Source organism: Plutella xylostella, chromosome 23 (genome assembly GCF_932276165.1).
Source record: "Plutella xylostella chromosome 23, ilPluXylo3.1, whole genome shotgun sequence".
Taxonomy (NCBI): domain Eukaryota; kingdom Metazoa; phylum Arthropoda; class Insecta; order Lepidoptera; family Plutellidae; genus Plutella; species Plutella xylostella.
The window spans coordinates 10891025-11033451 of record NC_064003.1 but is presented as its reverse complement, the minus strand read 5'-3'; the positions used below and the strand labels follow the sequence as shown (position 1 = coordinate 11033451).

At 38.5% G+C, this 142427-nt stretch overlaps 15 protein-coding genes and 1 long non-coding RNA gene across 19 annotated transcripts; 8 read left to right on the top strand and 8 right to left on the bottom strand.

Annotated features, from left to right (window-relative positions):
- The first annotated feature begins 20514 nt into the window (after nucleotides 1-20514).
- LOC105385146 lies at nucleotides 20515-23749 on the top strand. The gene is made up of 4 exons (XM_011555474.3): nucleotides 20515-20667; nucleotides 22038-22183; nucleotides 22508-22636; nucleotides 23142-23749. The coding sequence occupies exons 1-4, from the start codon at nucleotides 20665-20667 to the stop codon at nucleotides 23329-23331; spliced, it is 468 nt and encodes a 155-aa protein (XP_011553776.3). The 5' UTR covers nucleotides 20515-20664; the 3' UTR covers nucleotides 23332-23749.
- Nucleotides 23750-24083: 334 nt separating this feature from the next.
- LOC119692607 lies at nucleotides 24084-26573 on the bottom strand. Its single transcript, XM_038113721.2, has 2 exons — nucleotides 26470-26573; nucleotides 24084-25061 (listed from the first exon to the last, which is right to left on the bottom strand). Exons 1-2 carry the CDS (start codon nucleotides 26555-26557, stop codon nucleotides 24172-24174), a joined length of 978 nt encoding a protein of 325 aa, XP_037969649.2. The 5' UTR covers nucleotides 26558-26573; the 3' UTR covers nucleotides 24084-24171.
- A 6031-nt stretch (nucleotides 26574-32604) lies between these two features.
- Nucleotides 32605-33992, bottom strand: LOC105385147. The gene is made up of 3 exons (XM_011555475.3): nucleotides 33834-33992; nucleotides 33699-33755; nucleotides 32605-33622 (listed from the first exon to the last, which is right to left on the bottom strand). Exons 1-3 carry the CDS (start codon nucleotides 33876-33878, stop codon nucleotides 32987-32989), a joined length of 738 nt encoding a protein of 245 aa, XP_011553777.3. The 5' UTR covers nucleotides 33879-33992; the 3' UTR covers nucleotides 32605-32986.
- Nucleotides 33993-37230: 3238 nt separating this feature from the next.
- LOC105385148 (superoxide dismutase [Cu-Zn]) lies at nucleotides 37231-40341 on the top strand. The gene is made up of 4 exons (XM_011555476.3): nucleotides 37231-37414; nucleotides 37998-38048; nucleotides 39168-39332; nucleotides 39712-40341. Exons 1-4 carry the CDS (start codon nucleotides 37352-37354, stop codon nucleotides 39886-39888), a joined length of 456 nt encoding a protein of 151 aa, XP_011553778.3. The 5' UTR covers nucleotides 37231-37351; the 3' UTR covers nucleotides 39889-40341.
- A 180-nt stretch (nucleotides 40342-40521) lies between these two features.
- On the bottom strand, nucleotides 40522-41557 carry LOC119692545. The gene has a single exon (XM_038113479.2). It carries the CDS (start codon nucleotides 41550-41552, stop codon nucleotides 40533-40535), a length of 1020 nt encoding a protein of 339 aa, XP_037969407.2. The 5' UTR covers nucleotides 41553-41557; the 3' UTR covers nucleotides 40522-40532.
- A 423-nt stretch (nucleotides 41558-41980) lies between these two features.
- LOC105385174 (circadian clock-controlled protein daywake) lies at nucleotides 41981-50732 on the bottom strand. Its single transcript, XM_038113480.2, has 5 exons — nucleotides 50574-50732; nucleotides 50193-50412; nucleotides 44033-44163; nucleotides 42537-42692; nucleotides 41981-42186 (listed from the first exon to the last, which is right to left on the bottom strand). Exons 1-5 carry the CDS (start codon nucleotides 50626-50628, stop codon nucleotides 42035-42037), a joined length of 714 nt encoding a protein of 237 aa, XP_037969408.1. The 5' UTR covers nucleotides 50629-50732; the 3' UTR covers nucleotides 41981-42034.
- Nucleotides 50733-55223: 4491 nt separating this feature from the next.
- On the bottom strand, nucleotides 55224-62276 carry LOC105389566 (circadian clock-controlled protein daywake). The gene is made up of 5 exons (XM_038113786.2): nucleotides 62123-62276; nucleotides 57729-57948; nucleotides 56997-57121; nucleotides 56672-56824; nucleotides 55224-56111 (listed from the first exon to the last, which is right to left on the bottom strand). The coding sequence occupies exons 1-5, from the start codon at nucleotides 62178-62180 to the stop codon at nucleotides 55960-55962; spliced, it is 708 nt and encodes a 235-aa protein (XP_037969714.2). The 5' UTR covers nucleotides 62181-62276; the 3' UTR covers nucleotides 55224-55959.
- A 9649-nt stretch (nucleotides 62277-71925) lies between these two features.
- Nucleotides 71926-78496, top strand: LOC105385150 (circadian clock-controlled protein daywake-like). 2 transcript variants are annotated; one of them, XM_011555478.3, is made up of 6 exons: nucleotides 71926-72075; nucleotides 73924-74152; nucleotides 75926-76056; nucleotides 76477-76614; nucleotides 76857-77011; nucleotides 77857-77994. In XM_011555478.3, the coding sequence occupies exons 1-5, from the start codon at nucleotides 72009-72011 to the stop codon at nucleotides 77006-77008; spliced, it is 717 nt and encodes a 238-aa protein (XP_011553780.3). In that variant the 5' UTR covers nucleotides 71926-72008; the 3' UTR covers nucleotides 77009-77011; nucleotides 77857-77994. The 2 variants fall into 2 exon arrangements, with proteins under 2 accessions (XP_011553780.3, XP_048485310.1); XM_048629353.1 differs by lacking the exon at nucleotides 76857-77011 and having other exon boundaries at nucleotides 77857-78496.
- Nucleotides 78497-79095: 599 nt separating this feature from the next.
- LOC105389564 (3-oxoacyl-[acyl-carrier-protein] reductase FabG) lies at nucleotides 79096-80184 on the bottom strand. Its single transcript, XM_011560696.3, has one exon. It carries the CDS (start codon nucleotides 80015-80017, stop codon nucleotides 79253-79255), a length of 765 nt encoding a protein of 254 aa, XP_011558998.3. The 5' UTR covers nucleotides 80018-80184; the 3' UTR covers nucleotides 79096-79252.
- A 483-nt stretch (nucleotides 80185-80667) lies between these two features.
- LOC125490360 (tubulin alpha-1C chain-like) lies at nucleotides 80668-82813 on the top strand. Its single transcript, XM_048629351.1, has 5 exons — nucleotides 80668-80793; nucleotides 81223-81433; nucleotides 81514-81986; nucleotides 82084-82440; nucleotides 82538-82813. Exons 1-5 carry the CDS (start codon nucleotides 80785-80787, stop codon nucleotides 82793-82795), a joined length of 1308 nt encoding a protein of 435 aa, XP_048485308.1. The 5' UTR covers nucleotides 80668-80784; the 3' UTR covers nucleotides 82796-82813.
- Nucleotides 82814-83095: 282 nt separating this feature from the next.
- LOC105385153 (cytochrome c oxidase assembly protein COX15 homolog) lies at nucleotides 83096-89820 on the top strand. The gene is made up of 8 exons (XM_048629352.1): nucleotides 83096-83266; nucleotides 83470-83627; nucleotides 84877-85018; nucleotides 85847-85979; nucleotides 86711-86897; nucleotides 87726-87987; nucleotides 88238-88506; nucleotides 89156-89820. Exons 2-8 carry the CDS (start codon nucleotides 83472-83474, stop codon nucleotides 89294-89296), a joined length of 1290 nt encoding a protein of 429 aa, XP_048485309.1. The 5' UTR covers nucleotides 83096-83266; nucleotides 83470-83471; the 3' UTR covers nucleotides 89297-89820.
- Nucleotides 89821-94710: 4890 nt separating this feature from the next.
- On the bottom strand, nucleotides 94711-100309 carry LOC105389561 (ubiquitin domain-containing protein 1). The gene is made up of 4 exons (XM_038113311.2): nucleotides 100115-100309; nucleotides 99758-100038; nucleotides 97905-98102; nucleotides 94711-96152 (listed from the first exon to the last, which is right to left on the bottom strand). The coding sequence occupies exons 1-4, from the start codon at nucleotides 100194-100196 to the stop codon at nucleotides 96006-96008; spliced, it is 708 nt and encodes a 235-aa protein (XP_037969239.1). The 5' UTR covers nucleotides 100197-100309; the 3' UTR covers nucleotides 94711-96005.
- A 335-nt stretch (nucleotides 100310-100644) lies between these two features.
- On the top strand, nucleotides 100645-101579 carry LOC105389560 (alpha-ketoglutarate-dependent dioxygenase alkB homolog 6). Its single transcript, XM_011560692.3, has 2 exons — nucleotides 100645-100780; nucleotides 100928-101579. The coding sequence occupies exons 1-2, from the start codon at nucleotides 100736-100738 to the stop codon at nucleotides 101570-101572; spliced, it is 690 nt and encodes a 229-aa protein (XP_011558994.3). The 5' UTR covers nucleotides 100645-100735; the 3' UTR covers nucleotides 101573-101579.
- Nucleotides 101580-101696: 117 nt separating this feature from the next.
- LOC105389585 (cytosol aminopeptidase) lies at nucleotides 101697-121706 on the top strand. The gene is made up of 13 exons (XM_048629556.1): nucleotides 101697-101964; nucleotides 105223-105332; nucleotides 105710-105845; nucleotides 106401-106528; nucleotides 107115-107286; nucleotides 107742-107832; nucleotides 108530-108635; nucleotides 109137-109242; nucleotides 110838-110945; nucleotides 117531-117636; nucleotides 118313-118462; nucleotides 118793-118866; nucleotides 119874-121706. Exons 1-13 carry the CDS (start codon nucleotides 101818-101820, stop codon nucleotides 120066-120068), a joined length of 1629 nt encoding a protein of 542 aa, XP_048485513.1. The 5' UTR covers nucleotides 101697-101817; the 3' UTR covers nucleotides 120069-121706.
- On the top strand, nucleotides 111721-112937 carry LOC125490408. Its single transcript, XR_007267669.1, has 2 exons — nucleotides 111721-112332; nucleotides 112582-112937. It is a non-coding gene; the product is annotated as an uncharacterized LOC125490408 (long non-coding RNA).
- On the bottom strand, nucleotides 120873-139786 carry LOC105389559 (calmodulin). Of its 3 annotated transcripts, none has more exons than XM_038113313.2 (4): nucleotides 139494-139786; nucleotides 137577-137751; nucleotides 125361-125603; nucleotides 120873-121792 (listed from the first exon to the last, which is right to left on the bottom strand). In XM_038113313.2, the coding sequence occupies exons 1-4, from the start codon at nucleotides 139494-139496 to the stop codon at nucleotides 121764-121766; spliced, it is 450 nt and encodes a 149-aa protein (XP_037969241.1). In that variant the 5' UTR covers nucleotides 139497-139786; the 3' UTR covers nucleotides 120873-121763. The 3 variants fall into 3 exon arrangements, with proteins under 3 accessions (XP_037969241.1, XP_037969242.1, XP_011558992.1); XM_038113314.2 differs by lacking the exon at nucleotides 139494-139786 and adding an exon at nucleotides 138909-139032; XM_011560690.3 differs by lacking the exon at nucleotides 139494-139786 and adding an exon at nucleotides 137909-138068.
- Between the last annotated feature and the right edge of the window lie 2641 nt (nucleotides 139787-142427).

Sequence of the window (142427 nt, the reverse complement as noted above, 5' to 3'; positions counted from 1 at the left end):
ATCGATCGCGTCGCTCCCAGAACCCAAAGGAACTGCCGGATTCTGTACCACGTTTATTCCACCCCTGCTCCCTCAACCTCTCTGTAAAAGGGCCTTCAGCCGCAAGCATAATTGTCATATCCAAAAGCATTTAAAAGCATAAAGAGTCGCATCAGAATTGTCAATAAAACTAGATTATCGGTTCTTGGTCGTATTCATAGTCTGGGCCGTATGTTGTAATTATATCGTGTTGTTGGTTAAGCATTATATATAAATAAAAGTCAAAGATTTTATCCTCGTTGTATTCGTAAAACCAAATCAGTTGTTTCAATTCAAACTCCACTCAGATACGTAACCCAAATGATCAGTCATTAGGTTAATTTATGTTAGCGTAGCACCCCCTGAGCTAGCCGACCCTAAGGCGCTACGTTACAGTATAATTTATCTAGATAACTTAACGTAATTATCTACAGATATGGATCCGCAGATCACACCCACAGGGCCAGCACATCGAAGACTATCCTACCATCTATCCCAGAGGATATATTATCACAGACCATTGCAATGTAAGATAAAGTGAAGATAAACATCTCAGTTGACACCCGATGTGCGATCTCATGGGCTCGCGAAGGCTAGTGTGTAGTTTGATTCACTCTGCGATAAAGCATAAAGGTGTCAATTGGCTGCAGGCGACATGAGGTGGTAGGAGGCGACACTTCGCAACGTCACTTCCGGTTTCTATGTGATTCAATTGATATGACGCTCAATAACATGTCCATAGAAGTTGCGACATGTCTTTTGCTGGAAGCTCATGTCGACGGCGCCAGTTGTCCCCTTAAAGTGGTTCAAACATCTGTCGCCTTCACACCATAGGTGCGAGATATAAGGGCACCGGGCACTCAAGCTCTCTGTAAATTAGACCATTATAAGTTGTGCAATATTTATTTTTCAGCTCACCCTGAAGGTTGTACCTACAGTCGTGTTATTTACGGTGTTGGTTAATGATGCATATGAACATTCTATCTATAAGAACGGCGTGAAAAAAATAGTTGAGTAAACACTATGTTTTATGTATTTTTACATCTCCTTACGAATCCTCTTGTTGCCTTACTAGTACCTCTATCACATTTCACAGATCTGTTCATTACAAATTAGGAGCCTGCTTATAAAATTAGCATGTAACATAGTGAACAATATACCCATATCAGTGTAGAGTTGATTACGCCAGCGCGCGCCGTGCGAACAAGAAGAGACAATGAGTAATAAAGCGGCTAAAAGTGGCAATAAATGACCACATACATAATATTGGGTCTAGAGTACAGTCCGAACAAAGAGCAGTAGCAATCTGAATACATTTATGAAAATAAAGATACCCTCTTGACTGTGGCAGTAAAAATATAGAAGTTTAAAAAAATATGGAGGTCCCAACAATGCTACTCGTGTGACAGCTGAGTAGGTGACCAAAGGGCGGGCGGACATAACCTCTCCTAGAACCTACTACCTATAAATTAAATAAGATGCATTCGAACATGTGTCCCACTGTGCTTTAGTAAGACGTAAATTGTTTAATTGTTATTATTCTGAGGGTTTCATGATCCTTGTCTCGGGTTTTTTGAAGCTTCACGCTGCGACGGATGCGGTGAGACAAGCAGTGGCAAGCTGGGGTCACGAACTGGCTGGGTCGCCACCTTGGGTGACCTTGGATAGAGACTAAATCGAGGTAAGTATTGTAAAAAGCCGGATACTATCATATATAATATGTACCTATATGTAGTACAAACAGTCATGAAATTGTCGTTATTTCAATAATAGATGACATTGTTGTGGATGGAATTGATACAGAAACCGCACTGCCATCAGGTGTTGTCGTTTTACTCGCTTAGGACGTCCGTAACGGGGTCTCTATGTTGCATACCTTGCTCACCTTTAAGGCTGAACTGCCATAATTATGCAATTTTTTTGTAGAAGTACATATAGTTTAATAAATTTGGACAACGGGTATGCTATGCCAATTTCACACGAATATTAGTTCGTTGAAGTTACAGAAGTACCTTCCATTATAACATTTATAACTCTTTTCAATTCGACCTCACTGATATCCTGGACATTGATTAGCAACCCGTGAAACAATAGCTGAAGCTGAATAAGACGTTGGCATTTTTCACCTCAATCAGAGGTCACCAGATTAATGAAACAATTAAACAGTTGTGCAATACATCCGCTGCTGGACCTACCTAGGTACCTAGATTGTACAGTACAGACTGGCCACACAATGTCAGAAAGTATAATTTTAATTATTTTTGTAGTTTTATCAGAGTAGTAAAATTGCTTTATTTGTAAAAGCGAGTATCTGATCTGCTCTTAGCTACTTATCTTACCTTCCTACCTGTTTCCTGTACCTCCTGTAGGCTGGTAGAAATTGGTTTTAGCATTAAGTCCACCTTTAGTACACTTATACGTATGTTGTGCAATAAAGTATTAAATAAATAATTAATACATATGTTATTGTTCACAGACCACAAAGCGCTTTTCAGTATGCCGTAGGTACCCGTGGTCATACTCAGGTCACTAAGTCAGGACCATGACTCAATGTGAGCTTAGCCAAATACTACCTTTGGGCTTACCTTCTAGCCTTAACTACACAATGGGTGTATTGACTGTGGATTGACGAGGGAAGCCTTCAAGTTAACATCTAAATAAATTGCATATTTGCTGTACACAATAACTTATTGCTTCTTTATTGAGCTCGGGGGTGATCGATTTGAAAATGCTAAATATAATTTACATTCAAGGTGTTTTGAAATTTATTGGACTTTATATTTATTTTGACAAATAGCCTGAATGATATACTATACAATACATACACTATATGATTGTAAATACGGCCTTAACGTAACATTAGTAGAATGGTTGCTTCTTAAGAGGAAACAGCAGAAGTAAATATTAGCCAGCCACATCAATATGGGAAACCCGGAGATAATAGCAATTGATAAATTGCTGTAAAAACTTAGGTGTTGATAACCCATAATTATAGGTAAGTACAGGCGGTTTCTTTATAGTAAAGGAGACATAAAAGGGAAGCTATTTTCTTATATTCATTTAAATGTCAATACAATATCCTTCTTTTTCTGTAGGTGGATAAGTACGCATGGATAAGGGTCTATAAAAGTATAACACTAATATTTTTTTATCATTCGAAGTTAACGTTTTAAATATCATAAGTAAGAATTCTAATTACAATTACCACAATTACCCATCGTGACCCGTAATAAATCATAATTTTGGGTGATGGATGACTTTGATGGATGCGTGCACTCTAAAATTCATTGTGTGAGTAAATAAGGAATTGTTAAATCGTTCAATTTGGTTAAAAATTACTAAAATATTTTAAAAAGATGTAGATATTATAACATACATATAGAAATAATATGTATAGATAAAGAAACATTCTGTTATACTTATGGGTGACACAATAACGTGTAGATTTAAATACAATGCCTACACAATACAGGTGTTACTGTTATACATACATAACACATATATGAATGAGCATTACTTAAAAACTCGTTTTCAAATCAATAAACCATGTTCATGCGCTTATCTCCTCACTAAAGCAGCCACTTAACGAATATTAAGACGCTAGTATAGTCACGAAACGCAAGTTAATCCCAAGTTAGGGTGAACTACAATGCATGTTTGTGTTTATGACTCCCTAAACGATAGATTAACGATAGTGCGGTGTAAGCCGTCTCACAAGGCATCCATACTTGAAAATAAAATATTCACTCTTAAGATACATGAAAGGATCGTGTGTAAACACCAAATACCAAGTTTACATGCATGTACTATTATTTAAATTTAATCAAGATTTATTTATAAGTAATTGACTTTAATCACTATGAAATAGCCGAATAAAATAAAAAATTTCCATTGTGACAATGTCATGCACATTTGCATAAACTGCAAAAGAAATGACAATGACCTCTACCAATATCTACCTCTATTGCGTATCGGAAGCGTATCGAATTGTGTTTACTTAACAAACGCACTTAACCATGAATTAAAAGTAAATATTTCTAACATAGGTCGATTTGATAGTTACAATTCAGGTAAGTACGTGCAACAAATTGTTTTTACTTTGTGTGTTTGCATAAACTGGAGTGAGTTTCTTATTTCACATTCACTCTGTCATTTTTACAGATGATACGTCGTGCTACCTTAAATAGTATTAACTATTTCAAGTATCCCTCTTTTTTTATATTTAAGGCCAATTGTTTTAAGAAGAACCACATAAAAAAAACATTTCTATTTAAGTAAGTATTTTATTTTACCATGATGTAACACACTTTAATAGTACACAATACACCATATGTATGAGAATGTAAGTCACATAAGTCATGATAGAGGCCACTTAGACGCATTGCTTTATAGATCATCGGATATAATCGTTTCTGGCTATCTGCACATCTTTCCAAGTGGACTGTCCGATATGATCTCAGTTAAGAGGCTTTTATGCTGAAAGCCATGTTTAAAATGTACTTTATGTTAGTTCGTTATGGTACCAAATTATGAGCTATTGTTATAACTCTACTTTTTTAGTATGTAAATGTAAAGATCTTTTTATTGGTGCTCCAAATAAGGGTAAAAAATATCAGTTATTTTTCACTTGCAAAAAAACTAGGCAATATAAATCGCTATCTAGGTAAGTAGTCAAAGAAATTGGAAGCAATTTTGCCACTGAGACCTATAGGACACTCTTTAATTAATTAAATCAAACTCGAGCCAAAAATCTCTTGTAAACCTGAAAATATGCTTTTGGTGGGGGTGGCAAAATATCTGCGTGTATCAGTGATACACCAAGACGCCATGAGACACGAGATATATTTGCAACTAAATGTGTTAAATATCCAAATACATTATTCCATCGAATATCTTTTCGAAGGTAAACAGTGATTGATAGCTATCACGAAAACGAATATGTACACACATAGTGTACATTATATTGGTAGGTAAGTAATTAAAACACTCATTTGTGAGAGGTGGCAGTAAGATGGATGACCCGCCATTGTGGATTTAATTGCACTTTTTAGGGTTCTTTTGTCAATCAAACAATATCTTCGGCAGGTGTAAAAAATAGCTATTGTGAGTCTTCAAGATGTGATGTATTCTTACGATTGTTTATTGATACTGATAGTAATAGTATTTTGAATTGATATAAGTAATTACTTTAACATTAATTTAATTGCAGAAACAAACTAGAAATTTAAATTGTACCTAATTATCGTGTAACGAATTATCCAATACTTGTAAAAAACAAACCTAAGTGCAAAATTCATATTTTTATACATTGCAAATAAATTATTCAATTACAGAGTAGGTACTTAAATAATTAATACAGAGTACTACAAATGAATTTGAAGGCTGTTATATAATTTTATCTTATAGGTATTTCAGTTCATCATCAGCCAATAATCATCCACTGCTGGACATAGGCCTCTCCCAAGGAGCGCCACAACACTCAGTCCTCGGCCTTCCTCATCCAACCACTACCCGCCTCCCGCCTAAGGTCATCAGTCCAGCGGGCAGGAGGGCGTATTTCAGTTGTAATAATTTTATTTACTTTAAGTTAAAGTTTTTATTATAAATTAAACAACCAATGACTGTGAATGAAGTGAACGTTTATTCAATGATTGAAGTAATCATAAAAGGAACTATTTAATTTTGTTACAGGCAAAGGAAGCACTAATCTTATTCTAAAATCCAACACTCCCACTTAACAAAATAAACCATACATGTATCACCAATAAACTTAAATTTTAAACAATACATCTGCTCTACTTATTTAATCCTAACATGTCTAAAAATTTATAATGCTTTACTGCATTTAGCCCTTTGGTAAATAGGTCAGCGGGCATTTCTGAGGTAGAGGTATGTAATCTAATCTAATTACATTATTTATTAAATGTTCTCTAAAGAAGTGGAATCGAATATCGATATGCTTCGACCTCTTATGCAGACAGTTATTATTTGCCAACTTCTGTGCAGACTGGTTGTCATTAAAAATAGTTATACAATACAACTCAGAAGTTATCTCATATTGCAGGTTTCTTAAATATATAGCTTCTTTACAACATTCGGATATCCCCATATACTCCGCTTCTGTGCTGGACAGTGCGACTGTTACTTGTTTTCTGGTTTCCCAAGAAACGCAACCTCCAGATAGAGTGAAGAAAAACCCCGTATAGGATCGCCTGTCTAGTATATTACTGGCCCAGTCAGCATCAACATAAGCCTCTAATTTATTATTACCACTGGCAGTATATGTCAAACAGAAATGTTTTGTTGTTTTCAGATATTTTAAGATCCTTTTAGCATAAGCCCAGTGCTCATCACTGTAACAATTGTTGAACTGGCTTAAATAATTCACTGCAAATACAATGTCAGGCCTAGTGAGTACAGCTAAATACATCATAGATCCAATCAACTCCTGGTATGGTAATTGAGTATTACAGTGTTCACTTTTATTTAAATTCAACTTTGGTTCAATTGGTGTATATGCAGCTTTACAGTTCTGAACATTGAATTTTTTACATAACTTTTCAATATATTGTTCCTGATCTAAAGTTACAATACCTTTTTGTTTGTCTACTTGAACTCTCATTCCTAAGCATTGAGTGACACTACCCAAATCTTTAATTTTAAATTCTGATGACAATTCTCTCTTAATTTTATCAGTCTCAATCACATTGTTTGAAAAAACAAAGAAATCATCTACATACAGTGCGATATAAATCTTATCAGAACCATTTATTTTACTATACAAACATGGTTCAACCTGTGACCTTTTGAAACCCATTTTCTCTAAGTAACTATCAACTCTTTGGTTCCATGCTCTAGAAGACTGCTTTAAACCATAGATGGCTTTCTTAAGTTTAAGTACTTACCTTGTTATCACATTGAAATCCTACTGGCATTTTCATGTATACAGTTTCCTTCAATAAGCCATTTAAGAAGGCAGTTTTTACATCTAGATGCGTTACATCAAGCTTCATTTGAGCTGCCAAAGCAAACAATAACCTTAGTGATGAGTGCCTCAACACAGGAGAAAAGGTCTCATCAAAGTCTACACCTGGTTTTTGCACATAACCTTTTGCTACTAACCTAGCTCTGTAAGTTATGTTATTGTCAATGTCCATCTTCCGTTTGAAAACCCACTTGCATGGCACAACCGTACTGTTCACAGGTAAGTCTACAACTTCCCAGGCTTCATTGTCTTCAAAAGATTTAAGTTCATCATTCATGGCCTGTGTCCACTGAGCACTTTCTGGTCCATTCAGAGCGTCCTGAAGTGTTATGTCACTACTAAAGTCCACTTCTATACCCGCACTAACACTGTCGACTTGACGGCCCGCACTAACACTGTCGACTTCATTTCCTGCACTCACACTAACCCAACCATAACGATCTGGTTGTTTACGCACACGCTTTTCTCGTTGGTCTAGAACCTCTGGTTTCTCTGGAACCTGCTGTCGCTCTGGAACCTCCTGCTTCTCTGGAACCTCCTGACTTTCTGGAACCTCTGGTAGCTCTGGAACCTGCTGTCGCTCTGGAACCTCCTGTCGTTCTAGATCTTCTGGTACACCGTCTGGTGTTTCTGTCTTTATAAGACACTCTAGTGTAGAGTCGGCTATATCCACAGGAGCCTCAGACGTACAAGTCCCCTCCTCAATCACAACTACATCTCTAGTAGTCGTAATGGTGTGATTGTCTAGATTGTACACCCTATAACCCTTTACATTATCAGGATAGCCGACTAGGATGCATTTGGTCGCCTTCTTGTCCCACTTCAGACGTTTTTCTTTAGGTATGTGAACCATAACCTTACTCCCAAATATTCTTACATGGCTGACATCCGGCTTCTCCCCAGTCCAAACTTCATATGGTGTTTGGTTGTTTAATCCCGATGCAACTGATCTGTTTCTCAGATATACTGCAGTGTTTACTGCTTCTGCCCAATATCGTTTGGTTAGACCTGCATCAAACAACAGACACTTGGCTTTTTCTACCACTGTACGGTTAAGCCGTTCACACATACCATTCTGCTGTGGGGTGTATGGGTTTGTTTTCTGGTGCAATATTCCTTCTTCTTCTAAATATTTGCTAAATTTCTTATTGCAGAACTCCAACCCATTGTCAGTTCTGAGAATCTTTATTTGTTTTCCTGTCTGCTTCTCTGACATGTTCTTGAATGCCATGAACTTGTCTAAAGCTTGATCCTTTGTTTTTAGAAAGTAAACAAAGACCATTCTGCTTTTGTCATCCACAAACAACAAAAAGTATCTTGATCCTCCGATAGAATTGGTTTCCATGGGACCACAAATATCTGCATGCACTGTCTGAAGCAGTTCTTCACTTCTGTTACCAATGTGAGAGAATGGTAACCGTGATTGCTTACCTTCGCAGCACACAACACAGTTGGTTTGGTTTACTTGGGATTTATCTGTGTATGACATGCCAGTAACTGCACCATCTCTCATTTTGTCAAGATCTGTGCTATTCAAGTGGGCAAATCTACGATGCCACACACGCCCCGACACTGGTGTAAACAAACAGTCAAGTTGTTTCACATTTAACTTGTACACACCATCCACACAATCTGCTGTTGCGATGAGTTCATTTCTTTGGTTGATAATCATACAGCGCTTATTATTAAAGCTAACCTTATTTCCCTTCTTAATAAGTTGGCTTACTGACAGTAACCCCCTTATTTATAGAAAAGTTACAAGACGTTTTAACTAATAAACTGTTTGGTCCCTTTCTGTCAAAGAACAAATTGTTCCCTGTCGGAGAGGGACAAAACAGTTTATTAGTTAAAACGTTTTGTAACTTTTCTATGAATAAGGGGGTAAGTTTGTAGCAAGGTTGGGCACATACAATACTTCTGATACTGGTATGTCATGTTCTTCACTGTTGACTATTGTTGTAATCTGCGTTTCGCCACAACAATCCACAGGAATGACCGATTTATCAGCAATAACTATCTCATTAACAACCGATTGATTTTTCAAATTTTTCAACCAATCCTTTCTGGTTGTCATGTGCATGCTGGCTCCTGAATCTATGTACCAATCTGTATCATTGAATTTTCTGCTGAGAAACACAGCACTAAATGCATTCGACAACATTTTATTGCACTGGTTCTTGTAGTGTCCCATCTTTTTGCACTTGTAACATTTTACGTTTTGTTTTGATTTTGAATTTGACGTTTCTGGCGAACTGACGTTGGCTGCATTCCGATTAGTTGAATGGTTCGATTTCGTTCGGTCATTTTGGGGTTGCCAGTTTCTGCTCACAAATGCACTTTGGCTGCTAACTTCACTTGAGTCTTCCATGTCTATGAGCTTCGATTTAATGGCGTCGGTCGTTATTTCCAAGCCCGAATGCTCAATCGCCATGATCATAGGAGAGAACTTCTCAGGCAATCCAGCCAAAAACAGCGATCCAACCCACTCTTCACTAATCTTGAAACCTGTATTATTCAACCTCTGGCTTGTTTCAACTATTGCAGTCACATAATGTGCCATGGACTCGCAATTTTCACGACGGATTGATATTAGATTTCTTAACAATCCAATTCTTCGTGTAAAGCCGGTGTCATCGAACATTTTCTGCAGCTTCGTCCAAAGGCTTAAAGCGCTAGATTCATTCTTGATGTGCACAAATAATCCTGGTTCTATTGTTAGAATAATTTTGGCCCGCGCCTTCGCATCCATAGCCTCGCCATCTTGTTTGATGCACTTCTCCATGCCCTCTAATATGAGGTAATTTTCTACCGCAAACGCCCATTCTTCATAATTTTCTCTGCCTTTCAATTTATTTATGCTAGTAATTACGTTTCCTGCCATTTTAAACTTTTAACACTGTTTAAAATAATTATTATCTGGGACCATAACCTATTATAAATTAAACAACCAATGACTGTGAATGAAGTGAACGTTTATTCAATGATTGAAGTAATCATAAAAGGAATTATTTAATTTTGTTACAGGCAAAGGAAGCACTAATCTTATTCTAAAATCCAACAGTTTTTTTTAATTTTCATATTCGTCATCATTACTACCCATCACGCCCCCACTGCTGGAGCACGGGTCTCTTTCCATTGAATTAAGGGTTTAGGCCTAGTCCACCACGCTGGCCTAGTGCGGGTTGGTGGACCTCAACACAGCAAGCTTGTGCTGAGAGAGTTGTAGGGTACCTAAGTGCGCGACCCGACTGTCAGATGTTTTCATGCTGACCGAAGGCCTCTTACTAGGCTTAACGACTACTGCCGAAGCAGCAAGCGGGATCCACGGCATAACGTGCCGTCCGAAGCACGGAAGCGTCCAGAAAAGAACCACTTGAAATCGGTCAACCATCCACTAACTGCCAGTTTCTATAACTCTATCTATCTATAACTGGTAGTTACTTTCATACAATTTTGACAGATTGTTACTTTTGATTATGTCAAAATCAAAAGATAGATAGAGATATAGAAACTGGCAGTAACTGACCGTGCCAGCTGTTGCTGAACGTCAGTGATCAGTTAAGATCCGACTACGGACGCTTCATTTCATTTTATTTTCTTTATACTTATAAGAATTAAATTTATATAATAGTAGAATCATGAATTACCCAAGCTTTAGTTCTAGTCTAGGATACTGAGAATGAAAATATACCTAATGTATTAGGTGAGGGTTTGTTGCTTCTCAGTCTGATTCCTGGGAAAGTAAGAAAGCACTGGCCTAAGTATGTTCATAGTATTTTTTTTACTACAGTTTTTATAATAATATACATCACTTGTATAATTAACTTTGACCTTGTGTTTACATAAGCAACACGTAAACACATGCAATTGTAAATTGTAAACATTTTCATATGAAATATGGTATCATCCGTCCATTTGTAATTATCGTCTAGAACGCGGATGCGATTATCTACAAATTAGCATAAATAACTTAAAATGCTCATCTAAACGGATCAAATACTTTGATAAACGTATGTGTTTGCGCATGAACTTACGTAGGGCGATGCAGATGTGATGGTTTTTGCCAGATTTATACTAAATATCACACAATAAAAGAGAAACATGATAATATAACATTAAAAATACACCCCTCTTTTACGCACGGATTTTTTAAAATCAAATCATATCGTTAAACTATTACCTAACTACGCGTAGTTTTATCCTGATTCAACAAACAACAAACTCAATCGATAACGAATTGTATGTAGCTTAATATTTATGACTTCATTATGTTATGTAATACTCCTACAAAGGGAACACTCTGTATAAGCTCTAGATAAGAGCTAAACGTCTTCCAAGAACAACTTCGCATATTGCATTCACACAAACCTACAATATAATAGCTACAGCTCATAAATTTTAACTCTTATTTTTTTCTTTAAATAATAATATACCTAGGTGCGATTTTTATTATTATAAAAAACCGTCAGTCAAAATTTAACCGTTATATAGATTGATCATAAAAGCGCCATACAAAAGAGTTCAACGGCCTCACTATTGTAAGTTCTGTTAGATACCTACTAATATATCTCTTATGGCACCTAGCTGCTAATGGCTTTATGAGGACGACTGAGGACAAACGTGTAATTTTTTTAAGTGCAGTAAGCAAAAGAGATATTATGTACACCCCCCAGCGCAGAAACACTTCAGTTTTAAGCTGATGATAGATGGCCAATGAAATCATTTTTAATATAGTTGTGTATGTATCGATCGATACCATGTAATTTGATTCAATATAGAGTATTGTATTGTATTGTATTGTATTGTATTGTATTGTATTGTATTGATTCACAGAAGTACACAAATATTTTCCACCTATGAGTCTCAGAATGTATAACAGTTTGCACTGGGTGAATATTTTATTTACCTGGATATCTGTATCATAGTGTTTTCATGACCATTTAGAATCACTTACTAAAATTACAATTACTTAAAGAAAGAGAGAAATGAGAAATTCATAAAATATATAAAAAAGTACCTACTGTAAGTATGTACATTCAAATGACATGTGAACTGTACGACTGTAACTACGTGTCATGATGAGAATTATGTTTTTTACTAATCTAACGAACTCCTCCATTATTCTGAATTATCTAATAAATGAACCTTGAGTATACTTAAACCTGTGTCTTCCTAATTATGTTAACCACATTGACATTAATTACATTTTAATAGTTGTCTTGACTTTGTCCATTTTTAGGGTTCCGTAGCCAAAATGGCAAAAACGGAACCCTTATAGTTTCGTCATGTCCGTCTGTCCGTCTGTCCGTCTGTCCGTCTGTCACAGCCGATTTACTCGGAAACTATAAGTACTACAGTGATGAAATTTGATGGGAATATGTGTTGTATGAACCGCTACAAAAATATGACACTAAATAGTAAAAAAAAGAATTGGGGGTGGGGCCCCCCATACATGTAACTGAGGGATGAAATTTTTTTTTTCGATGTACATACCCGTGTGGGGTATCAATGGAAAGGTCTTTTAAAATGATATAAAGTTTTCTAAAAAACATTTTTCTTAAAGTGAACGGTTTTTGAGATATCAGCTCTCAAAGTCGTAAAAAGTATGTCCCCCCCCCTCTATTTTTATAACTACGGGGTATAAAATTCTAAAAAAAATAGAGGTGATGCATGCTAATTAACTCTTTCAACGATTTTTGGTTTGATCAAAGTATCTCTTATAGTTTTTGAGATAGGTTGATTTAACTGTAATTTTGGTTAAGTTATTGTGCTTACTACGGAACCCTTTGTGCGCGAGCCCGACTCGCACTTGGCCGGTTTTGTTAAACTTTTTGTGGTGTCTTTAAAGGTTTAAGGTTTAGGTTACGAATATTGTCACTAGCTTCCCGCGAGCTTCACTTAGCATTTAAGTGTTGCATCAAGGGTTAATGTGCAACATGTAATAGTTAAGTAGTTACCCTGGCGCTGTCCATATTATACCCCAGTAAATATTTTTCTTATAGAAATGTATATTTTTATATGGGTATCTCATGATGATATATTTTACCAAAAATCATTCATAAAATTATGTTTTCATACTTATTAGACATTATGATGAACCAACAAATAAAGGAGATTTAAGATTATGTCTCTTCTGCTTATTGATATATTGACATTGGGTAAACATACAATGTAAGTAATTATTTATTAGTTCTTGACTTGTGCCCTAAACGCTATTAGTCATCCTATAATTAATTGAATAACGTAGGCCTTATTGAAGATAGATATATTAATTTATATTCAGTTTTTGTTAAGTTCAACAATCAAGACCAATCTGAATCATAAATCTATACTTGTTTACTATGCTAGCATAATTATCCCTTCCTAACTATTTTTAGACCACACTATTTGAAACAAATAGTCCTGCGAGTGTATGTACACACTCGCGAGCAATGACAAAGATCCATTTATATAAAATGCTACGCTAACAATGTATTGTGATCAACATTTAACAAAAAAATGAACACAATTTTTTCGTATTTGGTTGGTGTTATTCTGATATCTTAAACGTTATAACGTATTCTGATATTTTCAATATAGCAAATAAATGGGGTGATTTTCTTACTGAAACTTTTTTATTGCTCGTGAGTGCAGTATACTTCAATGCGAAAGTTTTTAAGTTTGTTTGTTAATCTTTCCCAGGAAAACGGCAGGTTACAATCTAAGAAAATAAGGATTGTACCTGTTCAATCTTGAGCAACTGACGGTCCGAAGATTCACAAAGCAGTTTCCCAAGCGTGGTCCAATTATCGGACATAATGAGGGTTCTCAAAATGCCCCGTGGTCAAGGGCGTGGCTGGTGAACGAACGTTTGATCGCCATCTTGGACGTTGCTTCAGCCAAAATACCATCCTTCCGGCTGTATCAACGGCCGGAGCTTTAGTGGGTAGACTCCACATATATCCTGATCACTTTGGATTGATTGATTCAACTGAATAATTTGGGATAAGCAATAAATTAGTCAGCTGTTTGAAAAATAATAACGTAATATTTCTTTAAAATGGATACAACAAAACTCACATCGGCTTTCTTAATGAGTTGACTTCATGTATTTCATGAAAGGTAAGTAGGTATATTTATATCATACCGGCTTCTCCTACAAAAAATTAATCCTTTGTCAATGAACGTTACTATGGTACCGATAATAATTATTATTCTTCTTTCTTTCTCCTGCTCTCTTCCCAGTTCAGCTGGGTTCGGGCCTCCTCGTACTTCGGCGCCTGGATATTCTATCCCGGGTATTATTATTTAAATAAATAAACTAATGTACTGTGTTATAAATTATTACATCCACAGTATAACTATTAAAAATAGTATAACTATAAAAAATTAACAACTATTATTAACTTTATTAAATAGTTAAGTCTCTAAATTAGATCATTACAATATTATTTTTAATAGTAACGATGCCCTGAGGTGCGTGTTGCTGCAACTAGTTTGACACAAATTGCCCACATTATTATTAAGTACTCTAAAGTTATTGTAATGAGAAATAATAATGAATAGTATTTTAGATGAACTGTGCGCCTCGTCAATTGGTTGAGATTACGGCCTTAGGTACATTTTCTTATAAAGTCCTTGGCAACGATTTTGATAACTCTTTATGTTTTTCGTAAAAATCTAATAGCTTCTTAACTAAGTACCAATCAATAAACCATTAGATGGCCACCAGACCACCCCAATGACTCTAAACATCAAACTAATTCAACTGTTCTGATATATGAGCGAAAATTACTATACAAAAAAAACTGAGTGAAAGAAAAACTACATATCAATTTCGTAAATCAGCTCACCTATGTTCCACCTGGAACTTGTTAGGATCAGGTAGTAAGGCACCTGTTTGCTAAGTCTTCGTATACCTAAAGCCAGGTAAAATTGCAGCTGTCGACTTCTTACTATTATACTATACATAGGTACCCTCAAATATGTTTAACTGTAGCTACATCAGTGATCGAAGTCGTGTCTCGTGACATCCTTAACATTAACATTCAGCAATATTCGGTAGTAACAAGTTCCAAAACCATTTAATATTTTATCAATCAGTAGCACGATATAGCGGCCCTACCACGACTAGCTTTAGCGATTTTATTCCATTTATATAAAATTTAGTATGTTTCTTTGGAATTTTAGTAGGTATTGTATCTTCCATATTATATAAAACATCCCATATAACCTAATTAAATAAATAACAACTAATAGAACAAACTTAAGTTACAGTTAAAATAGACGGCAATCTCAACCTTATTTTTTATATCATAATGCAGAGTTAAAAGACAGTTAAAAACTTTTTATGAACGTTTTGAATTTGGTATGAATTTGACACTATTTTTTCCTAAATATTTCCATATTTTAGCTGTGTTACTGGCAGGCTTCTAGCCTATTCTTTATAAGATATAGCAAGAGTCCTCTGACGTTCGATTGACAGATGCCTATGCCTGGAGAAAAAAGTTCATTTTCACTTGAAAACAAACAAAAGACTGATACAATTTTATACATTTGACAGCAGTCAAAGGGCTCTTACTTTATTTTACAAAGTACCCAGCTATTAACTGTCGAGGGTAGAGTCTATATTGTAACTTGTACCTGCAAATCCTACAAACCGTTTGCTAAAATATGAAATACCTACCCATTTTTTTTTAAGACATTTATTTATAATACTTAGGCTAATACAATTTTTTTCTGTAAAAACTGCGTAACAGCTACTAAGTACTGACACTTATATTAAATTTCATCTATAAATAATTAAACTAATGGTACTGTTGATATATTAAATAAATTAATTTTATGGTATAATTTAGAAATACCTACCTATTATTATTTAGATAGCCAACCAATAAACCTAGGTATTAACTGTCGAGGGTAGAGCCTCACTGAAGTCTCGAGTCGTCCCGCCGCTGGTCGTGAGGCGGCGCACATTCCGCGGAGGAAATGTCAAATTGGATTCAATACTCGGATTGCGTACAACACTGTTTCATCCACGCGCTATTCAATGTCAGTTATTGTTGAAAACTTTACTTTGCTATACATATACACTGCTTTTAAGTCAAAATGTTTCTATCAATTTACATAGTTAGTTACAGCAAAGTAAATAAAAGGTACCTAAGGTACGTAACGTACGTTACGTTAAAATATCTAGTATATTTCCACCTACGCCATCAATTTTCTTACAATAGGACACTTCAATTAGTAACCATTCCTGTTGTTGTTATGGTAATTTAATGATGTATTGTGTATTCGTAACTCTAGGCTAGATCTTTAAAATCTATGTTGTAACTTGAACCTGCAAATCCTACAACCCGTTTGCTAAAATATGAAATACCCATGAAATACCTACCTATTATTATTAAGATAGCCAACCTATAAAGAAATAAAGCGCCTGGCATGATATAAATAGCGTATTTTACACGACGGTGGCTTTGAGTGATAGAAACGCGCAGGAGTGTAGAGTTAAACAACAACTTACTTACCAAAACAGAGAAGGTCTATCTACGAAGGTGTGTGTCTAAGGTCTACTAAGTGATTCTGTAAGAAATACATCGTCAGGTAAGCTAAATCTCATCAATGTAAATGACAAAATGATTTGGAAAATTGTATTGTCACTAAGAAAGGGGTAAGGTTTCTTTTCTTCAGAGTATACACCTCGGTTTTGTCTGAATTCAGTCTAGGATTTCAACTCACTTCACATACCTAAAATGTTTTTGCAATGTGGTGTAATTAAAGTACTTATATTTATAAAAAATACACTCGCGAGCAACCAAATCGACTCAAGCCTTGACGGCGCAAACATACATTAATACAAGTAAAATTATGAATAGAAATAATAAAAATGATATGTCATTTAAAAGCTTAAGATGTCAGCTTTAATTTGATATCATTATTATTGAAATCCATTCATCATTTTTGAAATAAATGATGTCTGAACGCAATTGTAGGAAAAACGGGAATTTAGGAAAAAAGGGTATGGGTATCGTATTATACAAATTAAACAAAAAATGTTAAGATAAAAATTTATTTATTTAAATCAATACTTTGTATTGCCCCCTCTTGCCCTAATTACAGCCTGCAGCCTGTTTCTCATAGACCTTATCAACTTTTTGACAGTTTCCTGAGGAATGCCGTCCCACTCCTCTAATAAAGCTGTCTTCAGCTCGTCCACGCTTGCAGGGACTGGATTCCTGGCCCGAACTCTTCTTTTGAGCTCGTCCCATAAGTGTTCGATGGGATTCAGGTCAGGACTGAGCGCAGGCCAGTCCATCGTGCGCAATTCCTTCTCTCTCAGAAACTGCCGACTGACTCGTGCCGTGTGGCAGCGGGCATTGTCGTGCATTAGCACGAAGTCTTCACCGACAAATTCTGCATAGGGCACAACATGACCGAGTAGAATGTCGGTGATGTACCGATCAGCTGTTAACCCGCCTCCTCGGCCGCCTCCAGGCACGAAAACAAGTGCGGTTTTTCCCTCTAGAGAAATACCAGCCCACATCATGCAGGAACCGCCGCCATATGCTACTGTTTCAGCGAAACAACATTGGGCAAATCGTTCCCCCGGACGCCGGTAGACCCGGCCTCTCCTGTCACTGCCATGCAGACACACTCTGCACTCATCAGTAAACAGGACCGACCGCCATTGCGCAATGCTCCAATCGAGATGCTCTCGAGCAAACTGAAGACGCGCTTGTCGGTGGCCTGCAGTCAATTTGGGGCCTGATGCAGGTCTTTTTGGTGTCAAGTTGGCTTCCTTCAAGCGTCTTCTCACTGTCCACTCGCTGACAGCCACTTGTCGTACACGTCTCAGTTCTTGCTGCACATCAACGCCCGTAAGGTGTCGATTGCGCAGCGAGGTTGAGACAATGAAGCGGTCGTCTCTCTCTGAAGTGCAGCGGTGGCGGCCCGTTCTTGGTCTTCGATTGAAGGCACCAGTCTCTTGGAACCGTCTGTATACTCGGGATACAGCAGACTGGCTCAAGTGGAGCTGGGCAGCGACTGCTCGCTGACTTAACCCTTGTTGCAGCAAGGCAACAACTTGAGCAGCTTCTTCTGGTGTGGTATCCATGGGTTTGCGAAAACAAGGAATACAATGCAACGAGATGTGTACCGGTCAACTTGCAACAAGCGACTGATAAGGTACACCGGATGTGGAAAGGTTTTATAGCGGGATCAGGTAGCGCAAGGCGTGGATTCCTAATGAGTTAATTAACACTGACGGGCAATTAAAATGCGTCATTAAATCTGCGCTTAGTTTTTTTTTATGGTATTGATCTTAATTGAAAGCCTAATTCTTCAGCTTTCGAATGACATATCACTTTTATATTTACCATTTATCGTTTTAGGAAAATCAATGTATATGTGCGCCGTGAAGGCTTGAGTCGATTTGGTTGCTCGCGAGTGTATGATAGGTATACTTATTATAACAATGTAGGTAGAGTATGACACTAATTAGCCTGAGGGTGACATTGCAAGCTGGACTAAAAGCTCACGTCTCTGCCACAAACCCACTCAAAAGTCATAATCAAAGCGCAAATCAACGACAGCGCTGCCAAATTAAGACATTTACACTCCAACGACGTATGACGGTTACCTCTGACCCTTTGACCCAGCAGGGTTACCATAAGGCGTAGTCACGAGTTCACGCCAATTCTGGACCTTGAGGTGACAAGCAGAACAAAGGCAGTTGAATATGGAATCAGGTCGCCATTGGCACTTCGAGATCGTTACTGTCGGATTACTTTTCGCGCGTGAGAGGGCATTTTCTGCGAAATGGCAATCATGTTCATATTTTTTTTTGTTAATTATATTTTAAGCGAATAAATGAAGTTTCTCTGCCTTACGTATGTATATCTTAGCTTCAGATCCAACCCTGATAACCAAGCCATTTCTAAGATTAATATTATGATTCCCATTTGCAATTTATTTATTTTTGTACCCTCCGGATTTCTGTATAAATATATAATGTGCTGTTGACTGAACCCTGAACTGCAGGCAGCTTCAGTAGCAGCCGGCTGTGACCCGCAGTGGAAGCTGCTCGTAAAGTAAACAATCGGAGCTTCGTGAATCATAGTAGGGACCCGTGATCCAGCCTTGTCATTGTTCCGAGCATCCGAACTGGCAGTGGCTGGCATGTCAAGGCGCTCTGCTTCGTGGCTATCCGATAGGCTTTGTGGCTGACAGTGTTGTGAAGATGCAGTCAGTCAGGGAAACTTAGCGGATTTGCTAGAGGTAGCAAAAATCGGCAGATGGATTTTACAAAAATGCAATAATTAAGGGTTACCTCTAGCCTAAGCTTAGTATATTTAGTGATATTATAAGGATTGCTTTTTTTTGTTTGACTTTCCAAAGATTTGGGGAAAACTATACGTGCAAAGATTCCATACCTCCTGATGAAGTCACAAGACGTATTTTCAGTAAATAGGTAATTTTATTAAATACTCTTATCTCAGAATCTGAAGGAATCTTCTCATATGAGAATTGAGAAACATCATTAAATAATAGCCTAAATAAAATACCCCGCCATGATCATCAGGCCTTACCTACATTGAAAAAAAACGGAGGATTATAACCTAATCACTGTAATGACCCATAGTTTCAATGATGTAGTGCCAAAAAATACAATCAGTGTTATTACAATAAATTACTTTAGAAGCCTCAATTACCAAAACAAACAATCACGTTTATCAATTACGCATCTACTCGCAACTATGAGTATAATAGCAAATATATTATAATAATACCTGATGATCTACTATTCGCTGGAGATACCCTTGCATTCCAACTCACACATTAGCAGTTCATAGGTGAAGGATTGTGGAGTTGAGATAATAATACGGTTAAGTGCGATGTCAATCAGAAATAGATATCTAAATCTAATGGCCGATTGTGAAGCAACATCATACATTTAACCGCCCATTTGATTAATATTGTTTGTGATTTTCGGGTGTAAATAGTAAATATTTCCTGTTTAGATTTTTTTAAAGAAAAAAAAATATTTATTTCAAACACACACCAAAACTACTCAAACATAAGTACAATAGGGTCACTTTTACCCAACGCTAAACGTATTTAAAATCGTATTTGAATCAAATTTTAAATACATTTTGTACTAACTGACAGACGTTTGACAGGCTACTCAATACGTTTAGCGTTTGGTGAAATTTCACCAAAGTACGAGTAGATTTGCTTCCCCTTGCTAAAATGGTTCTAGCTCAGCTTGATGCTATGTTAGGCCATAGTGTTGGTTTTCAGCTAGTACTTACCATGAGTGAAGTTTAACAAGTTTTTGCGGAAAATCTCTACCTATGAATTTATTTTAATGAATATCAATTGATTGCATTCAATTTGTTTTAATCCCCTCCGTATCATCAATATCATCACACGACAAACAACATTGCGTCTATAATCCTTTCATACATTCTACGACCAACCAATTTCATTTTACCTCTGCAATTTGAATTACGCGTTGTATTACCTGTGACATAAGGGCCAATGACACATTTAGACGGATCTTGCTAGAGTGGTTGATAGATAAGTGTTATCATGGTCTTATCTGATAGAGATAAGGAGAGCCAGTTCTCCTCCCGACATCGTTGGACTCATACGATCATAATGGCGCCGATTAAAACGTAAATATGGTGAGTCTTTTCTGTTATTCATTCGTAGGGAGGTAAATAAACTTAGCATAGGGAATTAAAGACACTTGGTAAATGATATAAAAGAGAAGTGATATAACGTACCTACCTATATCCCTACTGGTGTCTGATATAGAAACTAGTAGTAATAGTAACTTTAAAGAAGCTTGAATGTGGAAGCTATAAGTATGACTCAAAACGTTGATAACCAATTACAATCAGCCATCTAGAGAAAGACAAAAGCGGATGGAACGATACTATCCAATACATTGGTAAAACAAATCTTTATAAAAAAACATGGTTCCAAATTATAACACTATAGATTTCGTAGATATTTTGAAAGAATTCTAAAGATAACTTTAGAGATAGGATACCTTCTCTTAGATATAGAGATACGAATTTGCAGTGTGTATTTTTTTATCTCCGCTTGTCCGATATGTTTAGGTTTGACATAGCACCGCACCACAAATTATTTTTCATTATTTTTGTATGTATGTTTGTCATTTTATAAATTTGGATTACACATTAATTTAGTACGAATATTTTACGTCATTGATTAATAATTAATTCATTATGAATCAGGTATTTTAAATCATTAATGGGACCGGATTCCGAAACAAATGAACTTAGTTAAATGTATCTATGATACCTTGCTTGGTGTGTGTGGTTGGGGCTGATGCAGGCTGATGGCATGGTTAGTAGTCTGTTCCATACATTATTAACCCCCCAATCATAAATTATGGTTTATATGGAGCATGTTTAAGTTTTTCGTATGCTTAAGTACCTATCTACTAATTTTTGTGTTTCTATTTGTGTTGTGATGATTTTGATGAGCCTCCGCTTTTCTTTAAAGCGTATTTAAGTGGGAATTCTGGGATAAAAAGTAGCCTACGTGGTAAACCAGGGTGTCAGGTATCTGCATATGAAAATTCTTACAGCGCCTCAAGATCTCTCCCACACTTCTTCCTACACCGAATCACCAGCATCTTCCACCTGCAGGACATCCTGACCTAGCTCTACAACTCCGTGGGCATCCTATCCGGCGCTATGAAAATCCATTTTTGTACTTTTTACGTGAAGAGTAATAAACATCGTTTATAAACAAATATTTATGTAGGGACTTATATAATAACTAAATCATTATTTTAATTTTTCCTTTATTATTCTTTAGTACACTTGACCCCTCTTTAATCAAAATATCCTTCCACCCTAAGGTTGTCTTGTAAAAATCGCTTTAAGCGATAAGACCGTCATTTTTGTACATAGTTTATAGTATTTAAGTTATGTAAGTTTCTATCTATCTATACATAGTATTCTTAGCCCGCCCCAACGGCTTTCTCACACCAATAACCCATCTTCCTCCTTCGTTCCAGGACCTCCAGACCCAGCTCTACGTGACCGCGGGCGTGCTGTCCGGCGCGTGTCTGCTGCTCCTGGTGGCCGTGGCGGCGCTGGCCCTGCAGGTGAGCCGCCTGCGCCGCGGGCTGGCTGAGCTGCAGGGAACGAGGGTTCGGGTGCAGTGAGTAATATCTAGCTTTTTAATAGCATTAGACCAAGATAGACATGCAGGAATCAAATTAAATGAATTAACCAATCAACTCGCCACCAACTGGTCAGAGAACAGTTACTTGGAGAGGCTCATTTCGTGCACCTGACTAGTACCTAAGTAATCTTTACACCATGTATTGTATACTAACCGTAGTCCTGCTCTAAACGCAGAATATATTCCAAGAAGAAGACATAGTATAAGTTCCTATTACTGCTTTTGATTTGATGGCACCACTTAAAAGTGGCAACTTCTCACGACTACCTAAGCTACTAATTACTCACCCTTCTTCCACAGGAGGCTAAAGCTAGCTGAAGACCAGAAGCACGCGTTCACCAACCCAACTCTCTCTCCTGATGAAGAGTTGTCTCGCCGCGGCTACACGATGTACCAGGCGAGCAGCGACGTGGAGAGCGGCAGAGACCGGTGCGTACCGAGTGTACCGACCACCTGCGTGTGAGGTCTGGTGTCCTGGTTGCGTGGGCTGTCTTTGTGAGTGTTTGTGTGCTTGTAAAATAAATGTTTGTCTCTGATTTTGTTGTGTTTACGTAACTTCCTGATTGTCTCTGTGTTATTTGCAAAAAATAAGGCCGAATGTACCCTAAATTATAATCTTTACGTGGTTTTATGTTGGGTTTCCAAGTTCAGTCAGGTTATAGGAGGCGAATATTGACGGGAAAAATTGGTCGTGTGACTCCTGTGCCACTCTCCGTTATCCATCCTATCGGAGTGTAAGAGTTTGCTCTTGTGTTGTGTACCTACATACCCCTTTACTGCTAAAAGTTACAAAAGACGAGCACATTTACCCTTCATTTATGGAATACCCTAAAAAATGCATTGCTAGTGCATAAATATGTACCTATGTAAGTATACCATATTCCTAAATCTGCACATCCACCCCTCCTCGTGAATAACCCCCCTCTTCCCTCAGGCAGACGGGCGGGCAGTTCCTAGAGGAGCTGTCCAAGGAGATCGACCTGCGCCAGCATCGTGACTCCAGCGCGCCGCGGTTCCTGCTGCAGGCCATCGAGGACAACAAGCGGAAGAGCCGAGAGGCCGCGACCAACGGCGGCGGCCATTTTGGAAGAGCTAGCGATACGAACCCTAACTTTATTTATTAGAGAATTTTATTTATTTACTCAGGAGTCTATTGGAGTATGTTAGAGGACATTCGTCAGTGGATATTTCCGCTGGGTATTTGAAATTGTGCCTAGATTTTTGTCCTAAGATCCCTTGCTATGCTCGTCAAAAAAGTCAAAATGGTTAGCAAAAGTGTATAATGAAGCGGCATAAAAGATAGGTGTCTTGAAAAAACAAAGTCGAAAGCATAAAACATATTTATAAATGGAAAATTGGCATCTAATTAATAGCATCGAGGACGCAATATGATGCTATTATTTTTTCGCCAATTTCATTAACTATGAGTGAAAATGTAAAATAAAATTGTAAGCAATATTTTTACTAATTTTCGAATAGAAAATTAAGTTAAAATATTATGTTATTGTATTTTATAATAAACTGTAAGTTTGGTTAACTATGTGACCGTTATTTTATTAGTTTGTAGCCATTGTTCAAAGGTTTTAAAATTTCCGTAAATTAATTTCCGTTAGTAGGTACTACTACCTACCTACTTACCTATTCAAATAAGACAATACCTTTTAAAAACAACAACAATTTAATTATTACATATTACAACATTAACTTAACATAGCTTTATGAGAATGCTTAACAATCTTGCTATTTATGACAAAGCAATGAGTATGATTTTTTATTTAAATACTTATAATAAGTTAGGTAATCAGTGTTTTGTACTGCGAAAAACATTGATAAATAAATAGACTTACAGTCTATTTTCTTAATTAGATAGGTGTACTTATACATACTTACTACTACTAATGATATAAAAATAACAATGGGAAAAAAATATTGCACAAAATTATAAAGCTTTTTCCCGTCAACCCTCAATCATCATCATTCACGATGGTGTGCTTGATCTTCCTGATCACCTGTCTCGTTCTGACTCGCGGGGGCGACGACACCGCTCTCTTTCTACACCTGGGGCTGGTGCTACCACTTGCACATCGATACGACTTCGATATGTCATTACCCTGAACTAGTCGTACTGGCTTCTTGCTCCTAGCGCTTCCATATGTGATGTACTTCACGTCATCGCCTGGACCGTATTTCGGCCGAGTCTTGGACTTCTTGGCCTCATGAGCGTTTAAAATATCCTGGATGCTTTTATACGCATCAGTGTTTTCCGGATTCGTAGCGTGGAGTATATTCTGGTGACCTGAGAGTCCTGTGACTGGCACTCCGATGCTTTGAGGGTTGAGCGAGTAGGTGACCGCTGGTTTGAATCCTCTGACACTCTCTTGCGGGAACCCAATAGCTTCCTGCTTCTGCAGGGCTTCCAGATGCTTCAAGTACTGATAGGTGTCGGGGTCATTGGCCTGGCTGATGGGCTTGAAGTCTCCGTAGCCCAGGAACTTAAAGGAAGGCTTCGTCGGCTTCACCGCCTCTTTCTCCAAGCTTTTCAGGTACTGCTGCTTAGCCACGACAGCGGCATAGTTGTCGTGGTATCCGTAGCTTGGTTTCTCTGGCTCTCTTTGCTCATATCCCGTGTCGTAATTAGCTTTGTACCCTGGTTCCACATGCGAGCCTTGAGCCGTGGTGTCTTCTTCATCGTCATAAGTGAGTTCCTTTTTGTCGGTGGCTATCTTGAACCTGGTGGGATCGACGCCGTACGCCAGGGTCGGCGGGACGGTGGCTCCGAATAATTCCCGGTCGGAGGTCCGGCCGTAGATGTGCTCGAACACCTTGTAGTCGTCCGTCCAGAACTGGGCGATGCCTGTGAAGAGAATATTTATAAACGGTTGAAACAGTAGTTAGGTGCAATTTAATCGCCAAAAACGATTTATCCCAAAACAGCTTTTAAGAAAAAATCCTTTCAGATAATAATATTATTTGTGTTGTAGTAGCGACGGATGTAATAGCGACGTACAGATTCGGTCTAACTGTGCGCCAAAGATGTCAAGAAAACCTATAAAACCTTAGTTTCTACTCATTTAAAGCCCTCGGGCTTTTCTAGTTCTAACTAGAAACAAGCTTAACGCAAGAAAACATTGAACCTAAGAATCAAATAAACATTAAAACTGCATTTCTAGATTACTAGATACAAGATATCTAAGACTTATTACTCTCTATAAAAGTGAAGTAGATTTATATCAATAGCGGATGCAGTCACATCACTAAGAAATGCAACTTTTTGCACTGAATGGCAACATTATAGGGATCGTGTGAATACCCGTAGTATTTCCCACTTTCATTTTCATTTCCGAGTAGTTCCAGGTATCTACTATCTATAGACCAGGTAATATAATATGTGCAGCAATGTAGAAAATATAGATTTATCTCGTAAGTTCTCGGTAATAGATAACGTGCCTAATTGCGAAATTATTGAGTCATTGGTTTAACTTTCTCTACTCAAGTTACCCGAGTGCAGGTAATGTTTGATAAGTGTAAATTATACCGCTAAGGAGTATTTATTATACCTAGGCACACAGTTACGGTAATTAAGTAAATACGTACATAAGTATGGTATGTTTATAGCTTGCATTAAGATGGACATTCACATTAAATAAAGTAGGTAGGTGGATATAGTTAGATGTAACTGGAAATAAGCTGTCAAAGCTTTTGAATCTTTTGAACCTGAATGTTAATGATGGTAACGGGGTTGAAGTACAGGCAAGTTCTAAAAATTAGTTTGAAACAGTAGGTAACTGATAAAGTTTGCAGTTTGAATTATGGAGAAAACCCACCAAATAAAATATCTTGGCCGGCCAATTACTGGAAAGAAGTTGATGAGGTAGAGCACTCCTGCTTTCTACATCAATGATATAAGTTTATATGTTTCATGTCAAGCATTGGACGATTACGGACTGATGATGATGATTATGTATTTGCTTATTAAGTATGGTTCAGTAAGCAGAAAGCCGGTAGTTAAATCTGGCTGGGGAGAAAGCACTGTAAAGCTCATTGGGGAAGGCCTAGAGTACGCCAGTGGACGATCATTTGCTTATGACATCTCTTAAGAGTATCGCTTATGATCAGGGCTAGTAGCACGGGGCGAATTTAAGACGTGACATAAGTTTTGCATCGCGCTCACTCATATTGCGCAGCCTCAAGAGCGAGCGGGACGGAGAACTTTTGTGATGTCTTAAATGCGCCCCGTGCTACCTATTCAGCTGAAGACTCACCCGGTTGTTTAGTAACTCCACCGCCACCGCTGACCGCCACACAACACAACACACACGCCACGAACCAACGCATCTGAAAAAACAACATCTAGTATGAAGGTAAAGGTAAGGTAGATACGTACGGACGGAAGATGGAAGTTTATTTATTCAAGTTTTTTTAAATTGGTGTTTTTTTTGGGGATGTTGAATACTGTTGAATAGTTGATTTACTTAGGTGGATTTGTTATTTTTATGTTTTGATAGACCACCATTTTAAATTAGAAAAAAGGGAGGTATGTTGTGGACCAAACTCCTGGGCTTTTAGAGCTTTAACAGCTATTTAACAGTTACCTACCATCAGATAAACTGTCCCACAACCTATATTTCATTATATTACATTACAATTAACACTTATGCTAATTAATTAATTAAGTACCTAATTAATCAACCTAATCTCTTTGCCTACTGCACATACCTTGTCTGCAGCTGCTCACTTCATGAGTGCACTGTCTAGTCTACGGCTGACGCAAGGAGAGTGTCGCCGGCGGAGAAATGACGAGTCCTATATAATCTCGTCGATACAGGGGAGGCTCGATTACTAGCGTGCCGGCTTGCTGCGACGAATACCTCTTAAGCCTAAACAAGGCATGGCGGCATGGCAATGATTTTTTTTATTGGTGCTCGCCTGTAACTCAAAATACTAGAGTTCAAAATAAAGTGAGAAATATTTTCCCTTTGCCTTATTAAGAATTAAAAACTATGAATGTCTTAAAGCTTAAAAAGCTTTTATGTAACTTAAAGCTGTGCTATTCGAAGTAGGTATACTTATAACATCTGATATAAAAATGTGAGTTGGTGTGTAGGTATCAAAATGTGATCGATATGGGGAAGCTCGAAGATTTCACAAATAGCCACCGCCTGCCTGACTAAGGTCGTTTCCCCTGTCGTTCAGCTTTAGCTGCTGTTCACAACCATATTTGTACCCTTACCAAAATGTTTACACCTACATAAGTAACATGCTCTTTCTATCAACATAATCACGTTTAGTTATTGATTGCTCAGCACTAGCAGTAGGATGCAATCGTCTCAGCGCGGCGGCGCCCGGCGTCGCGTGGCGTCCGATGTCCAGCGCTTGGGAGAAAGTCAAGTTCAACCTCCGAGGAGCGACCGAGCGGACTGCAGCCTCCTGCCTGCACTCACTAAGTACTAAAGCTGCGTCTCCAACGGGCAAACAGTTTTCTGCCAACCACATTTAGGTAGGTAGAAGGTAGGTAGAGCAAACTGTGAACACTCTATCTATTGAATACTTAGGGCGTCTTGCACAACAAAGTTAAATAAAATTAAATAGTTTGTCTCTTGCTCTGACAGTATAATGTCAGAGCAAGAGGTCATAGATTTAATTTTATTTAACTTTGTTATGCAAGACGCCCTTAAGGGCCCGTACAGGGTGACGTGCCGCGCCAATTTTGGGTTTTCAATGCTCTTCACACAGCACACGCAGTGACACGCACACATGTAAGTTTGCACAGTGGGTCGATAAACTTTTACTCGCCAACTTTATTGACAATTATGTTCAAGTACATTTTGGGTGATTTTAAGGTAAGTAAGTATAATTCTTACTTACACTGGTAGGCACCAGGAAAGAGTAGAAATTAATAGGGGTGCCACTTTACTCTATACTCGGAACCCGATTAGCTTTCTCAAACAAATGTGGTATTTACTACAAGTAGAGTAGTAGAAAGGTAACTAAAAGTATTAAAGTGTAGATAATAAGTTTCGGGCATCCTCCAGCCAACTGAACCCCGACGACAAAGCAAAGTAAATACATAGTGTCGCAAAAGGGCTATACTAAGCCAAAAGGGGATGACTCAAGGGGTCATTCTGAACAACTTTTGTTCTACGAGATTTGCAAATTCGCGAAAAAAAATATTCGTTTTCCATGGTAAAAAGTCACATGTCCAACAAAGTTTCTATGAAAAAGGTTTTTTTTTGTTAATTTCCAAAACTCGTAGAGCAAAAGTTCAGAATGACCCCCTGTCTTACTCCTTTTTACCCGACTGCCGAAGGAGGAGGGTAATGTTTTTTGATTGTATGTATGTATATATGTATGTTTGTCTGTTTCTTTGTTGGTGGTGGCTTGATAGATTTTGATGTATGAGGTATTGTTAGAAGCGTATTGATGGCGCGATGGCTATAGGCTATGTGACGTTCCATTAAAATGTACATAGCGCCCTCTTGAGGACATAACGTGATGATCGAAAAAATTATAATTCAACTTTGCCGTGTAAGGTATCAAATGAAAGGACTTGATTGAAGGTATTTAAATAACAACACCAAAATTATTGAAATAAAAAATGATCATGAACTACCTACCGACGTAAAATTTCATAAAATAAAAACAACTAAAAAGTTACAAATAAAAAAATACAATTATAAAAAACTAAAAACCTGACTGTACGCTAAAAACATGAAAACGAGTCCCAATGTTAATGGAAAGTATCGCAGGCGGGGACCAACTTGACCGCCACTCAAGGCCGTTTTCTAAGTAACATTCAGCTAAATGGTGAACCCTCTGCTGGTATAATTTGTTTATATACCGCTTTTTCAATACCTGTAAGTACATTTTTTGGCAGCATAATATTTTTACTTAATTTTAGGGTTTCGAACGTCAAATGAAAAAAAGCAACCGTTATAGGATCTCTTTGTTGTCCGTCTGTCTGACTGACTGTCTGTCACCGCCCTTTTTCTCAGAAACGGGTAAATATATCAAGCTTATATTTCGCATAGATGGGGAGTACCCCCAAAAAAATATTATGGTACTCCCTGTCCCACACAAGTAAATTGGGGCTTATATTTTTTCCAGTTATTTTGATGTGTATCCTTTTTTTTTCTTTGTTGTTTTGTATAAGTATGTGTTTCTTTTCTTTAAATCTGTATTTTTTTTGTTGTTGCTGTCTATATGTGTCGAAAAAATGTATCTTTATCTTCAAATCACGCTTCTAATCAATCTATCGTTTGTTTTATTTGTGGCTACTGTCTATAGAAGAAATTCCGTCATTGACAATTTTACGTTACGAATTTATTTTTATTTATTTTATTTTTATTTTTACATTTTCGTGGAGAATCAACAGCATTTTGTTAATAAATAATTATTACTTATGAACACATAACAACTTGATGCCATTAACAGAATGAACTTAGTAAACCCAGTAAACCTAACACATCCAGAGGAAAAACAAAATCTATTTCTCTCTCTCTGAAAAACATACTTAATAGCCCAAACTCGATGCTTTTAGCTATTAACATCTTTGAAATAAAATTGAGCCACCACCGTGTTACTGCCCTCATCAGATCCTCACGAGACCATACCTCAACCAGCACCAAGAGACTGTATTTTTGATCCCTAACCTAATGTTCGTGCGTATTGTCATCACTTAGATCCATTCGCTATATTCCTGCTCCTCATCAGACCTTTACGAGACTGTAATATCACGAGAATATTGCACACTATCTAATTTAATTTAATGTATTGAATATACTGGAAGAATTATGCTTCCTCAATTTCAAATCAAATTATGTTGGTGTCATAAAAGTTGAAAAAGTGCAATGACAACCAATGTGCAGTGATTTTGTATCTGTACACGATAAGATCGCGAGCTGTCAGTGCTGCCTAAACCGACGTGACCCTTCTTTGGAGGCCAGCGGCCAACTGAGTCAAACGTCACTTGTGTTTATGATTTTATAACACAGAAAGCCGCCATAGATATTTGTATGAAGATTTGAGGGAAAAAAATTGCTCAAGTTTGGGATTAATTTACACAAAATAAGTGTGTGTTTATTAAAAAACAAGGTATTTAGCGCCTAGTCCAAGCCTTTAACTTTATAATATGATAAAAATCATATGAAAATTCTTAATAATTACGACACAGTTGTTACAATACGGGAGTGTGATTGACTGGTTTTTCTTGATATTCTGAAATTAATTTACAGTTATCCATAATCATTTACTTAAATTCGAATGATTCAGCACCTAGCTAGACTCTTCAACTACCTGTGTGATTTTTTTCAAGGCTGTAGAGCATCATTTACTACATAATTCTATGACAATGCCAACCCTCGATTCCCTATTGCAGACCCTTAATAATGAAACATGTAAGTACTTACACTATAGCTGATACGGCGTTCGTATTATTTCCTGAAGTCGTATAACTAGAGGTAACAAAAGTTGTTATGAAAGCTTAGGTAGCATTATCAGTTTATAATAGGTAAGAGGTAAGTACGTACAATACAATACGTACAATAGGTGGTTACCAGATTTGGTTTTACCACCGAAGTTACAAGCATTCAAGCCTATGAGGAGGTGCATATACTTTTCGAACAATATTGAAGTTATCGAACCTGTCCGGCAGTTGAAAAATAATAAACATCGTCTGTGGAGGAACATTAGTAATTTCGTTGCTGAAAATCCGTTCCTTACGTACCTACTTATTATACTAAGTGCCAATTTCTCCATTGTCGGTTATCTAACCGACCACTCATCAATTATACATCATCTCCATATAAAATTCATGACAGATATTGTGTCAAAAGTCAACCACTAATACCTACCTGGTTATGCTCTAACCGACAATGGAGAAACTGGCACTAACCATAATACCCTGACTACTTTCATTATTCTTTACCTACTCTGTTTTGATGTTAATTTTGTGATCTCGATAACTAGTGTAGATTCTGTATTTATCAGCAATGTCAGTAAAGAAAGTAAGTACTTACTTACCTAATTATTTAACTAATTTACTAGAATAAAATACCTAACTAGATAAATTGCATAGCAGCTCTGCTGCATAGTTAATCAGCCAAGTTATTAAACAGATCAATTCGTCATTTACTTATTCAACAAATATGACGGTTTGACAGCGTCAAAGACCGATTACCCGCAAATCGTCGCCACGTGGGAATTCACATTCAAGAATATCGGCAAAAACTACACCGACACCATGCGACAATACACCAATTAATTAATAGATACCTAAGCGGTAAGTATTTAGATTAGAAAAGAAATGAGGAACAACGGGTGGATTTTAATGGTAGCGGTAGCCGCATGATATGTACCTAGGTATCTGAATTCCAAATGAAGTGGGTACCTATGTACCGTGTCAGTAATAATAACTCTTTTCAACGTCGATATGGTTGCTACGAGACAGTCAACATTCCTTAACTATCTATAAGCTTTAACTATCCATATAAACATATTTATTAGTTTAAAATAATGTTGTTATTTTTGTGATTGTTTATACATAACTAAATTTATTACTGTACATTTTAAGAGCTTACATTATATACAACCGATAACCACCTATCAAAGGTTGGCTGGTAGAAATTGCTTTTTAGCAATAAGTCCGCCTTTGTGCGCAAATTATTAAAGCTATGTTTTTAAAATGCATCTGTGTATAAATAGTTTTTTGTGTGCAATAAAGTGTATATATATAAATAAATAAAAGATAAGGCTAGGCGGGAAGGTATTGTAATATTAGCACTAGATTCATAGACAGACTAGCAAAAAGTGAAGCCTAACTTTTCCAAGGTAATCTAATATGGACACGGAGGCAATATCGCATGTCTGTGGGACTCGTTCGATGGAGGTTGACGACTGATCGGATCCGGAAGTGGAGCCGTTTCACTCTCCGCGGCAAATCGCTCACATCCGTATCCGGTACAGTTGAAGCGGGAAAAGTGATTAGAATTATTGTGTTTAGCGTGGAAACTCACTGTCAATGTTCGTTTGCATAAATTGCGTAACGCGTAGGTAAATTACGAGTTTATGTCTTAACTATTACCTACACTTACCTCACTTCTTAGTGTGTCGGTGTAAAACACTATAGTTGGACTATAGCGTTTACGATCGCGATTGTGAAAGGATTTCTCCTGTGAGATTAGTTGTTAGTCGCCGACTATCCAGGGTGCGCCTAACTAACATGTTATACGTTCCTATATGCTTTTATTTAGATAAATCGTACGGATCATAGCTTTTTCTACATAACCTACTTATAGCCCGCTGAGTGGCCAGTATAGCTACCGCCAGTGTCCATGTTTCCGCATGGTACATGTCATCCAATCATTTTTCATATCTGGATAGGTTCAAATAAAAACACAATGGACATTATTTACATCTCTTTAATAACCTTATTTAGGTATCAATTTACCTACAATATGTAAAAAAAACTTATAATGTATGTAGCCACTAAGCACACACAATATTGCTACATAGCTCACACAATAAGATGGTTTTGCAAACAATTTACAAATCATAATTTTGTAATTTACATAAAAAATACAATTAATATGAATACATGTACCACCCTAATACACAACCAACTTTTAGCAACTTTACTTCAATAATCTGATAGCTCTTTAGTATTGTGGAATCTCTTATACAAATAAGTACATCCCTGTTTATTAGTGTCCAGCACTAAACAGTAAATTCATTCAAAATCTGAATTTAAGATTAAATTCTCAACCAATTGCATTTATATGCCTTTTAAACTGGATCTGGTTTGTTAGTTCCTGCTAAATCTACCTTTATAACTGGCATGCTACCCTCAGCTGTAGTTATTTGGAACTCAACTTTGGGATCAGCTTCATTTGGTGCTTTTATGAATAATCCAGCTTCTTCAGGCTTCAGAAGAGTTCTTTCACCCTTCAAGTTAATGATTTCTTTCACAAAATTCTTGTTGGTGATTCTACGGCGCTGGTTGCGTGGCCTCATTTTTAAATTCAGCTCTTTAAGTTTCTCCAAGTTTTTCTTGAGGTCCATTTTCTTTTTGTCTTGTTTTGGTTCTACATTGATTTGGAGAGATGCAATAAACTCTGTTGGGTCGAGTGCCTTTTGTTCAAAGGGTTGACTGTCTTCTGAGTCATATGCTCGGTTGATTCTCTCTATCTCAGACCATGCCGAGTGTGATACAACTGAGCAGGATGGTGTTTGAGTCCGACTGTGGCTGATGATGCTGGCATTATCAAAGTCATTGTGTGTGAGAGCGCCGCCATCCTCCTTCACGAACTGCAGGTCCTCGTAACCGAACGGGAAATCACACTCTGTGTTCTCACACATCAGCATCTTGTAGTTGAAGTTGATAAAGAATAACCTCACTTCAGACTGGCACAGAGGACAGATCTGTAAAAACAATTTGAAGGTTACTTTAATTTAATTTAAATTACTAAATATATAATCTTTAAATAAGGATGCTTACTCTAGACATAGCATCTTCTAAGCTCCGTGGACTATCTTCTAATACTGAAGGTATCATCTGCAATTCAAAAATACACACAATGATGAATGCGACTCGGAAAATTTATGTTGCTGATGGTTAATAAAATTTACTTACATTTGTGACCGATGGGATCTGGACAATAGATTCCAATTTATCCATTTTGCAGCTCTAGCGTGCTTTGATTTTAATGAAATTGAAATGATTTTTTAGGTTACAAAACAAATCAAAAACAAAATAAACCAAATGATTTCAATGACAGCCGTGCGTGACAGATGCTCAATGAAATGCGATTTGACATTAGTCACAGAATAGCAACTATACTATAGACGGAAAAGCATGGTATAGTGCCACAAACTTATCTGTTCCGGTGAGAGCGAACTAAATTGGTCCATACCTCATTACTTACTAATGAATTTCATATTGACATGACATAGATTATATGGACCAATTTAGTTCGCTCTCACCGGAACAGATAAGTTTGTGGCACTATATTTAGTATTTTTCGTGTGACAACACTTTTAAAAATCGAAACTTCCGGCCGGCCGGCTGTCAGTGTAATAGTGACATTTTGTCAATGTCAAAAAGATCAAGGTCGATCTGTCGCAGGCAACTGGTTTAATCTCCTGTTTGATTGAACCACTAGCCCGTTCATTGGATGGCGCTGTTCAGTTGTATGACTAAAGGACAACTCGTCAAGTCGTTGATTGTAACGTTCGACGTCTTGACTGAACGTCATTCAGCGAGGTCGTTGAATGGGATATAGTATAGCAACTTTGTAATGTCTGGTTAGGGTGAACATCACCAGACAAGAGTCAACAAAAATACTATGTTACAAAGCTCTTATCTCACAAATTAACTAAACAATAACAATAAACGTACCTTCATATTGTTTGTTGCGAAACAGTTTTCCGAGGTTTGTCCATAGATTTTGATAATATTCTTTTTACAATTTTTGAAGTTTATTAAACAATTTGTTGACCCTAACGACGGATTTTCATTTAGGTATAAAATAATTAAGAAATTAAGGAATCTACAGTTATTAGGGCTAATAAGTACCACGCAAGTTGTTTTCTCAACATTTGGCGACCGTGCTATGGAGCGGGCACTGCTGGAGAGAAAAACCGCGCGCCGCCTCTTCACTGTGGCGTGCGATAAGTTCGACCAATCTCTCAGCGAAGACCCAGGAAATAAGAAGGTAGTAAAGGCCTATTACGAAAGTCTAACCGTAAAGCATAAGAAGCTACTAGAAGTTAACAATGCAGTACTACAATTGCTGTTAGACACACAGGGTGCTGCTGACTACGATGCAGAGGTGGACGCGGCGGAGACATATGAAGACAGATGGTTTCTGTCCGAACAGTCATTTTTAGAATGGTCAACCTCAGAGGCCAACCAAAATTTTAAAGGCGAGGAGTATAAATCTGTTTCTGGAAACACGGAAAATAAAAAAAGATTCAGACTGCCCCGATTAGAGCTACCTAAATTTGACGGGCAGATTAAGTCATGGCTTACGTTTTGGGGACAGTTTATAAAAATTCACGATGACGAAGATATAGATGATGGAGATAAGTTTCAATACCTACTACAATGTATGGAGCATGGGTCCAGCGCTCGAGACCTGGTGGAAAGCTTCCCTCTGACGGCTGCCAACTATAACAAAGCGCTTGAACAACTGAAGCAGAGATTCGCCAGGGATGAGCTGTTGGTAGAGCACTACGTACGAGAACTCCTACAGCTTATCAAATGGGTACAACCTAACGTAAGCACTCGGGTTTTATATGACAAGCTAATGACACAAATCCTAGCTTTGGAGTCCCTGGGTGTGACACAAGACAAGTATGCGGCCTTTCTTTACCCGATGGTTGAGTCCACATTGCCTGAAGAGATGCTAAGAGCTTGGTGTCGATCGGAGAGGCGCAGCAATGATGAAAATAGCCCTCTAACAGACCTGCTGAGCTTCATTAAGAAAGAAGTCGAGTCAGAGGAAAGAATTAAGATAGCGAGGGCAGGTTTGGGAAAGGCGCAGACCAGCAACACTCCTACTGTATCGTGCTTCACTGGTTTCACAGCTGTATACATGAAAAATACTTCTACTCCTTCCCCTTCAAAGCCAGAGAAGAGTTGCATTTGGTGCGGAAAAACTTCTCATATAAGCTCGGAGTGTAACACAGCGCTGACAATGACAATAGAAGAGCGAAATGAATTTGTTAAGAAGAAGGGAGGATGCTTTGCGTGTTTGAACATCGGTCACAGAGCTATGGTCTGCAAGAAGAGAAACAGATGTGTCGCTTGTGGTAGACGTCACTTTCCTATTATGTGTCCAGCCATAGCAAAAGCATTTCCAGTTACAGAAGAAAAACGTAAGGAAAAGATACAGAATAAGTCCACCAGTCTTCTACAAATAGTTAAGAAGGGTATTATTATGAAGACCGATGCAAGGAGGCAGAGTAAGTCAAGCAAGATAAGTAATGAAGGAAGGCCTAAGCTAAAGTTAAGTTGGAAGGACCTAAGAGAAAATGGTCCAACTACTCACGAAAATACAGAAGAAGTTAAGATTAAGATTAAGAAAAAGAAGAGGAAAGGAAAAATAAAGACGGCTTTCGGTAATAATGGAACTAATTTAAAGGAAGATTTAATGGGAAAGTTAAGAATGTCCAGACAAGAAGAAGTAAGTAAGAGATTTGGATGGCGCTGTATGCCGCCTCACGCGCCATGGTGGGGTGGGTTCCGGGACGAATCAGAAAACAGGAGCTCGTCCCAGTGAATCACCGACTACACCTACGGGATACCACAACGTATTTGTTAGTTAGCACATTTTAGTTAATATTGCATAGGTACGTATAAGGTGTGTTATTTTTGTGGTTTCGTTTCTTTTGGGTAGGTGTAGATATAAGTTTAGTTAAAAATCTAGGATAAGTAAGTTTTTTAGAATTGTTTTGCAATGGTAATTGCAAGGCGCGGAGTATGTTGCGAAACAGTTTTCCGAGGTTTGTCCATAGATTTTGATAATATTCTTTTTACAATTTTTGAAGTTTATTAAACAATTTGTTGACCCTAACGACGGATTTTCATTTAGGTATAAAATAATTAAGAAATTAAGGAATCTACAGTTATTAGGGCTAATAAGTACCACGCAAGTTGTTTTCTCAACATTGTTGTTCATAATTATCCAGTTTCGCCACTTTTTTTGTTTGAAACTATCCGCCCGCGGCGTAATAATAGGTAAATCCATGTTGTCACACTATTTTAACACAAATAACACACTTTAAAGCTAATTTATTTGCAAAAAAACTAACAATATAGGTGCTTTTTGTGTCAGCTGTTAGCTGTTAGACGCCATATTTGTTTTATTCACCACCTGACTGATTTTAAGTCAGCTAACTAGTTGGACGTTTTGTGACGCTTGTACAATCAACGTTCGGCCTAGTCATACAACTGAACAGCGCCATCCAATGAACGGGCTAGTGGTTCAATCAAACAGGAGATTAAACCAGTTGCCTGCGACAGATCGTATCGTCGTCCGCAATTAACAAGTTAAAGATTTTGTAATAATCATCATTTCATTGATTGTATTTGTGCGCCGCACGTACGTGAATTGATTCCGACTCAAATATTCCATAAAACATATCATAATGGCTAAAGCTGTCTGTGTTCTTAAGGGTGATGTCAGCGGCAGCATTTTCTTCGAGCAAAGTGTAAGCAAATATTTTATAATCTTTCATCCTTACTATTTTACGAACCTTTGGACTATAGATGGATGATTTTCCGTAACTAGCGTTGTACTATGTACAATATAGCTAGGGTCAGTTTCTTAGTACACAGTCAGGTACTTCAACATAATTGTTTTTCCGACTAGAATGTTCCAACCTACCTACCTCTATATTAACATAATTATTATCTTGCGGAGAATGCAGGTACAGGTTTTATCATTCTGTACAACTTCAACCGGCCGAATTAGGGTTGTTTCCATGTTCTACCAGCTCATTGGTAATAAATAAAATGAAACTCACTTCACATTCACAGGTTTTAGGTATGCTTCTTATGCATAACATGATAGCTGTTAGAATAGATCTAGGTAACATCCTGCATGGATTGTTGTATCATATGCTGCATGTTGTGGCATAGCTGAAATAAGATAGAGTAGTAAGACTAAAGTGTCTCCACCAACCACCAACTTATCTATCTGGGGCAAGATCATAGAAACAACAACATTCACTCTCTTCCCTTAACATCTATCTCTAACACTCTGTAATTGACATGCTACATTTTTTATTCCAGAATGCGACTGCCCCCGTGACTGTGTCCGGAGAGATCACCGGACTCTCCAAGGTGAGATATGCTTTGTTTGTCGTCTTGTGATAGAAGTTAGGAAGAAGCAGTTAAGTAGCATGATTCCATTTAGATTTCATGCATTTGAATCATCAGTGGATTTATTAATGGTTTGGTTAAGCTAGTTATAGGTAGGTACATTCTATGTAAGCTTTAAGACCTATCTCAATGTTTTCACCAAACAAGATCAATTAAATAACCTGTAATGAAAAAAAACAAGTCTATAAAACTACTACAATTATTCACCTAGTGATATATTTATCTTGACCTTGTATGGTCCTCATGATAACACTGTTTAATTGCGTCAGTTATACATACATTATGTATGTATTCAATACTTATACATATACATGTCACCTACTTATTGTATTGTGCTGTGTCACCACTTCAAAAATCAATGAAGGAATAGATAAATAATACAATAATTGAAACAGTTAATTTAATATTGTTTCTGACTAGAAATGTATTCTTTATTTTCTGGCTTTGATGTTTTTTTTTGTGTTTTTGAATTTGAATGAGTACCACTGCATAACATGACTGATCTAAATCCAAGAAATCACTTGTTGCAGCTGTAAGTAGTAGGTACTTAGATTAAAAATACACAGTTCCACACTTTAATTATGTGCATAATAACTTGAGAGTTCACTTGAACAAACACCAGGTTACTTCCGACAAAATATAAATTTTCCATTATCACTTGAATCTATGGATCTCCATAATGTGGACATAATGTACCACTATGCACTGTATACTTAGTTATTTCGCATTTTTGTTAGGGCATCCACTGTGTTTAAATTTCAAGCTCTAGCATGCATCTCAAGTACCTTACCTACATAATATGTAACATAATATTATAGCAAAAACCTCTTTCTTCCACTCATAGATGTTCCATAGGAGATGCGACCTTATGGGCCCTAATACCCAGGATGCATAATAGATTTTAAGCTGGCATAGAGCTAGCAATGACTTAGGGACAATCTCTAAAGTGCTGACACATCAGCAGCCTATCACCGTTGTCAAGCCAGTGTCCTACTCCATTATGGTGAATTCCAATTTACCAGTGAAAACCACCTTAACTCATACACACTTAACTAAAAAACACCATCATTACCCTTCCAGGGCAAGCACGGCTTCCACATCCACGAGTTCGGGGACAACACCAACGGCTGCACCTCCGCCGGCGCGCACTTCAACCCGCTGCAGCAGACACACGGCGCGCCCAGCGACGCCGTCCGCCATGTCGGAGACTTGGGCAATGTGGAGAGCGATGGAGGCGTGACTAAGGTAAAGTTTAAAGAAGTTGTCAAGGATGTTGTCAGAATCAGGCTATGGTCCACTGCTGAATATTATGTAGACCTTTCAAGGTCAGCCTCAGCCGGTCTGTGTTGATAATATGCCATAACAATGTTCTGCACCGCAAAGGAGTGCACAAAAGGAGCATTCTTGAGTGACCTAATCCATTCACTGTGGTACAGTAACAAACCCTAGACAACTCTACTGTTTGCCTCCAACACAAATAATAAAATGACTGTGCCTCAGTCTTTATTTCCAATACACTGAAGTTAGACTGTGCTCATCACATCTGACTTGGCCAAAATTAAGTTTATGAATAAACTCTAATCACATTAGGTACCTATTAACAGTATCCCCCATTTCTCCCCAGGTGTGCATCCAAGACAAGCAGATCTCCCTCACAGGAGCGCACAGCATCGTGGGCCGCACGCTGGTGGTGCACGCGGACCCCGACGACCTCGGCGCGGGAGGCCACGAGCTCAGCAAGACCACGGGCAACGCGGGCGCGCGCATCGCCTGCGGGGTCATTGGACTGGCTAAGGCTTAGGTGTTAGCGGGTTAGGGGGCAAACATTGGAAACGAGCAATAATTTGGCTAAAATCGGCATAAATGTTATTAAGGTGCTGTTATAAAGAAGCAGTCTAATTAAATAATAACTCTGGGAGGTACTGATTGGTACAGCATAAAAGCTAACTATTCAGATTTGTTTCATTGTAAAAGTTCCCTAAGAAATAAGTGCCAGTGATAGTAGATGTTTGTCTCATACTCGTAGTTATGTGTGAGGTGTTTTAAGTGATCGATTTGTGGATGTGATGGATATCAAAAAGCGTAATATGTAGTTCTACCTAGTGAAAAAATATCTCAGTGCTAATAATAAGGTAAAATAAAGCACTTATAATCAGGCGTGTATAAAATTATATTTATAGTAACTGCTTGGTGTAGGGCCAACCCTTGTATTTTCTTGTTTTGTCATAAAAGCATAATAAACTGTGACAAATCTTTTTATTTTGTCTTATTTATCTATAGTTAAGGGTAACATCACATATGTATAACCATCAGTTAAATTAAACAGTGGAAGCTACTACTAACTTTGCTATGTGTTGTCGTGAACCATCAAACTGCAGGCAGGCAACCATATTTTAATATTGATTTAGGAAGTGAGTAAAGAATCAACATCAAAGACAGTTTTAGTTATGAAATCTTTATTTGCCCTATAGAGTACACAGTATTTCCTTCTTTACTAAAGAATATACTAGTAGAGGAATCATGAGATTGAAATACGCTTTTACTGCTGTAGTTCCATCTCCAGGGACAATCCGTAAAGCTCTGAACACTCAGTGAGGCCCAGAAGTTGTCTAGTTCTCGACTATTTGCATATTCCGACATCTGGCTGCTGAGCTTCTGGATTAATGAAGGTGTGAAAAAACCATTGGCAATTAAAAGTGATATCCTAGTTGAAGGCATTGGATTTTCACTCTTCGGCTGGCTGTATGTGCTCACATAGTCATAGGTTGGAGTGAGGTTCCCTCCGCAAGCTAGCATTCCAAGCCATTCTGATAACTCTTCAGGGTCTGCGCCTTTCAGTGAGGGAATTTCAGTTATAGATGGTGAGACTCTTTTCAGTTGAGCTGATTCAGCAGTAATGATGTGGTTTTTGTCAAAAAAGTATTTGGCAATGGATGACGGACAAACATCTTCACTATGAGGCTCCCAGGTTATGATGAAATCAAATGTCTTGAGTTTACTTAGTGCCAGTTTCGCCTTATTTAGGATTTTGCTGTTGGTCAGGTCAATTTTTACTTCATAAAAATCATGTGCTTGTTTTGTCCCTTCTAAGCCTAAAGTTTGGAAAACATTGTATATCACATGAAGCTTTAATAACCCGCCTGTGATAGCGACACAGTTCTGTGACAAACAGTCTCGGTTGACCGACAAACAGTATAGTTTTCCGTTCTTTACGAAGTTTTCTACGAAAGTGATATCAAGGAAGGCGGTCACAGGACAATCACTTAACCTGTAATAAACACAGTCGTCAGTGATGAGTTCTTCAAGTAAGCTCGGTGTGTGGAGCTCGTCGGGGCAGGTGATCACCAAACTCTCGTAGAAATCGTTCATGTTTACAGTTTTCATCGCAGTGTCCAAGTCGACATTTTGGTCTAGATGTGTCACTGTTTTCGGCGGCGGAAGGTTCCAAACTTCAGGGCAGAGCATTTTATAAATATGATATTGTTTACTGGAGGTTTTTCTTATAAATACAGATATGAAATATTAACTATGAAAGTTACATTCAAAGTGATTCAAAACAATTTTATAACCTCAAAACAAAACACTTCAACTTGACAGTTGACATCATGTGTCAACTGTCAAGTTGAAGTGTTTTGACAGCTGACATTTACGTTTCGTTATAGCTGTATGCGTATTGCACTCTATGCGATGAAGCAACAACAACAAACAACAACAGTTTAAAAAGTAAATTAATAATAAAACAGTTTTTAAACTGTTGTTGTGTGATTGCAGCTTCTAGGATGATTCATTAGTATTTTATAGAAAGACAGGTACAATTTATGTATAACGGAACGTGGTCCTACTGACTGAAGCTAGGAATAAGGACTCAACACCTTAAAACAAAACAATCTTAAAATTTTCAACGTTTTTATTAGCAAAAATGATCCTAACACTGGTTCGAGGTCGTATCAAGCTAGAGCGAGTTCGTCGGCCGGCACCGCCTTGAACAGCGCCTCCACGGAGTCCACGGTGCGGGAGACGATGGCGTGCACCACGGGCGGCCCCAGCTCCTGCATCACGGAGCGCCAGTTGGAGTTCGCGAACTGAGCTACTGGCTCCGCTGGAAAAAAAGAATGACATGATGAATGATAGTTAGGTTAACAAATTCTCAAGCTCTATCTGGGTAATATTAGGTAGGTACTTATTACTTAATACGAAGGGTGCCTTTCCTGGGGGGGTGCACCATAGCTAGTGACTGACGGTACTCCGGTTGTCCATTTACTACGGTGACAAATGGATGATGGAGAAGGCTGAGCTATGCGTCCAACAACTGGTATACGGACTTCTAATTTACTGTTTCTGTTTCTCTACCCAACTTTCACCGGTTTATCCTTCTAGCATCCTGCACTCAAGAACTCAACCCTCCCAGTAATAACATTATAACCATAACTCCTTAGTCTCCATCCTTACCAAGCAGTTTGTTTCCATTGAAGAGGTTCTCAAACTTGAAGTGCGTGTTGGTCTTAACGGTGAAGGTGTGGTGCCAGTCGGTGATGTGCCAGTGCGGCTTGCCGTCAGCCCCGGGTGCCGTCACGAAGTCAGCGTACGCCTTGATGATGATGTCTCCTGGAATGAGGAAGAGATGGGGTTAGAATGGAGATGAGTAATGGGTGGGATTGTTAGGTTAAGTCCCTGCACTGAAGCGGTTGGGAAGGTGTAGTTCAGATTGCTACGTTTTAAGTAGGTATGAAGGTATGTAAGTAACCACGTGAAGCTCATTTGTACATAGGTAAGGAAGTAATTATATTTATCAGAATATTTGCGTACTTACTAACGATTTAATAATACACAAAGTCACAAAGGGTAAGCTAGAAATTGTAAAAATGATTACGAGGGCATGTCCTTATAGCTAGTTGCACGCAATTTACTAGAATCGTCGCCGGCACCTACACAATATGAGTTTACTTTACTTAGGTAGTGAATTACCTTGTAGCAGAGCAAGTAAAACAAGTTTTGTTGATAAATATAGGTAGCTATGTCCTTAAACTGTAGGTATAATAATAATCTACGTCCTTAGGACCTACCCTTCTAAGTAATAAATACTTAAAAGAAACTCGCAGATGTAAGTTGCCATAATAAAAATGCACAATTTAAGGAGTAGGTAAAGTTTCCCACTACCTCATAGCTACAGGTAAACTTGGAGTTTTCGAGCAACTGGTATTCTAATAGCCATCGGTACAAAAACATAACTAACCTCGACCGTGAGGATTAAATAATTTCGACACGGCATGCAGGTTGCATCAGAGGTCACAGTCACGGATCTCGTCTAAAGGTTCTACTGTTTTTTGTTCATAGCACCTATGGTCAAATGGTCACGTAGACTCGTCTCCTTCTATAATTAATTACTTATTTAAACTGCCTCCGTAATCTACAGATTTTAAAGATTCGTGTTACCATCCAACAGAGTTCCGGGTTTGGATGGATTGGAAGATCATTTCTTGGCGCAGTGATTCTGCTCTCCACTAGTTTCCACTATTTCAGGATAAGAGTAAGACCGGGAGTAATTATTTGGATGCATTTTTTTGTACGTGTAACGAGTTCGGACATCGACAGGCAATAAGGGAACTAGGATAATGCTCTATTTATTTGCATACGAGTTGAACCTACTCTTATCATTAAAACGCCAAGCTGGGTCGATGCTAGAAAAAATAGGTGCGCTACACGTTGCTACCCATTGGACCTGCGAACATTTCTATATTAAGGAGCTAGCTAGGAGCTCACATTTCAAAACACAGCATGCGGGATCACTTAAGGAGTCTCCTTGAGTGACGTATATCAACTTTATAGACGCACCCTGAGTAGTCAGCGGCTGACGCCAATCTGACTGGCCATGGCTAAGCTATGGGCAAACCTGACGCTCTTGCGTATGTCACCGACACTCTAAGAACAGAACAAAATCCACTCACGTATCTTGATGACGTGCTTGCCCTCTCCCGATATCGGCAGCACCAGCATGCGGCCCGACATCTTGTAGTCGCCGCGCAGCACCACGCTGCAGCGGATGGTGGCCGCCAGCTTGCCCTTCTTCACGTCGTGTCTGGAATGAGGAAGAGGAAAGGGTTGAATGATGATTGCAGTGAAGAGAGTCTTGGGGGCGGGGAGGGGGAGGGTGATGATTGAAATAAGTGTTGGACTGTTGGGGGCTTTGGGTTAGTTTACTCGTCGGAACGGGGAAGGGGAGGGGTTGAGTCAATGATTGAATAGGGGAATATTTTTTACTTAATCTCATGTGCAGTTTGAGACAAGAATCGAATCCTTGGTATGAAGTAGAGTAGAGACCGCGCCTAATTATTTGACATTGTAATCGATAACTGTTTGTAAATACGTATTCCTATTGCTAGCCAGTACCAATAGCTACGATAGTTTGTTCGCATTTTTCAAAAAATAAATAAAATGTATAGGTATATTTTGATACTGATTAGTAAAGATATCCACATAATACCTAACTACTAACTAGTAGCAAGTTGTCGATAAAGTTCCGGACTACAGCTTTATATTTACAGCCTCCAGAAGGGCTAGTACGGGGCGCATTTAAGACGTGACAAAAGTTTTGCATCGCCCTCACTCGCATCGCGCAGCCTCAAGAGTGAGCGCGACGGAGGACTTTTGTCACGTCTTATTAGCGCCCTGTGCTACTGGGCCAGATAAACTTAACTAGTAAAAAAGTCAATCTGAGGTAGGTAACTTGCTTATGACATAATAACTTCATACCTAATGCTGAAGCACCTAATTACATAACACAGCACACTGATTCGCTACAATCAATGTCACGTGAACGCGATACTGACACTAGAATAATAGCGAAATAAAAAACATGGAGATTTCTAAGCTTTTCAACTCTAATTATGTGCAATCAACTCACTATTATTAGATCTTGAATAGACTGTATTACAGTAAAAAACCTGGCTGAAACTGAGAAAAAAGTGTAATTCTATGTCACAGAGGATTCACGCTAATAATTTAAATGCTATTAGTAGAATTAAGTAGACAAATTCGCTATGCCTTGACTTTGACCGCAGTTCAAGGTAACCTATTCTTTGTATAGTACCTTTAGTAAATAATATAATTAAGGTACGTTATAGTTATTCCATAGTCTACATTACACTGATTACAGTAATTATCGTCATCCGTTCACGGCATTTAACACGACAACATTGACATCCGTAAAAATACAAAATGAGTCACTGTGCAGCAAAAATCGACTGAAAATAATGAAGTTTTAAAAAGCTCAAGACGGTTCAATCTAGATTAAGAAAAATAAAGTTTTGACACTATCTCGTTCCTAATATTCAGATCAGACTGATACTATACGTTACAAAGGTGGAAAAAATATATCTTATTAGTTATGTATGTAAACTCGTAGTGTCTTGAGGGGTGAATTTAAATTGACATAGCCCTACTAGTAACTTACTTACTGACCACTCTGACCAGCCGACGAAGTGACTGACATTTTCAGTAGGTCACTAGTAGGTAGACCAAAGCAACCCAATAGTGCGTTATGTGAGGTATCACTCACTTCCATCCAAAGGTTTTCTGGTAGAGATTGCTATAATTATTATTAAACATTTATTTTCAGATATAACATCCATAGTGAAAAATATAAGCAATAAGGCCGCCTCTTTGTACAGTTTTATTTTTAAGTTTTGTTTTTTTTTGTAATTTTTGTTCTTGGTGCAAATAAAGTGTATTGTATTGTATATTTTTCGAGACCTTCAGTTATGCGAAATACTGAAATGCCGGTATAAAGGCCTTATAAACTCCTGAAAACTACAGAAATTTTCTTGATAACTTTGGAACCGGTCGAGCCGATTTCATCTAAAGAAGATCAATTTTAATCGCATACTAATAATGTATGTATACCTATTTCCTATAATTACCATGGCACGGGTATTAATAATTAACATAGATATAGAATTTGCCAACAAGAAACATCAATTACCATTCTAAATAATTCATGTCTCGATGGGATTAAAAGTGTTGATTGAACTCATTATCTGTCTATAGTTAATGAATTCTTCTTATTACCTATACACGTGCTATCAATGCTATTGAGAAGGAAAAGAGAACGATCAAATCACTTTTATTACATACACAGACCTGGGAAAAGATACTAGATCATAATAACTTAAATTCAGTTAAAATTTGGAGTCTTTTTATTTAAGATCACTTTTGATTTCGTCAAAGAAAACAAAGAGAAAAATATGAAAATCGGTTTAGTTTCCTGGCTCTTGAGAGCCTCGATGCTCAACACAGGCAACATTTTTTATATAGTTAGGATGGATTTTTATCAGTGACTCCCCGTTGACAGAATCAGATTTTCAGCATTTACTGTGCCTTTAATGCAAATCCTAAGACTTACCAAGTGAATGGTGGTAAAAGTGCGAATCGCGAAATCGTTCGGGCTTTCACCATTATGAGTCGGTAAATCTTAGGGTTTACCACTACATCTTAGGATTTACCGTAATTCGGGCATTTGCAATTGCGTCTAGTCGATCTCTTCAAAACTGCGATAGAACAGAACACTCTTATTTATTAAAGATACAATAAAATTTAAATAAGGCGCTAACAAGCTTATCCACCACTCCCTTCAACGATAGTTAACTATAACACTATAACGATTGTTTAATAGAGAGTAATTACTAGTTATACATTCATTATGTATTCCATGGATATTAGTCTAGGCTCCATGGTATCCTTGCGGAAGTTCAACTAATCGTTTATGGTGTGAGCCGTCTGATCGCAAATTAAATACTTGTACCTTAGATTAACAATATTATGAAAAAGATGGTGTGTCACATAAAACACTCTCCGCATTTTGTTTAGTATCAAGCCGTTTTAAGTTCAACCTAATGGCAACCATTCTTCCAATGAATAAAGTCACAAATCTTCTAACCGAACTAATTCAAAATAAGAGCTTAGGTAGTGGTAGAAATACTTAGGGTTTCTTTTGCACTAACACTTCATCTTGTTCGTATATTATAAATCTAAGCTTGTACCTACACTTATGTACTTGGTAAATGGTGTTTACTCTCGGCGGTATAATTTGTGGTCATAAACCACACACGATTAGATCACCTTTGCGACTTTGTAGTTTTCAACCTGCGAGATACCTAGAAGTTTTTGTGTTGACTCGCCAAGTGTGATAATTATAATTACCTACCTGCCTGTATGTTACTGAGTCTATAATTAAGTTTAGTCAATAAAAACACTAATCCTATTACTTGGTTTTGCATATTTTTTGTAGTATCATCCGTATTAATTCATATTTTTACATATTACCTGCACCGCTATTAATTGCAATTTTGTTTTTTCTTGATTGTCTGTAAGATATCTTTTTTAGTACCTAGGTATGTCCACTATTCATTATGTCCGTTACTTAGGTATGTACAATATTTGTGTGATGTTAAGCTATAATAAACAGAATACCAATATGTTAGGTAAGTAGCATATGCTCGTAAAATTTCGACAATCCACGAGTATGAAGACAGGGTGCATGAAAGACACTAGGGGAGGCTCCGTAATAGGTATTTCAAACAGTCTACTTTTGATAGGGTTAATATTACCTTAGCCAAGCACAAGCTCTCTTGTGTTAGATTCCACTACCCGCACTGAGCGGCAGGGTGGACTAGACCTAATCCCTTATTTTATTGGAAGGAGACCCGTGTCCTAGCAGTGGGGACGAGATGGGTTGTGATGATGGGGTGCGTATTGCGACGTATAAAAACGAAATGTATAATTTCACATTAATAACGTTCACAACATATAATGAACGTTACGTATAACAACAAAATCTATATTTTCATAAGGTATAAGATTCAATTGGTATAACGTACATTTTATATAAAATCAAAATATATAATACTTACGAGGACTAATATCAATTCGTATAACATACATTTCGTATATCGATTAAAATATATACTATCATTTAGTATAAAGTTCATAATCTGTGTTTAATTACCCAACACCGACAAATCCCCTAGCACCAAAACCTAAAGATAGGTGCGACGACGAGCAAAGCGAGGAGGAGCGTGTTAGGTGCACATGTTCGTCGAAACCAAAGCGGAGCGCAGCGAAGCGGAGCGGAGCGTCTCCCCACATAGCGCCAATAATAATAATAATATCAATACCCCTAGTACCAAAACCTAAAGATAGGTGCGACGACGAGCAAAGCGAGGAGGAGCGTGTTAGGTGCACATGTTCGGCGAAACTAAAGCGGAGCGCAGCGAAGCGGAGCGGAGCGTTCCCCACACATAACGTCAATAATAATGAAAATACGATACGACAATCTTGTATACTTTTTGTGCATTATACATTATGATAATTATATCCGTTGTAGAATATATGTTATAAACGTTATGCATTTTAATCGTTATATCAATTGAAATTATACTTTTTGAACGTTATTCTTAACGAAATTATGTATTTAGTAATTATGCCTTTCATTTGTTATGCACAGTGATCGTTATACTTAATAAATTTATATCATATGGGCGTATACCTTGTGAATGTTATACCATTCGTTTTTATACCTCGTATTACTTACCCGTGATGATGATGTGATGAATATCACCTTTAGCCTCTTTCTTACATTGAATAATACATTTAAATCATCAGATCTTTAATTTAGTATTTATATTAATCTCGTTTAGTCTGTCTGATTGTTATCGATGCTGTAATTAGACCGGTGTGCGGTAAAATTCATAATTTTTAGTCGTCCTATGGAATCTCCTTAGGTAGTTATAACTTTTTCTTATTTTTATATTTATCTATAGGTCTTATATTGTAAGTGCTGAGATGATTTTACATTTTACAATGCATTAGTTATGGATAACGTCTGGTTACTTCTCAGTATAGCAGTAAGGAATTTGCGGTTTGTTTGAATTATACTGGCAGTCAGAACGATTACTAGGTATACATCCATATAATCAAATAATGCTCGCTTAAATTTATTATTTATAGGTACCTATGTAGGTACTTATAAACTTTTATTTCGGTATACATGTGTATTGTGTAGGCATGGCATAATCTACTTGTCGACAGCAGCCTTGGACACCGTGACACGTAATCAAGTTATGAAGATAGAATCTCCACGATGTTAGTTTTGTTTAAGTCTTTCCTCTTATTTCTACCTTGTTTGCTCCTCGTGTGCAAACTAGTAGGTACTTGGCCCTAGTACGTGTTCAATTGTCCATTCAAGTCACTGTACTCAGCTGTTTACGAGCAAGCTTTTGCGGGTCAAAATTTGGGGAATTGCCTAGACAACATTTTTTTTAACTGATTGCCAAGAACTTGTAACGTGTTTTGGCTCGTTGTATGGTGAAACATAAAATATGTCATTTGTTTTGGAACGACTTTGTTACGTATGTTTTTTTTTAACGAAAGAAAGTAAGATATTGAATCTCTTAATTCTTCCTGGGTTTATATTTTGTAAGTAATGGTTAGATGAACCAGTGATAGACCACCCCCTAGGGATACAACAATCATCCTGAACTTAAATTAAATCATTATTACCTACAAGCTGTTCCCGCGCGCTTCGCTTCCTACCTTAAAAAGTTTTCCATTTGAATTCCGGGATAAAAAGGAGCCTAGACCGTATGTACACCAAATTTAATCCAAATCCTATCAGTAGTTTTGGCGTGAAAGAGTAACAGACAGACAGACAGACAGACACAGTTACTTTCGCATTTTTAATATTAATATATAAGTTAGGATAATTTTATTTGCAAAGCGCCTAAGAACAAGCCTTCATTAGAAATGGCGGTTGCGGAAATGTGGGCACAGGCTTAGCTTAGTGTGGCCTAGCTCTTATAACACCACCTTTACTTTTGTATATTTTGTTAAAATATAAATATATTTTTGAACATTACTGTAAGTATATAAATAAGTGTTTATTATACTTACAATATATATTTTTTTCAACTAAATATTTTAATTGTTTCAAAAGTACCTACATATTTAGTGAGGATAGAAGCTCATCAGAAAATTGATGACGTTATGCAGTTATGCATTATAGCTTTTCTGCGGTGCATTGCTTATCATGTGAAAGTGACAGAAACTACTCACTTGATAGCGTCCACCGCGCACCCCTTCATGCCGGTCACCGTGGTGTCCTTGAACGTGAGCTTGAGTCCGTTCTGGTCTCCCTCCACCAGCGGCAGCAGTAGCGGGTCCAGAGAACCGATCTGCAGCTCCGGGATACCAGGGGCGATGAACGGCACAGCAGCATTCGCCGAGGCGAGCAAGCAGGCGTTGTCGTCCGTCTTGCACTGCTGGATGAACGGGGCTGCGGGAGAGGGGTAAACTTTAGTTTCTGAAGCTCTTCGGGAGTTATAAGCTCCTGGTAGCTGATTTTATTTGTTTGCAGTTTATCTAGAATTATTGGATAGGTAAACACTTGTAGGTATTCAATTTTATTTTTGTAAAGAAGTTAAATAAATTACTAACCGGAAGCAGACTTCGCGCCCAAAACTGCCGCCAAAAAGCAAAGATAACGCAACATATTTTTTCTAATTGTTTTTTTTTGTTTACACACTTCCCAGACCTCACTGCTTCCGTCGATTCACTGTCTGTGCGCTCCGAGAGTCTGTGTCAAGCTTATATGTCGATGTTGGCGATCAGAGTCGGCGTGACGTCACGCAGGGGTCGTTGTTTAACCGCAATAGTTAAAACACAGGTATAACACTTTGGGAGTACGTACAGAGGATCTGACCTTCACCTTCATCGCTTATGGAAACTTCACCGCGAAGCGTCGTCGTGTTTTGGGCAATGGGTTCTGTTGTCTATGCGTCGTGCGGTGAGGAGTACCTACTCAAGTAATCGCCAATGCGACATTGTGAGTCGCATCTTTGTCTAAAGCAAGGTAAGGCCGCCTAGGTTTTCTTTCATTAAGCATTTATGGTCGTGGACGTAATCCCATAATCCTATGGCTGGCATAATTTAAACTTGTAAATGAATAATAAATGTACCAGTACTTAACTAACAACTGTTCTAAAATATAAGCCGACCAAAGAGGTGATAGATTGGCCGGTACATTGGAGGTACGTTGACCTTCTATCATTGAACTTAATCATGAATCTTTCTTAGTGACATAATACTTTGCTATCGACCCTAGAAGCACGTACGCCACTGCCATAATAGGTTTTACCTATATGTTACCATGTGTAGATTTATTTAGAGAAGGAATTTTACAGCTATCCTCATCTAATCATCACTTTGGTGAACATACGTTGTTTTCAGCTTTCGATTCCTACGAATTGCCGATTCGACTCGATGGAGAGTAGAGAGACTTAAGTACCTGGCTAAAATAAAAACCATACTTACATACAAGATACAAACGCTCTGTATCCTAGAAGCTGACTGAACATTATAAGGTCCTTCTTACGGGACTGTGTACCATAAAACCAAGTAATTACCTATGTTAATCCAAGCAGGTGCAAGTTAGTTCGTAGAGCGCCAGCAAACCTCCATGTCATTTCAATGTCGCGTATAATTGCATCTTCTGGAAATGAAATTAAATAAAATAGCTCTAATCACAATACTATTATGGAGGTATGTTGCTGGACACGTGCCTACTCCACTAAACATGAACATCATCTAGTTTTAACATGAGAAAAGATTTTTTTCTCATTATTAACTTTATTACCTAGTTACGTATTATGTCATTTAATTTTATTACCTGGCGATGTTTCATGTTGTAATTTAAAAAGCTAATTGCTATTTTTATCACGAGTTAACTGAACATCTGGAGGTTTAAACTGTAGATCTGATGAAGAGGTATTTCCTTGCCCGCAAGATGCCTGAGTTCATCCTAGCTCATTTTCAGAGCAGCCAAAAGTGATATTATGAATTACCGTGAATTTAATCATTTGTTTTTGATAAAATTAACTTTTATGGAATCATTTCGTTGGTTATAGAATTTCGTTGGCACAAGAAAATATGTAATACCTAGTTATACCTACTAATATATTATAATTATTCGTATCGTAGTATGTTTATTATGTAGGTATAGTTACCTATAGGAGTGTAACTTTAGTTGCATATATTTTTATTGGTCGGGTGTTAAAGTTGATACGCCTACTCGAATTGACCTTATAAATAAAAACGGGGTTAAATAAACTACTTTTGCCAATTTAAACGATTCGACTTGCAAAAAAAACATTTTAATGGACAAAAAATATTATAATCAGTAAAGAGAATTTGAATATTCCGCATTGTTTTGCAGGAAGAAAGAGCTTTCAGCGTTAACTCCACCTGATTGTGAGTGTAGTAGGTACATACAAAAGTCACGTTACTAATCAAGATGATCTTCTAAACATAGATAATTAGCTAGGTATAATAAAGCATACCATATCCTGAGTTGACATATTTACGTCGCTACATATTGCCAATTGCAGTTATCAGGATATCCTAGTTTTTCCTAATAGGAGCTAGGTACATCGTCCTTCGCCCTACCATTATGGAAGCTTCATAATATTTAACCAATGTACTCACTTATACTTCTATTATTTATTCTTCGTATTACTTAAACAAATATTTCTTAGCTGAATATCGTGTTATTGGTTTTGATAAAGCGAATAGATTCAGGAAAATGAAGCACACAGGAAGATTCAATGCATTCGCAATTTTGTAGGGAAAATCATTAAAACTCGATTAATCCTTGTCAATCGGTTGTGGCACGCTCACTACTTAATTAGGTAAATCTTTATATTCTGTACCTGTTAATTAGCCTACGAAGTTAAAAAAAAGGACACACTTAAGTATAGAACATATTATCAATACCTATTTTATGAAAAACTATGGTAAATCAAATGCTATAAAACTATGTTGTAATTTTATTTGTAATGGTATGCACGCACCAAATACTGATGTAATAATATTTGTACGCCCCCATGCAAAGGGCAGGATATAGCTGTACTTATAATTTTGTAATAACTTGCCATTTACCTACATTCATGCAAATAAATATATTATTTTCTATTCTATTCTATGGTAACTGTTGTTGATAGAATAGCTGCAGACTTAGCTACTAATTTTCACCGAGGAAATTTCGACTAACAAAAACTTTTAGGAGCATCACCTAGAACAAAAGAAAAGCTGTAAGTACCTGTGTTTCTTACTTGTAATTACTAGAAGATTCTCCAGGAAAATAGAGACATTACGAAACAATTACCAATTAATTATGTAACAGGACATGATCATTGTCATTTCTTAGTTGTAGGTGCCAATAGCACGAGATAAGAATCGCGACGGAAAAACAAAAGCTGAAGAAAACCTCTTGGTATGACTAATGGTAGGTAGCTGGTCATTCTATGACCGTTCTTCTCCTAAGACAGAAATAGCCCCCCTTATCCGAACGGAGAGTAGTTTGTTAAAATTAAAGTTCATCATAAAATTTGATATTTTTACGATGAATAAAAACATAATTTACTTTGACTTTGGTCGTTTGTTATGACTCTCACGGGATCTCTGAAATGTAGCACTAAGTGCAAACATAACCTGTGACCTTTTTACCGCAAACTGCATTGCTCACTCACGTGCGCCTACCTCCACCACCACTAGAATAGCTTCGGGGATTCCCATCGGAGGGTTGTCGACTTGTCGACTCCTATTGTTTAAATTCTACATTAAAAATCACGCATATTTGTGACGCATTGAAAGTAACTGTTGTTACGTTGTTTGGGTGAATAATTGATTTTAAGTAACAAACAGTGTTTGGTAGAGGATTCTAAATATAATATAGGAAATGGTACTTACTGTGGCAGGTACAACATGAAAAATATTTGCTTTTCAAATTATTATTAGGTATTCATCACCTCTTCGTCATACTTACGACGTAAGTAAACGGTCAGCAGTTCTCTCGGTAAATTTAGGCACTTTAACTGCTCTCATTTACTTACTTTAAAGATTGAATATCCACCTATGTGTGCTATGTATATAAATCATAAATGATACTGTATACATATCTAACTAACTATAAGTATTTACTAATGTATTTTATGTGTTAAACTTGTACCTACGAGAAGATCAGAAGGTAGACATGAGTCACTCTTCAACGCTGCTTGTCAGTCGTCACTCGCAAACCTACACCACCTAGACACCAATTATGTAGTGTACATAATTATAATAAGTCTAATACATACACACTAATTACAGGTCACAAAGTAGGTACTTAAGTAACATAAAAAATCCAGCTATTATCAGGCATTTATCTACGTGAGGAGATGATAATAATTAGTGAGTCATTTCTTCGCCCGAAGAGAGTAAATTTGGACGTTAGTGGTGGTGCTGGATGAAGAAGGCCGAGGACTCCTGGAAATATGTTTTAATATTGGAGCTGCGATGGCCACTCTCTAAATCAACGAACGAACGAACAAAATTACAGGGAGTCCGAAGATTCGGAAAAACAAATCTTAAGCGCTAACGCATGAAAATTCGCGTCCGATTTAGAGAGAGACCCTCCCGTCTGCACCTAGCTCTCGTGAATGGAACCTTTGGAGCATATCCCCAAGGTCTAAACCTCTTTCCTAAGCTTGGGCAATGTTTCCACCACGGTTTTCTATTGCGAGTTGATAAAAAGAGCGATGGTAACTAGTTATACGTTGCACTTCCCATGTCAGAGATGGGTTTTTGAACCCGCATACTGTCCTGAAAAGATGAAGTATTTTCATAATCATTATGCTAATGATTAAGTGTCATTTGAGGAAGTACGGGCTCTGAGATTCCACTAAATATGAATAATATAATCAAAGTCACACGCTATTGTGATTTTAACTAGCTTTTTGTAAATTTCTAACGTAGTTGTGAATTAAAACGTAAACAAATTATAAGTAGGTAAGTACTTAGTACTTCATTAGCTACGTACATTCTATTGTAAATAAACGTATTGATATTTTTTTATGCCAACACAAACACATACGTATTCACGGATATTTACTTCCTTTTATACTTATTGAGACATTTAGAATGAGGAATTGTGATTCCTTCGTCCCAAAATGTCTTCAAGCTCCAAAAACCCCATGTAGTTACCTAGGTAAAAAAATAATACTTACGACATTCATAAAAATTAATGGCACTGTAATTACAAACTTTTATTTAACAATCAATTATCAGCTATGTTATACTAAATACTCGTACCTATGTACAGCATTTCAACCAGTCCGATGATAATTTCCAGTCTTATTAAGTAGTCTCATACAAAAAATCTATCTTGTTTTTCAGTCGGTGCCTGAAATATTGACCTAGGCATCCAGATAAATTTATATACTTATATAAATATCATCAAAAATTAATTGGAGATCGTACACTCTTGTCTGTATTCCATGCCCTAGATTAACATTTTAAACATTATACCTAGTACTTAAAATCGTACTGCTTGTACAATATCATAACAGTCTAGAAATGAAGGTTCGTCATCAATTCTGGGTAAACTCTATCTTATAACATACCTTAAGCTTATACCAACTACGTTCCGATATTCCTTAAAGTGCTTAATTCTTACCGGGAGCATTCGCGTGTTATGTAACGTTACATATTTGAGCATTACAACATTGAAGGAGGAGAACAGAGCATTACAATGCGGACCTGTAATGATAATGATACAATAATGTAATACCTTGATACAACTCGTCATCAATGCGCTTCACTTCCCCTATCCCAATAAGTCAATATTGCATTACACGCAAACACTCTTCAGGGTGCTCAAACTATAATGGTACAGTACACGTGAATGCTCCCGGTGAGGGACAATAAGGCCCCATTGTTGCGTTGTGACTCTGCGACGACGGCGACGCAACGCACTAATGGGTATCCTCGCCCTTATTCGCTTTAACCCCTAGTCTAAAGCGAGCTGGTTGGCCGGCACAGCCATGAAGAACTTCTGCGTATCATCCACGATGCGGGTCACGATGGCCTTCACGATGGGGGGCGCCACCTCGTGCGTGATGTCCTTCCAGTTGCCGTTGGCGAACTGGTGGATGCTGTCCGCTGAAAGGGGAAAGGGGGTTAGGTAAAAATACAACATGTACGCGTCATGAACATAAAGCAGGGTTTACAGTCACGCTCATAGCTTTGAATCGTCAGCTCTGTGACGATTCGTACTATTATTTTTCTCAAGGATGACACTTTCTAAAACGTAGCCTACGTTTTACTACGTTATGTAAAATTATACCAAAATTTCTTCAATCGACCACAGCCTAAACCCTCCCTTCATGGGCAGTAGACCCGTACCCTAGCAGTGGGGACGTAATGAGTCGTGATATGATGTCTGATGACGATATCAAATGATAGATTTAGATACTGCACTACTACCATTTTAAACTAAATGCTTGATTCTATAATATTACTAAAAGTTAGGTACTTATTTTGTTTCATTAGTGCACACCCTGGGTCACGCTTTACTAAATTTTTGACCAATTTCCATTGTAAACTTAAAGCTCCGCTCTGCCTAGAAATTTCCCACAGGGCGCTGAAACATGGCGTCCAAAAGCATCGAGCGTTGAATGTAGCAGCGGGTACCAGGCGCGCAGAGATCTAAAGACACTCACACAACTGTTTGTTCCCGTTGAACAAGTTCTGGAACTGGAACTCGGCTCCAGTCTTCACGTCGGATGAGTGTTTCCAATCCGTGATCTTCCAGTGCTTCGCGCCACGGGAGTCCACGGTGTCCATGTTTAATAGTATCTTCACTACGATGTCACCTGGAATTTAAATAATTTCGAGGTTTAATTTTATTCGGCGTGTACAATGTATATTTTGAAGTCAGTGCTGGCATCTGTTAGATGTTTAGTGAAACACTTGCGATGGTATCAAGGCTACTTTCATCTACAAATGGAATGAATAGATGTGATAATGATAATAATGAATACTTACGGATTCTTATTTTGTATTTTCCTTCACCTTCTATCGGCAAAATAAGAAGTTTTCCAGCCAATTTGTAGTCTCCATTCAAAGTCACGGAGCACTTGATCTCAAGGTTCAACTTGTGTGTCTGCCGCCTGGAAACATTTAATAAAAGTTCAACATAGAAATAATAGATGGAGTTAACATAGCAATTCTTTGGTATGGAATTTACTCATAGCTCTTTGTGCGTGCTGCTGCCCTAGTACTCTCAGTGTTTGGAGAATCCTGCCTTGCTCTTGAGATTCAGAATGTTCCGTATGTTTTAAGCATTCGCTAAGAGATGGCACCAGTTAGAGAATAACATTGTTCGGAATGACGAGTTTTGTCACTGTATTTCGGATGTGTCTGTGTTTAACTTAGGACAACCCTGTAATATTTAGTTGTAGTGTACCTTCTTGTCAACTATGGTATGAGACATCTTGCTTTCTTAAGTCTTGCACAAAGCTTACACGATTCTTCTCATCTTAATTATTACTTATAAATCACCACAGAAAACACAACTGTTATATATCTATCTCATACTATGGGGTTGTCTACAACTCTAACCAACACAAGCACTTGTCTATTTATATTCGCAAAAACTTCCATTGGCAATAAGTTTGGCAAATACACTAAACACAATGGCAGCTTTGGCAAAGACACAAATGCGGATAGTAAATAAGTGGGGTAACAGCATAAGCTGTAACAAACACAAGCACCCACCTCGCATGTTCCACCGCGCAGTTCCTTAACCCCTTGACCGTCGTGTTCCTGAAGTCCATAATTAACCCGGCCTGGCTGGCCTTCACCCGCTCCACCAGCATGGGGTCGAGGGGGGGCAGCCCGAGCGCGGGGACACCCCCCGCTAGCACCGGCACCGCCTTCTGGGTCGAAGACTTCAGGCACTCACTGTCGGCTTGACGGCATGGGGTGATGAAAGGGGCTGGAAGAAGATGAAATATTGATTTTTTATGTAACTATTCAATGGTTTACAAACCCGCACTGGGTCGAGTGGATTAGACCTAAAACACTTTCTTCATTGGAAGGTGACCCGTGCCGCAGCAGTGGGAACGTGATGGGTTGTGATAATGATGCAAGTATTTATTGAAAGCTAATATTGCTGAAACGGGGAGGTTTATTCTGTAAAGTTATCTGTAAGGTTTCCTTTTCTCATTTTATTACCTACCTCGGTACCTGTAATAGGTATTATTGAGAAATGAAATAACGGTTTTTTTTAATGATCCTCATGTTCTATGTAAAAAAACGTTTTCCATTTATTTGTTTCATTCATACATGCATCGTGAGGTAACACGTCATAATATAGCAAGTACCTTTAGTTGAAAAATTGTTCATATACTTAATTATAATTAGTGCCATTACATATTCTATCGTGTATCGCTAAATGCAGGAAAATGTCAAGAAAATCTTTTTCTTGGACACCACATTGTTATCCTTGCCTTGTGATTATTTAGTTATGTAGTACGTACTTATAGATGCTTTGAGTAAGTATTACTCTTGTATTACCTATATTTAGTATCACCAGAAGATGATTCTAAATTAATATAAACCAGATAACATCCTGTAGCGTCTTTAGTACATTTCCAGTGAGTCCAAACCTTGAACCTACCGAGGTGGTCACAGGTTCGGATCCTTACTATCCATATTAGGACCCAGAGTTCACTACCGCCTGCCTGGTGGACTAGGGCTAAAAACCCTTCCTTCATTGGAGGGAGACCCGTGCCGCAGCAGTGGGGACGTTATGGATTTTGATGGCACAACAAACGAAAAACAAATCAAATATCTATAGTATGAAATGTTTAAAATAATGTAAAACATAAAAACGATTGATATATTATTTGCATTGGTATTGTAATTAGACTTGTAAGTCTTGTATCTTGTAATAATAAACCGTGACGGCATTAGTCAATTAATTAAACCTGACCTACGCAAGTGCCTCCTTTCTTTAACATCAACCGGTTGCTGATGTTGATCAATGTTTTGTTTAAGCATTTAATAATTAATGGTTTTTTTAATGCATATAATTATTGTTTATTTTTTAGTTTACGAATAAAGAAGATTCGGTTTTCTAACTACGACTCGAAGCGTCCGTAACTGAGCGACAACTGGATTTCAAGTGGTTCTTTTCTTGACGCATCCGTGCTTCGGACGGCACGTTAAGCCGTTGGTCCGGTTGCTGCTTCGGCAGCAGTCGCTAAGCCTAGTCAGAGGCCTTCGGGCGACTTGAGAAGATCTGACGGTCAGGTTGCACACTTACCCGACAACTCTCTCAGCACAAGCTTGCTTGTGTTGGGGTCCACCAACCCGCACTAGGCTAGCGTGGTGGACTATGCCTAAACCCTTCCTTCATTGGAAGGAGACCCGTGCCCCAGCAGTGGGACCGTGATGGGTCGTGATGAACTACGACTCTATCTAGTTGGTAGTATTAATTAAAGATGATGAAAGATCAATACTGATTTCTCAAAAAAGCGTAGGTAACTATGTATAGTTCTTCAGTTGAAAGGTGCTACGTTGCTAAACAAATTTTAAAGCGTCCTTCTGGCTCTCTAAAACAGATCAATAGGTATCTACAATACTTATTTATTACAAAACCTAGTAACGTATTCTGTTTGCCATACATTTCTCATACTGTTATTGGCTGCCTACCTTTTTGCTAAAACTACGGAACAATACCGATTCCGCAACACACCCATTATAATACGATAATAATAGACAACTTAATTCCCAGGATCAATTTATACCGAGGCGAGGTAATGATTGATCAATGATCGTGATAATCGATGTAATAAATGTAGTTAAATGTAATGTAGCCCTTGTTAACATTTATCTTAAAGCTGAACGGCGCATCATCCGAGAAAATTATATCTAGGTAAGTTCCTAGACTACCTAGGTACCTGCTCATTATATGAAAATCTGTCTAGCTTCATCAAGCATCCACCACAAGGTATATAGGACCTAAATGATAATTTCATTCAAAGTGTAATAAAGTATTTAATAATTAGTCATAAAAGTTTGAAGAGAAAGGTCTTCAACCAGTGCGTATATTCAAATACGCGGTCACTGCGGATTTGAACTCGGAATTCTCAAAAGGATCGCAGCAGAAATAACACAATTCATATACGTCCAGTATAAAACACTACACTAAAATGAAACCTGTACACAATATTTACATACAGTGTATCTGGTCAGTCATATAAAGAGGGTCATACAGCGAGGGTCAGGGCTCAGGACCACCGCCATATTGCCAAGGGCTTCCACACTAGAAGCCGGTCAGTAGTAGGACACACATTAGTCATCTATGTTTATTACTATCTAGGTTGCATATCTAGATAAGCACCGAATATGAAATAAGCTGCATAAGTGCGAGAGACTGACGCACGATTGGTTCAGGGGACATTAGAAGATGGGACCATTAATCTACAAACTTCCCTTTTATAAAACACCTTAGGAAGCTACTTTTTTTAAAGGCATGGTATGGTTGAGGCGTGGTGAAAACAATCATTCCTACATTTTATTTCCAGAGGTAGTTTACAAATAAATAAATAAAATAAATAAATTCATTCCTATCAAAATAATTTGTCTGCGTGACCGAAAATTATAACCGAGTATGTAAGTAATAGGTAATTAGTAGAGGAATAGTTCTGCTGATTTTTTATCCTAAAGTTACTAGGCAATTAATGTATCGTTAACTTCAATTCTATATTTAACGCCTTTTCATTTGAACTGACTGTTTTAATGACATTGTGTTCGATTTTTGATTGTGGAAACCACTTCTAACAATTTTAAACACTGCAATTTATACTGAGAAACAATCTTCCTTTCCCCATCCTCAATCAATCCCCTCGATTAGTAATAATTATGAACGAGGCAATTTTCCTATTCCGAATCCCGCGAAAACTTTTACAATAAACCTACGGTTACCGTATTATATTATAACGAACACACACACACAGGGTGGATTTTTATAGCAGTGATATTCCCGTTTTTCAGGTAACAGGCCGTATTCTCAAAAAATGAGATGAAAAGCCGCCCCTTCGAGTGACGTTTTAACTGTCTTGCTAAGAAACATGCGTCGTATTTATAAATGGCACTTTATAATATACGGTTCGCCCAGCAGTCTGGCAGCTTGATTGCTGAAGTACAACGTGTCGAAGACCGAAATGCTGGTGTTCAGAGCGGGGAGGAGTCCGGAGAGGGTGCCCGAAGTCGTTCTGGATGGGGCACCGGTTCGGGTTGTGCAGCAGTTCAGATATCTCGGCCATATACTGACGAGTGACCTCAGGGATGACACTGACATAGAGCGTGAAAGACGGGCACTCTCGATCAGATGTAACATGCTTGCCCGAAGATTCCACAGATGCAGTGAGCAAGTTAAAATAACTTTATTTAGGGCATACTGCCAGAACATCTACACTGGGCATCTGTGGATCAACTACACCCGGAAGGCGATGAGCACCATGAGGGTGCAGTATAATGACGCATACCGCACCCTCATGAGGCGGCCGCGGTACTGTAGCGCGTCGGGCATGTTCTCTGAGGCGGGAGTGCCTGACTTCTTCGCAGTCCTGAGGTCACGTATAGCGACATTCTGGTCGGGGCTGCGCAGCACTGGGAATGCAATACTGAAAGTGGTAAGTGAGGATTTTAGAAATCCATTCTACAGACACTGGCTCTCTGTTCATCAAGACGCAAATCGAAAATAAAAATGACCTTACCTATTTAATAGGTATATGTGTGTTTAAACTGACAATAATTGTAATACTACAATTTAATTTATTTGTGTAAGTACGTTTGTGTTTATATAATGTGTAATATGGGTGTCTAGCCTGAAATAAATGACAATTTATTTTATTTTATTTTTATTTAACCCTTCAGGCTTAGAAGAAACGTCTCCAAAGAAACGATCCTGTGACTTTTCAGTGTAAGTACCCAGGTTTTTTTTTTTCTCGGAATTCCAAAATAGTTAGTCTAGAAGTTTTTCAGAATGAGCCTATCCTGTATTATGTATGTAAACTTCAGACCCCCTAATTCATGACCTATGAAACAGAAGTTAAGGACAAGTTAGAAATAATTTCATTATTATTGTAATCCAGACTCACCCAGTCCACCCTCAGCACTCACGACCAGCGCGGCACAGGCGAGCCACACTCTCAGCATCTTCACGACACTGCAGATACAACCTACAACCTAGTAGTTATTCAACCTACGACCTATCTCACCACCACACGACAAATGGCACGGCCCGACGACCGCCCTACATTTTATACCACTAGTTAGAAGACAATTTTTACCCATTATTAATCGATATTGATCGTTAATGACGCGATGTGATTGGTTATTGTTGCGCTTGATTGGTTGAAGAAGTTAGGATTAGAGTGATTTATCCGACGTATGGTTTTCTTCCAATAAAAAACTCAATTAATTCTCAAAGATCATGAAAAAAACCTAGCTTTCCCGGAAATCATTTCCGATTCGGATTGATATCAAAATTTTAAAGTAACAAAGACTAATTCCCTAAATTCATACAGTTTTTTGACACTTTACATTAGGTTTAAAATTTACATAGTGATACATGAATTTCATCTTTTTGTCTGATGTAAAGATTCGAAAATCGTGTGTTTCAATGTCAATTTTAACCTTGGTTGTAAATTTAAAATACTATCTATGAATTTGAGGGTAGGTACTGCTACAAAAAAATATATTTATAACGTAAGTATAGTACCTACCTAATTTCTTTTTAGTAATTTATCAAATTGGAAACTGAAGAAGGCTCTATCAAAGCGAGGCCATCATGGTCATTCATCGTCACGTTTCTTTCAGGTGGCTTGGAATGACCCAATGGAAACAAGACTCCCCGGATAGGTACCTCCATATTTTAGCGATTTTGTTTTCATAGGGATTGTAGTTTGAGGAGGTGGTTTTTATACATATGCTATCAATTTAATCGGGACGGCAGCGGTGGAGTTGTTAGCAACAGTGAAACTCATGCTGAAGAGTCTAGGTTCGATTCTAGACTGGGAAAGATCACGAGAATTGGATGTAAGTATTAGAGACATTATGGCAATATGCTCGGCTTCTATAATGTAATGTAATACATATACAGTAACGTAACAGAAAAGAGGGTGCAGTTATGGTCTTCTGCTTAACCCACAGTAGGGGTGTACGTACTACGTACATCAAATATGACGTTTTAATTTTAAAAAATATTGATATCATTTCAAATATCAATCGATAACAATAACTCACGCCCTTGCATTGTGTCCATGTAGCAAACACCGCGAGATCGCTGAATCGTCTAAAATAAAAACGTGTTTTTGCACGTAAACAGCGCGAGCCATTACATCTGCTACACACCGCATTAGTAACTAACAAGTATTGTGACACGTGACCAATAATGTACGTTTACTAGGTATCTATAATATGACGTTAGTTATGCACCCTTCCTCTTACATTGTCGGTGAAAAGCATTGAAGCTGGACTAGAATGGTCACGTAAGTTGGGTTTTCAACTGAATTTCATCTAAGAGCTCATATATGAGTAGGTATATAGAAAGGTATACTCAGTATAGAAAAACATCTCAAATCCGCGTTATTCTAAGATATCCGTTGCTCAGCAATAAAAACAAAAAAACAAAAGCACTAGACATTTGGGAGCCTACATTATATAGGTATTAGTATTTTTCAGTAATAAAAACAAAAGCACTAGATATTTGGGAGCCTACATTATATATTAGTATTTTTCAGTTAAATCATTAATGCGACGATTGAAAATGTATTTCACGTACAATAGGTAGATAGAGTTACATTTACAGCCGATATTTTGTTAACCGACGACGCCCGCCGACGCTCCAAACTTTAAAGGGTCGTTGTAAACATGAAATACTAACACCAACCGACCTCAACTCGCCAAGGCTCCTTAGACAAGAAAAACGAGAAGAACTATGTACAGTATAAAGCCAGATTCTGTTCAGACGCAAGTTACATGTATACATTATGTTTACAATAATCTACATAAAATCCTAACTAATATTATAAATGAGAAAGTAACTGTGTCTGTCTGTCTGTCTGTCTGTTACTCTTTCACGCCAAAACTACTGAACGAATTTGAATGAAATTTGGTATACATATGGGCTAGACCCTGGGAAAGAACATAGGCTACTTTTTATCCTGGAATTCCCACGGGAAAACTTTTGAAGGCGAAGCGAAGCGCGCGGGAACAGCTAGTAAAGAATAAGCTGTAAAGGATTAAATAAAAAAATATACATGGGATGCTCCAATTTAAGTGCGGTTTATGCATTCCGTTCTCAATATACAAATATACCTGCCGACTGAGTTAGTGTCATGTCAGTTTAGTAGGTATTCTGAATAAAATGTTGTCCCTTACAATCAAACAATGAAACGTTGAACAAAGAGTGGGTGTGAAAAACGCTTAGCCTGTCTATTACTATTAAGTATTATCTATTCCATGCTATTACAAAATGAAGTAAGTATAATATTAATTACTATTAGTATTGGGACGGGAACATAAGCAAACAATATGCATTGTTTTTGTGTAATTGTGATATTGTTAGTATATATTATAATTATACAATTATATTATTCCTACACATACACGCAATAAATCCGGATCCAAACAGAGGTTGAACTTACCGCCCGCCCAACTCTAAAAGGATATACTTAGGCCGATATGTAATCTACTATTGCGTGGTAGCGTTCTTGAATTTTTTACGCTAGTTACATACATAAATTTACAATATCTACACAAAATAAAGAATAAAGAATAAGCTATAAAGGATTAAATAAATAAATATACAGGGTGTTGCAAAAATGGTATACAAAGCCCAAAAGGGGGTGACTCAGGGGGCTATTCTGAACAACTTTTGTTCTACGAGATTTGGAAATTCGCAAAAAAATAATTCTAAACAAAGTTTTTCAGAATGACTACCTGAGTCACTCCCTTTCGGCTTAGTATACCCTTTTTGCAACATTCTGTATATGGGAAGGTCCAATTTAAATGCAGTGTATGTGTCGCAGGCATCTGGTTTAATCTCCTGTTTGATTGAACCGCTAGCCCGTTCATTGGATGACGCTGCTTAGTTGTATGACTAGGCCGAACGTTGATTGCACAAGCGTCACAAAACGTCCAACTAGTTAGCTGACTTAAAATCAGTCAGGTGGTGAACAAAACAAATATGGCGTCTAACAGCTAACAGCTGACACAAAATGCACCTATATTGTTAGTTTTTTGCAAATAAATTAGCTTTAAAGTGCGTTATTTGTGTTAAAATAGTGTGACAACATGAATTTACCTATTATTACGCAGCGGGCGGATAGTTTCAAAGAAAAAATTGTGGCGTAACTGGATAATTATAAACAACAATATGAAGGTACGTTTATTGTTATTGTTTAGTTAATTTGTGAGATAAGAGCTTTGTAACATAGTCTTTTTGTTGACTCTTGTCTGGTCATGTTCACCCTAACCAGACATTACAAAGTTGCTATACTATATCCCATTCAACGACTCCGCTGAATGACGTTCAGTCAAGACGTCGAACGTTACAATCAACGACTTGACGAGTTGTCCTTTAGTCATACAACTGAATAGCACCATCCAATGAACGGGCTAGTGATTCAATCAAACAGGAGATTAAACCAGATGCCTGCGACATATGCATTACGAAGATATGATCTTATAGACCAGCGATGCACAGACCGCGGCCCGCGGGCCGCATGCGGCCCGCCGCCGGTCGGATACTGGTGGCCCGCCGACAGCAAAAATAATACTCTTGTACATTCGAAAAATATTTAATTCAAAAAAATCTTCGGTCATAAAAAAATATGTTTGAAAAGTACTCAATCACAGGCAATTCAAACAATTCCTTGATGACTTCGAAAGTGAATATAGGGATTTATTATTTACTGATTACCTGTACAGAAATAAGGTGGCTAAAGTCGTGGATTGACACTTGAACGATTTCTTAATTTCGAAATTCAAAACGACCGAATGGCGTATTGTTTAGTGACCCTGACTACTGAGCCGAAGGTCCCGGGTTCGATTTCCGGCTGGGGCAGATATTTGTTTAAACACAGATATTTGTTCTCGGGTCTAGGATGTGCCAGTAAAATGGCAATAGGCCCGCCCCTATTACATTGGGACTAACATAACACTGGCGAAAAGTGGGTGCAGCAATGCAACTCTGCCTACCCCGCAAGGGAGTACATTAGTACAAGGTGTGAGTGTTTGTTTTGTTGTTTTGTTTGTTGACATTTAAAACGACCAATATTTATGCAACTAATTCAACAAAAGAAAATTGCTGAACTTTTACCGCTGCATTGGTAAAAATACGTAAAAAGAGTTGCGTTTAAACTCTGCTCTGATGAAAATGTGCCAGCTTATTTGGTTATACATATGTGTGAAAAAACCTTTTCAGTGCTATATCGACAAAAAACAACATAAGTACATACAGACGAATTGAGAACCTCCTCCTTTTGTTGAAGTCGGTTAAAAAAATCGAAACCGCAAACGAATGTTACTATATAAAAAAATAATAAGAAAAAAAAGAAAGAAATAAGCGAAATAAATAAAAAAAGATTGTATTTAAGCACTAGGTATACAGTGCCACGCTTAAAAATAAAGAAATTCTTTTCCTTACATTATTATCGATTCCTTATTGCCTTTAATTACCTATACCTACTTCTGGCGGCCCGCCATCAGTTCATAATTTGTTCGAGTGGCCCCTAGTCTTGATAAGTCTGTGCATCCCTGTTATAGAAAAAAGATGAACGGAAAAGTTTGGGTGCGATGCATAAATAAGTAAAATGTCAGCCAGAACATAACTCCAACATAACTTGATCAATATTTGAAAGAAAGAATGATAAAGATTGCTTACACTCAACTTCTTTAAAATCAATTCAGTAATAACTGGCACGCCATCTAACTGCTTTGCCGTTAAACTCAATCATATATATAGGAGTGCCGACCGCCATAAACTACACAACAGTAGAAATGTGAGTTCATATGTGTATCGATAGATGGCAGTAGATAAAATCAATAGTGTGTCTTTATTTAGAAATTTTATAAAAATATCATTATTTAAAACAAACAGAAACCATTCATCAGGTGATCTAATAAGTGAATCGGATAAATCCCCTATGAATTAGCTTCAATAATTACTTACTTATATAGACTTTATTGCATCCTTTCTAGCCTAGGTAGTAATTGAAAGATACATTATTGTCAAAAATAGACTGTGTGGCTTACAGACAGTCCTGCCAGCTAGCAGTCTAGTGGATACTTGAACCCACATACTAGCAGTCTATGTAGCAGTGAACACTCGAATGGGTGATAACCAGGATGATTCCTGGTGCGTCACTAAAATAACAAGATACACATAAACAATCGACCCACTACCAACACGCGATTGCCCAATCTCAGTCATTAGCTCAACGCATTAAACTATAAGATCAATTATAGTATTAATTCACAATGATATTAGTTGACAGAGGGCTACGTGATACAACACATGGCACTGGTATTGAACTTGAGTGAATCCGGAATCATACCGGAGTGAATCGACCGATAATAAACCAAGCTTAGAAACGCGACTCATCCGATTTATAATATAATCGATTGAATAATCATACTAACCTCAATTAATCGTAGGAAATTGAGTCATGACTGTGCATGGAGGGAAAAACTAATGGCTGGACAAAACTGATCCACATAGGTATAACAAGGTATGATGGAACTTCAGTTTAATGCAATTGGGTAAGTTCGTTTGGTCATTAATAAGCTAAGCTCTACTAAGCATTTTATTTACTTTACTTTAAGGTTTAATGACGTTTTAAAAACTTTTCCAACTGGGTGTTGAAGCGGCAATACCAAATTTGCAATAGTAAACAAAAAACTTTGCATCTAGTAACAACAAAATAAAATTTAAACTCTCGTCTAACTTTGACTTTGACCTAGCAAGTCGGTCAATGTACCTCGCAATACATAAATCACTGTATTTATTTACACGGCCTAGATTGTAGAAACCTGTTTAGTCTCAAACATCATTGGAGGTGTACTTATTATTATTATTATTTATGATGAGTCACTACAATTAAATAACTAGTTTTAATCATATTAGTTTAATAAAATGGCCTAGCGGTTTAGAACATAAATAGAAACAGATAACATTATCACCGAAAATAGGTGAATCTTGATGTATGTTGTACATACATCTACTTAATAGCGTAATGTTGAATTATAGTCGTTACTGTCGTTAGAGGCCGATGTGTCGATAAAGGCTAAAATTCTCGTGGTGCTACATACACTATTGAGTCTGACAACGTTAACTTTACAACAAAAATCAAGTGCCAACTTTCCAACAAAAACAAGTGCCAACTCTAAAATTAGTTTATTAGGGTACAATAATTATTCGTTGTAATTAATAACAAAAACGTCGTATTTTGGCCGTTGTAAAGTTATACTCTTAAGGGTGAATTCGTCCAAACATCACGTTACACGAGAATAACTATACCGGAATTAAAATTATACGCGAGTAAATATCTAGGATAAGTACATTTGCATTCTACCAAGTTATACCATGATTAAATTGAATGAACGAGGAACGAAACTGTAATGCAACTAAAATAAAAATAGTTGCGTTTCAAAGCATGCAATAGAAATGACATGCCAACTTAGTTTGAATGGATTATAAAAGTATGAAATTGTTTATGTTTTAATATTTTATTCGCTGTTGTTATTCTGAGACTTTGCCTTTTAACGTACTTTTGTTTATGTTTTGACAGATGTGTTTATATGTCATTATGACGGTTTTCTAATCAGCTGATGTGCTGCCGCCATTACAAAATTACTCTCGGATAAGCTCGTTACACGGTCAATTTTGGCGGTATAACATTTTATTCTTGGGATAAGCTAGTTATCTTGGTTTCAGGTTTGGTAGAATGCAAAATCTGCTTACTCGCGAGTAACTGGTACTTTACTCGTGAGTAAAAAGTTACTCGACGTTGGTCGAATCCGCCCTAAGTAATATTCAATCTATTAATTTTACTTGCACATTCACCTTAAAAAAAGTCTTATGTTATACCCATTCGTTCATCTATATTTATTAAATTTCTCTAAAAGTTATCTAACTCTACTTAAGGAAAGGCTCTCTTATTATTATGGCTAAGTATCTTGACACATAATTGCCTACACACTTAAAACAGTGATACCAGAAAACCCACCACACCACATTAATGATATGCTATCTCCGTCGGAAAGCCTGACTTTCTGGAATAGCTACGTGCCCCGAGTCAGGTGCGCTAGTAGAGCCTCCGCGTGACGTCACAGGAAGTGCGTCAGAGACACACTTTGAGTGGATTCCTTTGACGTCATGTGAAGAGAGGTAGTTGGATAGAATTCATAGAATATTGTTGTAAAGTGGAAGTTTAGATGTTAATATTATAAGTTCTTAGTTCTTTTAATGTATTTTTTGAGTATTTTTGGTGTGTGGTGCTGAAAAACGTAATAAATAATTTCTAACCTTTTTAAAATATTTTGTTTAGTAGGTACAGTTTGTTCAGTCGATGAAAATAAGGGATAAGTACCTAACTATAAAACTTTATAATAATATACATCCTCGATGCAAACATACACTATTTATACAAATACAGATACTTTCTATAAATTTACAGCACTGTTATAACTGAGTGTTTTGCGATGTCTATGATTTGTCAATAATTTTTATTTGAAAAGTCGTAAATGCCTACGGGGACCAGACAAAAGTAAAAATACATTTGCATGAATTATACACAAATGTGACGTATAACATGACGACACAAGATCATTACTCAGTAATAACGAGTCGAGTCACAAAGCGGCTTTATATTAGCAGAATTAACATTCCTCATTTGTAGCCAATAGTGAGATGTGATCGTCAAAGAAATTACTTATTGAATAGTAATTCAAGTGTATTTTATAGGTAGAGACTGATTTATGCTTGTTCTATGTACTTCCATTATGTGCTACTTACCTAATAGTAAACTAAACTAACTACAAAAACGAATACATTATAAAAATATCCTCGTGTAGGTTGATTGGGATAAAATGCTTTTAGCATGAAGTCCACCTGATCGTACCCAAAGTATTCCTCCTTTTTTAAGTTATTTAGTTAAAATATGTATAAATAACAAATCCTTACTAATATTATAAATGCGAAAGTAACTGTGTCTGTCTGTCTGTCTGTTACTCTTTCACGCCAAAACTACTGAACGGATTTCAATGAAATTTGGTATATATACGGTCTAGACCCTGGGAAAGAACATAGGCTACTGTTTATCCCGGAATTCCCACGGGAAAACTTTTTAAGGCGAAGCGAAGCGCGCGGGAACAGCTATGTTATATAAATTACACAACTCCAATTCATCGTATTTAATACTTCTGACAATGTGATAAATAGATTTATAGAAAGTTTTTATGATGTATGGAAATTAATGTATTAAACAAAATCTATAATGATACATCAGGCACTATAATGTACTTACATAAAAAAACTATCTAGACACTCATATTAAATGAGAAAAGCCAGTAAAATTAATAAGAAGACAACAATTTTAGTAATTTGCTTTCAAAAATGCTAAAGGACTCTACTTCACCCTGTCAAACAGAACTTGGGAACAAAAGAATTCAACGTGGGGCGAAAGCGCTGCTCCAATAATAAAGATCTTTGATTCTTCACATTGTAATGTCATTGAATTATATACTAAAGTTAGGAGCGATGCGTTATGCATTATTGATTGGGTTTTCAAAATTTATACTCGTAGGGTTTTAAATGTGTTTTTTGCGAGATTTTGGTAAAATATTCTTTAATCAATACACATACTACTTAGGAGCTTATAGTGCCAGCTTTTATATAATATTATGCTTTTCTAGGTATGCTACCTATGCTTTTAGGAATAGTAATTAAGAAAAGTAGATCCATGCTGTTAAATTACAACGTTTACTACGTTGGAAGTTACTTGCATGTCTAGCTATATCGCGTATCTAACACACACGCACTCACGCCTTGTACTAATATACTCCCTTACGGGGTAGGCAGAGGTGCATTGCTGCAAATCGCGTATCTACTACTGTTATTTGTAAAAAAATAAATACAAAACATAATTTCTAATAAATGTAATGGAGCTGGCAGATGTTTGAACTTGTAACTGCCGAATTAAAGTTGTTGTTTACACGTGTCACGGAAACTTTTACTGGATTACGGTATCACAAGTAGCTAGTCCACTTTCTATACATATATCATTCAAAAGTAGAATATATTAAGGTGATGGTAGGATAAATATAAATATCCTATAACAATATAATTTTGTACACTTGTTTTATAAATAGTTTGTTTGTATGCACGCATTTGTAGAGTAGGTAATAGTAGTTATATAATAATGATAGTTATAAAATATATTTAATTAAAGATCGAGTACATATTTAATTTACGGTGCAAATATGAAGTCTCTTTTTGTTTGTGAAGATCCTGATTACACATGACTATTGATTTTCTATAAGTTCAACTAATGGTCATCTCATCCGTTCACCAGTATCACACCCCCTATCATCCACCGGCAATAGCTATTACATGTTGTTTGATCATGGTTTATTTACAAACATACAAATTAGCAATTCATTTTGTACCATAATTAGTACTTACAACTATTTGTAGTACAAATTGTAAACAAAAATACTTCGGTAAGGGCGGTCCTACACGCAAACTAACAACCAGTCTATCTTGACCTGCACCCAGCTCAAATATACTAATAATTAGGAACAAAATGTGTGTTGAAAGTTTTCATAGAGCTCATGTAACACTGGCGGGTATCCGAGCTAGGAGGTTGCGTAAGGTATAAATGCGAGTGGCACGGTGATCCAGGATCAGTCCTATTCGAACCTCCTTTGGAGTGCCGGGAACATTTAGTTCTTATTTATTTAATATTAATTTTAAGCAAAATGCGTGTGCAGTTGTGTGTGTTGGCGGTCATGTGCGGCGTTGCCGGCATTTCAGCTTCAGCTATGCGTGAGTTCTATTAATTGATAATTTTGGAATCGTTTTATATTTTGTCCCTTAGTAGCAATTAATTTGCTAACTTTGCTAAAAATCAAAAGCGCAAAACATTAAAAGCATGTGTCAAATGTTACAAATCCTCTAGGATAAATGACCACAACATCCGCTCTTATAACTATGTATACTTACAATAAGTAGTACCTAGACTCTAATGATCGTCACGTCGTAAAGAAATTCAACTACTTAGAGGATAAAAATAGCATTATGTAACGGTAGTAAATAAGGTAAAAGTTATGTCAATAAGCATTGTCAGATTGAATGGGTGAAGTACGAACCGACTTGGTCTTCCTGCATCGTAGTTCAAGGTTCAAATACATAATTAACAAATCGATTTCCGTTCTATACTATGTTCAAAGGAAGATTCTAGTAAATGCAATTTACCAACCGGAAAAGTTTAATGATTTCTAGAGGAAATTGCAATGGATAGGTAACAATTGGTTAAGGTTAAACTACTGATTATAAGGTTATGAACTTACCCACACTGGAGTTATTATGTAATATATGAAAGCATTTCATTTCTGATTTAGGTGCCTACATAGGTAGGTAAAATCAATATGGGAATTAATGGGCTTTTAGTAACGGCAATATTTTTTAAGTGTGTGGTTTTTTGCCTGCATTTGTGAAATGGTGGTAGAGTAAAATTATGTCTATCGACTATTTAATCGAACATCAAATTTATGAAATCTCTCAACTTTCGGGTCAATTATCGTCCTTAATAACGATTAGGTACTAAGTTACTTATAAAATATAAGTAGGTATATTTAAGTTTGGGGCAAAGTTAGCTACTAGTGGGGGGTGGGCGACACACTGTGGCCGGGGCTGACCCGCGCGGCTCTGTGCAACGAATTTTCGGTTTTCCGTCCTTGGAGACCGCGTCGTTCATTGCTGGGTGATACCCCATAACTCAGTAAATAATTTATTTTAATTAAAATCGGTATATCTATTTAAATAACTCAAAAAAAAAGTTGCGAAATTTTGACATGTTACTGATTTGAATTGGCCCGATTGAAATATACCACTGTCGCCCAGAAGTGACCGACATGGCGTGGAACGTGTTAAAATTCAGAAATGAGAGCATTTTTTTTCTGGGTAGACTCGTCATTTTTGGTTATACCTATCTTTAGGTATTTCGACACTTTAGTTTACATTGAAGGTACAACTAAATGCTATATGTTGCCAGAAGTGTGTGATCAAAAACTGACAATACTCATTGTGTCGTATGCTCCACGAATATTTTAGTACTTACATATATATGTGAACCGTATTCGATTTCTTTGTCGTTATTCCATTGTCTTGCAAAGTGGAGCTCTGTATGAGCCAATGAACACTTGAGCTACACCCAAATGTGAAATATGACTTGGGTAATTCATGTCTTACAAGTACCAGTCTATCTCATAGTCGTATCAGTGTCTATGTCACTTGACTACAATGCCCTATGCGAGATATTCTATCCGGAATCAGATTATCTATCATGGTGGTAACAAAAGTATAGAACCACTTTGTTTATTGCTCCACTCTTCTAGCCATTATAATTGATAAATTTACTAGAAGAGCACCACATCACAAATAGTCCAACCTGGTATTTTTTTAATGACAGTACAGTCCCCGCAGCACGGATCCGTTATCTACGTAAATAAACACTGTGTGATTGGTGGAATGCACATTAATGAGTTTACCGACGACGATAACCGACCCGTGCCGCATGCCCAGAATAAGATGTAGTTTGTAAGGATACTTACCTCCACGTATAGACGTATGCATAGGCATAGAACGTGCTCAATCCCAACCTCCACCCCACAGCGCCATTCTTCACGGCCTGCTCCGCGTCAGACCCCGGCCTAGACTCGTGCATCGAGGGCGTGATCCGGGCGGGCGGGCGGCGCTTCACCCAGGGCATCCCGGAGCTGGGCATCGCCACGCTAGACCCGGTCCACCTCGGCACCGTGCATGTGGACAACCCGGCGCTGAAGTTGACCTTCTATGATACCGTGGTGACCGGGCTTGGAGGGTTCAGGATTAATGCTTTTAGGTGAGTTTATTTTTATTAGGTATAACTATGTTTTCTTACGTTTTGTTACTTTCCCTTCCCTATGCACGCGCGACAAAGATACCTTTTTATATATATGTCGCAGGCATCTGGTTTAATCTCCTGTTTGATTGAACCGCTAGCCCGTTCATTGGATGACGCTACTCAGTTGAATGACTAAAGAACAACTCGTCAAGTGGTTGACTGTAACGTCCAACGTCTTGACTGAACGTTATTCAGCGAAGTCGTTAAATGGGATATAGTATAGCAACTTTCTAATGTCTGGTTAGGATGAACATGACCAGACAAGAGTCAACAAAAAGACTATGTTACAAAGCTCTCATCTCACAAATTAACTAAACAATAATAATAAACGTACCTTGATATTGTTGTTCATAATTATCCAGTTTCAGCACATTTTTTCTTTGAAACTATCCGCCGGCGGTGTAATAATAGGTAAATCCATGTTGTCACACTATTTTAACATAAATAACGCACTTTAAAGCTAATTTATTTCCAAAAATAACAATACAAGTGCTTTTTGTGTCAGCTGTTCGCTGTTAGACGCCATATTTGTTTTATTCACCACCTGACTGATTTTAAGTCCGCTAACTAGTTGGACGTTTTGTGACGGGTTCCGCTCATCTCGCATAATCTTTATTGACCAAAACTCATTTCGCATAACTCGTATGGTCTAAACCTTTTTGGCCGAACCATCACCTTGCCAAGACTTATGTGGCATAAGGCTCGTTTCGTCTAAAACTCTTTAGGCACAATCTTTAAACACCTAAGTTTCGTTTGCTCAAATTTATGTTCGTCTATACCTATGTATAATCTTGTTTCTCCTAATGTTATCTTAATAAATAATATATTAAGTATGTAGTAAATGTACAAATTGAGGTATTTTTCTCCTACATCCCGAAAATCACGATATTGTATGATCAAAAAATCGAAAGTTAACGACCAATATAATTATTACAAACCCCATGAGATCGAAACCTAAAAATAGGTGCGACGGCGAGCAAAGCGAGGAGGAGCGTGTTAGGTGCACATGTTCATCAAAACCAAAGCGGAGCGCAGCGAAGCGGAGCGAAGCGGAGCGGAGCGTTTTCCAAACAGCGGAAACAATACAAGGTACCAGTTTGCGCTATGTAGGGAGACGCTCCGTCAAAGTTAAAGCCAAACGAATATTATTACTTTGTATAAACCTATGCCATAGCATTATTAGGCTATTCAAGATTTGGCCATACCATTATTAGGCTAAACAATGTTATGCGAAATAACTTTTTACTAAACGAGATTTATGCCATACGATTTTCGGCGTAACGAGACTTTGACCAAACGTTACTATGCAATACGAGATTAGGCAAATAAATCTTATGCCAAAAAAGGTAGAACCTTTTGTGACGCTTGTACAATCAACGTTCGGCCTAGTCATACAACTGAATAGCGTCATCCAATGAACGGGCTAGCGGTTCAATCAAACAGGAGATTAAACCAGATGCCTGCGACATATAGATAACTAGGTATGTAATGTTAAACGTAGCTGTTGGCTATAAGGACCACATATTTACTGACTAGGTATAACGGACGTTATACCTAGTCAGTAACTATGACTACCGCTGGGACATTGCATCTCTACGGTATTTTGAAGCAAATATGTAAATTATTTCTTCCTAGCTCCTTGAAAAAACTCACATTATTTTATTTACGTTGCTCCATCATCAACTATAACCACCTACCAACCATATAACACCGACCCCTCTCTCCCCCCAGGATGTACAACTCGGAGGGCCGCGCGACGCTGGACTTCACGTCCAACGTGACGCTGAAGGCGGACTACGACATGGAGGGGCAGCTGCTGATCCTGCCCATCCGCGGCAAGGGACAGGCCAAGATCAAGATCAGTTAGTATACTTACTTATATTTAAGTAGGTATGTATGGAGAAGAATTGGAGGATAGGAGGATAGTGGCCAGTGTCTCTACTACCTTAGTTACTATCATAAGATTTTGACAGAAATAGTATGAAAGTAACTACCAGTCATTGGCCAACTCTCACTCTCCAGGTCAAGATATTTTATAAACCTTACTATCTTACCGGGAAGGAGAAATCAGCCAACATCTATAGGAGATAATTTTGTAGTTACCAAAGATTCTACTTCTCTTATGAAGTATCTGTATGTTTGTGTGTAGGTGCTCCTAAATGAGATCTAATGCGTAACTTTTTGTGCGAATGGCGCTGACTCTCTAATCCCCTAACATCTCGGTCCCTCTCGTCTAGTCTCGAATCCCTTGGAATAATAACGTCCTTTCTCTCTCCCCACAGCGAACCTGAACATCATAGTGAAGTACCAGTACTCGACGCACGACGGGCACTGGCGCGTGGACAGCTACCGGGACAGCTACAAGATGGACCGAGCTCAGTTCAAGTTCACCAACCTGTTTAATGGCAACAAACAGCTCTGTGAGTTTCTTATTAGAGTTCTTTTTAGGTTTATATATTTTAGAGTAGGGTGCAGGACAAAAATCACATATAGATACTTTCAACCATTTTATTCCTCACATAGTTACCCACGTATGCTTTCATCAATAAATACAAATTACCTAGCGTACTAGTTACGTAACACACCTACAGATTGTATTACTCTCACAAATCATAAACAAAACAAGTGACAATCAGCACTAACTATACAACATTACTTTCAGCGGACTTAACAAGTAGGTTTGTGAACGAGAACTGGCGGGTGATAATGTCCGAAGTGGCCCCCCCGGCCATCAACGAGATCACCAGGCGATGCGTCAAGGAGGTCGAGAAACTCTTCACGGCCGTGCCTTCTTCTGAGCTCCTGAGGCCCTGAATGGTTGGAGAATCTTGTTTATCGTTTGACTTTTATGGAGCTTTTCGTCTGCATGTCTTGTTTTGGTTTCTTATGGTTTTCATTTTGTATTCTTCAGCTGTTTTCGTTTTCGTTGTATCGCTCTATTACATACTCTTCACTCATGACTGTTAGCTAACACCTCCTACGTATAATTGTTACTGTATCATTCATAAATCTACTTACTTACTAATAACTAATTCATAATAAACAAACATAATATTGCCAACATCATTATAAATTATAACAAACTACCGCAACTCTTCATTCATCAAACCACCACCTACCTACTTATCTTCCTCGTCAAAACACATTATTTTTATAGTTATAGCTACATACCTATATAGGGTAAAAATTTATCAGTGTAATGCCCGTCGGCAGGTATTTATGTAGGTAGGTATCCAAGATACATGGACAGATGACCGGAATTACCTACGTTACACTGATAAAATTGAACCCTGTATAGCTACGTAAAAATTCCAATGGCATCTATTTCATCAACAAAACACTATCATAATGTATGTCTTCTTCGCATGGTAGGTAGTTAACTAGATACGTTTCAAAGAAGTGGCTGCATGTTACTGTTTACATAAGTACCAGTCTAACTACTAGGTATGCTTAAACTAAAACTAAACTAGTAGGCTAAAACTAGTTGCGATACTGAATTTACTTCTAAAACAACGTGGATGAGATTTCGCAGCTTACCTTATGTCAGGCATCGCATCGTAAACATCACTCGTATGACTGTGTTTACTACTAACTATGCGATAGTTTGTCATGTTGGAGTGGCCGGCCACAATGACCTATCCTCACTGTCCTATCTCTTCCAGCGGACACGATCCACACGGTGATCAACACCAACTGGGAGCCGGTGATGCACGACATCGCGCCCACTGCCTTCCAGCACATCATCCTCGCCTGCGTCAACGAGGTCAAGAAACTGTTCCAAGCCGTGCCAGCTAAAGAACTTCTTAGGCCTTGACTGTGTTTTGTTTATTCGGTAGTTATTAGAGTGATATAATCTAACTATTATGTAGGTAAAAGCTACAAAATTGGTTCTCCTCAGTTTTCCACACTGGCTTTGTGCACACTTTTGACTATTTTGGGGAAGTAAATTCCCATTCTTCGCCAGTGTGCATAAAGCTAATGTGACGAACTGGAAACAACCGCACAAAGTCTAGACTAGGAGCCCAACTTATCCAAACACAAGTTTCCTGAAATGGTCACTTGTTTACAGTTTTCAACGTTGTTTAAGTTTCACCTTCTAGAGTCCATTTAACTCCTGAATAAACTTGAAGAGAAATCATGCTGCAATAGCAAGCCAAGGGCGATCTCAGACTTTCTGCTATTGAATAATTTAAACGCCTGATTTTTATGTTTAGCTACAAATCACATAGTTGTGTTAGAAACCTAATCGTTTGAATAGAGGTAATCTTAGGCGCTATTACGCTAACTACAGTATCAGGATATTAATTTCCTATTTCTCCTGTAGGTCCTTCTAAGATACTAATATGTAGTACAGACTTATGCAATGTTGCTTCATTCAATGTGTCCTTATGCTAGGCTTCGGAAATATCACACAATACCATGTATTGTAGCTAGTTAGTTACTATTATTTATTTTAAGTTTAAACAATAGGTGTAGGTAGGTTACGCAGCAGTTCAACATTAATTAGATATTTTGTAAAGTGAATTAGCATAAATTATATTAATAGCAGTTTAACCTGTAATTACCTGACTGGAAAGTGTTAAAATAATAACTATAATACCCAGTGCCAGTTACGAAAGACCAACTATTATCATTTTCATATCAGTTCCCAACAACTGTAGATGATAACAGCAACTAAACAAATATGAATTGAACCAGTTATATGGTTGTGTAAGTTATGTAATTCTTATGCCAGTTTGAAGAGTGTAACATGAACCTAGCTTTTGTGTCTTATGGACTGTTACTGACTTATCAATATATGCTACTCTCTTAAAATGTTAGTACAATAATTAGATTTAAGTTGTAAAGTAAATTGTACAGTGGATTAGAGATATTTTTTAATACAATATTAAAAGACCACATTTAAAATCAAAATAATGGTTTAATTTTTAAGTATTTGCACTTATGTAATAACAGAGTAAATATTTCCAAACACATAAAAAAGTTATAATTGGTTGATTTTACCCTTAGGACTAGTATTGAGTATAATAATATGAAAACATTGTTATGTACTTTTATTTACCGGGGGCACATAGCATGGCGACCACCGTCTACTGGCAGACTAGCTCCTGTGATGTTACTGGCCATCTCACTAGCCAAAAATGCAATAGTATTGGCAACTTCTTCAGGCTTCCCCGGCCGCCCGAGGGCATGAGTCTCCTTGCTTCTCTCCAAGAAGGCCGCATACTGCTGCTCATTCAAACCACCTCTCTTCTGAAGCTCAGTGAGAATGACGCCAGGGTTCACACAGTTGACGCGAACGCCTTTGGGGGCTAATTCCAGAGCAACACACCTTGTCAGCTGGTCAACAGCTGCTTTAGAGATGTTGTATGCGAGGACACCAGGGAAAGATCTGATGCCGTTGACGCTGGAGACATTAACAATGTTGCCCTTAGTCTTGAGAAGATGGGGCGTAGCTAACATGGTAAGGTAGTAGATGGAACGCACATTGGTGTTCATGAGGCGGTCGTACTGGGCCAGGCTGGTGGTCTCGATAGTTCCGGTCTCAATGATCCCGGCATTGTTGACGAGCACGTCTAGCTGCCCGTAGTGGTCTATGGTCTTGTTGACGATGGTCTCGATGTCGGCCTCCTTGGTAAGATCAGCGGGCACGAGTAAAGGAGCGGTTTTCTGGTCGCAGTCGCGGCCCACCTTCTGCAGGTTCTCGAAGTTTCTGCCGGTGAGCGCCAGGCGCGCGCCGAGCCGCGAGAACAGCACGGCCGTGGCCGCGCCGATGCCGGAGCTCGCACCGGTTATTACAACCACTTTTCCGGCGAAGTTCATCCTGATGGTTCAAATGTAATAAACTGAATGCGGTGTACAATGGTTGGCAAGACAATCTCGCACTTACACACTATCGGTGTGGTCACAGTGTGGTGTGAATTCGTTATCACTTTATAAATACAATTACAGTGCAAAAATAAAATATTTCAACTTGTTTACAAGTTTTGGAAAACTTTGATAGGGGTATATGTTTTCTATGTCAAAGGCCACAAAGGTGAAATAAATTCCAGTCATGGGATTGGCACTTTTCTGGGTCCACCAATAACAGCGAAGGAAATATGAAAAAACCTCATGACAAAACCGTCTGATTGATTGTAGAAAACAGACTGAGTAGTTTGACAGTTGTCAGTTTATGTCAATGGTACGTCATCTAAATATTCATACAGACCATTTCATTTTAAATGTTTATTTTGAGGACTTTCAGTCGATTATTTCGATGGAAGCAAAAGATTATGGCATTATGATTATGGTTATTTATTTATTAAACTCTGCAGTGTTGTAGTATTTTATAGAATCCATCGCTAAATATATAAAAATGTTATTAAATTCTTCCTTTAGCGCTTTAGGTTAAACGCGCGAAATTTTAAAGTTTTTGATGTTTTGATCTGTAGTCTGGCTCCTTGACTTGTAAATAAACATGGTCTATAAATATGATTACATAACCATGTAATTATTTTTACACCAAAAAATCAACTAGATTCTATAATGTTTAGGCAGGCATTCTAAATTATGCAGTGATTTTTTACGAGACATTATCATAATTCGTCATGGCCGGAGTGAGTTTATTCATAAAAGTAGAGTTGTAAACTAGTGGATAGTGATATTTCTAAAAAAACCTACTGTGTCCAGGATAAGCGTAGCAGAGCCGTCTTAGTAGGCCATTACATACAAGGAGAAAGGCAATTAGTATACTACACAGTGGGTCGTTGTCGTTATGGCATATTGAGGCTAATTTGGACTAACTATAGTTATTCACATTTGCCTTAATCCTGACGTATAAGTACTTCTTTATCCTCGACCACATTCATAAGTCTCATGAACTCATCATACACGCTCAGTGGTTAGACTACTTAAAAAACACCTATGTATGTGTACCTACATAATTAACTGCTTACCTACTTAGTTACCTCGTAATAGTTTCTCCATCAGAGATTCTATTAGTGATTCATCTAAATAGGTAGGTACATGACTGTATACCATTTCAGAAAGAAATTATCCACATCCACATTGGGCAAGCCGGTGTGCAAGTCGGCAATGCGTGCTGGGAGCTCTACTGCTTGGAGCACGGAGTTGGACCCAATGGCATCTTAGCCTACCCTCAGCTGGAGTCCAGCTGCAATGCCTTCTTCAATATCACTGGAGCAGGAAAAGTTGTACCCAGAGTGGTTATGATCGATTTAGAGCCAACGCCAATAGGTAACATGCTCTTTTTATTGACAAAGTACGATTGATATGGCATCTGATGACCAATTTCTTCTTTCATATTTCTCATTCAGATGAAATACGAACCGGTACCTACAGGCAGCTATTTCACCCTAGTTCTTTAATAACTGGAAAAGAAGATGCAGCAAGTAACTTTGCTCGTGGATATTTTGGAGTTGGACGAGAGATAATAGATTTGGCTCTCAATCGGGTTCGCCTGGTTGCTGAAGATTGCCATAGCCTTCAAGGGTTCATCATCGTCCGTTCTTTCGGTGGTGGAACTGGATCGGGATTCACATCCTTACTGTTGGATTGTTTATCGAAACATTATGGCAAGCTGTCCAAGATTGAATACGCCATCTATCCAGCTCCGAGGATATCGCCAATCATAGTAGAGCCATACAATGCAGTGTTAACTACTCATGCATGTATGAATTATGAGGATGTCTGTTTCATATTTGACAATGAAGCCTTGTACGATATTTTAGCCAGAAATTTGGATGTTCCACGTCCTACATATACAAATTTAAATAGACTTATTGCTCAGGTAAGTACCTTAGAACGAAAAGCGCCAAAAAGATAAATTTTCCCTTTCAATTCATTTATTTAGTTAAGTACCTAACTACATATATCTTTATTTCCAGGTACTATCCTGCATGACAGCATCAATACGATTTGAAGGCTCCATGAATATACAGTTGGTTGAATTCCAGACTAACTTAGTTCCCTACCCCAGAATTCATTTCCCACTGGTGACTTTCGCTCCCTTCGTCTCCGCGGCCAGGGCATCGCATGAATCGCTCACAACTCAGCAGCTCATGATGGCGTGCTTTGAGCCTGCAAACCAGATGGTAAAGTGCGACCCACGGCAAGGCGCCTACATGTCTTGTTGTCTTTTCTTCCGAGGTGATGTCAGTACGAATGATGTGAATGCAACGATAAACCAAATAAGACGGATGAAAACTATAAAGTTCGTAACTTGGTCTCCAACTGGATTTAAGGTAGGTTCGCAAAATAAAGCTGCGCCTGCACTATGGGTACCGTTATTGTACCATATTGAGTGTATTCGTATTGTACCACTATTAATTATTATTTCAGATCGGTGTAAATTACCAGCCACCAACCACAGTGCCAGGAGGAGATCTAGCTGCCTTACATCGAGCACTGGTGATGGTATCCAATTCGTCGTCTGTTAGAGTAGCCTGGTTGAGGCTGTGTAAAAAATTCGAACTGATGTTCAAAAAAAGGGCATTCGTCCATCATTATGTTGGAGAAGGAATGGAAGAAGGGGAGTTTACAAGTGCTTTAGAAAATGTTAAAGCTTTATCAAATGATTACAAAGAAATGGAACTATAAATGTACAAAGTGAATCAATGAACTGTTTTATTTATTTGAATACCTACTTTTCATAGCTGATTAGATTTCAGACGCACAAGATAAATATAAAAAATATTTATTCGGTGTTCAGCTCAGGACCACACACCAATGCAACGCCCCGGCCGGCGGCCGTCGTTCCGTGAAGTTGATACTTAGAATAAATATTGTCTCTGACTTGTATTCTTGTTTTGTATGGCACTTGTAGTCTCTGACTTGACTTTGGCAGATTCCCTTGTCATTTTGACGGATATCATTATTGTCGTGACATGACAGATGACAGTGACAGTTTACCTTGCTTTGCGTGCTATTTCAAAAAGTTACGAAATAATTGCACTTTATTTACAAAATATTGAATTGGTGAGAAAATATCTAAACCTGTAAACGCAACTACCTTGAAGAGCTAAGTGAATACTCCCATAAAGTTCAGGAAGATCCTGTAAATACGTTCCGGTAAGTAACAAAACCCACTCCCATTTTATCTTTACCTGAAAAATACCACTTATCACTTCACATTTTAGGCACTTTCCAATCGCATCCAGAAGTTTTTTTTCATCGATAACCTGTCACCTCTGCACTTGACATCCGCCGTAGATAGTGTACACTTCCAGGATTGGGGTTTAATTCATTAATTCATTTTGTCGTGTGTCTTGTAGTGATGTGGAGCGTGGGTCACCTGTGTCGCTGCGCGGGGCCGCTGCGGGCGGCGGCGGGGGGCGCGGGGCGCGCGGGGGGCAGCCTCGCCTCCAGGCACCTCATCACCACCTCCAGGACTGCAGTCAGAGTTGGACACAACAATGTTAAAGTTTCTAGGGTGAGTGTTTTGGAAAATAGTGTCAATTGAACATTTCTGCCTAATTCCCGATTCTCATGTTAACCAGAATTTGTTTGAGACCATGATAAGAGTCCCTTTCAGTAATGTTTGATACCTATTACTCAAATTCATAGTAATCCTGGTGAACTGCCTATGGTGTTATGTGAAAGTACAGGGTATGCTGATGTGTATGGTTTTTATTTTCCACTTTTGATACATTTAAACCTTTACAAAGATTTACAGGGTGTAATAAGGGTAATTAACTATTAACGACGACTGAATGGCGTCGTGGTTAGTGACTCTGACTACTGAGCCGATGGTCCCGGGTTCGATTCCCGGCTGGGGCAGATATTTGTTTAAACACAGATATTTGTTCTCAGGTCTTGGATGTGCCCGTAAAATGGCAATAGGCCCCCTATTACATTGGGACTAACATAACACTCTGGCGAAAAGTGGGTGCAGTAATGCACCTCTGCCTACCCCGCAAGGGAGTACATTAGTACAAGGCGTGAGTGTGTGTGTGTAACTATTAACTATGCAATCATATCAAATAAATGATATGCAAAAACCGTACTTATTTCATATATTAGTCAAATAAACAAATCCTATCTATTAAATTTAATGGAATTACATAATATCAGATTGTAACATAATCTGCCATAATCAGCCTGTAATTGTCCACTTCTGGACATAGTTTTGCCCAAAGAGTCCTACATCACTAAGTCATGAATTGAGGCATTGATGTTATGTTACTGTTACATAATGAAGATTAATCCCTGGAGTCCTTATCTCTGTTCTAATTAAATTAAAAACAATGACCATCTGAGTTATGCAATAAATGATTACAAAGATACCTAAACTTTTTATCAAATTAGTTTTAAGTTTGTGCATTGCACAACCTGGCCTTTCTGGCTGCTCTTATGGTCTATGAGGTGTCTGGCATTTGTTGGGCCCAAATCTTTCAATACACCTGAGATTTACTTTTAACTGCGCATCAAATAAACATAGTAGCTTTTGTAAAAGACCATACACTAAGTAGAGTAGATTTTAATTAATGTATAAATTTGTATTGTGGGATTCATTTCTCAGTTTAGATAAACAGGGCACTTGCACTGTCATAAGAAATGTGAAGTTTTGACTGAAAGTTTGTTTTATAGTAAAACTTTAGTTCTCCTTTAGGAGCTGATTTTATTTGATTCAATGAACACATTCAACATTGTACCCTAATCCCTCTCTCGTTTTATTCCAGTTAAGCGAGCTACTCAAGTCAAATGGCATATTCGTCCGGCTCTGCTCCTCAGCCCCGAAGCCAGCTCCAGCCAAGACCTCCAAGGTGGTGGGCTACTGGCTGCTCGGCTGCTCCGGGATGGTGTTTACCGCGGTGGTGCTAGGTATGGTGGCTGGATACTTGGTCCTTCTGTATAGTATTTACTATATCATTAACCTTGTGCTTAGTAGTTCGGATAAAACTAAGTAGGGGTGTGGGTTATGTTATTAGGTTATTTATTTTATGGAAAAGGATTTCTTTACAATTCAAAATGTTGATAGAGAAAGAGAAGCCTGAAAATTTAATTTACTTATGGGTTATTTTCAGGCATTTTCTATTCCAAATCTAATGATACTGACAATGTTTGAGTTTGAATTTGATGGTTGAATGTAGGTCTGTACTTATTTATGGTAGTGGTTAAACAAATGTGTTAAGTTTGTGATTTTAAATTAAGATTTAAAAAAATGTGAACTTATACTGTGCTAATAAGTATTAATTTAAATATTCTGTTACTGGTCAATGTGATATTGATAATTCCAATAAAGACTTATTTATGGAAATCCTGGTTTTCTTTGCACCGAAAACAATAAGCTTAGGTACTTAACTTCCAAGGAAAACTAAACTTCTTATCATGACGGTGACAAGAACAGGAGCTAGACTAGGGTTTATCACCATTCACCAGGATTAGCCAGGCATTCACTCTATATATTAGGAACAGGTGATGTGTCACTGAGATTCATAGGTTATTTAATTTAACATTTTCCCAGCAGGGTAACCTCTGTCAGCAGTGTTTTAGGCAGCATGTTCATAGTTTGCTAGATTTGCCCTCACTCCACGCTTACCTAGTAACAGTTTGCGTAATAAGAACGTATCCTACAGACTGCTAGTGTAGACTGTACTACTATAGATTCACAAATGATTGTAATAATATTAATCCCCATCCCCCCGCCAGGTGGCGTGACCCGCCTCACGGAGTCGGGGCTGTCCATGGTGACGTGGAAGCTGCTGGGGGAGCGGCTCCCGCGGACCGAAGAGGAGTGGGTCGCGGAGTTCGAGAACTACAAGCAGTACCCTGAGTTTAAGTAGTGAGTGATCTTTTTAACTTTTTGCTGAAATCCCTGCTGGTTAAATGGTGGAAATTGTAGGTACTTACTTGGTATCATTCGAGAGGCCTTGGGTTCAAATTCTGGTGTGTACCGAAGAATTCTATTTGCTCTTAAAACAATAGAAATATCGTGAGGAACCTGCAATATGTGTAATCTACTAAGTGCACTGTACTTTGGTAGGTAGTAAAAAACGGTTATACGGCTCACGACCGACCACGTGAATACAAATTGATTGCGAAAATCGGGTGGCTCGCTTGTGAGTCACCTCTGACTACCCCTTTGGGGATTTCAGTTCTTTCAGTGAGCACAGTGACATCTTACTTAGTAACCAAACAACCTTGACCTCCAGCAAGAAATCATGCTCTCCGAGTGGATCCGGTTAATAGAGTTCCTTACTTACAAATAACAACTTTATCTTGACACTTGAGCAAGAAATAGAGATTCTAATTTACTCATATCCACTTAACCTTGACCCCCAGTAAGAACCAAAGCATCACCCTATCGGAATTCAAGTGGATCTGGTTAATAGAGTTCCTTACTTACTCATTACCACTTAAACTTGACCCCCAGCAAGAACCAAAGCATCACCCTCTCGGAGTTCAAGTGGATCTTGTAGAGTTCCTTACTGATAACCACTTAACTCCTACCCCTCAGCAAGAAAGAAAGATTCTAACTTATACATAACCTAACCACTTAACCTTGACCTCCAGCAAGAACCAAAGCATCACCCTCTCGGAGTTCAAGTGGATCTGGTGGATGGAGTTCGCGCACCGCTCGTGGGGCCGCGCGATAGGTGCCGCCGTGTTCCTGCCCGCCGCCTTCTTCTGGGCGCGAGGGTTCCTGGACAAGGCTATGAAGATTAGGGTGGCGGCGTATTGCGCCTTGGTTGGGTGTCAGGTGAGTTATAGGCTGTTTTGTTTGATGAAAAAATATTCGAATGTATAGTAGAATAGAAAGCTATAGATGGCATCCAGTGGACTGCTATACTTAGGCTGATGATGGCCGCCTTCTGGGCGCGAGGGTTCCTGGATAGAGCTATGAAGATTAGGGTGGCGGCGTATTGCGCCTTGGTTGGGTGTCAGGTCAGTCACTTTATTGTCTCCATTAGCCATGGGGCCATTTAATGTCGGCTATTTGTGGGTTGAAAGAGAAGGTTTTCATTCCTCGCGAGTGTACAAATGAAAACACAGTTAAAGTATACAAGGGCGGCCTTATTGCCAAAAATAAGTTTTATTGATTGATAAAAAATTGTGCACTTTGGATGCCTTCTTCTGGGCGCGAGGGTTCCTGGATAAAGCTATGAAGATTAGGGTCGCGGCGTATTGCGCCTTGGTTGGGTGTCAGGTGAGTTGTAGTTATATTTGATTGTACACAAAACACAGTATAAACGTACAGTAAAAGCATAGGATCGGAGGGTGGGCGAATTGCCAAATAGCAGTTTTATGGATTGATGAACTTCAGCCGCCTTCTTCTGGGCGCGAGGGTTCCTGGATAAAGCTATAAAGTTATGGGTGGCGGCGTATTGTGCCTTGGTTGGGTGTCAGGTGAGCTTAAGGATTTTTTTAGAAAATTTATTAGATAAAATTATACTTTATCTGTCATGAATAAAATAACATCTATGCAATTCCAACGCCTCAAAGGGGACCTAAAAAGGGTCTTCTACGCATTGGTTAATATACATGATTTTATTCCGTCTATTAACAATCTTCTCTCTCTTCCTTCCAGGGTCTAATGGGCTGGTACATGGTGAAATCCGGCCTCGAAGACCGTTTCCAAGGTCCCTCGGACGTGCCCAGAGTGTCCCAGTACCGCCTCGCAGCCCACCTCAGTTTAGCCTTCATCCTGTATACAGGCTTGCTAGGGGGTGCTCTAAGAATACTCCGGCCGATGCCCATCAGTGCGACGATAGCTAAGCTGAAGGAGTTGAAGGGAGTGACCGGGTTGGCGCACGCTGTTAAGGCGATGGCGTTCTTTACTGCCGTTTCTGGTTAGTATAAATGCTTTTGATTTATGTTGCGATGTGAAACGAGGTTCATCATTACCGAGGAGGAATCCTAGAATTGCATGCCATTCTCCATTCTCTCTTCTTCCACAGATCTACTACACAGGTTTGCTCTTTGACTCAAGTTACTCTTTCACTCTAATTTCACCTCTTTGTCCTGCTGTCAAATGTGGCCTATTGTGTTGACTCTTTACTTTGTACACTATGTAATCATCATCTACTTTCCAATTTCCAGGCGCGTTCGTAGCCGGCCTCGACGCCGGCCTAGTCTACAACTCCTTCCCCAAGATGGGCGACAACTGGATACCGGACGACATTCTCGCCTTCTCGCCCGCGCTGCGCAACTTCACAGAGAACCCCACGACCGTGCAGTTCGACCACAGAATACTCGGCACGTCTACACTCGTGGCCGCGTCTACTCTGTGGCTGCTGGCGAGGGGCAAGCCATTGTCGCCCATGGCTAGGCGGGCGGTTAATTGTGTGGGGGCCATGGCTTGGATGCAGGTTGGTTGGGGTTTTTATTAATTTGAGATTGTGTGGTGTAACAGCGATATGTATTGGTCTGTGGGTCTTTGGCGTTAGCGGCGGTCATGTTATCATTAAGCTACTTCATTTGAAGCCGATGCTGGATGGCATAATTTGGGGGATCTATGATTGCTATAGTTTCTATGTGTTGTACTGACTACGTATTTGAAATTATAATTATGGGGGTTTAAAAAAATATCCGTCTCGAAGGACCATGAAAAAGCTTAATAGCATCAGTTACCTGGATCGCTAGTAGCAATACAATACGTTATTGCCAAAGGCCTTGCCTTACTTATTTGTAATTATTTTAAGAAATAAATGTAATATATTAAGTTATTAGGTTAGGTATTGTCATGCATGTTGTGATAGCCTGTAATTGGGTTTACACTGAATCTTAGTTGTATTTTTTTTCGTAATATTTGTTTAGTGTACGCCTGTTGGCTATTGTATATTTTAAAATAAATAAATAAAATAAAGGATAATCACGGAAAAAAACTTCTAACCCTGATATAGGTTGAAGGATAGTGACATAATAATATGCCTGATATTGAAAGCTATTTAACAACTGAACACTGCTTCTCTATCGAACTCATACTCATAAACAAATCTAATAATTATTTCCCCCCAGGTGGGTCTCGGCATCGCCACGCTCCTCCACTACGTGCCCACGCCGCTGGCCGCGTCGCACCAGTCCGGGTCACTGGTGCTGCTGTCACTCGCCATCTGGCTCACGCATGAGATGAAGCTGCTGAAGTATATACCCAAGTAGAGGGAGGGAGTGGGGGTAGATTCGGAGTTGACAGCGGAAGACAGATGTTCGAGTAATTATCGACGTCCTTTTTTTTCGACAAGCACGCATGGTTACCTAAGGTACATTCACACTGCAGTCCGTTTTTAATGAGGAGGTTCTCAATTCGTCTGTACCTATGTATGTTTTGTTTTAGCTCCATACGCCATGCAAATTCACGTTAGGCATACATAGTGGCGCCTCTAGCGAAAACTAAAATGAAACTTAACATAAAATGCATGCAGAAGAAAACTGAACTGTAAACTGCTAGGCAGATCCTCAATGTGTGGTAAGTTTATAAAGTTTCAGATTCAAATTGTGTTTTTTGAGGCTTTAGTCAATCCATGCTCAATAAGCAGTCATTGAACTACCGAATAGGAAGTCTGTTATTTATATATTTAACAATGCATTTGTTTTGCTCATTTATTTAATTAAGACTGTAACTTCTAAGTTTTATTGTAAAAGATATGAGAAACAATGAAATAAATACCTTTGTTTGTTATTTCCACAGTGATTTTATTTATAAGTAGATATACCATTATACCTTCTAACATGATATGATAACGGCCTCATTTTACCCGTAGGTTATTTTGGACGGAAAAATTGGTTAACCGCTGGCGCTATCACGTGATAGCAATATTTGATATAAATTAGGCCCATTATATTTACGGGAATAAAAATGTAGCATTGATTAACAGGGTTATTTAACGGTGTTTTTTTACCGTTGAGTTACAGTTTGACTCAATGGTAATAAACACATGAAATGTTTACAAAAGCTAAAATTATGTTATGTGCGCGGTTTAAATTAAAGTTACTTTAATATTAGCCTCTTCCGTATATCTACATAAATATAAGGATGAACATAATATTCAATGTTATAAATAAAACCCCTTAATTTTTAAGTTCAGAGTTTATATAAATACCATATTTTCACATTTCACCTATAAAAATAATCTCAAACACTAACTAAAACATATTACAGAATGACACGTGAAGTTAACTTTTACATGCATAGTTAAATATTACACAAAATCAATTGTATTGTACAATGAAAGGGTAAATAAAACACGACCTATTTGCACAATTTAGAAGTGATTCTATGTTTAGGAAATGCAGATGTGAGATGGAGTTAAGGCATCTTAGCGGTTCTAAAGCGATAGTGCATTCGTAGTATCAATAGACAGATTCAAGCGCAGATTTTCACAAACCAACTATAATTTTCCATCATCGTCACATTAAATCTGACTGTATTAGTAATTTCTTGCGCTATGCATGTCTCCTCAAAATTATAGTGATAGCCATTTCAATTAGATAATTAAGTAACGGTTCTGTGAAACAATGAACACACTACGAAGTCACTAACCCCTTAAAATTGCTAAGGAACCATAAGTGGGATCTATGGATCGGCCTTTTGATCAACCAGTAGTCTAGTAGGTAATCATGTCAAATAATAAGTAATAATGGTATCTAAATATGGCAACTGTAATAAACAAGACATCTAATTAGAAAACTTTTTCTCTATAATATCCATGAAAGTATTTCATATATTTTGTGCAATTTTATATGTTACAAATACATTTTATACACAGACATACGAACCAATCGGGAACAACCAACATAAATGCAAAATCATGTATTTAATCTGGCTAAATTTATTTCACAGTAAAATGTACTTTCATAAACCACAGTGATATGCCAAGCTAATTGTTGTCATGTTAACAAAGTATTATTATTATATTATCTTGCATCACACTACTACTTACACATTAATGATTATGAGCTAATAATGTGTTATTTTTCTTCAAAGGGGTTTAGCAAAGAATATTGAAGAAGTTGACTGGAGATTTTTTTGCTAGTCTAAATTCTTCAACTTTGCTTTAGAAATATCCTGAAATAATATTATGTTTATTTTAAAACTCCATTAGATAAGTATACAAATAATACGGCCGATGAAAATGCATAAATTTTTAAAGCTACAATAGAGGCGGCTACAAATACATTGAAATATTTAATTGAACTGGCTTCTCCATTCGCTCAATGTGAGACAAAATCGATGAACATTATGTCTAAGTAACATCGAACCCAAAAGGTTTGAAAAAATGGGACAGATGTTGGACTTATTAGTTGTTTTGTTGGTAGTTTCCAAGTGTTTCTACACTTCCATTTTTTCTATTATGTTTAGATCTTGGAACATTCCTATCCGCCGCGGCTCTAAGGGACACTAGTTCTCAAAACAATGGTGTCACCGACCGCACGATATATTATTATTATTATCTTGAATGGACATACACAATGTATGATAACTTATAACAATATGAGCCTAGGTATAACTAAACCGAATAAAATAATTTTAAAACAAATCTTACTAATACCTAAGTATACATGTTTGTATAATCGTAGGTTAATTTCTTAATAACAGTAAATATAAATATTGCGCAATTTAACTTGTGTTCCAACGTGATTTTTCAAACTAAAACATATATTGTTAATTGTTAAATACATACAGTCCACATAGGCATACCGAATTAAAGAAATGATAACAAGATAAAATTTTAACATCATATGCACAGACCCATGAAGAAACACTCTGAAATTATAAAACTTTATAATCCATATTGTTATAAAAATAACTTTGAGTCTTATATTATGTCAAATCAGCGTCGTAAGATTCTACATAAGAGCTAATTCATAAAGTAGATACAAACTTGCCCAAAACAAATTAAACAATATCGAAAATAACCGAAAATATTTTAGTTCCGAAATAAATTTATCTCTAAATTATATTATATTATATATAAAATATATAACATTAGTGCCAACAGATTATCCATGCTCCACACTCGTAAATTATGAAATTATACAGCGCACAAACATGACAATCATTCGCGTATCATCCGCCATCTTGTATAACGAATCCTATTAAAAAGAAACAGACAACTTTACTGTATCTTTTCAATTCATAGTGTTTCCCTTACAACCCTATTCTCTCTATCCTTTTCTAGCCCACATTTAACTTAGCAAATTTCAGTCATTCATTAGCTACTAAAACACAGCTCTTATACAGGGTGTCCCAAAAGTCAACGTCATCCCTTAAAGGGCTGATAGGTCAGCTCATGAGAGGCCAGAATATCACAATATGACCTTAGTAAAAACTCGATAATTTTCGAGATATTGACACTTTTATAAATTTGCTGAAAATTGACACCTTGGATCAGTTTTTTGCGTGCCGCCGGTACAAAAATCCATATTGTTACAATTTGTTTGGTGTTGCATCACCCTGTATAGCCCTGCTATTGATCGCAGTCAAAAAAAATATCGAGTAATGCTGTATGTTTAAAAAAAACACGGTTTTCAAAGTCATAAAAGGTAATCGTATTTTTTTATAAACAACTTTGACTCTACATACTGTAAAAAAAATATACCACGCAAACCTGGCACCTTATTTGAAAAGATTTCTCATTTAATGCAGTTTCCAAAATGGTATGAAACGTTGCTATTGTTTCAATTAACAAAAAAGTTATTGCTATTTTAGTACAAAACGACCTCGATGTAAAATTGTTTGAAGGAAATTTATCTGACTGAAGTTATTAAGGGTAAGTCATGTTGGAATGAGTAAAAGTAAAATAGGTGGTGGGGTCAGCCGTGGCAACATACAACAACAACGATGACGCAAAAATAGCTAAGAAAAAACTTACCAAACTCTTATAAAACATATTTTGCGTTTTTTACACCTTATTTAAAAAAAAACAAACATTTATTGACTTTTATTTTTATTTCTCAAAATTATAACACCACATTATTATATTAAGTAAATAACCAGAAAAAAATAATGCTCATTAAATGGTCATAATCATAATTTTGAGAGTTTGGTTTTGTTTAACAATAACTTTAAAATAAATAACAAGTAATTAGAGGTAATGTTAATGACAAACTGATCTGTCCCTTTTTTGGATACTGTGGGTGTACAATGTACAATTGTACATGTGTAAGCGTGTACGTTGCCATGCGCTACATTTATGGGGAATGTGGAGTTGCTATAGTCCACTTTTTTCGAGAAAGATACTCAAAATGCGTTTTTTTATTAACTGTGACAACGTTGTCTCTTTTCCCACTCCCGGCCACACCACCTATTTTACTTTTACTCATTCCAACATGACTTACCCTTAATAAATTCAGTCAGATAAATTTCTTTCAAACAATTTTACACCGAGGTCGTTTTGTACTAAAATAGCAATAACTTTTTTGTTAATTGAAACAATAGCAACGTTTCATACCATTTTGGAAACTGCATTAAAAGAGCAATTTTTTCAAATAAGGTGCCAGGTTTGCGTGGTATATTTTTTTTACAGTATGTAGAGTCAAAGTTGTTTATAAAAAAATACGATAACCTTTTATGACTTTGAAAACCGTGTTTTTTTTAAACATACAGCATTACTCGATATTTTTTTTGACTGCGATCAATAGCAGGGCTATACAGGGTGATGCAACACCAAACAAATTCTAACAATATGGATTTTCGTACCGGCGGCACGCAAAAAACTGATCCAAAGTGTCGATTTTCAGCAAATTTATAAAAGTGTCAATATCTCGAAAATTATCGAGTTTTTACTAAGGTCATATTGTGATATTCTGGCCTCTCATGAGCTGACCTATCAGCCCTTTAAGGGATGACGTTGACTTTTGGGACACCCTGTATACAATTCATATATAAATCATATAATATAATCTTAACAAATATATTTACGAATTATATAATTATTATACAGTTATTTAAGTTAAGATAGACATTAGACACTCATCAGATTCACTGGTAATGATGTATACCATGAAATGTAAATATTGTTAGACATTCATATCTTAAATCTGTATATATTTATTATTAATATCTATGTAAGTATGTTAAGACTTACAGTTATTTATGTATAATATATATTGTACAGCTATGTTTTGGGGCTTTCGACATATTTTTGTGACAGTAGAAATGTATTTTTTACTATTTTTAAAAGTGCAGCTACAGAATAAATAGACTAAGGTAAATCAAATTTTATGTGGTTAGGATACTTTCTAAATACAGCTTGCATTATTTAAAGTACATGCGTAAGTGTAGTGATGCTAAAATTCTATAATTATAATTGAAAGTGTGAATTATTTAATTGACAAACAAGTTCTAAAATATTATTTGTAAGTAACTATTTATGTATTTTACCACTTGTAATTACCGTTCCACATAAATAGTCTTCAGTAACCATTGAAAGCTATTTCAACAGAAAACTTTATTAGGTATAATAATAGTTTTTAAAAAATACTTCTGATCAACAGAAGTTAGTGAAAGTGAAAAAAAAAAATTCTTACATTAAAGAAATGTTTAAAACTAACCTATCAAATAAAAAAATATGTATTGTAAGCGCTGACAGTGAAAATTATTAAGCTTTAGAAAAAATGGCATCCATCTGAAACCTATATCAAAATAAATCATACCTGTCTACTTAAATTAAACCTTATGAAAGTTATGGGCCAGTGAACATTTTTGTTAATTCTCCATCAATATTCATGCATATTGTGCAACAGGCAATAATTACTTTTGAATATTAAATTCCTTATTTACTTATTTATATACAATATCAGTATTTCAGTACACATAATTATGATAAAGTTAAAACACAAGCAGGATTACAAGCTCAGATAAAACTATTCTATCCACAAATATGAGTACCTCCTACACATAGGTTGTATGTTATTAATAAGTATTTCTTACAGTATACATATACATACATTTACATAGTTTCTTGTGTATTCTATGGCAGTTATATGATTCAATTACACAAGGTTATTTATGTAAGATGCATCAAAAAGCTACAGATAAAACCCTTATTTTATAGAAAACCCACAAGTCATAAGCCTAACTGTTATATCTCTTTCACACAATCAAAAGGTATTCCATTTAGTATGTGGAATAAAACAGTAGGATGGTTAATTAGGCTTGTTCAGGTACAGCTGAGTTGGAAATGCTTATTTAGTTTTACTTGATTGATATATTAATGAGAAAAAAAAATTAGCTGAACTTTATCATTGGCTTGAAATACATCTACCAAAGCACATCTTAGGTATTATATGAGCACCATGATTTTCCCAAAGCTGGTAACTGTCAATACAGGACAGCTTAGAGCTCTTTGGGAAACCTAAGGCTGTTAATGTCGACATCCCTTTAAAATATGCCTCAATCACTAGATGGGCTTCAAGCCAAGGAAAGATGCTAAAAAAGTGCAGCAAAATTTTGTGCATCAGACACATTGGCTGGATAAATAAGTCTTCAAATTCATAGCTAACTCCAGTTTCTGCAACAACCAACAAACATTTTTACAAAGCTTTCTCTTTCAGATTCATCTGCATTCATTCCTTCCCTTTCACTTCACCATTAGGGCTTGAACACAAAACTGCGATGCGACTTCGTATTCATATAGCTATCTCCCTCCTACTCCCAGGTATTCCATAGGAGAGAGCGAGACAACCCACGCTTCGCAGTTCCATGTAACCCTTAACCCTTACATCACATAGAAGCACCTCCAACCGCCACACTTAACCCGTCACTGCACATATCACATCACCAGTCCTTCACTATCTCACTTGCACTATCACATCTCTAGTCCTGTCTCACTCGCACGTATCGCAACAGCGCCCTGTCCCTGTCGCACTAGCTGGGCGGTTGGGGCTCGGTGCTGACGATGACTTGCACTATGTAGCCGGGGTTCACTTTAGCTTCTTCAATGAGAAGGCGGTCTCCGAGGAGTTTCCCGCCGTAGAACCAGCGCTGCCGCCAGGTCTCTATGTTCTCTTGGGCCTGGGGGGTGGGGAGGTAAATAATTATAAGAGATAATGTAAGTGAAGGTAGGTACCTATACAGCACTTCTTTAAGTGTTGAGCAGTAACAAAGTTGGTAAAAATTAAGGCAATCAGTACGGTACTGCCGGAGTAGCGGTTTTAAGGTAAACGTGCACGTTTCGTCACGTACGCAACAGTTGCATCGCATTCGGTATTCTTTGTATAGAAATTATCACAAGTGCGTTCACTTCATCCGCATTACCGACAGGACGCCGTTTCCCTATTCGTATATAGGTGGACGGTTACTTTACGGTTTACGGTTTAAGACATTTATTCCTCAAAAAGAATTACAAATTCACTTACATACATGAGAAACAACATATTTTCTAAGTACTAAATCAATCTATATTAACAGCAGGCGTAATTATAGATAAGTACAAATATAAATGAAGGGTAGTCCTAAAATAAGTAACATAAACCGATTGGCTTTTAGGCAACCAATATGTTACCGCCTGGCGGCCATAAGCTCCTAGCGCAAAAATAAAACTAGAGCTGGACTAGGGTTTGGCAGGGTGGTGAAAGGATTGGAGTCGGAAGAAGTTAGATTAGCGGCGAGTTACTCGAGGGCTTTATACCCATAAGTTATTTAAAAGGTCAAACATTTATTTTAAGGACTGTACGAATTTCATACTTTATTAAATAGCTAGCTATTTCCGCGCGCTTCGCTTCGCCTTAAAAAGTTTTCTCGTGGGAATTCCGGGATAAAAAGTAGCCTATGTTCTTTCCCAGGGTCTAGCCCGTATGTATACCAAATTTCATTTAAATCCGTTCAGTAGTTTTGCCGTGAAAGAGTAACAGACAGACAGACACAGTTACTTTCGCATTTGAAAGAAAGAAAGAAATTTATAATATTAGTTAGGATTAGATATTTAAACAGCAACTAAAATTCTTTGAAGTTAGTTACTTCGTTAGTGATAAGTAGTAAAGACATCTTGAATAGTCATTCAAGGGAAAAGCATATTTATATGGCTACGTAATTACTTAAAGGGAAAAGCAATATAAAAGTTACAATATTACTAGAAATCGTAGCAAAGTTGTAATTCTGAGAAGGGCAGGAAATGGTATAATTATTGCTGGAACTGTTCGTTCTGTTCATATAATGATTAGTTGGGCAGGAAGTTATGACTTATAATAAGTTAGTTAGTACTGATAAACTTATCTTTATACCTTTCATATACTTAAGTGATTTAGATAAAATACATGTGAAGCTTGGATTCGTAAATACTGGTACATAATATGGATCAAAGTTCATTGACATTGCAGTTTACATTAGGTGCCTTTCTGAACTGTTTTTATTAAAGTTTATTCAAGGTGGGTCGTTACTGCCACATTCCTGTGCCATGACTCATCATCATCATCGTGTATTCAAGTACAAAGCCAGCAAGCCAAAAATCAATTTTAATCAAATATTATTCTTTGTCAATCACTCCTGTAATTCATAAAGCCCACTGGTGGAACACAACATAAGCAAACACATCATCATCAGTCCGTCTACTATTGTCCACTGCTGGCGCTGGATATAGGTCTGCCAAGGAGAGTTACTTACCAATTGCTAGCTCCTGTTGTCGTCAAGTAAGGCTCACATGTAATAGTAAACATATGAAGCATCTGCCTAAGCATAAGTAGCTGACTGTCCAGGCTCCATATTCATGTTTATAAGCTACAAGCTGGCTACAAAACAAACATAACATAACAAAGGTCCCATACTCACATGCAACTTATTCTTGCACTGCGCAATAGTGTGCCTTGAATACACGGACAGATCCACATCCTTGCAGGTGTGAGACAGGCGCAGGCGCAGCGACACCTCCGTGCCGCCCTCCACCGGTTCCGACCACTCCGCTGGGGAGTCGCGCCCGCTCGCCTCTTTAACCATGTTGATGGGAGGTGATAGGCAGTATATTGGTACCTGCGGGTTTGAAGAGTTTTAGCATTTAAATCAGCAGTGGTGGTATATATGTCGCAGGCAACTGGTTTAATCTCCTGTTTGATTGAACCACTAGCCCGTTCATTGGATGGCGCTGTTCAGTTGTATGACTAGGCCGAACGTTGATTGTACAAGCGTCACAAAACGTCCAACTAGTTAGCTGACTTAAAATCAGTCAGGTGGTGAATAAAACAAATATGGCGTCTAACACAAAAGCTGACACAAAAAGCACTAGTATTGTTATTTTTTGCAAATAAATTAGCTTTAAAGTGCGTTATTTATTTTAAAATAGTGTGACAACATGGATTTACCTATTATTACACCGCCGCCGCCGGCGGATAGTTTCAAAGAAAAAAAATGTGCTGAAACTGGATAATTATGAACAACAATATCAAGGTACGTTTATTGTTATTGTTTAGATAATTTGTGAGATGAGAGCTTTGTAACATAGTATTTTGGTTGACTCTTGTCTGGTCATGTTCATCTTAACCAGACATTACAAAGTTGCTATACTATATCCCATTTAATAACGACTTCGCTGAATAACGTTCAGTCAAGACGTTGGACGTTACAGTCAACCACTTGACGAGTTGTTCTTTAGTCATACAACTGAGTAGCGTCATCCAATGAACGGGCTAGCGGTTCAATCAAACAGGAGATTAAACCAGATGACTGCGACATATACATATGGTGTAAGACCATGACATGTGCTCTCATTTGTTTGGGATATTTATTTAAAGGAATGTAAGCACAATCATACCACAGATCATAGCAAATATAGTGAAAAAAAAACATTGTGAAGTATTGTGAAGTAACCTATATCTAGATTGTACTTGTCATTCAGCTGTGGCTACCTCTTTGGGTGTTACAATAACGAGCATTTGTAAGTGATAGCACAGCATTGTTTTTAAAAGGTCAACTACTAGCATCTAAATAGTTTAAATTAGATGCCCCCTAGATTTTTTACCAAAGCAAGAATACTCTTGCCTTTCAACAATGTTTAAAAATAAATTTCTAACTTGGCTTTACATAGTTTTTGTTTTACTTTTAAACTGCTATAGTTAAGATATGTTACAATTAGTTACAAAGGACATTCATACATGTAATCTACACCTTGTACATTGTATGGTCAGCTCATTTGGCAAATTGTGTTTCAAAATGGTGATTTCGCAACCCACTCAGCTTTGCATAACAATCTGCAGTGACTTGGCCTTAACCTTGGCCTCTGCTATTTAATACATTCACAAGGTTTTGGAAAGTGACTTGAGCTCATGAATGAAATCAACATAAATGGATTGATGTACATTGATATCTACAGCTCATAGAAAGATGAATATACATTGTAGTGAACTGATAGTGTTTATTACTGTTCTGATATTATAATTTTAACAATGATGATAAGAATGTAATTTGTTGACAGTGTTTACTCCAGTATTGATCTTCTAAGCATTCATCAACTTTATAATTATCTCTTTACTCTCAGACTAGGCAGCATTTTGAAATAGTTTATAAGAGAACAAAATGCCTTCATTACAGTACCAACGACATAGCACTATCCCAAGCTGGGCATCCAGAGTAAAACAGTCTTCCACATACCAGAAATCAGAATATCACCACAGTAAACAAACAGTACCCACCTGATACCTCGTGCCCCACTCATCATAGCACTCAGTCAAGTAGCCATTAGGCACGGAGACGCTGGCGCCGTCGAGGATGGCCTGCGCCAGCATGAAGTCCATGGCCTCGGCCGCCACCGCCGCCGCCCGCAGCGCGTCCCAGATCTCCTTGCGACCCTCGAAGGCCGGCGCTGTGTCCCAGAACTCATCCCGCTTACTCCTCAGCTGCCCCTCCGTCAGCGGCACGTCAGACTTCCACCTGATCGTCTCATGGCACAGAGACTGGTTCTTCCTCAGCCCGCCTGCAACAAACAACGTAGTGAGACAGGCCGTGACTTGACTCATCCGTCTCCACGGCGACAGGCGATCTTCACATACCGGAGTTGGGCCGTGACCCCGTCTCGGACGACTCCTCGGTGGGCGGCCCTCTGCTCCTAGTTATTCCGATACAGCCACCCATTATGACCACATTCTACTATTGCACGTTTATTAGTTATTTACAAAGAATTAACAAATAACATTTTTATCTTCTGCTGTCAAAGGATTAGCTGTGTTGGTTTCGTTTTTGCAATTATTTACATTTGATGCTGACATGAAGAGCTTTTGTTTTCAAATGGTGAAAACTGTTTTAATTTACACAGCACATCTTATATGAACCAAAAATTAATTATTTTATTTTAAATAATACTTGTAATACATTTATGGGTCCGATAATGAATATTTTTTTCAAAATAAGTAATTTTCTATGAGCAGAAACAACACGTTTTCTTGGTAAGAATTTTGTTTTTATTGACAAGGATAACCTAAGCTTTTCAGCCGAACCCCCTAACACCATTGCACTGTCAAGTTAATCTGTGTATTGAGTGACACTGACATCTACTGTCACTGTCAGTGTCAGTCAGCAGTCAGCCATGCCATGGAGCCGCTGATATTTGCATTTGTTTACAAACTTTTTTTACATCGAAATTGGAATTAAAGATTATTTAAACTAATTTAAACATGGCTAATTCTACGTTTAATTTAGAAATACACAAAGTGAAAAAGGTATCATAAATTATAATTATTATCAGAGTTAGAGATAACTTTGAATGGTCGAATCACACTCACATCTCACATACCACACAAGAGAGTATATAGCATGGAATGGTTTAGAACTAGAATTTAATCAAATACCCTTGCTCATTATTGCAGCTACCCGAAACCGCTTACTACATTTCAAACTTCATAACAGAAGCAGAAGAGCGCGCCATACTATCGAACATTTACGCCGCGCCCAAGCCAAAGTGGACGCAACTGAGTAACAGGAAACTGCAGAACTGGGGCGGAGTCCCGCACAGCAAGGGCATGATCGCCGAGGTCATTCCCCCCTGGCTCGACCAGTATCTGGAGAAGATACATGAGCTCAACGTCATGAGCGGGAAACGGCCAAACCATGTCCTAGTGAATGAATACCTGCCGGGACAAGGAATTATGCCTCATCTAGATGGGAACCTGTTCTACCCAACCATCACAACCATATCGGCCGGCTCACACATAGTGCTCAAGTTCCTAGAGCCAAGCAAAGATGACCGTAAAACTGATCTCACCCATAGGTTTTCATTACTGCTGGAACCGAGAAGTCTTCTTATACTACAGGATGCCTTATTTGAGTATTACCTTCATAGTATTGAGGAGATAACAGAGGATTTCATAGATGATTCTATAGTGAACTTGGATATGTGTTCTAGTAGTTTTGTGAAAGGAAGTGTGGTCCCGAGAGAGACAAGGATATCACTGACAATAAGACATGTGCCTAAAACTACAGCATTCAAACTAAATATTGGTAATAAAAGATGATGAAAGAGTTGCAAGTGTTTTGGTATTAAAATATCCATGTCCAAGAAAACTTTTGTAAGCTTGGTGTAGCTATAAGTTTGTGTCAGCAGTTTCAAGGTAGGTAATTTTAAATAAATTCTACATTTAAAAACTTATTACCACTCATAGCCCAAATCAACATTTACAATAATCTAGTAGGCTTTATTTTTAACTTTATGTAGTTATTTTGTAAAATTATACTTTAATATTTTTTGTAAATATTTACCATGTTATTTTCTAAATTTGTATCAAGAGTTGTTCATAAACATATTTACTTCCCGATTATAAAGAGGTCATGCTGTAGTGCCTCCCGCTGTGGTGGCGCTCCTCCTGTCCCCGAGGCTACCCCCGAGGCACGGGATGAAGGGGGCAATGTAAGTACCTAGTTCATAAATATACCTAAACATGTATAGTTGTATACCTTATATGTTTTATAAACTAATTAGCAGTCCATACCTAAGTTTCACAATGAAAGAGTGAAGTCAAAGGTGACACACAAAACTCAAACTACCCACTTCTTCCAAAAGTACCTACCTACAAAATGTTCATGTTACATCACAAGAGCGATTAATACTTGTTTTAGCAAGTTGAAAATAGGCTTGAGGAATTTCACTCCCTATTTCTTCTCTGTGAATTATTGGTTGTAGATCGTAATAGATATCTTGAAAATCAACAAATAAATGTGTAACTTTACATTATACTATGTATAAAGTCACCGACATAGCTCACCGAGTTAGTAAGCTTATGTGTGTGTGTGTGCATTGAGGGACCACATGTTTTTTTGTAGGTTTGGTAAATAAAACATTTAGTAAAAGTTGTAACTTAATTTGTAAAACGAATGCTGGAATTTGTAAAGAATTTATTCAAAAGTTATTCGACATTATTATGGTCCCTCAGCACAAATTTTTTTTTTCAAATTCTCGAAAAGTATTTAGTTTTGAGGAGTCCTTTGTTACTTCATAATTAGTAAAAATCATTTAAAGCTGTACACCTCGATCAAAAACATAAATTTACTTTGATTATATCGTATTCCAGTAGTTTTTATTTGTCTCTGAGGGACCAGTTTTTATTGGCTTATAAAATACTAATTATGACATAAAACAACATAAGATTTTTGCACGATTTAGTAAAAGTTACAAGAAACGTTATAACAGTGAAATAAGTAGATAATTAAGTGTAAATTTCATAAATTTCCTATTAATTATGGTCCCTCAGTTCACACACTATAGAATTATAAATTCATCAAAATATCAAAAAATCCAAGGAAATCTGCTATGTTGCACTTATTACAAATTACAAAAATGGTTTTACTAAAGGAAAATAATCATTTATCAAGGATTAATCACTCATTTAACGAGTTATTAAATTTTTTCCAACTCCCCTATATTCCAATTTTAGGTTATGTTATTTATTAGGGTGACCGCACACTAAAAAAGATTTCAATATGTGATTTATGGTTTTATATAGAGTGACCCTATAACTGAACTACAGTAATTTTTTGTGTAGATGATTAAGTTTCCCCACGCCTCCAAGATCATACACACAAAAATATTGTACCCATCTACCTATAAAAATTTATGAATAAAACGTAGTGTTATTTTCTCTATGTCTATGAAGTGAATCAAAGTGAATGGGAGATTTAACTTGACAGTTTAAAAGTTTCAAAATCGTCCGATAGATGGCCACCGGCCTGTCGTTTAATAGGAGCTGTATTCTTCTGAGGGAACGAAAGACATCATAAATATAAGTAAAGCCACAAAGTTACAGTGTCACAAACTTATCTGTTCCGGTGACAACTCACGTAAATGTCTAATATTTCTTCATTCTTGATTCTATAAGATTTTAAGTTTGCCAAGAAGAAAAGTTAGTGGTAATTCGCTCTTGTGGTTTTAATAAACCCATCTAATCTATATCAATAAATCATCATCATCATCATAAGTTTGTCGCACTGTAACAATTAATATTATGCATAATATAACAGCTAGATATCGCATATGGTTGAATTCACGTACATTGGGTTTTTTTTACTGAATGAACTGGAATCCTAGCCGGCTAAAAAAATATGCAGTCCTGTTGAGTACAACGTTTTACAAGCGCCACCTACCGACATTAGCGGTATTTGCTGTGATTGGCTGTGATAGTTACACATTACGTAACTACAAATATTTGTCGTCGTAAACGTAAGTATATCGTTTTCTTCAATTATTTCAAAAGGAAGGATACGGCCGTCAGAACGTTTGTCAAAAGAAAATTGCACCCGCGCGCTGGCCCTAATTCATACAAATTATGACAGATTTATGAGATTTTACAAGCCGATAGATGTCGTGACAACATAGTGTACAGAACTGTCAAATATTGCACACAGAGCAAAGAGGTTGAAGTATTAAACTCGGAATAAGAACTCACTACTTTTAATAGTACTTCTATTTAGTCTAATTTACAAGTACAGAATGTTTATTTTTCATACGTCGTTGCTGTAGATAATGAATGAGGGCAGATATGAGGCAGATATAGAATTTCCTCTGTGGAAATAAGATGTGAGCTGACACAAAATCTGTGTTCTGAGGGTTTGACAGTTTAGTACAACTCAGACAACGCCATCTGTTTCTCCAATAATGAATTTTTTTTAACAAACTCATTGAGACTTTTTTTAGTGTGCGGTCACCCTAATAAATAACATAACCTAAAATTGGAATATAGGGGAGTTGGAATATTTTTAATAACTTGTTAAATGAGTGATTAATCCATGATAAATGATTATTTTCCTTTAGTAAAACCAATTTGTAATAAGTGCAACATAGCAGATTTCCTTGGATTTTTTGATATTTTAATGAATTTATAATTCTATAATGTGTGAACTGAGGGACCATAATTAATAGAAAATTTATGAAATTTACACTTAATTATCTACTTATTTCACTGTTATAACGTTTCTTGTAACTTTTACTAAATCGTGCAAAAATCTTATGTTGTTTAATGTCATAATTAGTATTTTATAAGCCAATAAAAATTGGTCCCTCAGAGACAAATAAAAACTACTGGAATACGATATAATCAAAGTAAATTTATGTTTTTGATCGAGGTGTACAGCTTTAAATGATTTTTACTAATTATGAAGTAACAAAGGACTCCTCAAAACTAAATACTTTTCGAGAATTTGAAAAAAAAAATTTGTGCTGAGGGACCATAATAATGTCGAATAACTTTTGAATAAATTCTTTACAAATTCCAGCATTCGTTTTACAAATTAAGTTACAACTTTTACTAAATGTTTTAGTTACCAAACCTACAAAAAAACATGTGGTCCCTCAGTGCACACACACACAGCTTATGTGGCAGTGGGCTGGTCACATCTGTCGAAGAACCTATGACCGATGGGGTAAACGTGTTCTGGAGTGGAGGCCGCGACTAGCCAAACGTAGTGTGGGACGCCCTCCGGCTAGATGGGGAGACGACTTGCGAAAGGTGGGCTGGTTATGATTGGATGCGGAAAGCTAAAGATCGCATCCAGTGGCGTGCTTTGGGAGAGGCCTACGTCCAGCAGTGGACTGCTATAGGCTGATGATGATGATAATGTGTATAAAGGACGAATCTAAATCTGAATCTAGACTAGATGATGATGCATGTTTCAGCCGGGGCTGGTGCTGGGCGTGTTCGAGGAGAGCGGCAGCTTCGAGCTGACGCCGGCCGCCGCGGAGGTCGACCAGAAGAGCGGAGGGAAAGTCAGCCAGAAGCTTAATGAGTGAGAGAATATTAATTATTATTATTAATACTTAAAATGGGGAAGCAGTGCACCAGAGCGACACAGGACCGGAAGAATTGGCGTACAAATGAGGAGGCCTATACGTAACATTGAGCTATTGTAGACTGATGATGATATTACTGAGTTAGTTTTCTGTTGGAGCAATAATAATTTCCAGTTTGTAGGCGCTTAACCTACCCAAGTTGCAGTAATGAGTGAGTAACTTTTGACGGACTAGGTACTTAACCAACTCATTTAGGAAAGCTTGGTTAATCATAAAATATCTCCTCTCAAACTATAAGTAAATGCGTATATAGGCCGCCACCTCGTCGATGCAAATGTTAACCCCTTATTAAAATACCGCCCGGTGTTTCCAGACTATCCTGCTCCATGAAGCTGGGCACAGCCTTTGTGATCACGGACGTGGCTCCGGAGTACGGGGCGGTGGCGCTGGCGAGCTACGGGCCTAAGGATGCCGGGTGGAACGAACTGGAGCAGCTGGATGAGAAGCGGGTGAGGCATTGAGATTATTAGTGAGTTTTTTTTTTATAGCGGGAGTGTAAAAGGAGCTTCCTTTGTGGCGAAGAAACTGTATCCAATAATACGTATGCGGCAGTCAACGACTGACGACTTATCTGCCTGGTTAATCCTTTCACCTTTCACAAAATGGCGGCCAACTGCGTGTTCAAATGCAAAATAAATTTTGCTAGAGTGAATCAAGGTTCTATTTCCACCATGAAAAAATATATCTGCTCCCCTCTCTGAGCCGATCTGTGTAAATGGTTCCATGATCATTATATTTATATATCAGTATACTCTGCAATATTGGTCTTCTTTTGGACTAGGCCGATACATTTAGGGTCTAGACTAGACAGACGGACTGCATTTCGACTGCACGCCGACTGCAATTGAACTGCAATCGGACTTCGCGTTTGGTTTGCAGTTCTATTGCAGCCGTGTCAACTGCATTCAAACTGCACCTGAACCGCAATTTCCAGTTGGATTGCAGTTGAAATGCAGTCCGTCTGTCTAGCTAGGCCCTTATATCTACCGTCACTCCCTCCCCAGGAGAACATCCGTCACGGCGTGGGTGCCGGTGTGAAAGCGCTGTCGGCGCGGCGGTGCGCGCGCGTGGCCGTGGACGCGGGCGGGGAGCCGGCCGCCGCCGCCGAGGCCGCCGCGCTGGCTGCTTGGAGGTACTAGATAAGTCGCAGGCATCCAATGAACGGGCTAGTGGTTCAATCAAACAGGAGATTAAACCAGATGCCTGCGACAGATACAAAGTATAAGGGTGTTAAATAAAGAATCGGGTTCCCTGTATCTACCCGTACCGGTAACTTGATTAGGTATGAGAGATTTAAACCCGGGATATGCTCTAGCGCACTTGCAGAAAGATAAACAGCAGGTTACCAGGTAGATATAGGGAACCCAGTCTCTATGTAAGCACCCCTACACCTTAGACTTAATTATGTAAGGCTTGGTTCGAGTGCGACGCGGCTGACCTACGGTCGATGATGGGTGGTAAATTGCATGTAACCTCACTTCCCCAGGAGAACATCCGCCAAGGCCAATGAATTGGTTTTGGACCTTAGCTTAATAGCATAAATTGCAAAACACGGTTGCCATTATTACGACCACTTCTGCTGGTTATTTATTTATTTACATAAAGGTAACAAACAGACTTATACGTATTAAGTATTACTTAAAAAAAAATGCGCTTAATGACCTAGAGTAATTAATTTTAAAAGAATCCCAACTTACCCAAACTCCTCCTACCCCCAGGTTCCAAGAGTTCCGTTCCTGCACGGACCGGGACCCCGTCTCGTCCGTCTCTATGTACGGACCCCCGGACCCCTCGTGGGCCACGGGGTCCATACGCGGCGAGGCGCAGAACTGGGCGCGGTACTTGTCGGATATGCCCGCTAATAAGATGACGCCTGTTGATATGGCTCAGGTGAGGGTTTTACTTTTTAGAGTTTTTAGTAATTAGGTATCTATTCCTCGCTAGAGTAGGTACTTAAATGTGTTTTGTGATCTATTATATCCTATTCTCTGTGGGGGTGTACCTGCTGGGCTGGGTCTTTCAAATGGAACATTTGTCCATATCCCCAAGGTCTTAAACTCCCTTCCTGTATATGCTTGGACCATTTCCTTCCACGCTGGTTCACTGCGGGTTGTTGGGTTCACTTATCTAGATGTGCTAAATTTAGATATGCAGATTTCCTTACGATGTTTTCCTTCACAGTAAGAGCGATCATAAACATTGTAGGTACTTAAATTCAAAGAACTCATCTCTGGCGTCAGAAGCGGGTGCTTACCCGACTGAGCTACCACCGCTCTTACTGAGCTATTCCCTTCTTATACCAACTAATCAATCTACAAAACCCATAGTTAACTTTCCCTTTCCAGGCAGCCCTAGACACTCTCTGCCCGCTGGGCGTCAAAGTCTCCTGCCGCGACCGCACCTGGATCGAGGCACAGAAGATGGAGGCGCTACTGGGTAAGGTTGCCTGTAAGAGATCGCTCTCAGCGATAAGGCCACTTATTGTACAATAGTTCTACCCTCAAATTCATATCATATTTTCAATTTACAACAAGGTTAAAATTGACAACATACGCACTCACGCCTTGTACTAATGTACTTGCGGGGTAGGCAGAGGTGCATTGCTGCACCCACTTTTCGCCAGAGTGTTATGTTAGTCCCAATGTAATAGGGGGCGGGCCTATTGCCATTTTACGGGCACATCCAAGACCCGAGAACAAATATCTGTGTTTAAACAAATATCTGCCCCAGCCGGGAATCGAACCCGGGACCATCGGCTCAGTAGTCAGGGTCACTAACCACTACGCCATTCGGACGTCTTGACGGTTAAAATTGACTTTGAGAAAAAGCTGACATTCGTATAACACAACGTCAGTTTTGTTTTAATCCTATTGTACTCGTAAAGTGTCAAAAAGCCTTATGAATTTGGGGGCTAGCTAGACTATACCTAAGTATGTTTTTTGTATGTCTGATTTATGTACTTACTTACTTACTTATTCCCAATCTCCGCTGGGGAGCAAAGGGCCGAAGTGAAACGCCGCCATTCTTTACGATCTTGGGCCAGCTCAGAGACATCCGCCCAAGACATCCCCGAGTCATCCATCTGATTTATGTAGTGTTCAATAAAGTAATATTTTATTATATTGTATTCTAGCTGTCGCGCGCGGCTCGTGTGAAGAGCCCATGTTTCTGGAGTGCGAGTATAGAGGCACCGATGGGCCTCCGGTGCTACTGGCTGCCAAGGGGGTTACTTTCGACAGGTAATTTTCTTCCTACAGGGTGACTGGGGTTTATCACCGTGCTGTAAGGATTGGCCAGTCTGATTAGCGTCTTCCGTTGACTGCTCAGGGTGCGCTGGACGTATATAAATTAGGTATCCTGATCAGCGCGTAACGATCTGGACATACAATACAATCCTCTTTATTTGTACCAAAAAAAACAGAAACAATACAAAATAAAACTTTAACATAACAACAGTACAAAAAGGCGGCCTTATTGCTTATAGCAATCTCTACTAGACAACCTTTGGATGGAAGAGAGACATAAGCCTCTCCCAAGGCCACAACACAACAACGCTCCCTTCACTTCGCTACTTTTTTGCGTATTGAATAGTCATTACATTTTTAAGCTAATGTTTGTAGTTTGCTGCTAACGTGCCTTATGCATACTTATAATAAATAAATAGTCTGGAATATAATAAACTCTCGTGCATTGAAAAATATATGGGAGCTTATGATAACATATTTATATTCGTATTCCAGCGGCGGTCTCTGTCTGAAGCGTCCTGAAGACATGGTAGAGAACCGCGGCAGCATGGCCGGCGCCGCCGTCGCGCTCGCCGCGATTAAGGCACTCGCGCTGATGAAGGTATAGTTATGTCCTTGTTCCATGTTCCAAATATAAATAAATAAATAACGTCAATTCTGAAGGAAGAAATTGTAATTTTAAAGCTGTCAAACTATAAATTTTGCTAGCGAAAAATTACATTTACGTGAACACTGGTAGAGTCGCGTTTAAAACAAAGAAATTAAGGTTTTGTCAGCTCTAAAATTAGTATTTCTGCCTTCAGAATCGACATCAGTATAGGATGAAATGATTCATTCAACTACCAACGAAACAACACGTCATTGTTTGAATGAAAGAATAGGCAGTTAATAAGTTTGACAAGGTTCAAAAGTGTATAGCTTATACTTATACAGCTGACTATATTATACTGCATTTCCACGTAAATGTTTTTTGTTAAATTCATGACAACGATAAACAATGTTTTACGCATTCGTTCAATACCATGATAGAGAACCATATTTTACCGGATTTTTATATATATAATCGTTTATTACGGACCAACGATCCAAAAAAGTGTTAGTATTACATTTATCTTAACCTAATGTTAGTTATAACTACATAACACACAAAAAATTACTCTATACACACATCTATTTTTTATTTGGTAGGAGTGACAACTGCACCCAGTGGTTAAGGAAACAGTTGTCCCACCTATCCACAGCCGTGTTCAGGACGGTGTTAGTGCTGCCGCGGACGCGGTGCAACAATGACGCGGCGCGCGACCTCATGACCGCGTAAAAGTCAGGCGTACGGGCCTCCGCGAACATACCCGATGCACTGCACCACCTCGGCAGCCCCATCAGCATCCTGAACGCGTTGTTGTATTGGACACGCAGGGCGCGACCGGTCTTCTGCAAATGCTTCACCCAAAGACTGCAGGCGTAAAAAGACAGACAATATGCCTTAAATAGCGTAATCTTGACTGCCTTAGTACACCTACTAAATCTTCGAGCTACCATGTTGCTTCTAACCGATAGCGCCCTGCGCTCCCTATCCATATCCTTATCATCAGTCAGGTCCTCGTTTACATAGTGGCCCAGATATTTAAATTCTGCCACCCTTTTCAAAGGCGACCCGTTCATGACAACTGGAGGTAAAACACTTTGAGCCCTTTTCCTTGCACTAAACAACATGTATACGCTTTTTTTAATATTGTATACAAGTCCGTGTTGTTTAGTGTACTCACCGCATATGTTGAGTAGTTTAGTGATTGCGTTGATCGAGGGACCCAGCAGGACCATATCATCGGCATAGCTTATGTTGTTTACACTAACATTATCAATATAGCAACCATATGGTTGATTGCTGAGTTCCTCGATCAAAGCATTCAATTTTAAAATTCGTTGACAACCAGGTTTACAAAATACAAATACAAAATCATTTATTTACTTTAAGAAGCATAATTATAACTAGTAAATGGAGTCTCACAGACAACACGGTTTGTTCAGAAGTATCCCCTAAGTTCACCTCCTTTTAGGTTACTAACTATAACCTCAGAGCGGCACAGGACCGAAAAGATGGCGTACATAAAAGGAGGCCCATACCCATCAGTAGGCGATAGAACGCTGATGATCACACACTCAGCCACTTATACAACTCTTGTGTTAACCCTATAGGTGCCAGTGAACGTGGTGGCAGTAATCCCGCTCTGTGAGAACATGATCAGCGGGCAGTGCATGAAGGTGGGCGACATGGTGCGCGCGCTCAACAACCTCTCCATACAGGTCAGTAATCTCTCTTTATATATATTATAAAATAAGAAAGTGACTGATTGGGCGTCAACGCACAGCCCAAACAGCTCAAGCTATAATGGTACAAGCTAAATAGCAATAGTCGTGTTACATTATAAGTTATAATGTAAAATATACTAATTATAATTTATAACCCTAATCCTAACTAATATTATAAATGCGAAAGTAACAGAACTGTCTCTGTCTGTTACCCTTTCACGCCAAAACTACTGGACGGATTTGGATGAAATTTGGTCGACATACGGTCTAGACCCTGGGAAAGAACATAGGCTAATTTTTATCCCGGAATTCCCATGGGAAATCTTTTTAAGGCGAAGCGAAGCTCGCGGGAACAGCTAGTATAGTATAAATAGGTAATATAGTGTCCTCCTGAATGGTAACCATGGCACGATAGATTGCTCGACACGACTGGAGAGAGGTAGGCGCAGGACCGACTGCTTTACATGCCCATCCGACAGCGTGGAGCATTTAATATGAATTAAATCTGGTGTCTCATGCCATTTTCTTCTTAGCGTGTCCAGCAGTATCGATATGGTCCAGCCTAGGCTGGTGAAAGAATTCAGAATAGCGTAAGTAACTTAGTACAATTCGCGTAGGTCCTTTCGTGCACCCCATACCATGATATCATAATGAACGAAAACATCGCGATACAAGTGCATACAGCACGGCTAGTATGGCCATAATAAGACAACATGTGAAGTGACTGATTAAATTGAGTCACTTTTTGATATCAGTCTTAAATGTTAGCATAGGGTGTACATGGGACTTGTTTTATTTGAGTGATTCGGCATTAGTCCCAGTGACACTGTAACTTTTCTGCTCTGTGCAAATAAGTTTTTCAAATGTTATTTTTTTCCGAAAACCTCTCATTTGTGGTTGTTGTTTGTATTGTCTATGGTTTTTTGACAATTAAAATGTCACCAAACGTCAAACTTGAAGAAAATTTTGACTTTTTGGTGCTTTCGAGAGTTTCGAGTGTATTATTTTGGTAATATATTACTTTGCTTTGCGCTACCCCACGGATTCATATTGGCTCATTAAACTACTTTATTGAGTTTCTTGGACATCGTCTCATCAAATGATATACGACCAAGCTTGCTCCCGACCAAGCACGCTCAGATTCCTTGGGAGCTCCTGCTATCGGCAGCCGTCGATGCATCGGATCCCTGAGACGAAGAACAAAAACAGCATGCCACCTGACTGATGACCCACCCACTGTCTACCCGGACCCAGGAGCTAGAAGGCCTTGAGAAAAAAGCCCGGGCAGGATCCTGACGGGCGCAGAATATCATCTTCGATGCTTGTCCCACGGCCTGACTGAATAATATTTATATAATCAATGGAAGGAAAAAAACAGTAGGTAAGTGCCAGTATCCGTGACATGTTATTATAATTGGGCATATGCACACAAAACAACTCAAAAAACTTTTTTCACATGGCACTACTTGGTCGGCTAGGCCTAAACCCTTCCTTCATTGGAAGGAAACCTGTACCCCAGCAGTGGGTACGTGATGGGTTATGATGATGATGAAGCTGACAATAGGAGTCATAATCTTAGTTCATAAGTAAGTATAACTAAAATCTAATGAAACATTTTTGATTGTTACAGAACATTGAAATTGGCTTGTAGGCAAGACGGAAGATGGTCAAAACCGGTCAGAAATTGATGGCCTAGACACGGTTGGAGAGCTCTTGTTGGCAGAAACCACCTGAAGACGGTCAGATGACATCAGCAACCTTGTGGTGATACAATGAACCCGAGCGGCACCGAACTGAAAAAGTTGAAGAACTTGGCATACATACTATGAGACCCATTTGATGACTGATATAAGCCAAGTTCAGACTGATTATTGTGATAGTTGATAACTAAGAATACCTAATATGCTTTTATGGTGTGTGAAATAGTATACTTTTTATAATTTATTAATTAAAAGTTTAATAAATGTTTTACTTACCTAAAGAAAATATTATATTTTTATAACCGTTTAATTTAGTTGTACATGCTAGCATACCCACTTATTTTTTTATAGTTAGTGTGTAGTTGATAAATAATAAAGCTTGACTAGGGTTTGTCACTGTAGTGAAAGGATTAGTCGCTGACTACCCGGTGTGCCGGATGTATTCAATGTACAGTTTATATGATTTACACTTCATGAACTCCACATTTAGCATTCAAACTATTCAATTAGCCACTTCATCTCAGTTAGTGTGTTGTTCACATGTTGTTGATAAATCATAAAGCCTGACTAGGGTTTGTCGCTGTGGTGAAGGATTAGAATGAGTCGCTGACTGCCCGGTGTGCCGGATGTATTCAATGTACAGTTTATATGATTTACATTTCGTGAACTCTATATTTAGCATTCAAACTATTCAATTAGCCACTTCATTACCTTCATACTTTGACGTGAATAGGCAAACTTAAAGTATAAGTATGGGAGACAACTGAAAATCTGTGGTTTGTTCCTAAGGGCAAACATATGCGCTGAGTTGCTTCCCTTTTGGTCTGCTTCAACACACACATTTCGCCTCTTAATTTAACTGTACAAATGTTTAAGTGGAACAAATTAATGTCTATCTATCTAACTTCTTAGCACATGTGAGCGACAGGATTTGAATCCACATTTCTTCCGTGAGGGGCGGGCGCTTACCCGTCTGAGCTAACACCCCTACATATAAGTAATATACTTAATGTATAATTTTAGTCAAATAAAAAAGAGGATGTGTGTTTTGACAAATGTTGTTTTTAAAGCATTTTCAACGGGTTATTAGAGTCCCGGATCATCCTCCCTATAAGTATTATAGTAATTTTCCATTCCTGCATCTCTTCTTGTAGAGCAAGGATGAAATTAACAAAAACTAAACAAATAATTATTTGTGTCACATGTTATCACCACCTTCGAACTTGAGTGATATAATGCTACCTAAACAAATGTCAAACTGAGACATGTGTGGATAAATTGGTATAGTGCCACAAACTTATCTGTTCCGGTGACAGCGAACTAAATTGATCCATATCTCATTACTCACTAATGAATTGTATATTTTAAAACATTAGATTGGTTTATTAACACCGCAAGAGCGAAATAACAATACGAGCAAACTTAAAATCTTATAGAATTAAGAAATATTAGAGATTTATTTGAGCTGTCACCGGAACAGATAAGTTTGTGGCACTATACACCCATGTTAGGAAATAAGACAAATCTTCCAATCTCGCTGTCAAAATTGTAACTCACATCTTGTAGTGAATGCAGTGAAGTCGGTGCTTGTAGTGAAGTGCAGTAGAGGTACCCATGTACAATATTTTAATTGTTGCATTATATAGAGGTGACCGCCAAATAGAAACTTTTTATGAATGTATTAACAAACTTATTGATAAAATTAAATTCAAGGAACAACAATGTCAAATAATTATTACAGGAGATTTTAACATAGATGCATTAATGATGTCGCAAAATACAGTAAAATTAAATCAAATTATGTCATCATGTAACTTAAAACAGCTTATAACCGAACCGACTCGAGTGACAGCCACTTCTTCTACGTGTATTGATTTAGTATTTGCAAACCAAAAGTACGAGATACAAACACAAGTAAAAGAATTTGGAATATCAGACCATAGAGGTGTAACAATTAAATTAAAACTTCATAATACATTCAATAAAAACCAAAAACTATATACAAACCAACGAATATTTAATGAAAAAAATATACAAAAATTCAAAGCTGACTTAGAGAACATAAATTGGGACAGCATTATAGTTGACACAAAATCTACAAACAAAAATTACGATGATTTCCTTGAACAGCTACAAAATTTATTGAATAAAAATATTCCAGTTACTTTAATAAATATTAATTTAAAACCTAAGAAGACTTGGCTCACGAAAGGACTTAGGGAATCCTGTAAAAATAAAAGACTATTAAGGAGTCATATTAACAGCTGTAATAATACAATTTTAAAAGACTTTTATAAAAAATACAATAAAACATTAAAAAGATGCATCATATCCTCAAAAAAAATGTATCATGCAAAAGAATTCGACGAATCAAAAAATAAAACAAAAACTATGTGGAAAATAATTAAACGAGTCACTTCATCAAAATCTCAAACCGGATTTACTGTCAATAATATGAAACTTAAAGTAAACGCTAAAGTAACTGAATCTCCAGAATTAGTGTCCAACTGTTTTAACAAATATTTTATGTCTGTGGGAGAGGCCCCGAGCCCGGCGGCGGCGACGGCGGCGGGCTCGCCTGCACCCCCGCGCGCCCCCGCACCCCCGCGCGCTGCTTCATCTTCACTCCACTCCATGTTCCTACACCCAGTTACCGAAACTGAGATTCTCAAAATAATAAACAGCCTAGGTAATAAAAACACATCTGGTGATGATGAAATTCCGTCCAAACTTCTTAAAAGCTGCGCTGATATTCTGAAATACCCCCTTACACGGTTAATTAACCAATCATTTAAAGAAGGAATTTTCCCTGAAAAATTAAAAATTGCTAAGATCATACCAATACCTAAAAACAAAAGGAGAAAAGATACAGACCCGGATAAATTCAGGCCCATTGCACTTCTCTCAGTCATATCAAAAATTTATGAAAAAGCCATGACTAATAAACTTAATACCTTCCTGGAAAAAAATAATTTGCTACATAAAAATCAACACGGGTTTAGAAAACGTCATTCAACTACACTAGCTGTTTATAAATACATGCAAGAAATATATAACTACTTGAATGAAAAGAAATATGCCATAGGACTTTTGCTAGATCTATCTAAAGCATATGATAAGGTGTCACACAAAATACTACTAAGTAAATTATACGATTCAGGAGTGCGCGGAATAGCCCACGACTGGTTCCGTTCCTATCTCAAAAACCGACAACAATACGTTCAGATACAACATACCGACCTCCACGCCCAACAAATAGCTACAATAAAATCTACTACCGGCATAACCAACTGTTCAATTCCACAAGGAAGTGTCCTAGGATGCATTCTCTTTCTTGTTTACATAAATGACCTACCTAACCATATTAAAACCCATAATATACTTTTTGCTGACGATATATCAATACTACTCCAAAGTTCCACAGAAGATGACTGCAACAAACAATTAAAAGAAATTTTTCACCAAACTAAAAATTGGCTAGACTGTCACAACCTGGAAATTAACATCCTAAAAACAAAAATGATCCAATTTAGGCCATACCAAAAAGCTCCTATAGATCTGCAACTAACTAATATAGAGAAAGTCAACACATTTAAGTTACTAGGCATACATTTAGATACTCATTTAAACTGGAAATGTCACGTACAAATAATTAAAAGCAAATTGTCCCAATTCATCTATTCTTTAGGTGTACTAAAAGTCAACACCAACATAAACACTGCTCTCACAGCATACTATGCATATGCAAATGCATGGTTAAGTTATGGAGTCATTCTATGGGGTGATAGTGTAGACGTACATGACCTATTTGTTCTACAAAAAAGATGTATCAGGATCATAGCAAATCTCCAAAACACAACTAGCTGTAAACCATTTTTCATCAAACATAAAATACTTTCACTACCCTCATTATATATCTTCGAAATAGCCAAGTTTGTAAAGAACAATATGCAGTTATTTAAACAGGTAAACGAAGTCCATAAAATTAACACTAGGAACAAAAATCAACTGTCAGTGCCACAATCAAATATGCAAATTTTTAACAATAGCCCATATTTTAAATGCATAAAAATCTATAATAAACTTCCAACCTTCATTAAATCTGAATTAAAATATAGTAAATTCATTTCCAAATTAAAAACTCTACTAACAAAGAAATGCTATTACTCAGTAAATGAATACCTACTTGAAAACTGAAATAACTAACTATAAATACCTATATCTTTATTAATTATGAACAAAATATTTCAATAATTCTGTCATTAGTACCTACAATAATAATAATAATTAAGTTCCTACTTTTATGTTAAAGATTATAATATTATAAATGTTAAAATTTAATGTAGATTTTATATCTTTATTATGTAAGCAAATACCTTAAAATTTGTTACTTTGTATTACTTAGAATATTATTACCTAGATATAAGAATTAAACTTGCTATGCCCTACAGGGTACTATGTTAAGGACCATGTGTACATAATCTTAAGACCAATGTAAAACTTACATAGTTGCAATAAATATATTACTATTACTATTACTATTACTATTATTTCGTGTTGGCCATGTTAGCGTTTGTGAGGACAACTGGTATCACACAATTTGTTGCAACTAGCTGTCATTTATATCTTGTCGCAGCCATACTGTGCTACGCGTGCAGATCATTCCAAAACGGCAATAATCCGTGTCGCAAATTTATGTACGGCACTTACGCTTTTGCTCGCGACTTTGACGCATAGGTTAAGACCATAGACTTAGTATATATTGGCGTATTCTAAGTCTATGGTTAAGACCCTACATACATACAGACAGCTGCGAGAAGCGACTTTGCTTTAAACTATCTCGTGATAGTTTTTTTAAGTAGGTATTTGTGTGTTGCAGATCGAGGACACGGACATGGAGGGGCGGCTGGTGCTGGCGGACGCGCTGCTATACGGGCAGGCCGCGCACCGCCCCGCGCTCGTGCTGGACGTGGCCACGCTCACACGTACGTACTAGTGCACACTCACAGACACAACACACGGACTGGGACAACACTTAGTGGACTGTATTTAATAGGGTGGCTAGGTGACTTCGGCAAAGGGTATGAGGAATACAGTGCTACAACCAGAGGTAAAGAGAAGTGTCTCCACTAACCTGATAACCACGCACAATCACGGATAGTAGGCAGCTCCCAGCACAGCATGCGCCACGTGCACACACCGTTTGGTGGTATAAGATGCAGTTGCAGCACAATTATTATGCACACACTTAGTTTAAATAGCTAGCTAGCTTCACAGTACACAAATTATGAAGGAAGAAACGTTCTTCAGCAGATCAGGGGATCTAGGAGTTCCGCGCGCCACGTGCAAAGGTTGACCGCTCGCATTCGAAACTGGTCGCGGCATCGCAGAATTAGCGGAGACAATATTTTTCTGTCTACCTCCTTTTTTGAGCAAGGACTCAACATAATGTTTGTTACTTCTTTACGTCAAATCGGCTTAACCAATTTTGCCAAAATTTGGTATGGAGTTAGCTGTCACCCTGTATTAACACATAGGCTATTTTTAACCCGGTATTCCCACGGGAAAACTTTTTAAGGCGAAGTGAAGCTCGCGGCAACTGCTAGTTACCCATATACACCTATGACCCAGATTTCTAACTACATTCCCTCCCACCCCCAGACGGCATCCTGCTAGCGACCGGCGGCGGGGCGTTCGGCGCGTTCACCAACCACGCGGGGCTGTGGGGCGCGCTGCGGGCGGCGGGCGGCGGCGCCGGCGACCGGCCCTGGCGCCTGCCGCTGTGGGGCTACTACCAGCGGCAGATCACCAGTAAACTGACAACTTATCAAGACCTAGCAATAAAAGTTAAAACCCAGTGGCACGCAAGTCCAAACAATTCACCGAATGCCAGTTTTGTCGTCTACTGAAATCATCCCAAAAAAAAATTAAAATTGCCTGGATTCCTTTTTAATTCGCACTTTCTCATCGAGTCACGTATTTGGTGACCGGCGGACCGTATGTGTGCAACTGTGCAGTCAGCAACTGAAATCGGTCTGGTTAATCTTTACACTTTCACTACATGTTAACAAAATACCTACCTATACAAAATAAATTTACCTATACGCGTCATTTCTACAAAGACTATTCTTTCAATTCCAGACGAGCCAGCCGTGGACCTGCGCAACAAGGGCTCCGGGCTGGCCACGGCCTGCCTCGGCGCCGCCTTCTTGAAGGTAACCATAACCATCGGTTCATTATGTAACTGAGGGCGAATTCGTCCAAACATCATCTTACACGAGAATAACTATACCGGAATAAAATTTAAACGCGAGTAAATATCTAGGATAACTACATTTGCATTCTACCAAGTTATACCATGATTAATTGAATGAACGAGGAACGAAACTGTAATGCAACTAAAATAAAAATAGTTGCGTTTCAAAGCATGCAATAGAAATGACATGCCAACTTAGTTTGAATGGATTATAATAGTATGAAATTATTAAAAAATTATGTAGTTTATGTTTTAATATTTTATTCGCTGTTGTTATTTTGAGAATTTGCCTATTAACTTACTTTTGTTTATGTTTTGACAGATGTGCTTATATGTCATTATGACGGTTTTCTAATCAGCTGATGTGCCGCCGCCATTACAAAATTACTCTCGGATAAGCTCGTTACACGGTCAATTTTGGCGGTATAACATTTTATTCTTGGGATAAGCTACTTATCTTGGTTTCGGGTTTGGTAGAATGCAAAATCGGCTTACTCGCGAGTAACTGCTAGTTTACTCGTGAGTAAAAAGTTACTCGACGTTGGTCGAATCCACCCTGAACATCATAATGTTATTCGTGATTGTTTAAATAAGTCCTAGATGGGGCTAGGTGTTATAAGAGGAGGATTGCGTAGGCTTCAGTGTTATGCGACCACTTGGAGTTTTACCAACTCACGAATGCACCATTTTGATAACTTACTACTAGCGCCATCTAGTATCATCAAAAATTATAGGTTATTTTTTGTGTGTGCTTCGAACGCAATCGAGAAGTAAGAGTGTCAACTGACAAGTTTCACAGAATAAGTTAATTAGTTCAACTTTTCAACACGTTCACATCCTGTTGTTACTTTACCTATTTCCGACATTCGATGACTCTACCTAGGGTCTATAAAAGGACTCTAACATTTTCTAGACATCAATACAAACCATAATACTCCATACTTACTTCCAACCTCTCACCCGCAGAACTTCGTGTGCGGCGACTGGCTGCACCTGGACATCACGGGGGTGGGTAAGCTGGCCCACTCGCAGCCCCCCTACCTGGACCAGCGCCGCATGACGGGCCGGCCCGCGCGCACCCTCATATACTTGTTTGAGGAGATCAGTAAGGGGTGCCTCAAGAAAGAATCGGATCCGTCGCCGTGCGCGAATAAGGATTAGAAGACTGATGATAGCTTATTACAGTATTTGCGCTGTAGTATGATGCGGGTGACAACTCCCAGCTAGGAATACAAAGTCCTTGGGAATATTAGCTTGGTTAGAGTCCGCGCCACCACTTAAGTTTTACGGCAAAGGCAGGAACTACAAGTCATATGGGGCAATATTTTAGTTCAGCTTAGTATTGTTTCTAGCTGATAGATGTCACCCGCATCATACTATAGGGCAGATAAAATAGAGTATACTGCACTGTTTATACAATACCTTATCTTTGTCTAGTCTTGTGGTTAACTTATTTTGTTATGTAAAAGCAAAGGCCCATCAGCACTGTAATAACTATATGGTTAAATTAGCATGGCAGCAACCTATATTCGGGCTGCAGAAGTAAAGCATTACAAGGTTTGGCAGTATCATTCAATTATTAGAAACCTGACAAAGCCTAAAGTTTTTTATTGTCAATTACCTATGTATGTAAAAAAACATTAAATTTCTACCTACTTTATTTACTTAGCAAGCCAACAAATCTAGTCTGTTCATCCATAAACAAGGGGGGATATAGAAATAAAATAAGATATTGTAGTTTTCGTATTTTATTTCTTAAAAGATTAACCGTAGATTGCGAAATTAAAGATTGAAGAGATGGTTCAGCAGATTTCTTACAATCGTAGTGAAATGTTATTTAGGTAGGAGATTAATTAATTCGACAATGAGGTGATACAATAACTGGATGAACACCGCGACATTGATATGAGGAGGAAGGCGATAGCGGGACCTGGCGGAACGAACGAGGGAAATGAAACACTGATACTTATTGACCTAAAAATGAAGAAACATTTATTTTCAGTATGTCTTTTGTATAATTTAATAACAGAATGAATCGAGGGTGGTAAGAGATAACAGAGCGGATTACTTCCCGTTTCGATAGAATAAGTTTCACCAACAATAGAAATATAATATTTATCGAGTCATTTACAGATACAAATGCAGTTACCGATAAATCTAATCATTCGTTTATTGAGTTAGTTAAATTTAAACATTTATTATGATCATTAATGTACAGAGTGGGCGTACTGAGCGCTATAAGACCTCTAGAGGTGCCGGCGCGCGGCGTGGCGGGCGGCGGTGTGGCCGGCCCGGCGGGGTGGCCGGACCGGCAGCCGCCGCGGCCGCTAGCCTGCGCCGGCACGCAATCACACACTAATAGGCTTTGTATATTTTTTTTAGGATTTTTTAAACTTTTATCATCACGTACTTTATAAATATCTCATACTTGAAAAAAATTAACATTTAAAATGTTTGGGGGTGCCGGGCCCAGGGGCGCCCGTCGCCACGACATCACAAATATACACAAATATAAATAATGAGCCGACGACACCATGCACGATACCATCACATTGCGACGCAACTATTCGTTCCCTTTGTACCGCTACGGTTACATATTTCTTACATAAACGTTAAATTAACGGAATACTTTAAAATCTAAATAAAGAATGAGGCGACGGCGGACGAGGCCCGCTGCCCCGAGTCATAATCATACCATTACAATTACATCATAATTAATTAAACTGAAACGATGACAATATTTAATTTATCGCAAACACTAGAGAAATGCAGGTCCAATACGATGGTAATATTGTGTGTCATGAAACAAAATGTATATTTAAATACTCTGCTTTTTACACACACACTATCCGCCGCTCACTTCGACGTCATCATGGTCACGAATTCTGAAACAGAAAACAACACATTAGTGGAGGAAATGCAGTAAACCGGAACAAACAGGTTTAACAAGAAAATCGACATAAATCCCTTCATACCATATCTAAGAGAAAGTGTTATCGACACAAACAATATCCAATAATTAACACATTTAAAACTCAACGAAGTTTTGTAAGCATACACATCAACAATCAAGTTCATTAAACTGACAGGATCCAGCATCGTGCCATTTTAACAAGTTCCAACAGTAACAGAGATGCACTAAGAGAGAAGGTTACCGCTATTAGAGTCCAATATTTATTAAAAGATTATCCGTAAGAGTCCAAACAAACGGCTTTGCACAAAGCGTTGAGGATGAAATAAAATTATAAGGTGCCAGAGACATGTGTTTGGAAGAAATGAACGACGAAATAACAGAAATTACATTGAACCCCCACATGCCACTACAGGATTATGTGAAATACCACCCTCTGGATCGACATGTTACTGTGGCCATGAGGAACCGTGAATGAGACCAGTGCTGTGAGAGTAGACCGTGTGGTGTGTGGAATAAAGCCTACAGTCGCGGTTCGACCGAACGTTTGCTGCTCGTTAGACGCGGGGTGAGATCGCCACGGCAAGGGACACGCAAGGTGGTATTTCTCGCTAACTACCAGACATTAGACACATGCAACTACTGCAGGCGGGCGGGGGGAGCTAACATCAGGAAGGGAACAGTTAATAACGAGCAGCAAACCATTCAGAGCAACTGTCATGTACCTAGAGTCGCACCGCCGACGGAGGCCGTTGTGTACTACACTAATGGGAGGAGGAAATCGTTTCGAGATCACAGCTTTATCGTAGAGTGTTTTCTTATTGTTATTTAGCTTAATATCACAAGGGAGGCGGCGCGGGGCGCGCGGCTAGCGGCGGCCGTCGCCCGCGAATATGATCTGCGCGAGCGCATGGAAGTCTGCAAGAGAGAGAGCGGCGTCAGGCGATCCCCGAGAGTGAGCGAGACAGGTGCCGCGACAGTACTCATGCAGCGTGGCAAAGCGGCGGCTCCAAGCGGGATGTATGAATGGTGACTCTTACAGGACATCACAATGTTGGCTAGTCTACGTGTCGGAGTGTCGTCACCCACGCCCCTAGCTATACTAGTTCTAGTAAATGAGCTACGGCTTTATGAATTTGCAAACATTGTATGTATTTTTACAGCATGATTGTTTATCTGTCCTCCATCACGTTTCTGAGCGATGGTCATCATAAATCTTGTTAAAGTAAACAGCTCCGCACGTGTATGTATATGGGAAAGAATAAGATGCTGGGGGCAATCGGGACACCATAACCGTTAGTTGGGTTCACAATACATGCATTGGTTCATCGTAGCTGTTCGTCACAGGGTGGTATGTCACATTACCGACATTGTAGGAATGTCGGTATTCCTTATTGGCTAGATAGTTTACATTATAGCTACCACAGTAACATGATAAGGCTGCGGTTTCACTGATCCACGCAGATAATAATATGTGATGTGACATCATAATGATATTCAAGATAAAGTAGTACGTGTAAGAAGTAATTTATGTCTCAATTAATCAAACTTCACAATGTTAACATTATCAGGGTGTCCACTCAGAATGCTCCAAAAAATTCCCTGACTTTTCCCTGACTTTCCCTGACCATTTCAGAAATTTTCCCTGACCCGAGATCAAAATAAAAGCTTGATTTGAAAGTTTTCCATTAATTTGCTTCACACTTATTAAAAAACTTCGACTGCTTAAAATATTTATACAGCTGGCTGTAAGTCGTTCAGGAGCATAATGTACCTATCACAAAATGCACCGCGGAGATTTTATTTTTGTTAGCATAATGTACCTATCGCAAAATGCACCTATCGCGAAAGAGCAAAGAGTGACTCAGACAGATAATTAAAAAAAAACATAAAATTAAAAAAAAATTATTTGCAATTCCATACAAGCTTTCAGGTCAGGTTTTACTATTTAGAAAAAAAAAACGCGAATTTCAAAAACTAGGTAGAACAAAAGTTGTTTCGAGTGACCCCCTGAGTCACCCCGTTTCGGCTATGTTCACCTACCACTATTGCAATATTCTGTATAAAAAGCAATGATAAATTAAGTTTAAATTAAATTCTACTTGTTTTTTTTGTACAACAAAGTTTAAATACGTTTATTTTGCCATAACGTGTAATTCTTTTTTGTATTTGCAAAATTGAGAGATAATTTTTATTTTTCAAAAAGTTTTACTTTGGAAAAACGTCATTAAAATTTTGGAAACCCAAGCGGGATCCACTGTAGGTTATTATTGCAAAATACGTTAGTTAGAACTATTTAAAGAACACTTATTGATTGTAGGATTAGTACAGACAGAGCTTTAAAAATATGACACCTCATATTTTTTTTAGAAAATGCGAGAGGTAAGCAGGTAGATAAAAAAAACTTTTAAATTTTGTATATAAAACTTCATCAAAACCGAAATAACTCGAATAAAGCGTGTTTAGCTTTGTAAATTCAGTACTTAATTAACTTAATTAAAACAAAACCGAAATCAAATATTTTCGAATGGACGCGAGGCTTTAAAAAAAATATTTTGGTGCCGCGTGGAGGCACGTCTGCGCTCCCGCTGCCGGCGCAAAGTATGAGAATTTATCGATGAAATGAGCGCCGATACAGCGCGTTTGCACCAACATGTTATATGGGAGCTTATTTTGCATCACAAACTCCTAAAACTCTTAAAAAAAAGTTGTTCAGAATGGCAAGCTGAGTCACACTCTTTTGAAAGAAATTGAATTAAGGGGACATCATTTTCCTATTTATCAAACTATGAACTGAGTCTGGAATTTGGCTAACGAGATTTTATTTTATCACTTATGTATTTTTTGTTTAAAATAGAAGAAAAATGATAACTATTAAAGGAAATAACTACAAGAAAATGCTTTACTAGTCATTTTTCCCTGACTTTCCAGGTGGCCCATCAATTTCACTGACTTTCCATGACCACCTTGAGCTTCCCTGACTTTTCCCTGACTATCCCTGACTTTCCAGAAAGTGGACACCCTGATTATGGAGGCCATGCCATTGTGTTTAGTTTCTGATTCCATGGGATGTTGGCACTATTCAGCACTCATGGCCGCGGCTTATATCTTTAAAAGCCTCATTTTAGAATTCGATTAGCTGAGGCAATAATTTACCAGACAATACCGTTGGCAGGAAGTCGGTATCTGTACCTATTTATCTAAAATATAGCAAATCAGAAATCAATAGATGACTTTGTCAATTGATCCCCCGCTAATCATCATCAACAATAATTTTTTTGAGCTTGGTGACTGCAAATAATCTTACAGAACCACCTAGACTATACCTACACTACTCTCTACCCATCTCCACCTAACCGATCCCAAGTACTATAGCCTGCAAGAGTTAACTTGAGACCTTGGCACGATAACTACTATAATAACCACTTCAGTGCACTGGAATGCCAGCGGACTGCAGTTGAGTCGTAAGTACTCTCAAGTTCACTCTTGCACATTTACCCCTCCCCCTCCCCTGGTCCTTCAAGCCGGACAAACGCACTCACCCTCATAATTGACCTGACCGTCGCCGTCGATGTCGGCCTCGCGAATCATCTCGTCCACCTCCTCGTCCGTGAGCTTCTCGCCGAGGTTGGTCATGACGTGGCGCAGCTCCGCGGCTGAGATGAAGCCGTTGCCGTCCTTGTCGAACACGCGGAACGCCTCGCGGATCTCCTCTTCGCTGTCGGTGTCCTTCATCTTGCGCGCCATCATGGTCAGGAATTCGGGGAAGTCTATCGTGCCGTTGCCTGGAATGGGAGAGAATGGTAATGTTAGTATGAGAGTACACTACGAACTACGGATATACAAGGTGATGTAAACTTGGTATATAAAGCCGAAAGGGGGTGACTCAGGGGGTATTCTGTCCTACAGCACCGTTTGTTCTAAGTCTGATGGAAATTAGAGAGGGGCGTAGTAAGTATGGCAGTACTGGTGTAGAAACACAGGCCTCTTGGGTATACCTGTATGTATACAAGAGGGTTTGATTCACGGCTTTCTTTGGAACTGTAGTCAGAATGCCCAGCACTAAAGCGTAGTTCGAAATATGGGAGTATCATAAATTAAATGGTAGATATTTTACGACTGGATGTGAGGTACTCATTAAAATTATTAGCTTGCATTGGTAGGAAAATTTTGCCCTGTAGACCGAAGCCGGTAAAGATAGAGCTAAGACAGCAATGTCACTCAAGCACACTGCTGAATGGTCACAAGAGATACCTACACACACATCAAGGTAGAAGGGAAACTATCAAGATGGCAACTATTTAGGTACAATCCAAACATAACATCTATGTAAATATAGTCGATATGCATGTGTGAATTAGCTTTGTCCTCGATATTTTACGTCGCTTCCGCTAGTATACATCGATAACTTTACGATTTCTTGTATGTAAACAGGTTAAAGAGCATATTGTTCGCAGATGTTCCATGTTATTGTCTAAAGATTATAGCGTCATAGTAAACAGATAATGTTTATTCGCGACATGTTGTTTCTTACGCTTTGATAGAACTTTGCTATGAGTGTATTATAGCATCTCCAGTACAAGCCGTGCGAATGCGTACATTTCTGTCACGAACCGTTCCGCTCTGGGATTTACGGCGCATTAAAGGAAAGAAATACAATGGACCCAACTTTAATTGCTCAATAACTAGTCGTAAACGTTCCGCACGGGCTAATCTAGAACCGAAATAGCCCTGAATATTCTAGAAATATTATTACAATGGGAAGTTTAAGTCGTTTCTGCGAAACTGCTTTTAATCAGAATGCGTCATTTATACCGAGAAATCGATTAGAAGGTAGAAAACTCAAGATGCGACGGCTATTAGATCGGCTATTTTTACTTATCGAGTCTAGCGTCGAAGTTACACGATCGATGGAGCGAGCGAGGGAGCTTGCGACAGGACCCGGCCGCATCGCCGCGACAGAACGACGACGGTAGAACCGAAAATAACAAGGATTTATTCCTTAACAAGACCGCTTATTTACCGAGGACAGGGTTTTACGCGCGGCACACTTTCACCCGACACTTAAAATACACAGCTCCGTGTCAAAGCAAATAAAAAAGTAATTTCGCTGTTGTGTTTATTTATATCGAGTTACCGGGCAAGTGCATTATTTGTCCAGGTGTGCTCATCGGCCGGGGGTGAACGTTCGACTTCGCGATACAAAAATAAGTGAAAGTTAAGTTTGGCGTATCTAATTCGAGATTAACCTTTGCGAGGTGGCTAGCGGGCTATTTTTAGGGGCGAGTAGGCGCGCGGCTAGCGCGGTCAAACGATGAACTTTCGAGAATGCAAGCCGCATTGTCTTGCACGCATAGCTGTGCGGGTCGCGCCGCCACCTGCTCTTATGTAACTTCCACCACTGAAACATTGTAGCTGTCATTTGTTACGTCCCGTCGGCTGAAGTGTTTGTGCGATGGTATCGGGTCTCCTTGAACAGTGATTGGGTTTCGGATAGCGAGGAGGTTGTTTGTTGTTTTTGCCGAGCGGCACAATAGTAGCACCATTGTGGCGCTCATTATGCACGAGTTCTCGTGAGAAAATACGTCAGCAGCTGTCACAGATACGTCAGTCTATTCTTTGGTTCGTCCTGGCCATGGCATTCCATGCTATTATACCGAAGTGATATTAATGATTCTTTTGTTAGCATAAATGATGGCGAGTGAATGTCGAGGGTGTTCATTAATTCGTCGCATGACTGAAACAATCTTTTACTTTTATCATTAAAGTGTGATTAAGAAGTATTTTTATCTGGTGATTAATTGCTTATTCACCGCGCCCTGCTTTGCTCATCACTATAATGGCTGCCACGTTTCCACGCCGGCGCAGTCGTGACAAGATTACTTTTATATCTTTAACAACAATAGTTTTAATACTTTTGCGTGCTCGAGTACTTTAATCCTGCTTTGTAGCTCTTGTATGGATTCTCGAAGTGTGAAATAGCTATAAGAAATCGCATACCTATAGATATAGCCGGCATAAAAACAGATGTTCAAGCAATTGATAGCTGAAGGTAATTAATTCGGGTCCACTAAACCCGTCAAAGTGAAATAATAAAGAGTCACTACAGTAAACAGACGCCCGCGCGGCTTCTCTACGAAGCCAATAAATTCATTTGCGGTACACACGACGCCATTACTAAAATTAAAGTCAAACACATAATTTGAAGGTGATAAGAATATGAGTAAAATAAAAAAGACTGTAATAAATAACAATCAAAGGGCAAGTGCTGAAAGTTACAATGTTTGTTCTCTCATCGTATCCTAGCTGAGACGTCGGCGCCGCAAGGTCATGTGAGTCAACGTCAACATTACGCGCTTGGCTTATAAACAGCAAATAAATTCCTTATACGAAGTGTCATTATTGTATCATGCGTGTGATTATTGCTCGCCCGGAGCCGCGCTGCACAGCCAGCCCGCTGCGATAGCCATTTAACATCACGGCGAAGTGAGCTAAATTATACCTGCATGTGTCTTTAATTACTATTAAATAAATAAATGTACCAGATGTGCCAATAATGAGATGGCTCGGCCAAATGTTACGAACGCCAGTTATTGGCGGGTTGCACGCGGAAGCGGCTCATTGTTACAGCGGCGGGTGAGCGCTCGCGTTATGAGCAGATATTCCTGACGTTTATTGCCTCTCGGAAGGTCGTAAATGGCCTTACAGGGAACGAGGCGGGCAATCGTATCCGAGGCGGTAAAATCAAAGCGGAATGGCCGGTTTTATACCGCAACGAGGGATATCGGGCGATGCTCCGCGCGCGAGATAGTGGCGGGTACACCGCGACACTCGCTGGCATCGCGCCAGACGGAATGTGTCGACTCATCTACAATAGCGCTGCACAAGTGCCGGCCGCATCCAGATTCTACTCATTATCATGTACGTGTCTGGGAGACCGCATCCTTCTCCTAAACTTATGTCTTGGCTCAGACGGTATATTCACTTACTCAAGCAGCCAAATGTAGTGGCGCGGCTGAGCGGGTTGCATTTAGTAAGTGAGTCAGAAGCGGGAACAAGCCGGGAACAATTGGGCCGGGACGGGTCAGCGATGCAGATAATGCTCGGGGGCGGGATCGATAGAGAGATAGCTTGGCGGGCGACCAAGCGGACCCATTAACCCTATTCTCTTGGATCCAATTTCCGACAACTTTATACCGAGTGTTGGCTCTCACATGACAATGTAACGGGAGTTTCGAATCAAATTGGCGAGTTTTTAACTTTTCCGACACAATAACGAGCGTTGCATAAACTATCTGATAGCTTTGTTTGTTATGTTTGAAAGCGTAGCATAGTCATCATTCCGGCCGTACACATACACCGAGCTTATCATATTTTGCAAGTCATGCTGAGATTTACGGACGCACAGATCTGTCTACGTTCAAGATTTTACACTTGCAGAATTTACCTTGAGTGAGAGATTTGTGGACCGGAGACAGCGAAGCTAAATCATAGCGGCGGCATTTCCTCGCGTAAAATTTAATACTGCAGCCAGCTCGGTCGGCGTGACGGATGGCGCCGACAGGGCTGCCCCAAGGGCACATCTACGTGTCGCCGCCTCCTCTACGCTCTCCTTGACATTCGAACAATCGTGAACCCTACTGACTCGGTCGACTGGACCAGTCCTTGGTTATTTCAGGCGCGCTACACGGTTGATCTGCGTTTTGCTCAAATATTTTCCTTAAATTACCAGCCCGTGTCAACAGCGCTGATAAACAGGACGGGTCGTGTGCAAACGCTTATTGTTTACATGTACTTTTAAGCCATTCTCGTCGCGAATATAGCTGATGGTTATTGCAAGCATATGATGCGAGACTGTCTTAGCACACAGCTGACGTACCCTCGACTGTGCAATGTTAACTAGAACGTCAGTTAGCAGACAATCTGCTTGATTTCTGTGAGTTCATTGATTCGCACATTACAAGCGGCGAAGGCCACAATTGATTAAGTGCCGCGGTGATTGATTCGGGAGATGCTCCGCGACTATCGAATAAACATTGAATGTAGTTATTGAATCGTTAGAGGGAAACGTCTTGTTTATTGCTTGGATACTGTTCAGACCGGAAAACTACAGGAAAGTTACAGTATCGCAAAAAAACTTATTTATATTGTTTTCCTAACTACGTCAATGGATGAGGATAATCGATGAGGTAAAAGGAAACTGTAAAAAGATAAAAGCCTAAAAGGACAATAATTGAGGACATCGGACGACGGTCGAAGCGCCAACTACATAATAATGAACAGTTGAAACATCAAACTTAATGCATTTATCTTTAGCACGAAAATTCGTGTGTATAAAATCTAGGTATCGAATCCAAACGACTGTTCGGTGATGATGACATCACCGCCATTGTTATCGTTATGGCAGAAATCTACTTACAATAAGTACCTACTCATCTACACAGTGCTTTACGGAGTATTGTAACATGGCTTATTATGTCTAGAACCATTTCCATTAAAAATAAATATAGCTTTGCAGTCGCATATATTGTAAACTTAGTTCAAAACTGATCTACACTAACTAACCTGTACCTTAAAGATAGTGGGAGACATATAAAAAGCCGTGATGAATGCGAGAGTGTAGCGGACGGGTTCCTGACCGCCTCTAACCTATTTACACAGTGCTCCCGGATTAGAAGCTCCAATTAGCTCGTATATTCGACGAAACACCTATTGTTGGCTACAAAGAGTATTTGTTTCTTTTAGGTTCTTATTTCATCTTGGAAAATACTTTTCTTTTTTGTTGTAGGTACAGACTTACGGTAAATGTTGCGTTGTTAACGTATTACACCTTCCAAATGGCATCAAACTAATTCTACGCTTATTTATCTAGAGTCTTACATAGATTCTAGACTGCATGCCACTAAATGTTTAATAGGAGTTAAAATGCATCCGAGTGAGAACTCACGGCTCATAGTGTATGAATCAATTAGTAGTGCAGTGTCTGAGAACCGACTCGTGATAAGCCGCGATTTGCTTGACATCTGAACCGCTTGTTTACTGTTCACTTGCTGATGGCTGCGCGTGGCCGGCTCACTTGCCCTCTGTCATACTACGCATATCATTTCTAACGTTTTACAATAGTATAGGTACGTAGTAGATTTATCCCAAAGAAACGGATACCGACAAATAACAGCGATAAAACGTTTTACTATGTAAACATCAGCTAGAAATGTCACATTCAGAGTGAATACGCAGATTGTGTACACTGTACACAATAGAGTGGCGAGTGTTCGCGACGCGATAGGACGCGGGTCAAGCGAGCCGCGCCGTCCGCATCAAACCTAATTGGACGCCATTTACCTTCAGGTTAATAGACAAATTATGTTTTATGGGACAGCTCTGATATAACATTTCTAGGTCGAAAACATTTGCATTTTCATTAGGAACTTGTCGCCTAAGTATAATCAGCTTGTTGTTATAGCTGGAACGTGTTTACCAGAAAGGTATGTCGATTGTAGGTCACAGATATATTATATGCAAGAGGAGGAGGGAAGCTGCAGGTGATCCTTCGTGGATCCAATAAGCTCGGTCGGTGTGTAACGCGATATTTTCTGTGGCGGCGGCGGCGGGGCGGGGGCTCCGCAGTACTCCGCACGTGTCCTCATATTGATTGCGCCCCGCGCCCCCGCGACCCTGTCAGCTGACGGCGCCGGCCGCCAGACAGCGCCCACACCGCACGCACCCCTCGCTCAATCAAGCGGAGGCCGATGTGTCGACAACCCCCATCCATTCACGCCGCATCGATTTTTTTCCAACTTGTTGAAGCACCTAATCCACGAAACGAGATTCCTTGATTTGTGAAACAAGTTACAGTATATTGTTTGATACCGTCGTGTGAGAAACAATAATATACATTCATGTAGGTCGATGTAAACAGTTTCGTAGAAGCGAATGACTGCTTATCGTTCTCGTACAAGTCCGTGACATCGCAGACAAAAATCATGCCAACTAGAGGCAGGTAAATTTAGCCACCGACATACTAAATTATACAGTTTGTTCTATAAATATCTATCCGCCGCCTACATCATTTTTGTTCTTCTAATCCATCACAATGCTAACGCGTTTTGTTCGTCAGCGCGTAAAGAAAGGAAAGTTATGGAAATTAGCAAGTCTCCAAGTTTACAGGTTTCAGCACAAAGGCAGATTGTTATTCTGGTCTCATTTCCTCAACCATCGACAACTTAATAAATAATACTGCACGAGCATTTTATCAATACACTCTCAGATTCGACAGAAATACACTCAGTTCCACGTCCGTGTTCAACCGCGTTGAATGTCATCTGCCGTCCCCGATAATCGAGAATGCGTGACATCCCAAACGAGAACAGTTTAACATCCGAAGCCAGTTAACTTAACCAGGTTATTTAAAAAAACACATTCATATTTAGTGTAAAGCGAAACGGCACTCGTTGATATAAACAACCATTTTTATCTATGTTTTTTGCCTCGCAAAGAGCATTGCCAAAAGCCCTAACGTGACCGGTTGTAAACAAAGAGCATTTATTCAGCAACATTAAATAATAATTGCCATTCGCGCGATCGACGTTCATTGGCGATGGAAATGTGCCCAATTTCTAATATTATAGCACTTGTGACCATCACTTGGCTAATGAAAGCTGGGAATATGTGGCGAAGTGTCGACATTGTTCGACCGGCGCATTCGCCACTTCTACTTGTAATTTACGTAATCTTTATGTGTGTTTTGAGTGTGCAACTAGTCGTGTAGGGTTTCAGAATATTAAATAAGTTATATTTAAACCAACGACATACCTCATCATCATCATCATCACGACCCATTACGTCCCCACTGCTGGGGCACGGGTCTCCTTCCAATGAAGGAAGGGTTTAGGCCTAGTCCACCACGCTGGCCAAGTGCGGGTTGGTGGACAAATTAAAAAAATATATAAATATGTGTATGATGATATAATGTTTGGGGCGTATGTAATGTAATGTCCATGTCTCGCTAAAATAAATAGATAGATAGTAGCCGGATTCAGTATTATCAGTACTTGTGTTGCTAAGGACGCGGCATCATTTTATCGAGCATGTTTTCCGTTTTATTTAATTACTTGTGTGTTAGTGTTTTAGTGCAGAAACTACCATTATGTATTATATTAATTAGACGGAAAATAAAACTTTAGCTATAAATATTATGTATTATATGAAGGCATAGATTAAGATGACTATAATATAAACTGCAATCAATCACTCCCATATTCAGCGAGAATGTGTGTTATTAACTTCGTCAGTGAGCCGGGCAAGGTTGATTAAGTCATGCTGTTTTTTCAGCACCTTATCATAATGTTTCAGTTGCAAGAATGTTAATCGAAACCATGATTGTATACGGCTTTGTAAGTAATATAGGTACTAGGTATATCGCATTACATAACGCGATCTTATCGATAATCCTGGAATTTTTATTGATATGATGCCAGCCATTATAACGACCAATGGGGCGGAAATTGTGCTAACGAATCAAAAATATTACGCCGATCTAACCGGTAAAACTTTTCGTATCAACAAGAAATTTGATCATTTGTGACGATAGCAAAACATTATTTTGTTTATTTATGTATTCTTCAAATTGAAATACAGAGAACATCATAAACCATACACTTCATTTACTTACATTGCAATTTATACTCGTACCAGACTATCTAGACTTAATTAATTTGACATCCATGTTGGACTAACACAACAGCGCAAAAATGCATTAGATAAGGGATAAACAATATGCAGTGTTTAATTAGCGTCCGTCCAGTGGCCACGCTACATGTGTTCACATATTCGTGTGGGCATCGAGTTACACGGTGTCCGGTGGAGCGTACTAATTGTTTTGTTTAATCGCGCGTCCGCCGCAAGCCTGTGGCATCGTGGGACCACAAGGCTATAGCTGTTGACATTGCATACTGTCTGTCTATACCGACGGCGGCGGTGTCCTGGACTAAAACAATGATGATTTACAGTGGCCTGTACTGAAATCTGACCCATCTTAGAGTGACATTGGTACTGAGGGCGTCAGTTTTCTTTGCAGCCCACTGTACGAGACATGAGTTATGGATGAGGGGAGACTAATCGGTCAGTTAATATAAGAATGTGAATTGTGCAGACAAATTAATGATTGCATTAAATAAGTAATCAAAATCATGACTCGAGTCGCCGGGAAGTATAAGAGAGTAAACACCGTAAGGAGTTGATTAATTTCAGGAGCAAACACTGCATGTTAAGTAACGTCTTTTGACACGAAGCGTCTGGGAATGGAAAATAACGAGTTCATTCAATTACTGCGGAGACAAAGCGTCCCTTGTTTACTCCATTTGATCAAATTATCCAGCGCCGCCGTCGTCACAACACATTTTCAGCGAAAATGTATTAAGGAAGCAATTTTACGCTTCGGATGACTTATTTCAGCTGAAGCACATTACTGAGCATTGTTTTCCGCAGGACGTTTGACTACAATTAACTTCGCTTTTGTGTGCTGTAAATGCTTCTGTATTAAATCGGAGTGTGCTGTACTAGAGTGATTTGTCAAGCTACAAAGTAAAAGATATCGACTAAACGGCCGTGCAGAGAATATGTTAGTCTAGACGTGCGGGGCAAAAACACTGACAGCTATTAGAAACATACACTCATTATGTTAATTACCAGTAGTTGAAGCAGACATCTATCACGAGGGCGCAATACATTTAATATGAGACAGCCGGACAGGGGATTGATAGCTGATAATGTCATTGCCTAATGGTGCTAGTTTGGTTGCTAGATCTAATGGTGGCCAAATATAGGCCCGATGCTATACATAGAGAAAGAAAGGATGTGGAGTGTCATTTTGCTTCTACATACTTGGAATTCTACTAAGTCAGCATAACAATGTTGAGGCGCTGGTATATGTATAAAATATTATTCTCGAATGTTGAAAAGAATTGGACAGGTTAATGTAGAATGTAAATTAATGTCGGTGTTAAAAAACTTCTCACGTGCACGACCAGTTATTCTGGTAAGATGTAGGTAAGGCAGGTACCTACAGTATTGTGCAAATTAATGTGAACACGAGTGAAAATTTGAAAAAAATACATTTATTAGTTCTAAAATAAATAAACAGAGATATATTAATACAATTTAAGTTGTTTTAATAGAAAATGTGTCCTCCCTGGTTTTTATAACTTCTTCAACACGTTTTGGCATAGAATCGACAAGGTTTTAACTGTTTTCTGATATTTACTGGTCTAAAAAACTTGTATGAATTACAGCCTCAATCATTTTAGTTTTTCTTGTGCAATCCGTTTTACGAAGTCTAACTTTCATGATGGCCCACTTATTTTCAATGGGATTAAGTGCCGGTGAGTTCTCTGGCCATCCAAAGGCATGATATCTTGTTGTCCTTGAAATATTTAAGCATAATCGTGGACACGTGGAATGGAGCCGAATTTAGTTGAAAAACGTATTGACCGTTATCATCAAATTTTCTTAGTTCAACTTCTAATCTGCGTTCTAGCAAGTCACTGTATTTTAGCGAGTCCATCATCCTTTCGATGGGCACAAGTCATTCGGTACCTATATAAGAAAAACAGAACCAAACTAAGAAAAGTTGATGCTAACGGTCAATAAGTTTTCAACTAAATTCGGCTCCATTCCACGTGTCCACGATTATGCTTAAATATTTCAAGGACAACAAGATATCATGCCTTTGGATGGCCAGAGAACTCACCGGCACTTAATCCCATTGAAAATAAGTGGGCCATCATGAAAGTTAGACTTCGTAAAACGGATTGCACAAGAAAAACTAAAATGATTGAGGCTGTAATTCATACAAGTTTTTTAGACCAGTAAATATCAGAAAACAGTTAAAACCTTGTCGATTCTATGCCAAAACGTGTTGAAGAAGTTATAAAAACCAGGGAGGACACATTTTCTATTAAAACAACTTAAATTGTATTAATATATCTCTGTTTTTTTTATTTTAGAACTAATAAATGTATTTTTTTCAAATTTTCACTCGTGTTCACATTAATTTGCACAATACTGTACATACATCAGTGGTTATTTTATACCAGCTAAGAGGCCCGGCCTAAAATATTTTTATTGTGATTATAATATGTATAGAGTTGATTGGTCACGAATGAAGAGGTGTAATCAGAATCATAAAAAATTAAAATTCGCGAAAAACTATTCTTGAACGTCATCAAGTCAAGTTAGTATTTGAATTATACTATTATTTACCACGGCAAAGATACTAGAACATCATCGTGTATAGAAATGTAAAACTTTCTTCATCATGTCATTCTAGCTTTCTATGCGTTTGCGAATAAAAGATACAGAATACCTATTTGTGTAGATCACGAACCTACGAGTGGGGTCTTTCTTAGAAGCCTGTGTCCAACGTTCTCCATACATGATCAATGATCAAGTACATAACATGTATCGGTTCGCAATAACAAAAAATGGTTCAAACTGCTTGTTTGGAAACTCAGTCAGGTTATACTTACCTAGTTACATAATGCACATAAAAGAGGCATAAATTAGCCGCACGTTTAAAACTAACCAGCTAGTTTTAAAAACCATCAACGACGCAATTTAGCTTTTACATATTTCGGCGTATATTTCCTTGATTACCATTTGAGATAAAAGTAAGTATTATCGCGAAGCTGGTAGCATTCAGCGAGATACCGGAACAGAGATGTTTGTTTTAAGATACCGAATATTTGTTCAAGAAACAAAATAGTGTTTATTTGTATAATTCAGGTGTTTTTTTTACTCGGAGCTAGATAGAGGCGCCTATGTAATTATGTATCGTGTACACGGGTTCGCTATCGACGTAATAATGTCACTATATCGCGATTCGCCATAAATACAGCGCTATGACTGGTGGAACGCGCATTAAACGAGTTTATCGACTACACGAGTGGTACCTATAAGTTTTATAGATTACGAGCTGAAGACATGGGGTTGTTTCTCATACAAAAAGGGAGACAATTATTAAAACTTTGGTTAGGTCATGCTACATTGAGTGTATTTGCGAGTCGGTGCGTCGTATGATAGCATCAGTCAATATTGGGTCGGTGGATGTGCGTTCATCGTCCCCACAGGTAAAGCCTTTTGAGATAGCGTTAGAAAAGCAACACTACAGTCATGTGAATGTGGCTATTTGGCTGACTAAATAAATAGTTTTGCAACAGACTTTTTAGAACTAGATGTACCAAAGTCTTCGTGATAACTACTGAGAACGGAGTGTTTGAATTTACGAGTATGACAGGAACAATAAAAAAATTCAACAAGAAGTGCAAGTGTAGATCTCGTTACAAGCAGGGGAAGTTGTGACAACAGCTATTTTAATATCTATAAATATTTATATGTTATTACTCATAGTGTTTGTGCCTCCTGCCAATGCAAGACTTATCAAAAGTAATTTTTAATAGCTTGATACATTGATATCTAACAGTCATGTTAAAGAATTTACATACAATCTTATCACTTTTTCAGTTAATAGTGTTCAATTATCAATAACTTTGATAGCTCTTGGGTATCGGTAACAATTTAGAGATGTATTAAGCCTTTAATATCGCAAATTGATTACTTCATTACTCAATGATAAGGTAAGGACTACATGTACCTACTTCAGAATAAGCTGCATATTCATGCAAAATCTAGGTTAAAATGTTGGTAATTATACCTCATATGGGTGTAATGAATGTAATGATAAAAGTGAATGAGGTACGTACCGTCTGCATCTACTTCATTGATCATGTCTTGAAGTTCTGCTTCTGTGGGGTTTTGTCCTAGTGATCTCATAACAGTTCCCAATTCTTTGGTTGTGATGGTGCCATCGCCGTCTTTGTCGAAAAGTGAAAACGCCTCTTTGAACTCGGCGATTTGTTCTTCTGTTAGCTGGTCAGCCTGGAATATACAGTACACACAGTCAGTAACAAGATAATGGTAGCTTCAGTACCTGAAAATATGCACATCCTTTACATAAGATACAAAAAAAGCTTTCTTTTTGTTCCAAGTAAGACACAAGCCTAGTTACACAGTAAACTATATACATACTACATACCACTGCATTAACCATATTGAAGGAGTGTACAACAAGACTGTGTGAGACGGTTTACCAAACTCGACTGAATTAGACTCTTGCTACTATCAACATTCTTGTCTGCTCAACTGCAGATAAGCAACCTCAGAGATAACACTATTTGTTTGATTACTTGTGTAATTACAGGTTTTAAGTTGCCCTTGTGCCACGTCACACTGCGGACTTTACAAGTTTACTTAAAGAGAAAATACTGCAATAATAAATGTTATCTAAACAAATTAGATAAGTTAACATGCTGATAGTGCCCTGCTGATATCACTGTGTTCACACATTCACCTGAAATTCATCAATATTTTGGTTGATACTTCACAAAATATTGTTTTGATTTTCAGGTTTTCAGAAAAAATGCATTGCATAAGCTGTACAGTGAACAGATTATCATAACAGTGACTGTTTAGGTAGATAACTGCTTCATTGTAACAATTCCTCCAACATTGTAGCATCCTATTTCTTAGATTTCATGACAATAGCTTCAGAATTAGCATGATTACAATCACAAGATCCACAAGGCTTTTACTGGCACAGTGAATAACTAGGCTACTGAGTACCAACCAAGACATACATACATGATCTACATAATATCTAGATAACAAGCTACTCTATTAGGACCATTTTAATCATTAGAATATACATTTTAATTAATGCAACGGTTTCTTGAGCTTCATGACTCACGGATACCCAAATAAGAAAAATGAATGAGTAATGGAGTGGTCTACCTTGAAGGTTCACAACTTCACAATATTAATAATGTGCATCGAGTTATTGCGAGCCGTTGGAATGACAATAAGACGGTTATTATTATTAGCGGAAGGGGACAGCTCGAGAGCGGCAAGCATGAGAAACGACGGGCCAGCTGCGCGCCGGCATCACAATACAGACTGCAACCGCCGAACAAGAACCGTTACGCCGGCCAAATTCACGCCGACCCGCAAATATCCGGGTCACACAATAGCTACGTTACCATTGTAGGGTATCCTGAGAATTCCACAAGGGGTACACAAGGAGCCAACGGTTTAAGATTGCGAATTGCGTACGAAAAATAACAGCGGCACAAGTAGCGATGAGTCAATGGGCGTTTGACAGCTGCGCCCGGCCGATCGATCTCGGCCCGGCTGCCTCCGCCGACAATATTCACGCACTAAACCACTTGTTTTCAAACCCGTGATTGTTTTGCTCGTTCCAGCGCATCACCCAACGGCTCAGCCTTGGACGAGAAGTCAATTCGCCGGCAACGAAACACCTACTAGACTATGACGAATGATACAACTTTTGAGCCTTTCGAGAGCCAAATTTGCTCTGGAAACTGCAAGGGGCTCGAAGACAGGTTTGCCTCGGATCCTGGCAAGTTCATAGTTTGCTATTCCGTGGCCGTACAGCTCCACAAACGTCGTTGATCCGCATTGCGGTAAAAAACGGCCATCACAATAATGGAGGCCGTCATCACTATAAACACCGATTCACTGGATTCCCGAAATACACGTAGGAATCGACACGGGACGATCCCCAGAACGCACTCCGATCACATTTTAGCAGAAATATCACTCACCATTGTAGATTAACTTGGATTAACTGGAGCTACACTAAAAAATCACAGACAGCGCCGCAAAAGCGACCACACGAACCGACGTTTAAAACGATACTGCCGCCCTCTCGCGCCAGCGGCTGCGCCGAGAACTTGTAGCTTGCGTTTCGTTCACTCGGTCGCGTTCCGATTCGTATCGTCTATGCGAAATGTCGAATTTTCATTTCCGGTTCACGTCTACTATTCGCACTGCACACACTGCACTGAGGTTCAGGAGAGAATATCTGCGACGGCGAAGTCCATGTCTCGGGACGCACACTACGGGATTAATTTTAATCCGCAAAGGATAGTCGGTTTTATATCGGGTGGGTGCGGCGGCGTCGGGACGGCGGGGCGGCGCGCGCCGATTGGCCGGCGCGCACCTGCAATGCGTCAAAGTGTGTGCGCTGGCCGCGGCGGCCGGGGCGCCGGCCGGGGCTGCAGCGCGCTGGGCGGCCGGGCGGGCGGGCGGCCGAGGGCGCCCTACTTCAGCGAGGCAAGGGCGCCGCAGTCGCCGCTAACGAGATAAAGCCCACGACGCTGGCTTCCCGCCGCCGTCCGCCAGACACGATGCAATCATATGCCATTAGCTCCATGCTCACCACTTGTAATAAACGATTAGCTTTGAATAAAGCTATCAGTATCGGATCAACAAAGGATTTTATCTGTATGTTAGCTTGTTATGGAGTCTTAACACATTCCAATGGGCTCCAATAGGAATACTAGATCAAAGACCTACATAGATACACTTCAAATTACATGCCATTGGCTGACCTTGGCTGTACTTGTAGGGTAGGAGGAACTTTTTCATTCTTAGAATAATAATAATCACAACCTTAACCGTAGCATGGCATGCTAATCTGTTTGATCAATACATCGACAAAGCTTTCAATTTTAAATCAAGGCCAAGTTATTATGAAGAGAATGGAATACATCTAATATTTTGTATTATAACCAATTCCCATGTAGGACTTTTATGCAAACAGCATTTGGCATAAATAAAAAAAAATACTAAATATTCCTTGTCTATGGTCTCGCAGCGGAAGCTGCATGGCTTCGCGCCGCGCTGCCATTGCGGATGCGGAAATGCTACGAGCTACGACGGGCCTACGGGCCGCTACGGTCTTGCAACACGGAAATTACGAATATTATGTTGAAATGAAAAACATTACTAAATTTATATAAAGTAGAAGTGACTTTGTATATAACCTAAAAGTAACAAAAAACTATTTATTCATTCGTGTATGTTCATAATATGATATAATTATAAATTAAAGTAATTTTATGAGCTAGCGCTCGAAAGGAGCCTGCCTGATTCCCGTGACAAACATTACTCCAGGTCACACTAGTACCTCCTCGTATAACCTAGTAGGTTTTATTCCTTCACACAGAAGCCGCCGCAACATAGCTAGGCACAATCTGATGCAGGCTGCGAGGTTGGCACGGGCCGCGGTCACATTTGCCAACCGCTTGTTTTTCTTAAACGCTTAAGCCTTTGTCCCGATAGAGATTTAGTTGGCGGGCGGTTGCCATGCGGCTTTTAGAAGTTTTGTTGGAGCCTACATGTTATACAGGGTAGAATTCTGCACGTGATAGTTCACTAATAGAATTTTCAAAGCTCTGCAATCTAGGTATTTTTGTCTTTACTATCCTACATTGCATGTACTTAACAATACCTAGTAGTAGAAGACGTGCACTAATATGGTTAACAATAAAACAATATTTTTTTTCCGATAACCAAACTAAGTATACTTACCTATAACATCGATATTTTAAGACATGATGTAAAAGTAATATATGTATTTATGTGTAATAGTAATATATTTATTATTATTATTATGTTGTTGCTTTTCCATCTCGGGACCATGGGGTCCCGGAAATTTGGAAGGCGTGTATGGGGCCGAAGCCAACATTAGAGGCCCTTTTGACAACATTAATCTATATGAAATGTGACACTAACCGACGACTTTCCCTGTGAAAACTATAGAAGTAAACCCTAGGAAAACCCCCGGTTAGTGCAGGACTATTGTAGGATATGGGGAAACTAATAATACAGGGTTATGGAGTGGGGTGCTAAATGGACTGGGTAACTGGGACTATGGAAGGACTATGGCCCCTGCCTGACCTATATGTTTCACACACGGATAAAAAGGCAGGGGGTGACTCGCACACACATTAAATGGGCCCCCCAAAACAGTCGCTAGCACATAACAGTGACGTAGCAACAAGGGGGCAACATGGCATGAGGTGCTGAGGATGGAGAGGTATACCAAGGCTCTCAGAGCAATCGCGGATGCCGGTCAAGACCTCTACAAGCACTTACTGGATATACTTCCTTCCTCCGAGCATATCTGCTCTAGCGGTACACCACTCAAGCCAGCCAATGAAGGCAAGCAAGAGGTGGGAGATCCTGTTCCTCGTCAGTGTTCACTCTGGACAACCAATAAAGGCAAGCCAGAGATGAGGGTTCTCCCCGGCATCGGGTGGGTGGGGTTATTATTATGTTGTGTCTTTACCATCACGGGACCATGGGGTCCCGGGCATTTGGAAGGCGTGCATGGGGCCCAAGCCAACACGTAGAGGCCCGTTTGACAACATTAATCTATATGAAATGTGACACCAACCGACGATTTTCCCTGTGTAAACTATGGAGTAAACCCAAGGAAAATCCCCGGTTAGTGCAGGACTATTGTAGGATATGGAGAAAACTAATACAGGGTTATGGAAGGGGGTGCTAAATGGACTGGGTAACTGGGACTATGGAAGGACTATGGCCCCTGCCTGACCTATATGTTTCACACACGGATAAAAAGGCAGGGAGTGACTCGCACACACAGTAAATGGGCCCCCCAAAACAGTCGCTAGCACATTACAGTGACGTAGCAACAAGGGGGCAACATGGCATGAGGTGCTAAGGAT

Excerpts from the sequence above, each read along its gene's own strand:
- LOC105385146 (XM_011555474.3), top strand. Across the intron at positions 22,184-22,507 it reads GGAACGAGGGTTCGGGTGCA|GAGGCTAAAGCTAGCTGAAG; the intron begins GTGAGTAATATC and ends CTTCTTCCACAG. Across the intron at positions 22,637-23,141 it reads GTGGAGAGCGGCAGAGACCG|GCAGACGGGCGGGCAGTTCC; the intron begins GTGCGTACCGAG and ends CTCTTCCCTCAG.
- LOC119692607 (XM_038113721.2), bottom strand. The coding sequence starts at position 26,557 with ATGTTGTTTTTTCAGATGCGTTGGTTCGTGGCGTGTGTGTTGTGTTGT. Across the intron at positions 25,062-26,469 it reads TGGAGTTACTAAACAACCGG|GCATCGCCCAGTTCTGGACG; the intron begins GTGAGTCTTCAG and ends TTCTCTTCACAG.
- LOC105385147 (XM_011555475.3), bottom strand. The coding sequence starts at position 33,878 with ATGGATAAATTGGAATCTATTGTCCAGATCCCATCGGTCACAAAT. Across the intron at positions 33,756-33,833 it reads AGATCCCATCGGTCACAAAT|ATGATACCTTCAGTATTAGA; the intron begins GTAAGTAAATTT and ends TTTGAATTGCAG. Across the intron at positions 33,623-33,698 it reads TAGAAGATGCTATGTCTAGA|ATCTGTCCTCTGTGCCAGTC; the intron begins GTAAGCATCCTT and ends TTGTTTTTACAG.
- LOC105385148 (XM_011555476.3), top strand. The coding sequence starts at position 37,352 with ATGGCTAAAGCTGTCTGTGTTCTTAAGGGTGATGTCAGCGGCAGCATT. Across the intron at positions 38,049-39,167 it reads AGATCACCGGACTCTCCAAG|GGCAAGCACGGCTTCCACAT; the intron begins GTGAGATATGCT and ends TTACCCTTCCAG. Across the intron at positions 39,333-39,711 it reads GCGATGGAGGCGTGACTAAG|GTGTGCATCCAAGACAAGCA; the intron begins GTAAAGTTTAAA and ends ATTTCTCCCCAG.
- LOC119692545 (XM_038113479.2), bottom strand. The coding sequence starts at position 41,552 with ATGCTCTGCCCTGAAGTTTGGAACCTTCCGCCGCCGAAAACAGTGACA.
- LOC105385174 (XM_038113480.2), bottom strand. The coding sequence starts at position 50,628 with ATGTTGCGTTATCTTTGCTTTTTGGCGGCAGTTTTGGGCGCGAAGTCT. Across the intron at positions 50,413-50,573 it reads GGGCGCGAAGTCTGCTTCCG|CCCCGTTCATCCAGCAGTGC; the intron begins GTTAGTAATTTA and ends CCTCTCCCGCAG. Across the intron at positions 42,187-42,536 it reads CAATGGAAACAAACTGCTTG|CGGAGCCAGTAGCTCAGTTC; the intron begins GTAAGGATGGAG and ends CTTTTTTTCCAG.
- LOC105389566 (XM_038113786.2), bottom strand. The coding sequence starts at position 62,180 with ATGCTGAGAGTGTGGCTCGCCTGTGCCGCGCTGGTCGTGAGTGCTGAG. Across the intron at positions 57,949-62,122 it reads GAGTGCTGAGGGTGGACTGG|CCCCTTTCATCACCCCATGC; the intron begins GTGAGTCTGGAT and ends ATCTTCTTCCAG. Across the intron at positions 56,825-56,996 it reads AAAATACAAAATAAGAATCC|GTGACATCGTAGTGAAGATA; the intron begins GTAAGTATTCAT and ends TTTAAATTCCAG.
- LOC105385150 (XM_048629353.1), top strand. The coding sequence starts at position 72,009 with ATGCGTGTGCAGTTGTGTGTGTTGGCGGTCATGTGCGGCGTTGCCGGC. Across the intron at positions 72,076-73,923 it reads CATTTCAGCTTCAGCTATGC|CGCCATTCTTCACGGCCTGC; the intron begins GTGAGTTCTATT and ends TCCACCCCACAG. Across the intron at positions 74,153-75,925 it reads TTCAGGATTAATGCTTTTAG|GATGTACAACTCGGAGGGCC; the intron begins GTGAGTTTATTT and ends CTCTCCCCCCAG.
- LOC105389564 (XM_011560696.3), bottom strand. The coding sequence starts at position 80,017 with ATGAACTTCGCCGGAAAAGTGGTTGTAATAACCGGTGCGAGCTCCGGC.
- LOC125490360 (XM_048629351.1), top strand. Across the intron at positions 81,987-82,083 it reads TAAATAGACTTATTGCTCAG|GTACTATCCTGCATGACAGC; the intron begins GTAAGTACCTTA and ends CTTTATTTCCAG. Across the intron at positions 82,441-82,537 it reads GGTCTCCAACTGGATTTAAG|ATCGGTGTAAATTACCAGCC; the intron begins GTAGGTTCGCAA and ends TTATTATTTCAG.
- LOC105385153 (XM_048629352.1), top strand. The coding sequence starts at position 83,472 with ATGTGGAGCGTGGGTCACCTGTGTCGCTGCGCGGGGCCGCTGCGGGCG. Across the intron at positions 85,019-85,846 it reads GTTTACCGCGGTGGTGCTAG|GTGGCGTGACCCGCCTCACG; the intron begins GTATGGTGGCTG and ends TCCCCCCGCCAG. Across the intron at positions 88,507-89,155 it reads GGGCCATGGCTTGGATGCAG|GTGGGTCTCGGCATCGCCAC; the intron begins GTTGGTTGGGGT and ends ATTTCCCCCCAG.
- LOC105389561 (XM_038113311.2), bottom strand. The coding sequence starts at position 100,196 with ATGGGTGGCTGTATCGGAATAACTAGGAGCAGAGGGCCGCCCACCGAG. Across the intron at positions 98,103-99,757 it reads AGTGGGGCACGAGGTATCAG|GTACCAATATACTGCCTATC; the intron begins GTGGGTACTGTT and ends TCAAACCCGCAG. Across the intron at positions 96,153-97,904 it reads AGTGCAAGAATAAGTTGCAT|GCCCAAGAGAACATAGAGAC; the intron begins GTGAGTATGGGA and ends CCCACCCCCCAG.
- LOC105389560 (XM_011560692.3), top strand. The coding sequence starts at position 100,736 with ATGGCTAATTCTACGTTTAATTTAGAAATACACAAAGTGAAAAAG. Across the intron at positions 100,781-100,927 it reads AAATACACAAAGTGAAAAAG|CTACCCGAAACCGCTTACTA; the intron begins GTATCATAAATT and ends TCATTATTGCAG.
- LOC105389585 (XM_048629556.1), top strand. The coding sequence starts at position 101,818 with ATGTTATTTTCTAAATTTGTATCAAGAGTTGTTCATAAACATATTTAC. Across the intron at positions 105,333-105,709 it reads GTCAGCCAGAAGCTTAATGA|ACTATCCTGCTCCATGAAGC; the intron begins GTGAGAGAATAT and ends CGGTGTTTCCAG. Across the intron at positions 118,463-118,792 it reads CTACCAGCGGCAGATCACCA|ACGAGCCAGCCGTGGACCTG; the intron begins GTAAACTGACAA and ends TTTCAATTCCAG.
- LOC105389559 (XM_011560690.3), bottom strand. Across the intron at positions 125,604-137,576 it reads CAATGAAGTAGATGCAGACG|GCAACGGCACGATAGACTTC; the intron begins GTACGTACCTCA and ends CTCCCATTCCAG. Across the intron at positions 121,793-125,360 it reads CGGTCAGGTCAATTATGAGG|AATTCGTGACCATGATGACG; the intron begins GTGAGTGCGTTT and ends TTTCTGTTTCAG.